The sequence below is a fragment of the Spermophilus citellus genome (genome assembly GCF_964194105.1).
Source record: "Spermophilus citellus genome assembly, chromosome: X".
Lineage (NCBI taxonomy): Eukaryota > Metazoa > Chordata > Mammalia > Rodentia > Sciuridae > Spermophilus > Spermophilus citellus.
The window spans coordinates 17,888,540-18,032,718 of NC_138190.1; the positions used below are offsets into that span (position 1 = coordinate 17,888,540).

General features: G+C 37.4%; 1 protein-coding gene across 1 annotated transcript; it reads left to right on the forward strand.

The window, feature by feature from the left end:
• Positions 1 to 25,917: 25,917 nt before the first annotated feature.
• Positions 25,918 to 78,199, forward strand: PTCHD1 (patched domain containing 1; the record flags this gene model as incomplete). Its single annotated transcript, XM_081276517.1, has 3 exons — positions 25,918 to 26,795; positions 63,611 to 64,271; positions 76,545 to 78,199. Exons 1-3 carry the CDS (start codon positions 26,445 to 26,447, stop codon positions 78,197 to 78,199), a joined length of 2,667 nt encoding a protein of 888 aa, XP_081132643.1. The 5' UTR covers positions 25,918 to 26,444.
• Between the last annotated feature and the right edge of the window lie 65,980 nt (positions 78,200 to 144,179).

Genomic DNA, 144,179 nt, shown 5'->3' on the forward strand with positions numbered 1-144,179 from the left:
GGCAGATGTTGACTGTAGCATTTAGCTCCCTTTCAGAGTGTCACTGAGCCCCTCATGCCCAGAGCTAATATGACCACAAGAAAATGAAACCAGTTTTTGTCTTAGTGATTTAGAGGCAGTGGGAGGGGGGAGTTGGGAATAAATGCTAATATTGGTTTTCAGTCAAACCCAAAGCAAAATACAAACCAGCCAAAGTAAATATTGTTTTTCTTACACTTTTTGTTGACATTTGTGTGGCAAGATAAGGCCATACCATGATAAATAATTTTTTGAGTTAACAACCCCTGCTTTACTTTACCTTTTAGTGGGGGAAAAACACATAAAATCATATAAAGGAAATGGAGCATAAGACAAATGTTTCACAGTGGTTCCCTTTTATTTACCAATTCCTCAGGCTAGCTTTTTGGCTCATCTTAAATTCTACTTTCTTCCATCCCAGCTAGCCTCCATCACATATAGCGCACATACCCTTCATACATCTAAAGTTCTGAAACTTCCTGTTTGCTCTATTATTTAGCTCTATTCTTCTCAACTCTTCTTTATTATATGCCTTTCAAGTAGGGTTGGTATCATAGACCCTAATTGATAAGGCAACTGGCATTTAATGTAGCAGCTCTTCAGTTGTATCAAAGAGGCAGAAAAGCTATTTTTGTAAACTTGTTTGTTTTGTTTACTTTTTGAAGTAATGATCAAATTCAGGGCTTCATGCATATTAGACAAGCACTCTGCCACTGAACTACATCTCCAACCCAGATTTATCCATTTATATCTATTCACATTTCCCTCAATTGTGGGAGGGTTGTATACAAATTACATAAATGTAATGATGAATACTTTTCTGACAATTATTTAGTGACGTCTCTAATAAGTAAAGTTTGCTCTATATACAAACTGGTGTGTTATACCAGCCAACACTAGACACTTTTTTTATTCTATTCATATAAACCTGTAAGATTTTGTAGCAGGTTTAGCAAGTGTCACAGACTTATCTACTTATTTGTACTTGAAGATATGCATATGTCCTGGACATTATATATGTACTATACATCTGTCTGAACCATCATTTATTTGAACTATAAGCTTCCAACAAAATATCAACCTTTTTTGGGCCCCTGTTAGTGTTGTGGCATACACTTACACATACACATACACACACACACACACACACACACACACACACACGTCTTTGGTAGAACAGATGTTATTGGTGCTCTGCTTATATGCTCTTGCCACTCATTATTCTCTTACACTCCCATGGCTTTCCAAGAAAGCCTCTGTGGCTCTCTCTAGACACAGAAGCATGTTTTGTGCACACATGGAGCATGTTAGAAGGACCTCTCCCCTAGTGGCTATCAAACAATGAAAGAGGGAAGTAGGTGGATATATATCCAGATTCCTTACTCCGTATGTGAGACATAAGGACTCCTTATGAGGCAACTGGTAGACAGTCTTGCAGAGGTGTATAACAGGACTGAGAGTCAGTCACCAACAAAAGCAACCCTATCATTAAAGTGCTAGCTTCCTTCTCTTTGTTGTCTCACCTCCTGCCTCCCCTCCCAGAACTTCTGGAATCACCTCCCAAATAAACAACTGGGCCTGTATCTTGTCTCAACATTGGCTTATGAGGGTCCATCCCAAAACCACTCAACAAATGTTTCCAATAATGTGCATGAGTTTTTCTTCCCTACAAACTAGAACTGTGAAAGGTCTCATATTTGGGAATGAAGGAATAAAAATGACCTCAGAGTTTTGTCAAAATACACAACCAATTCCTCCATTGGAAGTGTAGGCAGGAACTAAGATCTACTTATTATATTACTACTAATAAAAATGCACTTTTTATCCACAGGCAAGTGAATCATTTTGATAAGGAAACATCTTGACTAAATCAGAGTTGGGGCCACCCCTACCCCCAACACAGACAAATGCTCCCAGCTCCCCAATCCAAGTAACAATTAATATCCAGGAATTTCCACTGAAGCAGAGGAGCCTCTCAGAAGTAACAGTGCAAGATTCCAACTTTTTCTGTGTGGGATTCAATACTATTAAAGCCACTGAGTGGTCCTGACCAAAGCCAGATAACAGGAAAGTACAATAAAGCCATGAGGTGGCAGAGAGTGCCCACTTGACTAGATTTAACAGTGTGTAATCAGCTTTTCATTGCTGTGATAAAATGGCTGAGAAAATCAACTTAAACAAGGAAGGAATTTATTTTGACTCATGGTTTCAGAGTCTTTAGTCCATGGTCAGCTGGCTCCATTGCTATGGGCCTAGGTTGAGGTAGAATATCATGGTGGTGGGAGGATATGGAGCAGAGCTACTCACTTCATGGTGGCCAGGAAGCAGAGAGATAGCGGAAGGGACCAGGGATAAGACATATCCTTATAGGTCATATCCCCAGTGACATATTGCCTCCAACAAAAGTCCCACTTCTGAACACTGCTGCATTAAATACCAAACCTTCAACAATGAGCCTCTGGGAGAATTTCCAATTCCAAATTATAATAAGCATCCAGAACCCAGCTTAGAAGAGGAGTTATTTGAAGTCCTCTAGGAGGCTGAAATTAGAATCTGTCTCAATCCTGATAGTCTTATACTAAGGGAACAAATACCCTGTATTATGCTGAAATATTATAATGCTGAGCTAAGCACTGAGGACTCAGTGGTGAACAAAACAGACCTCTCTCAGCCTTTATGGAACTTACAGTAGAATGTAGAAGACAGATATTAAAAGTAGGCAAATGGGGGGATGACAAGGGAATCTACACAATATCTAGATTCATAAGTTTTCAGGACAAAGGGGATGTAAAAAGGGAAGGCTAGAAAATAATACATGTGTGAAGGCAAGGCATGTGGGATTTTCAAGGAACATAAAAAAGCCAATGTGACTAAGGTCAGAAAGGGGAGTGAGAGAGGAACTTAGAATATTGTCAGACACAAAAGTGTGCATTAAACATTAATTATTGAGGAACACTTTAGAAAAGCCTTCACTTGCTCAAATGAAAACTCTAGCTTGGGAACCTCCAATATTTTTCTAGAAATGCTATGGTTTTCTTGATGCTCATTGATTGAATTAAAACTTACCACTAATTTAACAGGCATTCTCAAACTTAGAAAATCCTGGGAGTTTTCAAAAATACTGATTCTTGGATACCTCCTCTCAGACCAATTAAATCAGAAGTCCTGAGGCTGGGGCTGGGGCTCAGCAGTAGAGCGCTCACCTAGCATGTGCAAGGTGCTGGGTTCGAGTCTCAGCAACACATAAAAATAAATAAATAAAATAAAGGTTTAAAAAAAATCAGAAGTCCTAGGAGATGTCCTGGGCCTGAGTATTTTTTAAAGCTTCTCAGTGGTCTTGTGTGTGAACAGCTTTGAGAATCAGGGCATATTTCAACATGATTTACTTCATTAGTGAACTGCTAGCCAGTCTGTCACCATGTCAGGCCCTAAATGGGATACAAGAGAGGTAAAATGAAATTGAAGTCCAGACAAGGTTAATGACCCGACTGTGGAGTAGGCACTTGAATTAATTGTGTTATTCAGTCAAGAAAGTAAAAACAAACCTTTTACAAGATAATTCTTTCTGTCCCATTTCAGAGAAGTAAGGTGCCAGATAACACAAGTAAATGTATACCCAAGGACCCACGCACTAGCCTTGTATGCTCCAAACCCTACCCTCTGTTTATTCCTATACTGCTTTCTAAGAAAGAGGTACAAAACTGTACCTGAAAACCCAAAAAGGAAATTAGAAACTGAGAAGATGGTATAATTGAGAAAGGACACAAGGAGGAAGTAACAAAGGATACATACAGACTTCACATAATTCACCATTTTCCCCATGGACATAGTGATCAGGCATGGCAAACATCTAGGAAGTTTCACTCTAAAACTTCTCCCTATGTTACTGTGAAGTCATCCCTGATAACCTCCCATCTCTCATACTCCATATCTAATTCATAAATAAGTCCTATTATATGTTTCTTTAAAATATCTCTAGAATCTGGTCACTTTGCTCTACCTGCACAGTTATAATCCTTGTCTTATGGATTAAATATATGTGTGTAGGGTAGGCCTAAGATGGCTATAGTTAGGCTCCCTCACTGAGACTTCCAATCAGCTATGTTTTAGTATGTAGTTAAGGTCATAAACATCCTGATTCAGCATATATACTCCAGATCATAAACATCAGCTTGGCGCTGCACCTTCTTTGTTTAAAAGAAGTTTTTGCTTTTCAAAAAGGCCTACGGAAAGACTCAGGGGGCTGGTGGGTGGAGGCTCTTCCCACCTCCTAATAATAATCCCAACTGCACCTTGTATCTTCTTTTACCTACCAGGATCCCAAGTCTGTTTCCCAGGGTTTGAACCCCTGCAAGACAAAGTGTTTCCCCAAAAGTTCATATGTTGAAGCTCTAACCTCCAAGGTGATAGTATGAGGAGGTAGGGCTTTGGGGAAGTAATCAAGTTTTGTGAGGTCATGCAAGTGGGGACCCTATCATGAGAAAGAGACTCCAGATCTTACTGTCTTTGCCAAGTGAAGAAACAGTGAGAAGGACGCCAGGAAATGAATTTCTGGTACCCTGATCTTAGAACCAGAACTGTGGGAAGTAAATGTATGCTATTTAAGCACCAGTCTATGGCATGTAGTTATGCTATCCCAAGATGACTAAGACATAGAGTCCAAGTTGCCACAACTCCCCACTGGAATAATCTTTGTCTCCTTCTCTCCCTTGCCCCTAGACAGTCTGTCCTCACATAGCAAAGTAACTATTGGAAACAGCAACAGAACATGTTGGTCAAGTAGACTACACTTCTTCATAGCCTCCAGCAACTTCCCATTTCAACCAGACCAAAATCCTCACCCCAGATTATAGCCTCTAAGGCCCTTTGAGCTCTGGGTACACTTATACTTCCAGCTTCATTGCCTTCCATGGTCCCTTTTCTACATGCTGGCCTTGTCCTGTCCCTCACCATCTGTTGCCAAATTACAGCATTCCTACACTCCAGTCCTTCTACCTGGAATGCTTTTACCCAGATTTTTTTATGGTAAACTGTTTCTCATTTAGCTCTCAACTCCAACTTCACCTCCTCATAGAGGCCTTGACTAACCATCATAGCTAAGAGAGACCCCAATCTCCACATTGCAGGTCATGAGGCAGGCATTTGGTAATTATTTGCTTACTGGTGGGCATGCTTTTTAAAAAACATAACTAACTGCATCTGTGACCAAAAGTGTTGTGATTCTTTAGTAGGAAATTCTATTCATCAACACTGGTTGACAGGCTCTTCAGCCTTGAACTCATTGCTAGTTTTCACTTCTCTGCTTGCAAAATGAGAATAATGATTAATATGATTCTTGAAGTGATCTTCTCACTGAGGGCTCAATATAGGTCAGTAATTAAACTCCCACCGCCATATTTAGAGAGAGAAGAGGACCCAGAACCAAATCCTTTCCTTGCACCTTTTCCTTTACATTTAATGTTGGCTTTTCATTTGCATTTAGCACATTCAAGAAGGCGGCAAATAAACATTACTCCATGACACCTTGTGAACACTCATCAGTTCCTGTCAGGGCAGGAAGGCTAAGAGTAAACTGTCACAAAAAACTCTCACAGGCTCATACCAAACTCTAGGTCCATTAATCTCCTGCAAGATAACTAAATGCACTGCCAATAAAAAATTAACACAACTTCCAGACTTGGCATTATCTAAGAATCCAAACAGTCCCCAAAAACAGAGTGTAATTTCTACTTCAGATCCTTCATGAAAGCTTGGATATTGCTTGGACCACTGACAGAGCTGACCCCGTGATTAGTACCGGGTCTTCTGCCTGACCTCCCTAATTGAAACATTAGCATGCCATGATGCAGTCCTCTCTTTTTCTACTCTTTGGCAAAGATTTATGGGTAGAATCCAGGGGATCTGCAATTTGGATGGGGAAACTTTACCTTTTTGTTTTCTCTAACCTCTGACTGAAACTTGGCATTTCCTTCAATTCAATATAGATGACAAACTGCAGCAGTACTAGGCAGGGCCTATGACTTCATCACCAGTAAAATTCACTGTTCCCTTCATATCACATTTCAATTGTTACAGATATCTCAAAAACCTATTAACACTCATCACTACTTCAAAATTACAGCATTTATTAGATCTGTCACTAGATCTTGTTATTTTTAATATGTTAATAAAGAAACACCTGTATTACTCTATCACAAACATGGTTTTTATAAATAAATATTAATAGTGGTATTTTAATATAATTGAGTTCCTTTGTTAATCCTATGTATTTTATGAATCTCAAAACATTTTCTGGGGCCACAGATGTATATCTGCAGTAAAGTACTTGCCTAGAATGTGTGAAGCCCTGAGTTCAATCACCAATACCACCAAAGAAAAATCCAAGGGCTATAGTTTTAGCGCAGAGGAAGAGTGCTTGCTTAGTATGTGCAAGGTCCTAGGCACAATACCCATTAATGAAAAAAATATTCTCAGAGGGAACTCATAGACTTCACTAGACTTGCAAAACTGTCCATGGCAGCAAAAAGATTCAGAATGCCTTCCCTAGCTCTTGCCTTAGGTCACAAATTAAAGTGGCAGAATCTTCTCACTGTTACATCACAGAATCAGAGAATTTTTAAACCTAGGCAACTTTACAAAGCAGGTAAGATTTATATTACCTGTCTCCACACAATGCCCCACTCTGCCCTGTGTCACTGCCCCTAGAAGCGTTCCACGCTGTCCTGCGTCACTGCCCTTATCAGTATTGCTCAACCATTGTGGGTCAATGCTACCCTCCAACAAGCATTCATACCCATCTTTAACCTCTCTGAAATACAATGTAACTTCAACACTGTGATTAAAAACTACTCAGAGGGCCATGCCCAGTGTACATGCCTATAATCTCAGCTACTCACCAAAGCAGGAGAATTGCTAGTTAGAGGCCATCTGGGCAACTTAGCAAGACCCTGTCTCAAAATAAAAGGGCTGGATTTAGTATGGTACCCCTGGGCTCAATTCCCAATACAAAAGAGAAGAAAAGTACTAAAATACTCAGTAGGACAAAATACTTCTTTCAACTCTCATTTGTCAACTTTACCAGAAATTCTGATTCTCTGATCTTACCAGCAACCATAGCTAAGAATTACCTCTGTGACAGGACAGCTGAAATAACCCGTGATCTTGGCCACCCCAGGTATTTACCTGACTAATCACCCTGTTCCTACAAGAATCTCTGGCTTGATCAGATTGGTTTCTCCCATTCCTGGCCAGGGATGTAAAAAAAAAAAAGAAGGTCTCACTTGTATGGTGTGGGCACCTCTTTTATTTCTGAGATGACAAGGGTGAGGTTTCTATAAAAAACAGATTACCAAGATAGGCATAAACCATATAGAAATGCAGAAGTGCAGAATCAAGCTTGTCTTAAGAGAACAGATTTCTCACAGAAAGATAAGAGAGAGAGAGAGAGAGAGAGAGAGAGAGAGAGAGAGAGAGAGAGAGAGAGAGAGAGAGAGAGAAAGATGGGGGAGGTGGAGAGAGAGAGAACAGATTTCTTTCCCCAGAAGTGACTCCTGTCTGGATTCACACTGACTGGTCTGACACTGATCATTGGGCACTCAAGCCCCTGTTATTTGCCTCATCTCTGACTGACTGGGATGTGAGACTTGGCAACTTCAAATCCTACCCAGAGGGAGATCACGGCTGGCACAGCTGCTGGCCTGGCAGGAGTCTCAGGCCCTGCCAATGTCAGCTCCCTGAATTCTCTCCAGGTGTGAGCAGAATGAGAAGTGAAGGGGCAAACAACCAAATTCAAGAGAAAAACAAATTCTGAAGGGCAGGGAGAGGATATGGATCCAGGTGAGGGGATATAGAAGGCATGATAGTAGAGAGGAACTACCCCTAACACTCATAAAATGAGTATTATGTAGGACCCTGCCAAGTGGCCTTCTCTTTGGTTCCCCCTTGAGGCTCTTCCTGGTACTGCACCTAGTCTCCAGTCCAGACTTCCAAGTAACCCTAGCCAGCCTACAAAAGTAAATACAGCAGACACACAGAGGTGGACATTCTAGCTCCTTCCTGGTCCTCCCAACATTCATTTACCACTTCTGCCTATATTCAGAAAGACTGAAAATCTAATCTCTTTCCAAACCTCTCTTAATTTTAGGAGTGTCCATGTGCTACAAGTTTGGTCATTAAGAAATGAAAGGAAATTGGCTTGGGTGATTCTGCAGAAAATATTGCTTTCCTTACAAAAGGAATAGATGGAACCTTCCCCCTTCTTCATGTCATAAATGTCAGCCTGATGTCTGGAATACTGATGGTCATATTTTCACCATAAAGCATGATGGAAAAGGCTAAAAGAATGCCAAAATGCCAGTTCTGGCATTGCTGAGCCAGTGAACAAATACCCCAGTGGCCAACTCTAGACTGGGAAGATATAGAAAAAAAATATTTTTTTGTTAAATCCACTTAGTTGGGTTTCTATACTTGCAGACAAAACATTCTTAACTTATACATTAGAGTAACCTCTCCTCTCCCTTCTAGTATCTCTCAATCAACTCAAAATAACTATACTACTCTGTTCCCACACTCATATTCTGTGAGGCCCATGCTTCCCCTAGCAAGCATTTGGTCCACACATATACTGATATCTAAAGTGACACCCTTTGGATAGCAGCACTAGCTGTGTTCAGATTCAATGGCAAGCCATTCTCATGTGATTAATGATATCTAGCTCCGAGTATACTGGATCTCAGGTTTGTCTCACCACCTCAAATCCCAACAGAAAATTCCCATTATGTGCAGGTGAAAGTGGCAAGTACATACAGTTTTTTAAATTTTTTTTAGTTGTAGATTGATATAATGTCTTTATTTTTATGTGGTGCTGAGGATCAAACCCAGTGCTTCACATGTGCTAGGTAAGCACTCTACTACTGAACCACAACCCCAGCCCTTTGATACCAACTTTCACAGCTTATCTGAAACCCACACCTCCATAAAGTGTCCCCTCATTGCCCACTGTGAAGTGATTTCTTCCTCCTTCTTAGAATGCCACTTATGCCAGAACTACTGCTAGCTATGAACACTTCTGGAACTGTTTTGCATTGTTCTTAAGTGTATTCCACCTCTAAAAAGCCTCCCAGACTGTCTCAATCTGAGTATGATGCCCCTAATACTAGCTTTTTAAATGCCCTGTGCTTCCCTCCAGTGAAGTCCTCACCATAATATTGCCATCTGCTATCAACTTCTCTACATCTTCTAATGAACCTTCTTGAGAGAGTGATGATGTCTTACTTATAACGTTAAGTCAGTTCTCAAATTGGGCCTGGTACATATTTGTTGCTTAATAAATATTTGTTGGTGAATGAAGACTGTTATCTCCCCATCAATAAATCAAATTCCTTGAGAACAGGATTCTCATCTTTTGCCTCCCCCAAATGATACACACAGTGCTCTTATAATGAATATTTGGTCAGTGATTTCTATATGGAGAAAATCATGTTTTACTACAATAACTTCTACTCAAAAATATTTTAATGAGCATTATTTTTTAAAACTGTTTTAGTTGTAGACATACATAATACCTTTATTTTTATTTATTTATTTTTATGTGGTGCTGAGGATTGAACCCAGTGCCTCACACATGCTAGGCAAGTGCTCTACCACTGAGCCCCAGTCCCAGCCCCAAGGAGCACTATTTTATAGGCACATATATAAACATTTAATCATGAAATATGCATGCATAAACACATATAACATTTAGTCACAGGGTATCAAATGGAAACTTGGTCTGGCAATTTTTTTCCACCAAACTGCCCAGTCTTGATTCAACCCTCCAATTGTTCCTGCAACATACAGACATATTCTCTATTATTTTCCTACTAAAAACTTTCAACAAAAAAACATAAACAATTAGTTCCAGGAATGGTGATGCACACCTATAATCCCAGCAACTTGGAAGGCTGAGGCAGGAGGATTGTAAGTTCAAGACCAGCCTCACTAACTTGGCAAGGCCTTAAGAAACTTAGTGAGATGCTATCTTAAAATAAAAAATAAAAAGGTCTGGGGATGTAGCTCAGTGGTAAAGCACCCCTGGGTTCAATCTCTAATACAAGAAAAATCATCAGCAATTAAAAAGAGCCACTTCTGAAGAAACTGTCAAATTAAACATAGCAAGATGACAAGTTCTTATCACAAGAGAAAGATGTCTTCTAAGGCCAGTTGAACACTGATACAAATAACCTGTGACATTACTCACAACAAGTCTATAGCCCAACAGAACATTGCTAGCAGTGATGTTCTTATGAGAAAGCCTTTGGCTGGGGATGTGGTAGCACGCTCGCCTGGCATGTGTGTGGCCCGGGTTCGATCCTCAGCACCACATACAAACAAAGATGTTGTATCCGCCGAAAACTAAAAAATAAATATTAAAAAATTCTCTCTCTCTCTCTCTCTCTCTCTCTCTCTCTCTCTCTCTCTCTCAGAAAAAAAGAAAAAAGAGAAAGCCTTGCAAAAAAGCATAATCCATCTTGTTGTTAACAGCAAAAGTTGACCACTTGGACATGATGGTTCTAACCTAGGTGTTGAGTATATTTCAAAGAATGGCCTCAGTCCCTTTTCTTCCAAGTGGGAAAGTAATCCTCCCAAATCCAAATAGTAAGTCATGTAAGAGTGAAGATGGAAAATGGCTGGAGAGGGGGACACAGGACATATGCTGGGCAACTAGGGCAATGCTTCATTCAAGAATAAGGGAAGACTGAAATTCCAAGGGGGTTGAAATACCTCTTATGGGAGATAGGGAAAGAAAGAAAAGAAAATACCCATGGATTTCCTAACACAAAACTTCAAGCTTAATGGTAAACATAAAACAGCCAGTAAGACTATTTTTACATTATAATCTTTAAGCTTAGAGGAGACCTAAAACACCTTCAAAAATGTGAGTTTTACCAAAGCTCAAGTTTCTCTTGGACCCCAAACTGTAAAGCAACTTTTAACCCCAGCCTTTTGAAATGTAGAGAGGTAGCATCAGAATGGAATTAAGTGAAAAAAAAAAGATTATATGGTCCTTACATCCAGTTAACTACAGATATATGAAAAATTAGATCAGTCTTTCCACTTTGCCCTTATTGTCACCCCAAAACATCGAATCGAAAGTGACTTTTGCCACAGCTCACAGAGACTGCTGGGCCACTATGGAGTAGTATTGATTTCTTATCAGATTTCACAGATTTGATTTTGTGCCCCTAAAATCCATATGTTGAAATTTTAACCCTCTGTATCTCAGAATGTTACCTTATTTGAAAATTGGGTCATCACAGATATAATTAGTTAAAATTAGGTCAATCTTGGGTACAGTGGGCTTCAATCCAATATGACTGGTGTCCTTGTAAAAAGAGAAAATTTGGATAAGGACATCAAGGCAGAGATCAGGGTGATATACCTATAAGCCAATGAAAACCAAATTGCCAGAAAATCACCAGAAGCTAAGCAAGAGTCATGGAACTTGAAGCCCTGAGAATGACCAACCCTGCCTACACCTCAATCTCAGCCTTCTAGCCTCCAGAACTGTGACACAATGAATTATCTTGTTCAAGCTGTCTAGTTTGGGCATTTTGTTATGGCATCCTTAGGTTATTAATACACCAGATTAATAGCCAAGACCTCCGATGTTTAAATTTTTAAGCACTACCTCTTCCACAGACTATCTTACCATCTAATGAATTACTGCTGCCTCAGTTTTCAGAGTTTCTTCTGTAAGTTGCCTTCTGCTTCTGGCCCCTTCTTATATATTTACTTCCATTGCACAGTTAAGAAAATCTGTGTTTACTAATTTATAAGATGGGACTGATGCAAAGCCATCTGTTAAATGGGAAATATTCCTGTATATATGAAGTAGTCAACAAATATGGTTCCAATTAATGACTTTAAGAATTACTCTTTAAATATTGACTTGGACTGAGCCCATATGATGTCAAAATAAATAATTTGCATGTGAATATGTCAAACAATTAACTGTTTTGTCTACATAATGCCAAATAATATGGTTGATTGTTGTTCTATTACCAGATTAACTGAATTGACCACGGTTTTGGCATCATAAAGCATAGTGTAAGTTCCTTTATGAACTCCAGGAGAGCAAGCAAGAGAAATGAAAAGGTCTTGCTTTTCTTTAAACTCTCAGGGACTATTAATAATGAAATATTACAGTTGAGGAAATGTTTCATTTAGAAAGTATCACTTAATAATATTAGTTAATAGTCCTTCCTGTGGGATTTTGTCACTACTTTATTTCACCTTTACTGTTCTATAGGGAAGTTCATTACTGCAGCTGAGGTGATACTAACTGCTTTAAAAAGATCAAAGTGTTATTGCTCCAGATGAGGCATACTAAACATTAGGCATATCAGGCTGATAATAAATAGGGAGATCAAGAAGTGGGGGAAGTATAATAAACACATATGTTCTCATTTTCCTCTTTTCCTCATTCTCTAATTTTCCTCACCATCCCACTGGCCAGAGTGGTGGAGATTGGATGGAGAGATATAGAGCAAGACAGAAAGGAGGAAGCTGAGGAGAGTAGTTTGAACTAGAGAAAGGGAATAACATGAATTGGATGTGTTAGCTTTATGATGCTATAATGAAATGTCTCAGATAATTAACCTATAAAGACAAAAGGTTTGTTTTGGCTCACAGTATTAATGTTTCCAGTCCAAAATCAAATAGATACTAGTCAATATGCTACATAGTAACGTCAGGTGTGCATGGCAGAGCAAACTGATCTCCTCATGGCCAGGAAGCAAAAGAGAGTAAGGAAGAGACTAGGGTCCCATAGTCCTCTTCAATGGCATATTCCCAATGGCCTTGATACCTCCCACTAGGCTCTACTTCCTAAAGATTCCAACACCTTCTAGTAGTGCTACTCTGGGACCAAGCCTTTACTCACGGACCTTTGGAGGTTATTCAACATCTAAACTATAGCATTGGGGAAGCTTCTAGGTGGGTCCAAACCAGGCACTGGCTTTATGGATACCATCAAAACTGTAAATAACAATTGTCATATTATGTCTTTGTGGCCTTATTACAATTCTGAGTCTTCCTCCTCCTTTCTTTGCACTTCTGGGTGTAAAATGAGAGTTCATCATGATGGTCCCCATATTCCACCTTCATGATGGTTCCCACATTCCACCTTTGCTGTCTCATGACCTAAAATAATCCCTCTGAATCGGAGGTTTTATGTTTGGAGTATCATAGCAAGATGTGGACACCATGATCTGAAATTCAGGATCCCCAAGCAAAGATTCTTCCACAAATAACAAAGTAATAGATTGGTACAATTCAATGCATTTTCTAGATAATTTCACTGATACTTATTATGATTTTATGAGATTTTTCAAATAATATTTTAAGATACTAAAAAAATTAAACTAGAAACAAAAATTTAAAAGATAAATCAACAATGAGATTGTAATGCTTTTTGTGAAACTAACATCTAGTAACAAGTTTAGAAAATAACTAGCATATATAATGATTAAAAACACATCAGCAGAGCCGGGGGCAAAAGCCTATAATCCCAGACACTCAGGAGGAGGATTATGAGTTTAAAGCCAGCCTCAGCAACATAGTGAGGTCCCAAGCAATTTAGCAATACTTTGTATCAAAATAAAGAATAAAAAGGTCTGGGGAGGTGACTCAGTGGTTAAGTGACCCTAGATTCAATCTCTAGTACAAAAAAATTGATGTAGAAACAAACAACAACATAAAAAACAAAACATTGATGGTGGAACTGTAAAATGGTTCAGGCACTTGGGAAAATGGTTTGGAAATTCCTCAAAATATTAAGCATGGAGTTACCATATATGACCCAGCAATTCCTCTCCTAGATATATACCCCCCAAAATGAAAACTTATTTCTGAACAAAAACTGGTGCAGAAATATTCACTAGCAGCAGTATTTGTAAGAGGAATAGAAACACTTCATTAAAATTATCTCATATTTACAGTGCTCCCACACAGATGTCAATGAAATGGTGTCTAATAGTATAAAATGTTGGTCTTTTTTCTTCAGTGTGATTGCCAACTGTGTAAATTAAGGCAAGCACAAATGTGTGTGTGTGTGTGTGTGTGTGTTTCCTAATAGAAATATAAGTTTCCATCGGAGGATGAGGACCTTATGTATATAGGGTATACTCTTTGGTCACCTTCAGGAATGGGTTCTAGCAAATGATTAAAAGGGAAATTCTGGGCTGGGGATGTGGCTCAAGCGGTAGCGCGCTCGCCTCGCATGCGTGCGGCCCGGGTTCGATCCTCAGCACCACATACCAACAAAGATGTTGTGTCCGCCGAGGGCTAAGGAATAAATATTAAAAATTCTCTCTCTCTCCCCTCTCTCTCCTCTCTCACTCTCTCTTTAAAAAAATAAAATAAATAAATAAATAAAAAGCCACTGCATTACTAGTGACTTTAAAAAAAAAAAAAAAAGGAAATTCTGAAGTATGCATTAGAAAGATGAAGAGAATTAAGGTAAGTCAAAGAGAGAAGGTTTTCCTAAGAACTTCATGCATGAAACTCATACATTTGTTCCTCCTTCCCTTCCCTTTGTACTCCTCCTCTATATTTATCTCATATTCTTCTCCAAATGAAGTCATTGTGTCTAAGCAGCTGGCCCTATGATCTAATTCAATTCCCTTGAGAGCAAGAACATTTATTAATCCACATGAATCTACACATTTGACCTACTGTAAATTGTAGTGTAGCCTCCATCTTGTGGGCTCCTCCAGGCCAAAAAGACACTCTGTTCAGCTTTCTTGATCAAACCATTCCTTTAAGGCCCCATTTGTTGTAGTTTAGAGCTTAACACAGTCCACTTTTTCTTCTTCCTCATCCTAACAAAAGCTCTGTTCCTCAGTGGAATTTGGAAAGAATACAGTAATACTTCTAGGATTGTATATGGTTTGGCATGATACTCTATCTTCAGAAAGTACAATATAGTAGTTTAGCTCCAATTTGCAATCATTTGACTCCTGCAAATTCTACATCCCTAAAAATGCATCAAGCCTTCCCTTTATCTCCATCCCACTGCCCTACCTTGCTTCCAACTCTAATCCCTTTTGTCATAATTATTGTGACCTCCTAACTGGTCTCTTTGCTTTTAATCTTGTTCTTCACCAGATTTGTGGCACCACATTTGTAAACCATAAACAAACCCAGCCATAAATTCCCCTGTGTAAAGCCCTGAAATGTCTCCCTTTCACCTTTAAAACAAATACCTCATTTTTTATCTAAGCTTATAAATTCCTTTTTTTTTTTTTTTTAATTTAGAGACAGGGTCTCACTGAGTTGCTTAGCGCCTCACTTTTTGCTGAGGCTGGCTTTGAACTCATGAGCCTCCTGCCACTGGGATTACAGGAATGTGCCACCATGCCCAACATAAATTCCTTTTTAATTGCATTCCTGACTATTTTTTCCAAACAAATGCCTATTCATTCTGAACTATTTGGAGTTTTCAAAACAAAGCTAAATTCTCCATCCCAACCTTATAATTTCAGATGTTATTCCCTCTGCCTAGAATATTCTTCCCCTCCATAGTGAGTTGGCTAATTCTTTTTTAAACAGCTTTACTGTGTTATAATTAACATATCAATAAATTCACAAGTTTGACTAACTACTAACCTTTGAGATTCTATTTGGATGTCATCTCCGGTTTTGAGTTGGGTTCCCCCAAGGACAGATACCAAAGCAAAGGGATGAATTCAAGTATTTGGGGGGAGAAGGAGATTCCCAGAAAGCAGAGTAAGAGAGTGCAAAAGAGAGAAAAGCCAATAAAGGGTGTATTCATGAGCATGAGTGTTTGTTAGTGCTGTATTCCACTCTGCTGGGAATTCTCTGAAAGTCTGTGGGAAATGCATCTCTTAGCTATCCCACAGAGAGGCAAAGAAGCCTGAGAATTTATCTATTTTCCTTATCCCTCATTAATTGAGAGTCACTCCTAGGGGCGTTAGCGCTCTGGCATTTCTAGCACATCACTTGATTAGCAAATATCTCACTTCACAAAGAGGGGAAGAAAGCCCTCAGCATATATGGTGAACTTCAAGGATAAGCCAAGAGGATAACGATACAGCACCATGAAGCACATGTGAATATCCTAGAATGCCCAATAATACATGTGGTTGTTCAAAATTATTTACATTTATCATCAAGTTTTATGTTTGAAACTCTCCTTAGCAGGAGACTATCACCATTATCTTTATCATTCTATTTTCAAGGACAAATATTAAATACAATGACATAAGAGCTAGGTGGAGGACCATATCTGCTCACTTCTAGGCCACTTTCCAAAATACTTTAGTAACTATTGCTTAGCACACCACAGGAGGTAATGGCATTCACCTGAGGCTAAACCTTTCGACTCCTGGCAAAACAGAGTTTTCCATGTCTGGAATAATCCCCTTTACAATATTCAGAAAACGCCTTAAGGTGAAAGCAAAGCAGCCCTAAAATAATGCCAAGTCCTGTACTTTATCTGAAAAAGGGAACTTAGATTTCTTTTTTTCTTCCCCAGATTAGGCTCCCCTAAGACCTGCTTCCTGATATAACTTTTCTACAATTCTAATATTTTTGAATATGTAAATCATATTTTACTATTAATTAATTCACTAACACAATGCCATTCACTAGAAGGAAGTGATCAGCCATGGGGAACAGAATGCCTTGTAGCTTTGTCATTTTTTAAAGTCAAAGCAAGAAGTACACAGTTCTAATAACAGAAGGGATAAAGTGCTTTGTTCTAAGGTTATGCTCTGGAGTACGATTTTTAAAAAGATTAAATATATAAACATCAAAGAAAGACTGCCCTGAAGCTGAGTTGTATCAGGAAACCCCCTGCTTTCTAATGTCCCCTATGTTCAAACATAAGACAATAGATTTGCTGATTAGAATGGTCTCTGTTCACTTTATACAGTAAAGGAAAGGAAGAGAATTAAAGAAGCTTTCCCTTAGCAATATAATGACTACTGGTGAACCACTAAAAAATGGAAGCATTTCAACATGCATAAGTTCAAAGTTATTTGGTTTTATTTGTTTTTTCTGTTATGTATTTTGGAACTATTTGACAGTTTTCCATTTTAACATTTTGAGGGATTTTTCTCAGTAGAATCCAGACAAGGACTGCAGAAGTTTTGCCATCTGCAAAAAGAGTGGGTTGAATTAGATCAGCAAACACTTTGGGTTCCATAACAATATTTTTGTTGGTCCACAGAACTCCTCTAAGGAATACCAACATCAGAAATGAATACAAACACTGAAAAACTGATCAATGGATAGGGTACAATATTGCTACTTTATGATACTTTTAAATAATTGGCAAACACAGAAATAGCATTCAATTGTTTATAATATTCATGACACATTATGTTATCTGAGAAAGATGTTTCTGACACATTATGATATCCATCAAGGTATTTTAGAAAAGAAATCAAGTGATTTTCTTCTTAAAAGCAGAAAGACTTAGAAGAAAAACATGGGTTTGATAACAGAAAATCCTGGGTTCTATTTATACTTCCACTATAGTGTAACCCTGGACAAGATAGTCAATCTCTTTAATCCTCAAATTTCCTCTCTTTAAAATGGGTTTAACTATAGTCCAAAGAGCAATTTTACAAATTACATAGAATAAGATACTTGAAAGTGCCTAGAGCTAAACTTGGTGCATAAAATGCATAAAATGTTATTTTCTCCCTTGACTATCATTCCTGTAAATTTTCAGCACAATTTTGCCTAAAATGTATGAGATTATATTTTTTGTAATTTCTAACATTTTGCTTTAAGTTTTCCCCTCCTCCAAACATATCACAAGTGCATAAAGAATCAGGAATAATCTGAAATATGCTCATGTTGGATTAGTAGTCCATCAGTTTAAATTTATTTCCATTTTAACTTGTCTGGCTTTGTAGAAAAGAATATCAACTCATGGATTATATTTGTTTATATAGCCCCTTTGGCTCTAAAATGTCTCTAGAACCAACTTGAAATGATGTAGGCTGGAAAGGGGGGGATAGTTAGTTTAATCAGATCTGTTTATGGTGCTGAAAGTGAATAATGTACCTAAACTTTCCTCATTCAGATGCAATGGAGGGAAAACTAGTTTAACTTTTAATGAAAAACCTGAATTGCACTTTGTTTGCTATTAAGAAAGTGACATTACTCAAGTATTCCCCCAAACAAGTAGCAACCATTCTCTCAAAATTTTAGGATCATTCTGAAGAAGGGAAACTCAACCAGCCTAGGCCAGTGATCAAAAGGCTATCAAAAGTCTTATTCATGCTGAAGTACAATCCCTGATCACTCACTTGAGTTATAGATTAGTTTTTAAATCCATGTGCACTTTACTGCTTTCAATGTACCTGGTGTCTCCAACTCTTCTTTATAAAATATGTATAAACCAATGTCCTATCCAGCCCAATTTAGTGAAAAGACACTCATTTATAATTAGCAACATCCATTTGCATATTAAAATGTGTCCCCCTCACTGTCTACTTTACAGCCCAAATTTCTCACGCAGATTAACATATATTTTGAATATGTGACATGAGAACTGTTACTTAATATTTTATTACCTATCATTGGTTCAAATAAAATGATTTTTACCTTTTTAATTGGTTATTTTTAGTTATACACAATATTAGGATTAATTTTGACATAACTATAAAAGCATAGAATATAATCTCCTCTAATTCAGTCCCCAGTATATCCCCTTTCCCTCCCCTCCTCCCTCCCCTTTCCCTTCCCTCTACTGATTCTTCTGCTATTTAGTTATAGGGTTTTTTGGGTTTTGTTTTAGTTGGTGTCTTGTGGATATACATGATGGTGAGATTCACCAAGATATATTGATATATATATATATATATACATAGGAAAGTTAGGTCAGACTCATTCCATTTTCTTCCCTTGTCCCTCCCACCTCCTACTTAGTCCCCTTAATCTACTCCACTGATATGTCTTCTATTTTGATGGAATCCCTTCACCCACCCACCCCAACTCGGGTCTCTGTCTCTGTCTCTCTCTCTCCCCCTTTATTTTGGAGTAGCTTCCACATACCAGAGAAAACATTTGATCTTTGACTTTCTGAGTCTGGCTTATTTTGTGTATGGAGCATGATAGTCTCCAGTTCTACCCATTTACCAGCAAATTCCATAATTTCATTCTTCTTTATGGCTGAGGAATACTCCCATTGTGCACATATACCACATTTTCTTTATCTGTTCATCTACTAAAGGACACCTAAGTTGGTTCCAGAGCTTGACTATTGTGAATTATGCATTGATGTGACTGTAATCCTACAGTATGGTGATTTTAGTTCTTTTGGATAAATTCTGAGGAGTGGGATAGCTGGATGATATAGTGGTTCCATTCCTAGTTTTTGGAAGATCTCCACACTGCTTTCCCAAGTAGTTGCACTAATTTACAATACGATCAACAATGTATGAGTGTACATTTTTCTCCAAATCTTTCTTTGTAAAATATGTCTGAACCAATATCCCATTCATCTCAGTTTAATGAAAAGATGTTCATTTATAATTAGCAAACTTTATTTGCATATTAAAATGTGCACCCCACCCATCTTTACAGGACAAATTTCTCATGCAGATTAACACATATTTTGAATATGTGAAATCAGAACTATTAGCTTCTCTCTAAATTTATCACCTACCATTAGTTCAAATAAAATGACTTTAAAAACTATTTGCCTGATTGTGGCAACCTTCTTGGTCATTCATGCATTTTACACCAATAAGCCATCAACATGTATTTACTCAGGCCTGCTCTGCACAAAATCCTGGCATTGAGAGTCTGAAGGTGAAATCAAAAGTTCAAGGTAAGGTTCTTGGTCACAGGAAATTAAAGTGTTGTTAAGAGAACAGAAAAAAATATATAATGTTACATGTGAAATTAACTCTAGATTAAAGGTGCTCTAATACCAGAGACCAAACAGATGTCATCTATTGTCGTTTATTACTTTGTATGTGTGTGCATGCAGGCTTACAATGCTAGGCATCAAACCCAGTGCCTCATGCATGCTAGGCAAGTGCTCTACCACTGAGCTACACCTCAGCCCCATCTATGCCATTGATGAGCCTATTCACACTGGTGGGATGGGACCTCTTCTCTGTTTCCCTTACACAGGTTCATGTTTTAATTCTTTTTATATTTAATTAACCAAATTGGACTTCAAATTTCTTGAGAGAAAGGAATCTTTTGTTCAATTTCTCCTAATCCTTAACCACAGTAGCAACCTGATCACTGAAATACTTCAAATAAACTGGGCACAGTGACAGATGCCTATAATCCCAACTACCTGAGAGTGAAATTAATCAATGTTGGTTGTGGCACTCTGAGAAGGCTGATTAGATACACGAGCTGGGGTTTTGTAAGAATCTTGAATGATGGAAGGATTTTATAAGATGAAGAAAAGGTAAGGTCATATTTATTGTTAGTAGAAAGAAGCAAAGAAAAGATTTGGACCTGGCAATCTCAACCCATCAGTGGCATTGTGAAGACAGACACCCAGATAGTGTATGTCAAAGTATTTTTCTCTGGACCAATATATGAAATGTATAGCCCTGAGTTCTATATTCATTCAGGACAGTGACTTTGCATAATTTTTTCCTTTGGTTATCATGGATCATTCTTTTAGAAGACTCGTTATGATACTGCGAGTGTGCTGAATTGGCAAAACATTCTGAAAAATGTAGATGTACAATCAGCATGCTTTTAGGCAGGAATCATCTATATACAGCAGTATGTTTCTTCATTTTGAACAGATTATTAGGTCTTGCCACACTTTTTTTTTCTTTCTCAACTGCAAGTTTAAGCTATCTTTAGAAGTTTTCCTTGGGGCACCATTTTGGGGAGTACAGTGTTACTCCATATAAAACACTTTCTTGGTTAAAACAAGGATGAAATGCAATAGATAGTTCATGAAGACCTTCCCATTAAAGGTAACTCCAGTGTTTTCAAGGAAAGTTTCTATTCTCTGAGAAATCTTACCTAGAAATTTAAGGATGGCAGAAACACTCCATCCTCCAACAACACAATAGGTCAGTGTTATTGAGACTGGGATGGTATAAAATAATGACAAACATATCATGACTGATTATCACCCTCAATTCAGCCTCCCCAAACATGATTTGCATTATGCTGCTATGCAAAGAGATTTCATGGTTGACCTAGAACTGTTTAGATTTAAGATACATGCAGGAAAATATTTTGCTGTTTCTCAGGCAGAAAACAGTGGTATAATTGAAATCTAAGTTTGGCACATTTGCTAAACAAGAGTAGAGCCTTGTTTCTAACCTTATAAGACCAAATAACCTTTTCTCCTGAATCCCTCACCATGATCAATTACTACAGTATCTCTGAGCAAGACTAAGCCAACAGACTGATTCTAAATGTAACAGATGATAGAAATCTCTGTGAAGTGGGACTAATTCAGTATTTTATCAAAGAATTTAATCCCTCTGAAGGAATGTCCTTGTCTCTTCCAATTTAACAATAATTAGAAAGGCATCTGTTAGGAGTATGCTATTCAAAATGTGAATATTTGACCCTAAAAATGATAAGAGATGCAGTCAAAAATTTATATACAGGATGTTTGGCTTATCATTATTTATAGTAGTAACATTTAAAATAAACCAAATGTTCCACAATATAGGTTAAGTTAATTAAGGTTCAGCCATATGATGGAATTCTATATAGCCATTAAAATGTTTTATAGCAATATTAACTGATATACGAAAATGTTCATGACCTTAATGGGAAAAATGGTTACCAAACAGAACAGAATATTTGGCATGAGCTTCTTTTAGAAAAAGAAGTATATAAACATTATATATATTATAAAAGACTGTCAGAACCACATCAACAGTTGGTCATGCTGGGTTTATTTTTCATTGCATTAAGGGAGAACACATCATAGAGAACTAAGGGGCACTTCAATAAGAAAGGGTTGGAAAGAATATAGGTTTGTATTAAATGATTTGGGGAAAAGTTTAAGTTGGTGGGACTTGCTTGGATTGGATGCCATCAGCAAGGAGAGATGATTTTATGATTTGGGTGTGTTAGTAAATCTTTATCTAGAAGGAGAGAAGACCATAACAAGACTAAAGCTATAATTTTTTAAAAAGACCAAAATAGTCATGGACATTAGCCAGGCTAAGTACCTGCTAGGTTATTTGGACAAGATTCATGTTTTGTCTGGGTTCAGATATGATTATGAAGTGGTTCTCATTTTGCCTTAATCCATCATAGTTACAAAATGCCCTTATCTGACATTAATGTTTTGGGAAATGGTTTATGTTCAACAAGAGAATGCCAAAGCTTAGTTTGTGAGTGCTAGCCCAAGGCCCAGCTGATAATACAAGGTCATGTCCTGGATGTCAGGGACTGATTTTCTTTTCACACACACATATAAAAAGAAGACTATAATTATAATTAATATCATTTATTATATGTTGTGATATTCTAGGTGCTCTATTCTAAGTGCTTTACATCTTCTATTCTATTTAAATCATCACAAAAACTCTGTGGGGTAGCTGCTATTGTTATTCCCATTTTCCAGAAAGGAAAACAGTGTCATAAAGAGGTGAATCTACTCACCTGATGCCTCACAGATAGTAAGTAGTAGAGCAAGGAATCAATTCAATGGCTATAGGAACAATAACTATATTATATTGCTTATATGCACAAGTAATTATCATCAGAGGTTACCCTTGAAAGGTGGTGGGTACACCAGGATACAGCTGTTTTTGTTTCCTTCTTGTTATTTTCTAAATTATCTTACATTAATATTAATTAATTTTTAATCATAAAAAGTAATAATTTATTAATGGACTGATGAAAACTCTTTCCCCAATGTCATTGTCCCAAATTCAAACCCAAGTCTTTGGTGGTGGCAATACTCCCTCCCCTGAAAGTATGAATCAAAGGAGAAGAAAAATAGTGAGTAGACAATTTCTTCCTCCCTGTCTCATTCTCATTCTTTTCCTCTCTCCCCCCTCTCCTCTATACAATTTAGACAACACAAAGGGCATTGCAGGCAATAAAAGATAAAAAAAGGTGGCAGAAGATCTATCCTCAAGAGATCCCCCCTGAATCAAAACAAGCAGGGTGGAAGTTCCCCCCCCCCCAAATATACATAAGGACAGTTAGGAATGGAGTTGGAAGGACTAGAAGACAAAGTCTTGGTCTCAAAGGAAAGGCCCTTTATGTGTGGGAGGACAACACTCCCACCCCTGCCAGCTGAGCAATGCTGAGTGTCTCCTGCACTAAAATGCAGCCCAGGCACTGAGAGAAGGCACTCCTGCTCTTCAGCCTGTGTAAGGGCTGGCATTAAAAGGCCGGAAATTCTAGGGATGAGGTTGAACCAAGGCTGGAAGGGAATCATTTGGAAGGACAAAGACTTCAGAATGAAAAAAGCTTCGCCAAAATGTTTAAGCATCCCAAGTAGACCTGTGAGTTGCTTTTCTTTCTCTTACTTTTGTCCCTGCGCTGGGATCAGTGCACATGAAACAGCCTGCTCATTCTATGCGCAGAGAACGATTTTAGGCCTCTTGATAGGTGCCCACCCACTAGCTGCCGCTGGCTCAGTCGCAAAGAGCTGGGCTCACATTCTTTCTCACTGCTACCCCCACCCCCAGCCCTTACATCTTTTCGTCTGCCCAGGCTGGGAGCCACGCAGAGCATTCACCCTGCCATTTAGCACCTCGGCTACTCAACGCTGGGTAGTTTCTCAAAGCGCGTGTCCTAACAGTCACTCGCGCTCGCCTCACAGCTTGCAGGGGCACAAGTCAATGAGGCTTTTCCCTCCGCGATCATCGTGAATCAGCAAAGCGCTGCAGAGCAGCGGCGTCTCAGCAAGCAGAAATTAAGATGCTGGGGGAAGGGTACCAATGGAGTGTGGCAAGGGAATTTCTAGCTCCTTTCAATGCGTCCCTTCTGAGGATGGCAATAACGGTGCGGCGCAGGGGGGTGTTGGCTGGAATCTGCTGGACTTTGGCCTCCTGGGGACCCTTCAAAATCAGAGAGCCCAGTGCGGAAGAGCGAGGAAAAGCAGAGAAAGTGAATGAGATTCTGGTAGAAGGACCAAGGTAGCGCAGGCCGGGTAGGGCAAGAGTGCCCCCAGAGTGGGCAGCGCAGCAGTTGCAGGTGCTGCTGAGGAAATGTAGGGAACTGGGTTTGGTATGGAGGAAGGGATAAGAGGATCAAAAAAGGAGGATTTCCCAGCCTGCGACTTCCTGTTTCCAACGTGCAAGTTCCCAAGTTCAGTTTGAGAAGTGCAGGGCCGCTTGGCGTTGGGGAGTCTGGGATACAAGCCTTACAGACATGCCTCTCTGAGTCGCGTTCTCCCACGGTGTCTGTCAGTCTCAGTCAGAGTCTCTCTCTCTCTCTCTCTCTCTCTCTCTCTCTCTCTCTCTCTCTCTCTCTCTCTCCCTCCTTCCCAGCCTCCCTCCTTTCCTCACTCTCCTTCCTTCCTTTTCCTCCTTCCGTCCCTATTCCGACTTCTTACAGCTTTAATTAATATGCATGTCCATGCTCAGTAGTGCGGGCCACACTCCAGGGGCCGCGCCTCCTGCCGCCGCCACGTCCCACAGGACCCTTGGCTTTGGGAGGCCAAGCAGAAGCAACCAGAGGCGTGGGATGGGAAGGCTGAGCGCTCGGAGCGCGGAGCCTGAGGACACCTCCTTGAGCCCTGGTCCCCACCCCACCCCCAGTCGGATAGGGCGCCTCAGTGACCCAGTCTCCGGGATCTGGCTCTGTTTGCTTTGCAGCGAACCGACCCAGGGGCTTGGAGCGCGCAAAGTAACGCGCTAAATTGTACCTGTGCGTGGCCGTTCCCGCCGCCGCCGCAGGTCTATCTCGGGCCGAAGCCGGCGCCCGCCTTCTTGGGGAATTCTCCCGAGGGGGAGTGCGAGGGGAACCACAGTGGCTGCCTGCTAGCTCACTGCTGGCGCGCACACGCACACGCCCAACTTTGCCAAGCCGTCCGCGCCCCCCGGGCTCCCCCGCGCCCCCTGCGGCTCGACACTTTAGGAGACCTGTATCTCTCCAGGTCTGACATGAGGCTTCCCCCCACACACATGCACACCCTCCGGTGTGGAGGAGTAGAGGGCGGGGTGAGGCTGAAAAGGGGCTCCTCGCTACATACTCCCTGACCAGACCAGCATTTCTCAAACACTCTATACCCGCAGGGGCACCCGCGCCAGCCCCGCCGCACCAGGTCCCCCAGACCTGCCAGTGACGACAGAGAGAGGAGGAGGGAGAAGGCAGAGCAGAGAGCCCAGAGCCCGGGAGCCCTGGCGACAGACGGTTCAACCGACTGTCATTCAGCACTTTTATTATTGGGGAACTGGGTGGGAAGGTGTGTGTGTGGGGGGGGGCGTTTGCAAGCAGAACTGCCCACTCTGGAGAGACCCTAAATTAGGGCGCTGGAGAAAGATTCTTCACGGACACATGTGGGGTGATTATGCTTCAGATGCACACCCGGACCCTGTGGTCCCGCCGAAGCTGCAGTGTTGAGGTTTCTTACACGGCTCTTACTTGGGAGGAGGCGTGATTTCCACGCTTGAGCGTCTTCGCTCCCCACCCCCTCTCGGCACCAGCCAGTGCGCGCCACCACCTGAGCCAGGGAGAGCCAGGGCGCACGCAGTCTTCAGCTTGCTCCCTTCTGCCTCTAGGGAGACTTGGCTCTAAGCGGGTCTGCCCGACGCACCGCCACCCTGTCCCCCGCAAAGGGAGAACTCTTTTACTTTTTGTTTGGAAAATACGGGCCATTTCTTTATTTATCTCTGGGTCTCCCAAGAGGAGGACGAGGGAAGGGAGGGCAAGCGTGGCGGGCCGGGCCGGGGGAGGGGATTTTGAGGAGGGGAGGGGACTGGGTGTAGCCTGGAATTCTCTGTCCTCGTGTTCCTAGGCTAGCGCTCAGAGTCTCCTGGCGATAGCGCTGCCGCCGCTCCCCGCGCCACCCCGTCGTTGGCTTCGGGGGTCGGGTGAGTGGGGTCATGACGCGCCGCTGGGGCTACCCAGGGCCCCGCCCGCGCTGAAAAGAGACGCGGTAGCGCCGCCCGGAGCCCCCCGGGCGGGGAGGCGGCGGGGGTTGGGGAGGGCGCACGGGGTAGGGCGGGGTGGGGGCGGCTCGGAGGCCGCCAGGCTGGGGGGCTCTCCGGGCGGGCGCGGCCGCGGGCAGGAGGGCGTGTCTCCAGCCCGAGGGGACCCTCCAGAGGCGCGGCGCGGGACTCCCCGATGGTGGTGCCGCGGCTCCAGGAGAGCTCAGGGTCTTGCCGCCGCCGTCGCCGCCGCCGAGGGCGCCACCACCACCGCCGCCGCCGCCGCCGCCGCCGCCCGAGCCCGCGCCGAGCGTGCGCCTCGCCCTCCTCCCGCGCCCGCTCTGCTCTAGGATGCTGCGGCAGGTTCTGCACAGGGGCTTGAGGACGTGTTTCTCCCGGCTCGGCCACTTCATTGCCAGTCACCCGGTCTTCTTCGCCTCGGCGCCGGTGCTCATCTCCATCCTGCTCGGCGCCAGCTTCAGCCGCTACCAGGTCGAAGAAAGCGTGGAGCACCTGCTGGCGCCCCAGCACAGCCTAGCCAAGATCGAGCGCAACCTCGTCAACAGCCTCTTCCCGGTCAACCGCTCCAAGCACCGGCTCTACTCGGACCTGCAGACCCCTGGGCGCTACGGCCGGGTCATCGTCACCTCCTTCCAGAAAGCCAACATGCTGGACCAGCATCACACCGACCTGATCTTAAAGGTGAGATGGGGACGGGTGCAGGCAGCCTCCTCCGGCGCCGCTGTCACGGCAAGGCTGGCACTGCGCGGGGTCCCAGCTGAGAGCGCCGCCTCTCCTATCCCAGGCGGTTGGTGCAGGGGCTCCCCTGCACTGCCTGCCCCAAGGCGGCCGCTTGGAGCCTCCCAGCCTACCCGATAGGGAACATCGGGGTCCGGGCCCGGCCCTATGCGGCCACCCCACAGCTGCTGCAACAGTTGGGGCGGCGGCGGCGGCGGCGGCGGCCACGGTGCTGTGGTCGGTGCGCTTGTTTTGGTCACAGCGGGCTTGGGGGCAGGGAGGCTTTGGAGTAACTGGGCCAAGGAGCAGCTGAACGAATGAGAAGACATTCAAAAAAGTCTTGCTACTTGACAACAAAATAGTCTGTTTGGCGGCGGCGGGGGGGGGGGGTGTGGGTGGGATGGGATTTAGAGACACCTCACCCCTATCCTCAGGGTTTTTTTTCCCTCCTTTCCTCTAATTCCGAAGTGTTTTGGGAAAGGCTGCTGGAGGGGGATTGGGAGGGGCAGAGAAATTTGAAGCGGGCTGGTGAGAAAATGCCTCCCACCCAGAAAAAAAAAAGTGCGGTCTCAGGCGAGGACGGGAGCTGTCCTGCTGCCCTCTCCTCCCGGAGCAAGGTAGCCATATCTGTATTAGGAGGTAGGAAATGATGTTTGTAATTTGCAGTTATTTCGTTTTTCACAGTAGCTTCACTCCTCTGAAATGCAAAAACTTCCTTGGGAAAAGAGGAAAACAATCGATCTACTTGTATTTGTGTGCATTTGAGCGTCGGGTCTGGGTAAGGGGCACAGGCAGAAGGCTGAGGGCAGCAGCCAGGTTGTGTGGCTCTGAGAAGAGCACAGGAAACGGAGCAGCTGGTTAGAGGGTGACACAGAAATCCGTTGTGCCATCAGCCCAACCCGAGGTGGGAATCTGATGTGAAAAGTAAGGTTAATTGTGGTAACTTTCAAGAAGTTCCTAAGAAAAGCAGAGGAGTCAGCACTATACATGGAAAAGTAGAAACCTTGAGGAACAAAAGCCAAAACAGGTGAGAATGTTCCATCTGAATCCCTGGGGATTGTGAGGTTTGTTTACTTCAAGTTCTCCTCTGGGGAGGGCAGACAGGAACCAGTCCCAGATGTGATTCTTGTGCCAAAGATGGAAGATGCTGCTTTTGTGTGGGTCTCTGGTCCAGATCTGAGACTAGAAGCCAGTCAGATTTTTAGTCCACTTATCCCAAGGAGAGACTGCTAGTGAACCTAGGGAACACTATCTACCTCTTTTCCTCTCCAGGTAACTGCTTATCCCTAAGAGAAAAGCTAATTTTCCTCTATTATTTCCTTCCCCTGTTAACACATTATCAATCAGCAATTAGTAGAGAGAAGAATCTGGCTGGGGACTCCATAGAATTAGCACCTTCCACATTGAGTGGTTCATGATATTTTTAATGGCACAAAAATCATCACACACATTCACTTAAAGCAGAACCTTATTAACATTAATCCTGAGATGTTTGCTTTTCTCATGATTATACTTTCAACATCAGAGTAGGGTTTTTTTTTTTCAGTACTTCAGTGAACATATTTTGACACACAGATAAATACTGCTCCAAATGCTCTCCCAAGAAATATGTAGTAGATTCATCACAGGCTAAAGGAAACTGTAATTTAGCCAGTTTTGACAGTTGGAAATGACCCATTTTTTGATCAATGATCTACTAAGTGATGTTTCTCTTTGTATTTTTTTCCCTGAGATGCTTCCATTGGCTTTTCCCCCCCTAACAAACCATCACGCCACTGTGACAAGCAGTCACCAGTCACATTCATTCTCAAGGTTAATGAGACATCAACAGGCATATCAAATCCTTTTTTCAACTGGATTCTTTCTCCCTATTTAATTTTGATCAGTTCAGGAAAGAAGAGCTTATTATAAGAGAAGGTTGAGACTAGATAGAGTGAAGCTGGCTTTTCCTCCTTGTATAAAAGGCAACTTTAAAGGACAGTGGTGGAGTCAGTGGACTGTTTTAAGAAATGAGGTGCATTTTTCATGTTCTAGATGTCTTGACAAAATCAAAATCAAGGCAAATAGCAGTCAGTACTCAATTCTAGCCAATGGCTCTGTGGTCAAATGAGTTCATACAGTTTATAAAAACCCATACTTATGAACCTAGGGAACTGCCTTCAAAATATGCATTTTTCTTTCTACATCCAACCCCTATTTTTGGTAGGTATAGAACAGAGGGATAGGAAAATGGACCTTCAGTAGTCATGGTAATGTAAAGTGTGGGAGTAAGCACTTATTTTTTTTTCTCTTTTATTTTCCATTTGGAAACACCATGACTTGTCCTTTACAAAAAGTGTTAGGAGTGAAAGAGTCATTGCTACTGCATTACTAGTGTTATTCTGAAACTTTGTTGCTGGCATCAAGGACAGCACCAACAATTAACACTACACAAAACCCAGCAATCTCTGTTTTGTGGCATCACATTTGAAATAAAATGAAATGGTCAGAACATAAGCAAGGCTTGGGAGCTTTCTCAGGACTACCAAATCAGAGGAAGAAACTTATAGGGCTGTGTAGGGTACTTCACAGATAATGTTCCTCTCACAATGTTTTGGGGTTGAACCTATTCATCGAACCTACCCTTCTTAGCTACTTGATGACCTAAAATAGACTGGGGGGGGGGGGTAATGACAGAAAATGAAAAAAAAAACAAGTTGACTTTTTATAAATGTAATTGAGAATATCACAGAAAAAATCTATTTGAAAATCCTAGTGATCTGGTTCAAAGGTGTATTCTCAAATTTGTTCAAGTAACACAATTATACTCTGATTCTATAATCTAGAATTTGACCTCATACTATGAGGGAAGTCACTCTCCCTAGCAATGGTTTCCTCTGAAGATTTCGGAGCAAAGATGTAATTTTGGGCAAAATGGATGGAACGTAAGGGTGCCGGTAAGGGTTCAATTATTAATTTCTAAACCTCTTTCAATAAGTGTTGATCTTAAAAGTCTTCATTTCACTAGAAAATTAAGTTTGGGTCATTATATTTTTAACAGAAAATCCACAGGGTTCATGTCATAGCAAATTTCAGAGTAGGGCCTCACAAGCTTTATGGATATTTTTTCATAATCAGCTAATATGAAATACAAGCTCACATTTATAATTGATCTGGGTTATAACCAAGACAATATTTGATTTATCCCAGAATCATATATGTAAAGTATTGGTGTAGCTAACTCCTTATGCTTATATTATCACCTTTATACTACTTTTTAGGTTATAAACATATAGTATGTTTAGATGTAATATACTTGGGAAAGTGTCATTATCTCATTTTATAGATGAGAAAAGCATTCCTTAGAAGTGAACTGACTTATCCATGGAAAAAACACAAGGACAGAACCAGGACAGTGATACAGGGTTTTGGACTCCAAGCCTAGTGCTTTTTTTTCACTATAATTCTCTGCCTTTCATATGATAAACTACTTGAATGAATTAAAATGTACATTTTTGTTACCCAAGTTAAATATATTTGACCCAAGTCTTGTATCCCATCCCACACTACTGTTCTTTCAGTGATCATTGGATGATAAGTATATTTTCATGATTTTGTCTGATGTCAATAAATTCTACATATAGAAATTTCAGATGCTCAAAGTAAGCATTAGATATTTGTAATTAGCTATACACAAGATAGAAAGAATATTTACTGGAAAAAAATCACTGGATGTTTGAACATAGCTGTTTCCTATAGGCATGTTTTTCTTTAGCAGGGTTCAGGTGGATTCAAGTCCAGTGCATCAAAAAGTCCCTGGCAGATAGTCAATAAATACTTGTTGAATGGACCTTCCCTAGTTTGCTAAAACATTTATGTGATGATTAAATAAAATTGTCTAGAAACTACTTTAAAATATATTTTCAAAATGACATTTTTATTTTTACAGTTTTACTGGCAACTTTTAGGCTTTTTTTTTTTTACCAAGACACCATTTTCCATTCCTTGATAATATCTATAGGCATATCAAAACATAATTTGGTTTTAAAATTGGGTAGGAACATTTCCTTTGTTCAATGCCTTCTTCAGAGGATGTTTACTCCCAAACCAAGGGAAGGACACATCCTTACTAAGCAGATGTTCTTCCATGTCTGTTCAAATATCAAGTCTCTTTTATTTGTCCTTTACATTTAAATACATTAAATAGAATTAAATGGTAAACAAGATTAATAGAATTTAACTTGGAGTTATTTAAATCAGGCTTTCCAAGTAGAACAGCATAACTGCTAGCTAAGGGTCACGAAGACCTGGTAGCTACATTAAGATCCTAATATTTCCAAAAACTATCTGAACACTTGCAATTATTATGCCAATTCATCATTTCTTCCTTTACAATCTAAGTTCAGCACCTAAGCAACCTAGCAAGACCCTGCCTCAAAATAAAATAAAAAGGGCTGAGGATGATGCTCAGTGGTAAAGAGCCCCTGGGTTCAATTCTCAGTACCAAAAACAAAAACAAAAAACAACTAAGTTCAGCAAATTCAAGCCTAGTTTTGAACTTAAATGCTTTTACATTTTTAAAAGATTTTAAAAATATAAAACAAAGAAGGCTATGCAGCAGGGTCTGTAGGTGGCTCACAAAGCCTAAAATATTTACTATCTGCTTCTTTGCATACAAACTTCCCATGCTGAGTTCCAAAATTCCATTACTGGAGCCATTTTAGGATGTCAGTACTGATGAATTAACCTGGAAGGCAGTAATTCTCAGCTGGGGGAGGTCATTTTGCAATGCCTGAAGACAATTTTTGGTTGTCACAATGGTGGTGATGGGCAGGCTGTACTTTTGGCATCTAGTGGGAAGAGGTCAAAGATGCTGTATGCTGTAGTACACAGCATAGCCCCCAGAACAAATAATTGTCTTTCCTCAAATGTCAGTAGTGCCAAAGTAGAGAAATCCTTCTTATGTTTTTGTTTTTATTAGGATTTTTTCAGCTACATTGATTATGTAAAATTTAAAAATGCCAAAGAAAAATAAAATCTTATAGAACTTTGGGGACAAATATATTACAATCTCTAAGGTGATGCTATCTTGGGCAATTAGGCAGACACCAGATTTTGCAATGTAATCTTCCCCAAGATGCAGTAATCTTGCTCCCTCTATAACTCTGTCCCTTTGGTTTAAATCCTGCCTGCTATAGAAGAACCCAAGAAACTGAATGCAATCTAACTTATTGAATGGCAAAGCTGCTGAACTGACACAGGCCTTTAAGACATGTCAGTTAGCAGAGTGTCCATTATTAGCACACCTAAAGGCTCAATCTGTAGCAGTTGCCCACTTAAGACAGGATTCTTCTAAGAGTTTAGAAGACTACTGTGAGTGGTGACCTGTCAAGGGGGCAGGAGGCAACACTTTGTTGCCTAATCCAGCTGCTTTGCTTTTCTGAATGTAAAAGGACAAAAGAAGAGCTTGCATCCAAGGAGCATGTTATCAAAGAACCTTGGGTTCTTAAAGGTCATCTCTGCAGACATTGATGCAGGAATCTGCTCTTAACATCTCAGGGTTCTTTGTCTGATGACAGGTGCTATGATGCCTTGGGCAGTCCAGTCTCTTCTGTGAGTTATTCAAGTGGCAGATACTCTTTTTAAAAAGATTGAGCCCAGACCTGAAAGGGCAGCATTTGTGCATTTTCCCAGCCAGTCAATTGCTTTTTACACTTTATTTTTGCACTTAGGGGAAAATTAAGAAGAGATTGAGGTCACTTTTCAGTCTCCTTTCATTTTATAGGAAGTATGTCCAAATAACATAATACAATTTCATTCTAGTGTTGCCTGACATTTAAGTACATTTCATTTGTGTGACTAAGTATCTCAAATGCCCACCCCACTTAACTCATTTAGATTTGAGGATCAATCTTTTTTTTTTCCCCCATGCAGGTAAACATTTGGGGCAAACACTGGTTATTCATTTAAACTGAAATTTCAGTATAAAGCCACAAGAGGAAGCCCAATTTTTTAATGACTCATGGTATCTTCATAGATGTCATATTAGAGTTAGGAAAGGATGATTATTTTTCTAAGTGGACACAAACTCTAAACCTCTCAGGATTCAACAGACCTATAAATCTCACAGAACAGTTGAGAATTAACTGGCAACACCTTATGATAAATGAGAGGAGAAGTAAGCTAACAGGATTTATTTGTTTTCTTCCTGAGAGTTTGCAGCATCCCATGGCACAGGAGCTAGGGCACTGTGAGATGCAGGTGAGCTGATCAACATTGAATTGTGGGATGTGCCATCTGGTATGTGACTTTGGGGCTCAGTATGAGCCCCAAGTGATACTTGAGATAGGCTTAAAACAGACTTTTGAAGTCACCTGCTTGGTAGCACATCACAGCAAGCAGGCATGTCTGCAGCACTGCCTGTGTCTCCACCACATACCCAGAAGGCCACAGAACTACTGAGGAATCCTGCCAGACTGATTTAATGACCAGCAGGGGAGGTGAGTAATCTCTAACCTTTAAAAGACAAGGGGGAAAAAGGAAATCAACACCAGTTGTTATTTCATATGGGAAGCCCTGAATAATATGTCATAACATGTCATGCCTTCAACTTCAGAATTCATTTTTTTAACAAAAGAAGGCAACAAGGGAATAGATAAGCTATTTTTATCTTCTTGCTCTCTAAGAAAGTCTCTTGAGAATATTGTTTCTGGTATTTTAGAAGATCCCCATTGTTAGGACTTCCACTTTAGGTTTAACTTGAACCGAGTCAAGATGATTTATTTGAGTGTAAAGCAGTTATCTTGGGAGGTGATATCAGAAAATGCCAATAAAGAAGTGGGGAACTAAAAGTAGGGAGTAGCAATTAGCCCAACAGGAAGGAAATACCAAACAAACATCCACTGTGGGCATCCAGGGCTCATTCTCACTGGGACTCTGGGAAACACTATAGAATATGTGTCTGAGAAATCCCAACTTATGGGTAAAAAAGCTCCAACTCCAGTCTATGTGTCCACCTGTGATGGCAATAAATCACTGGCATTTCGATACACTGAATTAGTCCTCATGACTGGATTTTTTTCAATATTCAGACAGAGCACTACAAGTGCTTGCAGTAAATAAGTCTGGCATGTAGAAGTGAGCATGAACTGAGAGGATATGGGTGGAACCCTAAGAACTTCTGTCTTAAGGGTCTCAAACCCAACCAGAGTTATACCTTTAGGAATTTAGGGCCAAGTTTCCAAAGGATATCCATCCTTCACTCAACTAGATGTCCACAGTCCCATCTCCATGAAGCTAATAAGCATAGCTGTTATTTTTTTTAGTTTGACAGAAACAACTGGATGCTGGTTAAGATTATTCTAAAACACATGGTTTTAGATGCCAAACCTCCACATTTGAGAGGGATGTCCATTCTTTATGAATACAGAAGTCTGCATGTCCCCATCTCTTAGCCCCCATCTTCACATGTATACTGTTGTTGTTCTCCCTAGAAATAGACCCCCTCCATTTAAAGTCCAACTCACATGCTTACTACTTATGAGGCTTTCTCAGATTCATGTCTTTCCTAAATCTACCTGGTTTACACTTATATCCACATTCTTTAATGCTTAACTGCAGACCAATATATAATTTGTTATATGGTCATGCTATAGTTTCTCTTGAGCAAGATCACACATTTTTCAAAGATAGGAACAATGTCTGATACTGCCAAATCTCTCCTAGACCCTAGCATAATGTGGAGTGTGCAGCAGGTGCTTAATAAATTGTTGCTGCTTGATGGCTTAGAGGATGGGAAATGTGTTCTCCTTCACTATTGATTTTTTGGGTCAAATAAATGTTTTGCCTGGTAGCATGAACACATGATTTCTTCAGATATATCTTCATCTTTCATCCTTGACAAATCTTGGTTTCAAACTTGTTGATAAGCATCCATTCTGGGCTTCCCTGCTGGCATTTACTTTATGAGGAGAAATTCTTAGAAAACCAAATACCTGACATCCTCCCTTCCTCTGGTCCAAGTTAATCTTGACCTTAGTCCCCATGTGAGAAGGGGGACCCCTCTGCAGTTCACATAAGTATCCTGGAAGTCTGCTATTCACACTACAGAAGGATTTATTTGCTTGAAGCAAAATCTCAAAACATTGGGCCACACTCACACTCAAAGGTAAACATGAAACACACTTTAAAATCAAGGACAGATGGTTTTTCCAGCCATACCAATCAATGTTAAAGTGATCAGCATTCTGATGTTATTTTAGCCCTGCTCTTCTTTAGCGTGAGCCCAGGATAACAAAAAGTATTGTCTATGAGGGGAACTTAAAAAATGATACTGGTACAAAGCCAGCATATGTCTGAGCTTAATGAACATACTAGAACTATTAATTTTTCAGCTTTAAAGGTGAATATTCTTTTGCCTATTTGTCTGTGAAGCTCTCCCACTGTCACTAATACCATGTCTTTGTCAATTCCAACTGTCAGAAGGAAAAAAACACATCTCTGCTATAGAGCTATCAATATAAGTGCTCAGAATACTTTTATTATATTTAATACCTAACTTTTGTGAGATCTGAGTTGTTGGATTTTGTTTTTATTCTTGTTGTGGTATAACATCTAGGCAAATGGTCACACTGAAAGAAGTTTGATTGAACTCAGACTTTTTAACATGCACACACATCCCTTTTTAAAATACTGATTCTGATTCCGTGGGCTTCGGGTGGAAACTTCCAGTCTGCATTTGTGTCAAGTTCTCAAGAGATGCTGACGCTACTGATCAGCAGACCACACATGGAGTAGCAAGGCTTAAATTAGCCGTTGTGAATAGAACACTGGATTTGGAATTAAAACAACAAAGTTCAGGTCTCAGTTCTCCTAAGTATGTAACTTTGGACAATTCACCTCAACTTCCTGAGAAACAGGTTCCTCATTTGCACTGGTGTCACAGCATCTTCTTCACCCACTTAAGGTACGGATACAATGAGATAAGGTATGTGAAGGCCCTGTATAACCATAGCCTTGTGTAGGTTGTGTTATCATTATTACTCTTTGCTTTGAAAATGACAGTTATTTTCTCATGTACTAGCTCTTTCAGAATGATTTTTGCCTGTTGAGTAAATACACATGTAAGCATTTTTTCTTTGATCCAACAGGCAATAATGGGTGCTCAATCTACATTCTCAATACTCAGATTGGCAATTTGCTGGTCTTTTAATGACTCCATCTGAGGCATTACAGATGACTGGATTCATCCTACTGCTGAGCACACAGCTCCTCCTTTATAAAGTTCTTAGGCAGGCCTAGATGTCAGTAGAGCTGGGCCCTTTGCATTCCAACTCCAGATAGTTTCTCTGTGCTCAGAAACTTGTATTCATGCTTGAAGGCACCTTGCATACAAAAAAAGCCTTCAGTCCCTGCCCAGCGAAGTGCCTTTGGAATTAATAGCTCTAAGAGGCTATAGGCTGTGGTTTCAAGGTTCTCTTCACCACTATCTATAGCACAGCATGCCAGAAAAAGGGATTCTCTAGCAATTTAGGTGGGAGAGTTGATAATTCTCTCTCACTTAATTTACATGACTACAGTGTTTCTCTGGGAAATCTTGCCCACATGAGTAGATCTGCAAGCACTTCAAAGGGAAGAGTGTTGTCAGAATTGCCAGAGATCAGGAGAACCAGGCAAAGTGATAATTGTAAAGCCCTTTGAAACTGAAATGTTGTAAAAATTTGCTGACTGAGGATTCTGATCATTTAGGTCAGTGTGCTTCCCCCCACCCAACACTTCTCAAATTTTCTTTTTATAGGGTTCTAAAAGAAATCAATAATTAGGCTCAAAATTAAATCCACCAAAGAAGATTCCTCTTTCTACCTAGTTCTCTAAGCCTAATCTCCTCAAATACAACTAGCCTTAGTGTGAAGGTTACTACTGCTTCTCAAGTTTGAATGAGCTTCTGAATTTCCTGAGAATTTCTATCAACATGCAAATTCTGACTTAGTAGATCTGGAGCAGCAGGCCCAAGATTCTGCACTTTTAACATGCTCCCAGGAATGCTGTTTCCAAACCACACTTTGAGTATAGTAGTGGCTTGGTGGACCTGAAGAACTTTTCTGAAACTTTGTGTATCCTGCCTAAATAAATACTCAGTGCTATTCAGTTGCCTCCATAAACTAAAGCAGTGAGTCTCCAACTTGAATGGCTAGCCCCTGAAAGGCCTATTTAAACATACACTGTGGGCTCCACCTTCACAGTTTCTGAGTTAGTAGGTCTGGTATGGATCCTAATAATTTTTTTTCTACCAGTTCCCTAAGGTGATGCTGTTCCTCCTGGTTGGTACAGGGACCACACTTTGAGAGCACTGCTATAAAGCATCCTAGTAATTAGCTGCCAGGACTAATTCCAAAAATGCAGTCTCTCCCTGTAGAAGCTGGCCAACAGATACAAGCAGGGTGAAAAAGTTATTTGTTCAGTAGTTAATTCTGAACAGTGCTATAATAGCTAGTGCACAAAGGGTACTACATAAATCTGAATATTTGAAGTTTACAGAGTAAGGCGAGTATATTGCACAGAGGGATCTGCTCCATTGCATATCTCCAGGAGCTGGAGTTCGGGAGAAAGGGGCTAAGTAGAGGAAAGGACATGCTGAGATGGAAGAAATCACATCCCCCACTCACACACACATGGTAGATGTTGCCACTGTACCCACATACATGATTGCCAAAGCTTCCTTTCTTCCAGAGATTTCCCACAAAGTCACCTGCCATTTAACTTTGCAGAAACTTCCTTTGAAGCAAACCAGAAGTCACAGCAGACACAAATCAGAACTATGTGTTGTGTTTCTGAGACAGTGCCCCAGTTGTGTTAGAGAAAAAAAAATTACTCATAGCACTTGTTAAAGAATGACAGGGCAGACTTTATAGAGAGAAATGAGGAACTTTGGCAGATACCCAGAGTAATCAGATGAGGAGTTAGGGGATTCTGGCTAAATGGAGTTAATTGCATTCTTGATAAAATCGGGAATTCTAAAAGCCAAGGCCTAAGTGGGAAGAGAGTTCAGGAGCTTGACTGGAGTTTGGTCAAAGACAGAGCCTTTGTCAGTTGTCAGAGGTGAGGTGTCCACAGGGACAGACCTGGTAGCTAATGTTCAGTCTAAACAACTGTTAAGTGCTGTCGGAGATGAAGAAATTCAGTAAGTACTGGTTTGGGCCTAATAGAGTAAGCATTGCTGAGAACCACAAAATTCTCTGTTTTAAGGCAATAAACTATTAAAGTGTCCTTGATCAATTCACTTAACCTCTCTGAAAGTCTCAATTTCCCTGCCTATAAAATGAGCAATAGATGTTATAAAATCCACCTAGTCGTCTCCATAACAAAGGTCTGCTCTCCAGGGCAGGGGACCTACCAGAGCACAATTCTGAAACTTTATCTTATAGATTCTTCCTAGGGCAGTTCCTTCAATCCCCCTGTCCTACCTAAGGAGGGGTCAGGGATTCAAGGAAGTAGATTTAAAGCACTGCAGCCAGGAAAGAGAGTAGAGGACAGGACAAAACGTCTATGCCACTGGAGAAATACTTGTTAAGGTCATATCCCCAAGGCACAGGCCCACTAAAAGACTGAGATTTCTTTGGAAGATTTTATAACATTTATTTGACTTCTTACACTTTACCACCATATCAATAGGGCTGAAAGAGCAATAGGATACAAATTCTCTAAGGAGGAACATGTAAGGAAGCCCAAAGACAAAAACAGGACAATATAGGAATTTGAATCATCTGGTACCTATAGCTACAACAAATACTAACTGCATCCTTATTCCTAGATTAGCATAAGTCCACACTCTAAAGGCCTACTTATCTTTGTTCCTATTCACATATATGCCCAGCTTTGGAAAAAATACTTATTTTAGTTTATACAGTAGTGGGGATTGAACCCAGGGCTGCTCTGACCCTGAGATAGATCCCCAGCTCTTTTTTTTTTTATTTTTGAGACAGGATCTAAGATGTCCAGGCTAGCCTAGAACTTGCAATCTTCCTGAGTAGCTGGAATCACAGGAGTGTACCACCATACCCAGTTTAGGAAAATGATTTATTTATAGGCATGCAAAAAATAATTTATATAGTCTGAAGTACAAAGCATCAGAACCAAACTCAGATATGACACAGATGTTATAATTACCAGACAAAGAATTTGAAATAACTATGATTAATACATTAAGGGCTTTAGTGGAAAAAGTAGACAACATCAAGGACAGGTAATGTAAGCACAAAGATGGAAACTCTCAGGGTGAAGGAAAAGGAAATATGAAGTTTAAAAAAACATGGTAATATAAATGTGAAATTGTTTTGATAGACTCAACAGTAGATACAACAACAACCAAGGGAAGCATCAGTGAACTTGAATATAGGACAATATAAACTTCACAAACTGAAACACAGAGTGTTAAAAGAGTAAACAGAACTCAACAGTATCCAAGAAATGCAGGATAATATCAAAAGGTGTGACAAATAAATTATTGTAATACTAAAAGAAGAGAATGAAGCAATACAAATATTTTAAGAAATAATGACCAAAACCTTTAAGATTAATGGCATACACTAAACCACTGATGGAGACAGCTCAGAGAACACCAAGAAATGTAAATACTCAAAAAAACCACACAAAGCATATCATATTCAAACTACAGAAAACCAAAGTCAAAAAGAGAAAACCTTGAAAGAAGCCAGGGGGTGGGGAGAACAAGTTACATAGAGAGGAACAAAAACAAGAACGGGATTAGCCTTGTCAGAAAAAAATATACGCAAGAAGAGAATGGAGTGAAATATTTGAAGTTCTGGAAAAAAAAAAAACCACCAAGTTAAAATTCTATGTCTAGCAATCTCCTGCTTAAAATTTAAGGATATATAGAACTTTCTGAGACAAAACTGAGAGAATTCCTGCAAAAAAAAATGTTTAAAGAAGTCGTTCAGGCAGAAGGAAAATTATATAGAAACTCAGAACAGAGAGTATTGGAGAAGTAAATAAATGAAGATTAAAATAATTTTCTTAATGGATCTTAAAGCAAGAGTAGTAAGGATGTATTGAGTGATTATAACATGGACAGGTGCAATAAATGACAGTCATGGGCTGAGGCTGTAGCTCAGAGGCAGAGCACTTGCCTAGCTTGCATGAGGCACTGGGTTCAATCCTCAGCACCACATAAAAATAAACAAAATAAAGGAATTATGTCCATTTATAACTACAAATTTTTTTTAAAATAAAATAAATGACAGTCATGTCACAAGGGATGTGAGGGAGGAATTGGAACCTCTGTTATAAGTGCAGTACATGTGAAGCATATAGTATTGTTTGAAGGTAAATTTAGATTAGGTGTAAATGTGTGTTGCAAGTGCTAGGACAACCACTAATTCTTTTAAAAAGTAGTATAATGGGGCTGGGGTTATAGCTCAGCAGTAGAGCACTTGCCTTGTACATGCAAGGCCCTGGTTTCAATCCTCACACCACATAAAAATAAATAAGATAAAAATATTATGTCCAACTAAAAAAATATTTTAAAAAAGAAATATGACTGATAAACTAAATGAGGAGATAATCGCTCAATTAAAATCAGAGAAGGCAGAAAAGGGGAGACAAATGTAACAGAATAATTATAATCACAGTAGATATGAATCCAATTATATCAAGAATTGGCTTAAAAGTGGATGGTATAAATGCACCAAGCAAAAGACAATGACTATTAGAGTGAATTATGAGAAAACAATACCCAACCCTATTTTGTCTTCAGGAAACCCAGTTTATAAACATGAGAACTCACATAGGTTAAGTGTAAAAGGACTGGGCACAGTGGTGCATGCCTGTAATCCCAGTGGCTCAGGAGGATAAGGAAGGGGGATTGTGAGTTCAAAACCAGCCTCAGCAACTTAGCAAGGTCCTAAGCAATTTAGCAAGATCCTGTCTATAAATAAAATATAAAAAGAGCTGAGGATGTGGCTCAGTGGTTAAGCAGCCCTGGGTTCAATCCCTAGTACAAAAAATGTAAAAGGGAGCAGAAAGAGATATCACATCAATGCTAATCAAAAAAAAAAAAAACTCAAGTTGCTATATTAATTTCAGAAAAAACTAATTTCAGAACTAGGGAAATCATCAGGAATAAAGAAAAAGCATTACATAATGATAAAGGAATGAATTCTCCAAAAAGATAGAACAATTCTAAACATGTATGTACCAAGATACATGAGTCAAAAGCCTACAGAAATGAAAGGAAAAATATATAAATCCACCATTATGATCCAACATGCCTGTCAGTAATTGATAGAATAAGTAGGCAGAAAATAAAGTATACAGATGACCTGGGCAAGTAAAGGGCAGGGTGTCTACTACTCTGGGAGGTGTCCTTTTATAAGGATAGCACTTATAGAAGTATACAGATTAAATTGGAGAAACAAGTCATTGGAGATGAGGAGACCCCTCCTCCACCCAGGGAGCTGTTGTAAGCCTGTAAACAAGAGGCATGAAATAGGGTAGGTTTAAAAAGAGAATGAAGATTAGACCACCATTTTTCCAAAACATATTCTACAAAAGTTCCATTTGGTGCTACAATAAAATTGAGCTCTGGAGTAACTTTGGCAACAGTGCATGTTGTATCCTATTACATGTTAGCATATTAACAACTTTAGAAAATTCTTCTGTAAAGAAACCTATTTAACTCTTTCCTGTTTAGCATTTCACAAATTTATTTGATGTGGACATTTTTTAACTTTCTTGGTGACCCTTTTTAACATTTCTGAGAACTTACAAATTTCAGAACATACACTAAAAATACTAGCCACAAAATAGGAAGATGGAATCAACAGTGAGGATTACCAGATCTGGGAGTAAACTAAGAGAAAGGGTGATTTTAGCTTAAAAGTTTCCCACCTGGGTGAGTACAAAGAGGGTGATGCTGTTAACCATAACAGGAAACAGGTGGAAGAACAAATTTGGAGGAAAAGATTCAGCTGTTGGATATATACCAGTTGAAATACTGCCATAGCTTGTATTTGCAAATCTTTAGGAGGCAGATGGAAATTCAGATCTGGAGTTTGGAAGAAAGGTGAGGTATTGATGTGAACTGGAGATTGGTCAGCATGAAGGAAAAGTCAAAGCATGGAAGTGGAATTCATTGCCCCTGAAAAATTTATTCTAATGTGACAAAATCAGAAGTGCCAGAGTTAGAGCCTTGAGTAAAACCAAATGTATAAATAGGCAAATGTAGAAGAATCAGAAGGACACAGAGAAAGCTAGGTGGAGAGACAGGAGGAGAGGAAAGACTTGAGCCATGAACCTCATCACAGGAGAGAGGGAGGTTTCTAATCAAACCACAGATATTTACTGAACACCTTTGTTAAGCACATAATAGACATCTAGACTATATCCCAAAATGCAACCAAAACTCAAAAAGTGACTTCTGATAAATCTAATAGCTACTTTTCCATCTTCATCTTCTTAAACTTTCAGCAGATATACATAGTTATTAATATAAAGTTAAAGGAGTACATAAAAATATTTGAGACAGTTAATCATGGAAGATTTCTGGGGGATTCCAGTAGGCTCCATTGAGGCCTGAGCATAGTTTCTACACTACTATACCTCAGAGAACTGTTATATCCTCCAAAGATCTCACAGTCTTCAAATTCCATCATATAACTCAGTGGTTCTCAAGAGGGGCTACATGTTAGAATCACCAGAGGAATTCAAAAATATCATGCCAGACCTCACACTCATTGATTCCTATCCCATTGGCCTAAAACCAGGGTAATCTACTCCAAATGTAGTCCATCTACTGATGGCATCAGCAGTATGTGTATCCTAGGACACTGTTAGAACTGAAGTCTCTCAGGCTCTATCCAGACCTACTAAATTAGAATCTACTTTGTAATAAGACCCCCAGTTGATTTGTGTACACACAAAAGTCTGAGAAATGCTGAACTACAGCATGGTGTAGAGTGGAGTCCAACCATGGGCATGATTTTGAAGTTCCTGTAGGAGATTCTAATGTACAGAGTTCGGACTGACTCCTGGATAGAGAAGGAGATAATTTTACAACTTCATTAAGCTCTTATGATAAAATTTCATAGCATTCTACATGCAAAAAACATACATAAAAGCTGATGAAATCCAAATAAGGTCTGTTGTTGATAGTATTTTATTGAAGTCAGTTTCCTGATTTTGATAATGTACTATGGTTATGCAAGATATTATCATTAGGGGAAGGTGGGTGAGAGACACATAGGATCTCTGAACTATATTTGCAACTTCTTGTGAGTCTTACATTGTTTTCAAATTAAAATAGAGCATTTTAAGCCAAGAAAAATCTTGCCTAAAATGAGGAGCAGCTGTTCATCATCATCTAAGAAATAAACAGGCTCCATCATTCATTGGGGGTGGGAGACATTGGAGGATTTAAAGCAGAGGAAAGAGAACTTTGGATTTGTATCATAGAAAAATAACTCTGGGGCTGGGGATGTGGCTCAAGCGGTAGCGCGCTCGCCTGACATGCGTGCGGCCCGGGTTCGATCCTCAGCACCACATACAAACAAAGATGTTGTGTCCGCCAAAAACTAAAAAAAATAAATAAATAAATATTAAAATTCTCTCTCTCTCTCTCTCAAAAAAAAAAGAAAAATAACTCTGATGACAGTATGGAGAGTAGACTTAAAGTAAAAATGATGACTTATGAAGCTGTTTCTGTCATTCATATAGGTTATAAAGGCTAGAACCAAATCAGCAACATGGAAATGGAGTAGGATAGGATGGATTTGAGATTTGGGAGACAAAATTGATAAGATTTGAGAAAGGATGCAAGCATGAGCCCTTGCCATGATTTAATGGTGTGAGAGTGGGCCCAGGCATCAGAGTTTGAGCAGTCCTACAGGTAGTTCAAATGGGCAGGACTTAGAGGGGATAGATCAGAGGCTCAGATTGAGGAAGCAGAAAGTGTAGATTAAGCCTCACAGGTTTCAAAGCACCCACCCAGAATAGGAGGGGAGGGAGTCACAAAAATATAGCCAGGAAAAATTAGGGTAGCAGTCTTTCCTCTTAAACATTTTTTATTTATGGACACAATATCTTTGTTTTATTTTTATGTGGTGCTAGTGCCAGGCAAGTGCTCTACCACTGAGCCACAACTATAGCCCCCTCTTACACTTTTTTATGTGGAAAAATTGTAAAGTTTTGAGTTAAACATGTAAAACCATTGTCTCTGCAACTTAACTATCTTCCCATGGCTTATCTAAGCAAATATATATTTAAAAGAAAATAAAACAGTTCAGTTTTTATGCTATCCGACAACCTCAGCTAATTAAAACACCTTTTTGTCAACCTCAAAATTTGCAATATATATACAAAGAAATCTTCAGGAGACTGGATAGCAATGGATTGGGAACAAGGTGAAATTCATGTCTTTTGTTTTTGTGTGTGTGTGTGTTTTTTTTTTTGTTTTGTTTTTTGTTTTTTGTTTTTTGTTTTTTTACTGCTACTAACACCTCTGCATATTCTAGAGAATACACCTCCAAGTTGTCTCCTAAAGTCCACCCAGATACCATTCCCTTCCTCTTCCAGGAAAGTCTTCTTTGGAGGTGGTTTGTGTTTGCTCCTATGCAGCTTTCTTTGGAATCCAGCCATATGCTGCAACAGATATAGTCTATGGCTGTTCCTGTCCCCACCCACTGGGACAGCAAAACAGCAGGCTCTGCAAATCCCCCTCAGCACTCACTGCTGAGAATCCCTAAGGTGTTTTGAGAGTATACACCCTGCCCTCAGACTCACAAGTGGAAAGTGTCAGCTCATGGTTGATGGACTGTCATCTACAGGGTGATCTGCCAAATCTACCAGTCTCTACCTCATAAAAAAACAGTATGAGATTTCCCCACTGAGAGGTGCTTGCTGCCTATTGACATCTTCCTTTATGCAGCTGTATGCAAAGCACTATGAAAATATTGCCAATTCAAAATGACCTGTTCTTGAGCATTTCAGTTTTCCCCATATGGACATTTTTGTCCCTTTGTTGCTTAAAAGGAGAAGTCACAAAATTTGCTACTGCCATTATAATAATGCATAAGAACCTCATAATACGTAATAAGCTCATTACAGATTATAACAATTATTTGAACTGATTAAGTGAGAAAACGTTAAGGTATAATTTCAGGGATACTACGGTGTTCCAGGTTCCTCTGACACAATGTCTCAGCTTTCTATAGTTTTTATTTTCAGGGTAATAGAGTAACACCTAAGCTCATCCATTTCTTAGATGAACCCAAACTTAGTTCTGAGATCTATAGGTTGGTTTATGTTGATTCTGGTAAAGCTTCAGTTTGGAGAGAAGAAATGCTAAACTGAGAATTAAAAATCTCTTGACTCCTAATTCCAAAGTGCTATTCTTCTATTCTTTATAGAAATGCTTACATTAATATCTTTCTGTGTATTCCCTTGAGAGCTGGGCTGGAAAAGCATTGCTATACTTTTTGTTGTTGTTTTGTTGTTGTTTTTAAATTGCCACAGTATCTTTACTTTTACAGTGATAAAAGTACACGTACTCACTTTAACAATTATCTATTCCCACATGTTCTGATTCCTCATTTGTTTGCTTTTGTGTTTGCTGTGCTTTGTTTCCTGAGTGTTTGAGAACTAGCTAGTACTTTTACTTCATATCTTCTCAGTATTTAACTAGGTTTCAGGACGTGCAAATGGAAGCTGTTTGATGCATGCTGGTGTTGCCAAAGAAATAAGTATATTGGCTTATCAAGAATGTTTGTCTTGAGTGTTGTGTGCCTATTCTTTGCATGAACTGTGCTGGGAGTGGAGATAGAACAAAGAATAAGATTCAGTTCCTCCTGTTAAAGAGCTGAATGAAGATGCCATTATAATATGGCAAGTGATGAACTATGTGTGTCCATACATAGGGCACCAGGGAGAAATTTATCTGCATTTACATGGAAGGCTTCCTGGAGGATGTGATGTCTCCACTGAGCCCATCACTCCTCATAAATACAAACTCCTAGAGGGAGGGGAGGGGATTATGACTTGGCTACTCACTCTGCAGCCCTTTCAGAAACAGTCCCAGTTTCTTATTAGTGCTGATTTGTAGCAGCTTCTCCCTCAAATAGAGGTCAGGGCTCTAAAAAGTGCAATGTAGATTCTTCCTGCCTCACATCAAATAACTCACTGCAGAATATCATGTTTATTAAATATTGCCAGTGTACCTCCCACAAAAAGAGAAGTGCTACTTCTCAGAAATAATATAACCCTTATATCATGACAGAGGCAGTTACTCAATAGCAATGACACCACCAGACAGTGAGGAAGAATAGGTGATTTCTAGGTATTAAATTAAAACCATCATGTGCTTCATGAACAGCAACTCATGGGTGAACATGCCAGCTCCATTTTGTGATAAAGATGAGGAAAATATTCTTGGTACACAAAAGAGTACTGACCACCTGTGGTGGGCTTTTCTGCCAGATATTTTCTCTCTATTGTCTCACTCAAGGATCAATAGCACTACGAGATAGTAATTCAATTTTGGTGATAGGGAAATTGAGGCTCCGGATGGACAGGAAGTGTCCTAGTTGGATATGAACACAAATCTGTATAACTCCAGTGTCAGGCTGTTTCTAGCATGCTGGACTGCCTCTGGAACTCTTCCTTCTTTCAGTATTTCCAGTCAGTCTAGTCTTGAACTTAGATATTCTCCTACAAATCAATAAGGAAAAGACAAAACAATCCAATAACCAAAGGAGAAAAAAGGCTTGAATGGACACTTTGAAAAAGATCACGGAATTTGCAGGGAAATGGATGGCACTAGAGCAGATTATGCTTAGTGAAGCTAGCCAATCCCTAAAAAACAAATACCAAATATCTTCTTTGATATAATGAGAGCAACTAAGAACAGAACAGGGAGGAAGAGCAGGAAGAAAAGACTAACATTAAACAGAGTCATGAGGTGGGAGGGAAAGGGAGAAAAAAAGGGAAATCACATGGAAATGGAGGGAGCCCCTCATTGTTATACAAAATTACATATAAGAGGTTATGGGGGGAATGGGATAACAAACATGGAGGGAAATGAATTACAGTAGATGGGGTAGAGAGAGAAGATGGGAGGGGAGGGGAGGGGGGATAGTAGAGGATAGGAAAGGTAGCAGAATACAACAGTCACTAATATGGCAATATGTAAATCAGTGGATGTGTAACAGATGTGATTCTGCAATCTGTATTTGGGGTAAAAATGGGAGTTCATAACCCACTTGATTCTAATGTATGAAATATGATATGTCAAGAGCTTTGTAATGTTGTGAACAACCAATAAAAAAAATAAATTAATTAATTTAAAAAAAAAGAAAAAGAGGATAGCCACAGAGCTAAGGAGCATGCAGAACGGTGCTTAGCTTTAGTCACCATGGAAATGCAAATTAAAACCATAATGAGATACCAATGTATACCCACCAGAATGATAAAATTTAACAAGACTGATAATACCAAGTATTGCTGAGGGTATAGGGCAACTGGAACTCTCATATATTCCTGGTGGGAATGTAAAAGAATGTAATCACTTTAGAAAACTTAATCTAAATATATGCCCATTCTGTGATCCTGAAATTTCACCCCTAGATCTATATACCCAGTGTGTGCTAGGGCTGCCCTCCTAAAATCTGATTGGGCACATCTCTTCCTAACTCACATCCCCTTGGTAACCTGAAATTTGACCATGGAGAGAGTATTTAAAAACACAAACCAGAGATATTTTTATTAAATAACTGATTGTTAAACATTTACCAGCACACCACTATATATACCTGAGAGAAATTAGGGATTATGTCCAGGAGTGTCCACAACAATTTTATTTATAACGACCCAAACCAGAAATAACACAAAAGGTCCACCAACAGGAAAATGGAAAAATAAATTGTATCTGCTCACAAAAGAATACTATACAGCAAAAATAACTAATTACTGATAAACAACATAGATGGATCTTATAGGTCATCACTTGAATAAAAGATGACAGTTACAAAAAAAAATACATACTGCCTGATTCCAAGTACAGGAAGCTCAAGAACAAGCAAAACAATGTTGATAGAAGTCAGAACACTTTTCCTCTGGAAATGGTGGAGGTATTAACTGGGAAAGGACATGAGGGGACTTTCTGGGTGCTATGGATATTCTGTCTCTTGATCTGAGCAATGTTTATATGGGTGTGTTCATATAAAAATGCATTATACTGTACACTTCAGATCTGTAAACTTTATAAATTACACCTCAGTAATGAAAAATGTACACACACACACACAAATTCAGTGAACCCTGTGAGTAAGGCAGAAGAGTTGTAATACCATCCCAGAGTACAGAGCATCCAACAATAGTGAGTACCAACAAGAAGAAAAGCAGCCTGAATTTTGGCAGACAAACCAGCTCAGTTTTACTGACATCCGACACACTGCCATCATGGAGACTTTCAACACCTGTACTGGCAACAGTGCCGATGCCTAGAGAATTTGTCTCCACCAGCACATAATCCCCAGGCACATCACTGCCTGGGAAGGAATCCAGTGAACACATCAGCTGTCTCTCCCACACACCTACTGCCATAACAGCAGAAATACAGAAATGTAAAGATAGGGACTCTCGTCCAACTTGGGCAATATGCCAGCATTTGCTATCAACAGAGAACACTGAAGCCTGAGACCTTACCTACTGAGATTTCCCAGAAGGATGCACAGAGGCTTCTAACTATATTGCTAAGCTTTTTTCAAATAAGTAAAGTCAAAACCATGCCTGTTTCCTTTATTACCAGCAGGAGGGAAAAAATGAGAGATGGTGTCATTTCTCAGTTCTCCATTCTTGGCAGGATGCAGGCCTGAACACTTCTTGAGGAATTATGGTACATTCTTGTAATCAATATACCCATGATCCATCATGTCATCAGCTTTAAGCCTTATGAAAAGATTGGGCTATGCCTATCTATGAGGGAGAAGTATAGTTAATAACATCTGGCCATATATATTTATGAACTTGTTCAGGGTTTTTTGGAAAAATATGGATTGCATACTGTTTTAGTCAGCTTTTTTTTTTTTTTTTTTTTTTTTTGCTGCTGTGACTAAAGGGCCCAACCAGCACAATTGTAGAGGAGAGAAGGTTTATTTGAGGGCTCATGGTTTCAGAGGTCTTAGTCCATAGAAGGCCAGCTCCATTCCTCAGGGATTTAGGTAAGGCTGAACATCATGGTGGGAGAGAGTGGCAGAGGGAAGCAGCTCACATCATGGTAATCAAGAAACAAAGCTTCCACTCGCCAAATACAAATATATATTCAAAAGCCACACCCTAATTCCCACCTCCTCCAGCCACACCCTACCATTTCAGTTACCACTCAATTAATCCCCATCAGGGGGATTAATTCACTAATTGGATCAAGACTCTCACAACCCAATTGTTTTTCCTCTGAACTGTCTTGCATTGTCTCACACGTGAGCTTTTTGGGGACATCACATCTAAACCATAACACATACCTACTATGTACATCATCAGAAAAATGTGTCCACTGTCAAAAGATGTAGTATGAATCTCACAAGATCCTAACTTTACTCTCTAAGGGTTGAGTTTTATTTCCACATATTTGGGAGGTAAAAGGCAAGAAGGGGAACAGGGAGTGAGCCACTGGGGAAGAAGCCTAAAAAGGTATATAGTTAAGTAGTCCACTTCCATGAGCAACTAGAGCACAGTCTCATTGGGGAAGGTCTGGGAACCAGTTTAAAACACACTCACCTCAGAATGATACTATCCGTGGGAAGGAAGTTGGTGTTTTCATATACCAACTCCCACCTGTCATTGGTTGAGGGCTGTTCCCAAGGAGTGTTAATTCCCTAGCACTCTGGCCTGCCAAGCAGATGGCGAAGTGGGCTCTCTGACAAAGAAGTGTGGGTGCTGGCATTTGAAGTCAGGCAGGTGTGCTCTCAAGAGATAAGAGCTAGAGGATATGAACAAGGTGCCAACTGCATCTGCTACTGAATAACTTGAAACAACTGGCCAGAAATTCCTGTGAAAGTTATCATCCAGTTTTACTCCCTGGTTTACTTCCTGGGTCAAGCTATCCAGAAATATAAAAAGGTAGAGACATAAATCTGCATCCTTTAAGCTAGTATGACCACTATGAATCAGACCTTCATTTCACCAGTGAACTAGTTTTTGCATTAGAGATTTATTCCATCTCTCTGCCTCATTCTCCAGCCTTCCCAATGTAGTTATCACACTATAGGCAGAGTGATCTTCACAAGACAGATCTCATCCCCCATTTAAAACCTTTCATTGGCTCCCAGTTGCCCACAAGACAAAATCTGTCTTCCAATTCAATACACAAGGCCTTGTGTGGTTTGAACCTTTCTTGCCTCTAACTTTCAAATTTCCTATCAGCCTAAATTACTTCCATTTACCCTGACATCGTTTTTCTGCTTCTGAGACTCTGTGGGTGCTATAGCTTCCACATGAAGCATTCTCCCCACCAGTTCCTCACATATGGATAAGCCTCTGCCCATGATTAATTCTTCATTCTTTGGTCCTAATTTACAAGTCACTTCCTCCAAGAAGTCTTCCCTGATGCCCACAAATCTAGCATGGAAGTTAGTAAACTGTACATCTTACATGTTAGTAAACTGTACATCTCCCATCTTAGAAATCCACACAGATTTTGTAATTGCCTGATGGTGTGTCTTTATCTCAAATCATCTGCATGCTCTGTGAGGACAGAGACATATTTGTCTTGTTCACATGGCTTAAGCTGTGATTTACTCATAGATTCTAAGAAATTTCATTGAATGGATGAACGAGAAAATCCTCCGTCATTTGACCCATTTCCTCTCTGATTTTTACTTCATTGCACTCCCAGCCACTACTATTATGTATGATTATGTGTGCACATGCACACAGTCACAGATACCCACACTTATACAACACACCAACATACTAGACTCCCTGTACCCTATACCCATTAAGCTTCTACTATCATAGTACTATGACACTTCACTTTGTGGTTTGCCTGTGCTAACCAATTCTGACAATATACCTATAGTCTTTCCCCAGACTTAAGTTTCTTGAGGGTAAGATTATGTGCTAAATTTCTTTATATCCCCAGGGCTTACATGATTCCCAGCATAGGGCATACATCTAATACATGTAGAGTAAATGAATTGTTATTATAATTGGTGATGAGGTACAGAAGACTTTCTCTAATTCTCAACAAGGTTTATGTCTCTACCTCTCTGCCCTCCCACCTGCCCAAGGTCTGAGATCCAGCACAGACTTCACATCTATAAGCCTGAAATTTTTCAACAACCAAATCAGCAAGCCACTGTCAGCATTAGAGCAAGATAGAATCACCCAGAGTGACATCTTTGGACATTAAAGCAATCTTTGCTCCTGGCTGTGTAAACCACTTCCAGAAGTCTCTGTCAGCGAAATAGCTGAATGGATGCCACCTGTTGATTCCGGCAGGGTTGGTGTACTCAGGGAAGGTAGATGAAATGTTTTGAGAGTTCTAAAGAAGCACTTCACCTCTGAAATAGGAAGCAAAACGGGGCTGCAGAATAGCTGGATTTTGCAAAATATCAGAGCCTTGTCATGGAAGAAAATTGCAATGGTGAAAGAGTAGGTATGGTTGGAAGTGATTAGATATAGGAGGTTTTCTTTTCTTTTTTGAATGTGTTCTCTTTTTATTATAATTACCAAATCATATTAATTATACAAATTAACGTGTTTCACTGTGACATTTTCATACATACACATACCATGCTTTGATCATATCCACTTTCCCTACTACCCTCTCTCACCCTGCTGTCTCTCCCTAGCCCCCTAGTCCTCCTCCTTTTCCCTAATAGTTCATCCAGAAGGTAGAAGTTTTTTTTTTGTTTGTTTGTTTGTTTTAAAGAGAGAGAGAGAGAGAGAGAGAGAGAATTTTTTTTAATATTTATTTTTTAGTTCTCGGCGGACACAACATCTTTGTTGGTATGTGGTGCTGAGGATCGAACCCGGGCCGCACGCGTGCCAGGCGAGCACGCTACCGCTTGAGCCACATCCCCAGCCCCAGAAGGTAGAAGTTTTTCCAAATTCCTTTCCTGGGGTCCTTCATGATGATAGGGTAGTTTCATGAGCAATATTCTAGGTTCCATTAGCAAATTAAAAGATTATCATCCAAGGCATTGAAGAGACAAAGTCGCATCAGTTCTTATATCCTCTAAAACATCCACAGTTAGAACACACATTCTATTTGCCTGTGTTGGTACCACTTTATGCTCGATATAACTGAAATTAATGGTGCCCTGTTGCACTCTCATAATTATTCCAGTTTGATAAATTAGATGGCAAGACCACGCATTGACAGCAGTACCAGTAGTGGCAGAATCTTCAAATGGACATGGCTTTTAATGGTGGATACAGAGGAGTTTTTATACTATTCTCTAGATTTGTGTATTTTTTAAACTTCTAAAAAAATACAATACAGGGGCTGGGGATGTGGCTCAAGCGGTAGCGCGCTCGCCTGGCATGCGTGTGGCCCGGGTTCGATCCTCAGCACCACATACCAACAAAGATGTTGTGTCCGCCGAGAACTAAAAAATAAATATTAAAAATTCTCTCTCTCTCTCTCTCTCTCTCTCTCTCTCTCTCTCTCTCTCTCTCTCTCCTCTCTCACTCTCTCTTAAAAAAAATTACAATACACATGAAAAATTCAGACTGCCCTATAATTAAGCATAGCACATAATTATTTTAGTCCCCAATCTCCTACCTAAATTGTTTCTCTGCTCATGTACTTTTTTAGAGCATAGTCTAACAATATCCATTTGTCTGCAGCATGGAAGCAACAGGACCAAATTCAATGTCATCCATTTATTTAAGATGTAAATGATATGCATGTAGCACAGTAGCCTTTGGGTACAAATGAAATATCATTCAATGTCACCAGTGAAAATATAAATCAGCAATAAGGAACAAACCTTTTAGATTCCTTCTTTTCTAGTACATCTTTGTTGAGTTCCTTCTGTATGCCAAGTATATTGTAGGTGCCTGGAATACAGGACTAAATGAAACAGACAAAGCCCCTGCCCTCATGGAGCATATATATGCTAGTGTTAAACTGCCTTTGTGGAGGGATGGATACTCAAGTCCTTTAACCCCCCCCCCCCCAACTTCAGTCTGATGTTTTGCAATAAATCCCCAAGCTGAGAGCCCTTTTTACCAAAACATCTGCAATTTTTTTTTGTTCTTTTTCTTGTGTTTGTGGCTGTGGGGGAGGGGTAAAATAGGAAACATACATGATACAAAGGATACTATTTGGACTTATGTCAGTCTTGTATATTTTTCACATCTGTTTTCATCTCCAGCTGGTTAAGCATGGCTATCACTGGGGATTGTGGCTTTCTCTGTGGTTTTTATTATAAATATCTGGAATTCACTGGGATTCTATGTGCAGTACAGGTCAGAATGTTGTTGCTTTTCATAGGCTGCTTTGTCATATTTAACTCCTTAACTTTTCTATGGCAGTACCATATCATGCTATGATGGATCATGCTTAAACCTAATACCAGAAAGCAAATTTGCCAATATCCAAATGTCCAAAGCAGAGAGATTAGGAAGTAAAGCTTTGCCAAAGAAACTCCCATTAAGGAACAACCTTCTAAGTCTAGCATTTAAGTCTGGGCTGATTGACTTATTAAATTTGTGACTGGGGGCAGGATTATTTAGGTTCCTTGAGGCTCAGTTTCCTCACCTGCAAATGAGGATACAATATCTACCTCCCTCAGTTGCTGTGATGATTAAATAATAGTTGTAGCATTTTTTGCACAATGTCCAACACTTAGTAGAGACTAAATACCTTTTCAGTTTCATCTTTTTCACCTACCATATTTCCCTGACTGTCTGGATTCCTTTCATTGATGTGCACAGCAATATAACTAGGGAACTAAGATGAAGAACATGGATTGTTTCCAGACTGGAAACTTATGTTGGAATTAGGGAGTACCAACTTTTAAATGCTATTCACTTAAAATATTTATACTAATGCATGCTGCTAACTCTGTTTACCCCTCAATCATATGGAAAAATCTGTCACCTTTACATTTCATTGAATATGCTTTTCAAAACAACTGAATAAGTTTCATTACTCAAAGGAAAAAAAATGGGAGGGAGCATGGCAAAACAGAAGATTGAAATGGGACATTCTGTTTGTTAATTTTGATTTTGTTATCAAACATTTACTGGGTACCACTTGTGTGTCAGAGGCTACACTGAGCAGTTTACATTGAATTGCTTATTTATCCTCCAACAATCTTAATGAGGTAGGCACCATTATTGTCACCAGTTTACAGATGAGGAAACTGAGGTGCACATCCACAAATGCCAAAGCCAAGATCTGAGCTCAGGAAGTGTGTCCACCAAGCCAAACCATTTCACTAATATTAGCACCTCCTGAAAGAGTCAAGGCCTTAGATTTGAGGCTCAGTTTGCTCTCTCAGACCTCTTTTCAGATCAGGAAAAGGAGAACAGCAGCTATGATACTCTTGTGATTTTTTTAAGGGTGTTGACTTTGTATAAGAACCTTGAGAACAGAGGAAAATTATTTCCAAGAAAATGCACTATCAGGCAATATACTCTTTTATTAATTGCATCAAGTACTCATTCTTTTAAGGCTCATGGTCCATCATTCAAGAGAGCAGTTAGTACATCATTAGGTGGATCTTTTTTCTTGTTACTTCTTTCATCAGCTATAACTTTCATTGTTCTCAAGCTCGGTGCCCATTAGAAACTTAGTCCTTTCAAGGAAAGAAAATGCCAAAGAGCTCATCCAGTGGAGACATTTATTCATATTTTTTCAATTTAATGTTGTTACTAATTTGGTTTTAAGTATTTCAGAGAGATGGCCTATATGGATCTTTAAAAAAATTTTTCCATAGGCTTAAAAGTGTGCATTCAAATTATACAGGGGCTTATGCCCAGTGTGTACAACCTTGTTTACACTTGTGGAAAATGGAATAAATGATGGATAAGTAAGACTTTCCTAGCCCAGAACCATTGTCTTTTTCCTGAAAGCCTGCCCTGGTACACTAAACTGTCTCTTGAAAACCAAACAAAATTGTTTGATACACCTCTTAGGGAAGCTCAGTTTCTGACAAGACTCTTAGGGATACAGAGGGGATAAGAAAGGGAAAGGACAAACACTCACTGAAGGTCAATTAGATGAACCATATAAAATTGCCATTCCTGACCCACTTTAAAAAAATTAGATGTTGGTGAACCTTTATTTTATTCATTTATTTATATGCGCTGAGAATCAAACCTGGTGTCTCACACATGCTAGGCAAGTGCTCTACCACTGAGCTACAACCCCAGTCCCTGACCTACTTTTGAACCTATAGAAAGGGCAATTTCATATGGTTTAATCTAATGCTAAATGCCAGACCAGACACCTTTTTTATGTTATCATAGGGACTCTATGGGGTAAGGATTATCTCCATTTTACAGATAATGAAACTGAATAAATGTCTAAAGTCATTGTCTTACTTTGGTTTACCCTAGCAGCTTATCTGGAGTTAAGGACTCTATGCAAGTAGTGTATTTGGAAGACAATCCAAGGAAGCACTGGGAAGAGAATGGCCACGTGAGACAGGGAAGAGAAGCAACTGGTTATGAGGACTCTGTGGAAAACTGGAGCTTAATCATCCTAGGGAACTCTGGGAAACAGTAAGGAAACATGCTGCAGGGTTATTCAGCTTGGGGGGACATGTGAGCTGGGTTGTTTATATATACACTGTCTTTAGAAATAGGTCCAAGCTGCTAAGTATTGTGGTAATGTTAATTTTCTAGTGTTTCCACATTAGGCTGGAAGTAGGGCTGATGTGCACTGAAGTAGAAGTGGGGGGATATTGAGAAGGCCCAGCCACAGTCCCAAAGCTAGTACTAACAAAGGAAGGGGTTGCACTTGTGACATTTTGACATTTTAACCCATGTCCTTTTCATGAAATATAAGATGCTATCAAACTGAAAAAGAACGGGGGGGGGGGCTCCAAAACAATCAGGAATTAAAACTAGATTATGTCTGAACAGATCTAATACCACTAGCCAGAGGAAATACCATCCATGCTTCCTAGTGTGTAATAATAGTAATTACATTTACATAGCCCTCTAGAGTTTACAAAATCCATTATATCCATCACCTCACTTGGCCTTCATCATGCCCCTAAGATAGACTTTAGTTCATTTCCAAGATTATTATATCCATGTGTTTACTTCACAACTATGGAAGTAAGTGTTCCAGGCACTATTCTAAGTAATGGAGACAGAGAGATGGGCCAGACAGACACACAATTTAGCATGGCAGAACTCATGTTCCAATGGGGGCATCAGAATAAAGAAACAAAGACACATATAATGTAATGATATATCATGATTGGTTTGTGAAAAAATTAAAATGAAATGGTGATGAATGGGGTGGGTGTGTGTGTGTGTGTGTGTGTGTGTGTGTGTGTATGCATGCATGCACGTGCACATGCTCTTGTGTGTAATTGGGGATGGCATCAAGGAAGATGATTCATTTAAGCAGGGAAGTGAAGGAAGTGAAGACAAAAGTTTTGTAGGTTCTAGAGGAAGGACTTTCTAGGCAGAATCAAGAGCAAGAAGAGAAATGGGAACATGGTGAGATATGAGTCTGGAGAGGTCAGCGAGGAATATCCCACATTGTCCATAATCAGCACTTGGGTTTGGTTCTGAAAATAATGAGGAATTATTGGGGGGTTTACAGAAGAGAAGTCCCATGTTTTCATAGACTCACTGTTTGTTTATCTCTGTGTATATGGCCAGCAAAACTCAGAACCAGGCCTAAAATGAAAGACTTCTGACACCTGATGCAGTACTTCTATCAGATTCACAGTCATCTTGAATGTCCTTGGCATCCTGTTTTTCCTGCCCCTTACATGGTTGGTTTTGGTCTCTTGATCAAATCTTAAAACAGCTCTCAAGTGTTCCCCCTGTGCATTTAGCTCCTTTGGTGTTTGACCGATCAGTCTAACGTTCTCCCATTTCTATGAACAGATCTCTTAAAGCTATTCAGCAAAACTCATCACCCACAAACTTGCCCAACTACAGTTTAAGCTTGATCATAAAAGTCCAGTGAGGACATAGGGAGTTAAAAATTAACCATTCTAATCAGAAAACTTAACTTTACAGATATCCAGGCATCTTCATAATATCAAGAATTTTTTTTAAATTAATCAAGTTTCTTCTAGACTATGGAAATTAAAAAAATTATCAGTGGGTTAGACCAACAATAAAAAAAAATTATCAGACCTGTGATTAACTGTATTGTCTTTCTCATTCAGACCAATGTGGAATCATTGCAAAAGTTGTACTGAGATATTGCAATTGTATTTTTTCTTAACCATTACTGTTTTTTGTTTCTAAAATCTCAGGTTTATTTCTTTCAAATCCAAAGCTGCTTTGTTATTCCAGCCAAGGCTGCAAAGACAAACTCAGCATGTTTGAGGGAATTACAAATTGGGACTGTCTTAGATGCTTTTCAGTGTCAACACCCACAATAAGCATGTTTAACCCCACCCCCTGAAAAGTAAGGAGCAAACCAGAAGTGCTCCACTTTTCCCAGACCTGTACTGGAAGTGCAATATTGACAGAGGTAATGATTTGTCACTCATGACACACGTGCAAAGGAAGAGTGTGGCTAGATAGTCACTTGTTTGGCTTTGTCCACAGCTTAAATTTGGTGTCCTCTGAAAATGTAATGTTTCAAAGGCAGAATGATTATTTCTGTTCACTTATTAAGGGATGACTAACTTGCTTTTGGCTGCACTACAAATGAATCACGGTAACAATCCCCAACTTGCGACTTCTGGTGTTCTGATGTAATGCATTTCTATTAAAAGAAGAGGAAAGAGAGTGGGTGAGAGTGAGATCATGCAAAGACAGAACATAACACCAAGGGAGCTAGTGTAATTTATGAACTGCAGAGACCAGATCCATCCACTTCAAGGTGTTTTCTTATGTCCTAGGTGAGGATACCTTGCCAGTTGGTACCTACCTGTATATAGTTGCAGAATCTAGAGCTAGATCAAGATCTGAAAGGATTCAGTGAAGAAACTATTGATTTAGAGGTGAAACACAGATATTCCTTGAAAGCATTTTGAAGCAATTTTGGTTTGGTATCGATTGGAAGGTAATATTTGGGGATAAATGATGTAGGCTTAGGAAGGCAAACCAACAATCTTCCTTTTTGTATTTTTTGAAGTGCATGCAGCTTATTTGGAAGGAATAGAAGAAGGGGGGTAAGAAAATGAGACAAGGAAAAGAAGGCAGGTGATGAATGCGATGTCATCAGGCTAACTCCCATTGGAGATGACTAGAGCTCCATCATGCTGGAGACCAATGGAACCCATACCTCCTCCAAGTCTTCCCCCAAAGTTGAGATTGCTAGGGGCTTGAGACTGCTCCAGAGCATGCTAATTGCCCCCAGTTGTGCAGAGTGGCCTTTCTGTCTCCCTTCTTCCCTTTTTAACAAGAAACAACTAAAAGAAAGCAGAAATATATTGTATAAGATCCTCTAACCTCACAGGTATTTTTCCTATGTTAATCGCCACTCAGGAGCAGACACTTCCTTCCTCCCAGATCCCTTCTGTACTCTCCTATACAAGGTGTCCCTGCTGTCTTCTGAGGAAGATCTGAGTGTGCCAAGGAGAGGCAGAGAGGAAATTAGACTCTGGCCTGTCGTGACCAGCAGCCCATACTGGCTTTGTCCCAGGCTCTGCCAGAAGGGGATTAGAAGAGCCAGTGCCTCCCCAGAATGGGAAATCACTCAGGGAAGGGAATCTTTTTCTTTTTTAAAAAGTAAATCTTTTTTCTTTCTGGGTTTTATCTACTATCAGATCTGTCATTGCCCTAAAAAGAACTTCAGTATGTCAGAAAAACATACCTCAAGCAGCTGTAATGAGTATCAAATTGATATTTATGAAGTTAACTTTCTTTCACCCAGTAACTGATGTATAGTTTGTGAATGTCATTCATCTTAGAATTATGTAGTGTTAGAACTAGGAGGGTTTTTCCTTAAAGATGACATAGACCAACCACACCTTTTTTTTTTCACTGATAAATCTGAGACTTGAAGTCTCAGTCCTGAAAAAGTAGAAGTCCTAAGGTCTAAGGTCTCCAACACACCCAAGGTAAAGACAGAAACCATATTGGAAGCCAAAACCTCTTATGACTGGATTCCACTGTGTCCCTTGGCCTTTTTTTCTTAGCAAGTCTGTCTAAAAAGTTTTATTTGGCAACTCTAGAGATTGGAAGGGAATGGGTTTTGAGTTTACTGACTTTTCTTATTTTCCTTCCAATCTCTGGAGTTGCCAATAAAACTACTATGTAATACTGCTGTCTAAAGATGAGGCTTGGCTGTTTGTATTATCTCTAGCCCTTATTAGACCTCAGATTAGCAGTATGGTTGGCTTACATACCAGATATTTTCACTACCAGTCATTTGAACCAGGTGGACTGACAATTCTTCATTATTCTTTAATTTCTCTTCATCCTCACTGCTGATTCTGTGTTGGTCTGGGGCTAACTTTTCTTTCGTGAAGTAAGGCTTAATTTAGAATTCTGTATCTATAATTTTGTTGATTATTTTGGCTTCCAATTTGGTTTCTGCTCTTTACTTTGGGTGTGTTGGAGAAGACCCTCTGTGGGTTATCTGAAGAATAGCTTCCCTTTACTTACTGGGTCATCTTAGGTGACTTATTGAAATTCTTTAAGCCACCGTTGTTCCAACTGCAAAATAGAGATTACAATTTAACCATTGCCATAGTGTCTTTGAATTGAAAAAGTTTTTTATAACATTATTGTATTTTCTATACCTTCATTTTATTTATTTTTATGTGGTGCTGAGGATTGAACCCAGTGCCTCACACATGTTAGGCAAGTACTCTACCACTGAGCCCCAACTGCAGCCCCAGTATTGAATAAGTTTTAAAACTACATAGAAAATACTTAGTAGACTAGTTGGTATTACAATCATCATTCTTGAAGAATGAGAGAACAAAGAAGCTAACGATATAAATGGTATGTTTAGAACCTTAGAATGGAATGCCAATTTAACCTGCAGTTCTGGCTTATTTGGTAGTAAATACAAAAATAATAAAAAATATAATGATCAGCAAAAATAATAAAAAATATCATAATAAGAATTGACACTGATTGGACTTTACTGGTACAAAGTACTTAGTGTTGTTTATTATTAGAATCTTCCCATTCTTTTGGACATTGTATCTCATTATTTTTAGTGCACAAGTGCAAGCACACTAAATTCAGGGAACTTATCCTATTATTAACAACACAGATTTTATGAGTACTTATTGAATGTGTATTGAGTGAATACTAGAATCTAAGCAGACAAACATATTATACACTGATTCACATGACAGATTCAAACCCTATTAATGGTCAGGACTATTTCCTTTGTGTCATTTTCCCTTTTTTTCTGAAAGTCTCTTACTCAATTTAATAATAAGCTTGTGTGAATTGTGGTTGTGCATTTTGTGGATTATCTAAAGCACAGCTTTGATCTCTGACTTGTTTTTTCCCCTGTGAATATATCTGGTATATATTCACAGTTTAGAATGTCTACTAATGTTTCTGCTGTCCTGATCAGGGCTCCTTTAGGAAAGTAAATCAGGGCATTCTAAAACCATGTACAGGCAAATGTTTAGGTAGTAAATGCAGCATGTATGACTAAAACTATATAGAGATGCAAGAGTGAATTGTATGCTTGATATGTATTCATGAGAACCAAAGATCCGAACTGAGTTGTTTGAGAAATCATAGAAAGGAGTCTCAATTCTCACTTCCCATTCTTATCTTCTCCTCACCTTTTATCCCACTGAAGAATACCACAGACTCCCCTTGCCCAATGAGAAGCTTCAGCCAATACCCCCTGTCTGTCTGCTTTGTCACTCTGCATCACCCTGCCACACAGAAGCAAGAATGACACACATCCTACCCACCACTCCATTGGAAATTCAAGGCAGCTGCATCTCACAGCAGCTCTGATGCTGAGAGTTAAGAAACCTTCCCTCTTAAATTTCAGTAAGGTTCTCATTTTCCAAGACTCCCTTCTATTGTATGATGGTACAGAGGTGAACATGATGTGCACTTCAGAGTATGGCCCCAAGGGTCATAGCAGTAGATCTGCAGAGTTGGCAGATCACCGAATACTTTATAACTCCCCACTCAGCAGGGCATGGTCACCTTAGAGAATGGATGGAAAATATCCCCTTGCTATAATTGGGTTCAGCCCTGTGGCTTTACACCATCTTATTTGGCAATCTTTTTACTCTTGACATATTTAGTAATCACTCTAAGGGAGATTTATTACACTGCTCATGGGAACAAACAATGCACTAAATATTACACATATGCATGCTTTCAATACCACTCCTTTTCTAGTCTACTATGAATCTTTCCCCAAAGTCTTTCTTTTAATGCTAATCAAAACTCCCTCATATTTAAATTTAAATTATTCTTCATTCTTCCTTCTTCCAAAATAACCATGTACATCTTGAAAATTTTTGTAATTAGCCTTTTTTTTCCAGTACTGTGGATCAAATCCAGGGTCTTGTTCTCTACCCTATGTATGTACATATCTATCTATCCATCCATCTAGATAGATAGATAGATATGTACATACATACACACATACATATTCATCCTCAATCCCAGGAACTTTTCAATCAAAATTTGTTGGGACATGCTTGAAGAAAAATAGATGAAAACACATTTTTTTTTCAGTCCAAAACCACCGAAAGACATATTGCTGACCATTAATCCCAAACACAAAACCAGAAATTTACCATATAATTAGGGTTGTGAAAATAGTCTCTTAGGTATCTCTGGGAAGTGGGGGGGGGGTAGACAGAGATAGACATATCAAAATATTTCAGCTAAACATAATTCAATAAAGTATTTTCTAAACCTCAAAATTGGCACTCTTACAGAGATATGGGGGAAGGGGACAGTGAGAATTTGGATTAACAGCTCATTGCCTGTGCTAACTAAAGGACTTTGACAGCTGGTGCCCCTCAGACATTTTCAAAAAAGCATAATATACCACTCACCCAGACATATGCACAGCAAAATATCTTAACAAATTAGTCAATCTAAAACATATTTGAGAGAAAATATATCCAAGTCATGGAGACACTAAGGGGAAAGTCTACTCAGTGCTAGGCACAGTCCTAGGTGAACTCATTTACTTAACACTCAACTACATATCTGCCACTGACCTAATTTTGCAGACTGGCCCACATTTTACACAGAAAAGGCAAAGCTACCATAAGAATGACTGGCTGGTCAAAACAGCTAAATTGGGGACCCAAGTAGGTAGCTACAGCTGAAACAGATACATGATGACATTTTAAAAGACAGCAATTAACCCTACCACCTCTATCTTCAGGGTTTTCTCAAGCCCCAGTTTTCTCAACTGTAAAATTAATTGTTGAGAGAATTTAAGGTATATAGCCCTAACACATGGTAGTTCATTTAAGTCACTTACTCCCCCTCCACCACCACACACATATTTTCTCATCTTTCAGTTAGATTACACATATTCCTACATATCTGAACTTTTAGGGGCAATATATTAAAAGCACAAATGCAGGAATTAATGGTGGCAAGAACCCTTATTCAGCTGCTGGCATTGCTAACCTAGAAGTGTGTGCTAAGGGGCTAGAAGAGCCCAGATTCTGGAGCCAGACTGCCTGATTTAGCCTAGCCCTGCCTCTTATTACATGTGTGACCTTAGCAAGTGACTTGGCTTCTCTTTGTCTCAATCTCCTCATCTGAAACATGAGGCTAGTATTCACACTACATTATAGTTATCTATAAGAATCAAGTAAGCTAATCTGCATAAAGACCTAGCACTGCAGTAGGGGCTATTCAATTAATGTTTGTATTCTCATATGTATTTTGATGGTAGACATATACATTATCTGGGCATAGTAAATTTGACAGGAGGCAATGGGTAGAGTAAATCCCACTGGGCTCTTTTAGTATGATTCCCATGATCCCAGCCAGCCTCTTTCAATTTTGTATCCTTTCCCATATATGCAGACAAGGAGTACCAAAGAATACAAGGGCTCTCAAGGTGAAATTCTTATCTATTATGGTATAGAGTGATTAGATGAGGAGATTATTTAGTTCCTCAGCAGTGGCCTGGACTGCAGAGGAACTCTGCATTCAGAATTATACCTTATTTTCTTTTTGAATCATGTTTTCCAGAGGAAGACAGAACAGGGGACCTATAATATTGTCAAATATTATAGACCAACTGGGTCACAAATAATAACGTGGAAATAATGCTGGTGCTTTGATGCAACACTTGTTGAACTTTAGCTGCATCAGAACCCCTGGGGGCCTTGTGAAAACCCAAATCCTAGGATCTACCCTAAGAGATTCTGATTTACTAGGTCTGGAATAGGGCCTGAGAATCTTCATTTCTGATAAGCTCTAAGGTTATGTTGATGCTGCTGGTCCAGGGGCCACACTGTGAAAACCACTGGTCAAACATGTGTTTTGCATTTCTCATTTCAGATCTAAGGTTTCAAAATTTCATTTGAATATTTTGGCTTACAGATGGAATACATGATCCCCTCCTTCAAAAACACAAGGGAAATATTTGAACTCAGAATAATGTTACTTCTTAATGTCTAATTTTATGTAATAGATACTGATTATTATTTTTTTCCCCATAGTTGCATGCTGCTGTGACCAAGATCCAGGTTCCAAGGCCTGGTTTTAATTACACGTTTGCCCACATATGTATCCTGAATAACGATAAGACTTGCATCGTGGATGACATAGTACACGTCCTGGAAGAGTTAAAGAATGCTCGGGCTACAAATCGGACCAATTTTGCTATCACATACCCGATCACCCACTTAAAGGACGGTAGGGCCGTATACAATGGGCACCAGCTTGGGGGCGTCACTGTGCACAGCAAGGATCGGGTGAAATCTGCAGAGGCTATTCAGCTCACCTACTACCTTCAATCAATCAACAGTCTCAATGACATGGTGGCTGAGAGGTGGGAGTCCAGCTTCTGCGACACTGTCAAACTGTTCCAGAAATACAACAGTAAAGTCAAAATGTACCCTTACACATCCTCGTCACTGAGGGAAGATTTCCAGAAGACCAGCCGTGTGTCAGAACGTTACCTGGTCACCAGCCTGATCCTGGTAGTCACCATGGCCATCCTCTGCTGCTCTATGCAGGACTGCGTCCGAAGCAAACCCTGGCTAGGCCTGCTTGGGTTGGTAACCATAAGCCTAGCCACTCTCACTGCAGCTGGGATCATCAATCTTACTGGTGGGAAATACAACTCCACCTTCCTGGGAGTCCCTTTCGTCATGCTAGGTAATTACTGCCCTTCATTTTTCTTTTTTCTCCTGTTGATGGTGTTAACTGGGTCCCTAAAAGGTCAAGAATAGCCATATAACAATTTTGTTTCATTTACTGCATCTTCATTGTGCTCAGAAGTCCTAGGATCCATTCTAAAAGGTGCTGGTCATCAGCAAGAAGCAACCCAATCTGATACATGTGCCAGAAACAGAAAGACTTGGGTTCTAGCCCTGATCTTCCATTAAATAGCTATGTGTATTTAGCAGACATTAATCTTCTCTGTGCCCCAGTGTTTTAAGTTGGGTTTCCTCAGAAGCAGACCCTGAGACAAGGATTCAGATACAAGGCATTTATTTGGGAAGAAAGCCCAGGAAGCACCAGTATGGCAGTGACAAAGTGAGACAGGAAGGCAGACAGCTCAGATTGATGATCAGGTTACTGTTCTAGGCATCTGTGGCTCAGTCCTGCTGGAGACCTTTGGGAGAAATGGAAGAACACACCTCAATACAGGTCCTCCCCTGAGGGATGAGGAAGCTGTAATATATTTTTTTAAAGAGAGAGAGAATTTTTTTAATATTTATTTTTTAGTTTTTGGCGGACACAACATCTTTGTTTGAATGTGGTGTTGAGGACTGAATCTGGGCCGCATGCATGCCAGTCGAGTGCGCTACCACTTGAGCCACATCCCCAGCCCAGGAAGCTATAATATTTATCCAGAAACCCTGTGTGTGATTGATTCATTGAGGGATACTACTCAGGGTAGTTAAGTCCTCAGCATTTCCCCCAGAAAAAGTAAGCACACTCCTGCAGCCAAAGAAAGCCCTCAGGTAACTCTGTAGCAAGAAGCTTTCATTAAGTGCAAGAATGGTGAATGGGAGGACACATGGGTTAGGCACTGATAATATATTCAACCCACAGTTTCCCCACCTTATGGACAGGGTGGATGTGAGCAGCAAACAGAGGACAGCAACATGTGACATCAATAGGAAGTTTTCTTCTCCCTGCTTTTACTACAAACTCAAAGAGAACATTTTAAAAGTGATGGTGATGGTGTGTTTTCAGTATGTTCACTCTAGGGGACCTCAGGAATTCCCTGAAAGAGATAATGGTCAAAACAAAGTCACTGTGGTCATAACATCAGTTGCTTTGTCCATTCAGTAAAAGAGATGAAACATCCACCCAGCCTGATAGCAGAGCTCCTTACAGGCCAAGGATTCAAGCAGTTAGCATTCTCCCTTTTTTGTATCAACTTCTCATCAATTCCTTTAGCAAAATTAAAATGTCATTTGGAATTAGATACTAACATTACGAATGAAGTGGCATTTTTGTTGACTAGGAAATAACCATGATGGAGTTCATTAGTATGCCTTCTGTGCTATTTTGGAGTAGTAGAAAAACAAAGAATTTTCTCAGGAAATCTCAACTGCTTTATGGTTAAGTGATAAGCAGGGCTGGTGGAGCTGCAAGGCCACAAAATTACATTCTGCCCTCTATGCTCTGTGGCCTGAGGGAATTAAGACCTCGTCAATAAACCATATACGAGTAGCTTTTGTGGAAAGTGGGGCACTGTGTGAAGACTAAGCAGTCTGAGAATTTGCTAGAGCAGTTTACTTGTCACTGCCAAAAACAACAGAGAACAGGATTGCAGTACTTCTTCCTGAGTTCAGTCTGTTAAGAGGGCAGTATAACTTGCTTCTTTAAAATAATCCCAAGACTATGTGGGTCGATTCTGAAATACAAGGAGGTGCCTTGAAGAGTGAGTAGGACTGAGTATTAGTAGCTTCCACAGAGACTTGAGTCAAGTTTTAAATTAAGATGTTTTGCTCATGATTAGTCACATGCTTAAGTGGTTGGGGGGTGGGTGGAAGGATTTTAGCTTTTCATTTTAAAAATAGTGTTTTTTGTTGTTGCTTTTGCAGGAGGAAGATAAACAGGAATAAGAAAAGGGTGGGGGACTGAAGGGAGATAGTAAGGTGAGGGGAAAAGAATGTCAGAGCTAGAAAAAGGACTATTGCTACTGGCTTTATGACACTCTAGGTTGTTACCAGTGAGCTTAAAGCACACTACAATATTTAAAGCTTCTTAAAAATTAATTGTACTAAGTAAAATAAAACTATGATTAAAGTTTCTTAGAATTAATTTTAAATAAAATAGCTGTATTCCAAATTCTTAAAATGAATTTTGTTATATAAAATAAATTGCAGTATTTAATCCTTCTGAAAACTTATCTTTGTACTTTTTGAAGTAGTTTGAAATATTTTAAGTAAAAACCAACACAAAAAAATAATATGAGGGACTGGGGTTGTGGCTCTGTGGTGAAGCACTTGCCTAGCACGTGTGAGGCATTGGGTTTAATTCTCAGCACCACATATAAAGAAATAAAGTAAAGATCCATTGACAACTAAAAAATTAATTTTTTAAAAGAATATGCAACATGTGAGACATCAGTGGGATTTCTGGGGCTGCAAGGCCACAGATTTTTTTTCCTATTCCTGTTATGAACTCAGGGGAAGGTTATAATGTGGTGGTGATGGTGTATTCACTCTGAGGGGCTATAGGAAATCCCTGAAACAGAAAATGGTCAAAACAAAGCCACAGTGATCATAGCATCAGTTGCTCTCTCTGGTAGTACTAGATCTGGAAAGGAGGTAAGAGATGGTGGAATAGAATGATGCTGTAAGCACAGAAGTGTCTTTTAAAAACAAGTCCAGAAATAGTACATAGTTCCACAATTCAACAGAGACCAAGTATCATTGAACTTTACATCAGAGTTCAATTCAGAAGAATCAGGTATTTTTAGTGAAAGAGAACAAGCACTGCAGGTGCCTAATATTCCCTTGTTTGCAATTTGTGAGGAATGTTACATGCATTGATTGTGATGGCAGTTTTCCCTGCTGACAATCAGTGTGCAACCTTTCTGTACATTTTCAGCCCAAAGAGTTCTCAAATTACTCAGTCACAACATAAAAGGAAGCTATGCATTTTAGTAGCTAAGGCCCATTTGCAATAAATACTTTGTGTGATATAATGACTGCTTAATATGTTCATAAAGCTAACAGTGCCTATATTTAGGATGGTTGCCTTTCTGGATTTCTCAGATAAAACTCTTCATTCTTAGAGTATGATTGTAAAATGAAATATAAGTGAGAGCAGATTCATAAATGTTGTATTCAAGGCCAATGTTTAGTTGTGCTTTTTTTGATGATGATCTGTCCTAAAATACCAATAAATAATTCAAATGACCAAGAATTAATGCAGTGGTAAGGGTTTTATACAAGTCAATTAACTGTCTCATATTTAAATTTGCCTGCACATAACATCATAAGTGCTATGCTTAATCTAAGCAGATTTAAGAAAAATTTCTTGATTTTTAGTACTTTTTATAAATAAAATATTAAATCAAATTTATTATAATCTCATTTAGGGGGAAAACTATCTTAGAAAAAGTCTCAAATGCAGACATTTTCCTGGCTGTCAATAGGTCTATAATAGATAAACATTATAGACTTAAAATTCAACAAACATTCTCAGCGTGATGCCGGTCACATAAGGCCAGATCCAGCCACATGCCAAAATGGCAGTAGATTTAGAATGGAAAATTTTAAGACCACGTGTGTTATGCAGTATTAAGCTGACAAAATTCCAGAAGAAGAAAGAATTTGGATAAACTCTGAGAGTTCACCATAATGGGATATGATTGTGTGTTTCTAGCCAAGATGATACGTGACATCTCTGGCAATAAGAATATATCCTACACAGATGAATCATTTTGGCAATGATGTAAGCATAGATACATCATGATTTAGAATGTTTTTAATCAGTGTCATGCATATTAGACAATCCCACTTCTGCCAAAACCTCTGTCCAGATGAGTCACATCAGTTTATTTAGAGCTGAAATCCTAAAAGGTCTATAGTATTATAAATGCTCATTGATAGTTACTGTAATTTGGAGAAGAGTTTATTTGGTCTATATTCAATATCGTGCATAAAATAACATTCCTTTTTTCCAAACTATATTGATATCAGGTAGTGAGGTATTTAGCATTTGTAAATATATCACACATCACTTTAATTCATTATCAAATTTCCTTTAAATGATGAGAATTCACACCATTGTTCTCCAGTTGAGTATGATTTGAGAAATTGGCATAAGTTTTGTATGTGCAAGCTCTCCTTATAGGCGTACTATTTCCATAGCTTTGCTGATCAGACACAAATCAGGAAAGGAATGGAATGTTAGAGAATATAGAAGAAACAGAAGGAAGATTTTTCTTCCTTTTGCATATGGAAAGTTTGTTGCTTCATGTACATTCTGTGCTGCTAAAAGGAGAGAACTGAAGTCATGGTGAAAGATAGTTTAGGTATTAGTTCCTAAGTGGTAATCTATTTATAAGGGTCACTTTGCCTTTATTGAGATACAAGACCCTGGAGATCAGATAAAATAAAAAATACTCCTCAAGCCCCATTTCAAATGTTTAGAAATTTCGAAGAACACAAATATCCAGGGGTGCCCTCTTCCTTCTTAATTATCTAACCAGTCCATACAGATTCAAGGATGTGAAAGGAAGAAAATGTGGATTAAGTGCTAGGAGAAGAATAATAGCAGGGAAATTTGATTTCTTCCAGCTATTATACCAAGATTATCTGTATTTTTAGCAGAAATCAAGTTAGATTCAGTTCTTTAAGGCTTTGTTCTCATATTATGCCACTTGAAATATTATGCAGCATATGGAAGACATAAAAGTGGTTTGAGACTGGGTGTGGTGGTGCATGCCTGTAATCCAGTGATTCAGGAAGCTAAGGCAAGGCAGGATCACAAGTTCGAGGCTGCCCTCAGCAATTTAGTGAGGCCTGGCCTCAAAATAAAACACAAAAAAGGATTGGAGAAATAGCTCAGTGGCAAAGCAACCTGGGTTCAATCCCAAATACCAAAAAGGGGGAGGGGTAAAAGTTCTTGTGTAAGAATTTAGGTCCACCTGAAAAACTGTATCTCTCAATTATTTTTACTCTAAACATAAGCAAATTTGAAAGTTTTTTTTGTATTCTTATATATTCCTACAGTCAAGAAAAAGATTAGCAGAAGGGGGGGCAGATAATAATGAAGTTTGAACCATATGAAATTAACAGTATCCAACCGTTTTTGACCTAGAAAATTGGTACCAATAGGCAGCCATTTTTGAACTACAAAGATGATAATTTCATATGGTTCAACCTAATACATTATCATAAAAATCATTTTTGCAACAATGTTACTATCTGCATGACAGAAAAGTCCTCAATTAGAGTGCCATGGAAATACATCAATATAAATCAGTAGTGTCTAGGGAAAAAAAAATTTATAAGGGTTTTGTTGTTCACTTTTTTGGTGTACATGTGGTTTAAAATAAGAGTAAATCCATACAATAATTTCAAGGTTTGTTTCCTATCTTTTTAAATAATGATCCATGGTTCCATGGGGTTAATTTACATGGAGATTGTGTGATCTAGTTTTGTGATTAGTTCTCACCCATTTATTCTTGGGCTCTACCAATCATATTATGGTGAGGGAATGGTGGAGAGAAATGGATTTGGGGAAATAGAACAAAAAAGGTTTATTGTTCCATTCCTAAACATAAACTAAGATGACACCAGGATTGGAACACAGATCCAAGAAGGCAGAACTCAATTACGTACAAGAATGCCAAGGTATTTCGTCTTTGACCCAGGTCTCCTAGGTATTCTCTGGGTGGTCTGTGTACTTGGTCTTGCCCAGGGAATGGGGAAGTGGAAAACCTGATGAAGACTATGCAGCAGAAAGCAATATCAGGGCACTAAGCTGATAAAAATAGACCATGAGGCAAAATACCTACTGTCTACATTTGGACCAGAATCTCAGAAATTCACAGTTGGTCAGTCTTCATCAGATGTGTCTACAGGAGCTAACAACCCAAGAAAATTCAGTCATTATCAAGGAAACCCTGAATTTCACCTATTTATTACTCACCAAGAAACAAAATGTAGACAGATGGAATCAAAGAGAGGGATTCTAGTCCCTTCTCTGCATTGATTTGTGTAGCAGCATTAACATGCTCTGCCTCACCAGTAAAATAAATTTCACACCAGCCTCCTATTCATCTTGTGTATGTATGTGCATGCGTGTGTAATCTGTGCATAATATATATTGTATTTCATATTAGCTATATTAGATGTCCTATGTAATATGATATGTAATTATCTCACATTATGCACTTATATTTTACAATGAGTTTATAATATATATTATGCAGTACATAGTTTGAATGTTCAAATATAAATACTGTATATTTTTCTGTATATAGTATATGGTATACATTCAAGCATTTTATATGTAAATATATAGATTATGCTTGAATAACACATGTCATATATTCATACATTTATGTATTTTATTTCTCCTATATGAAAAGTTATTACACAATGGCCACAGCATATATTATGGGCCATGTTTATACACACTAGTTTTATAGAGTACATATACATACAGTATCTAAATACTTCATCTTTAAACAAGGAAGAGCTATTAGCAAGTTTGTTTTTTGGACTTTTATTTGCAGCAATATAGTGAAGGACATGTTTCAGATTCAAACCCAATGCCATGAGGAGAATTATCAAAATGTGTCAAGTCTCAAGTAGAAAGAATAAGATGCATATATTCCCTCTGATGTGAGCATCTGTCTTTACTTAAGCAGAGTACACCTTTACTCTTACTCTTAACTGTGAGACAAAACAGGCTACCATAAACCAAACAATTCAGCTTATAAAGTAAATGTTTATAACTGGCAAAGTGTAAATGTAACCCAATTAATGAACTTCTCACTGAAAACAGATGTTACTCAATCTAGACATATATACACTTTAAATTTCTTCTTGAAAAAACAAAATCATTAGTTTATGTAGATGTCATTGAAAGAAAAGAATTTTATAAACATGAACTACTCAGTGAAGCTTGTCTCAGAATAAAATATGTTTTAAGCAGAGTTTGCTCCTGCATGATATTCTGTGGATTTTTTTTAGAAAAAAAATGTAGTCATTTCATTTCCATGTGTGAAAATTTGGTACCCCCCCAGGCATACTATAAATAGCTTCATTGTCTCATGATATTAAATGTTTTTGAACTGAAACTGAGAGATCATCCATCAGCAAGCCATCTCACTTCACATCCTCATCTTCTCAGCCATTCAAGCCTAGGAAATCCTGCGAGTAGGAAAGGGATTAAAATGTGCAGAGCACCAAAAGGCATCAATCAGCCTCTGTGCTATGTCTGTGTGGACTGGGGAAGGTGGGAGAATCTGAGCCTGAAGAAAAATCATACCTGCAAAAATCCAGATATACAAACTAGATCAATTTGCTTATGGATATTCATTGACAAAACAAATCACCCAAACTGCCTCTCATAGCAAAACCATTAAATAAATTTAAAACGCAATTCACTTTATGAACAACTTTCCACAATTGTGTCCACTGGGTAAAGTTAGGTTAACTCTCGACTATTTGTTAGTGGATTCCTGCCTTAGTGGATTAATAAACAACCCTGAAGGTTTTGGCTAGACCCCAGAAGAGAGTCTGGGTGAAGAGAGAGATTTAATCTGTGAGTCTGCTGGAGAGTTTCCCTAAGTGACTGGAGGATTAGCTAGTTGAGTTTCTTCCACCAGCAATGTTAACTATCATCTGTGCTGTTTTTTCTTTTCATTAGCTCCAAAGCCTCAAAGTTCACTGCACATACAGATACAAAAAGTATCTTTGAAAAGAAGAAAAATTATAGCTTGAATTCTTTAGCATTTGACTTTACTAGATGGCAGTCCCAAAGTCTATCTCTAATAAAATTAATAAAAGCAGTTTCCTTTTTAAAATCGTATTTCTGATACAAGTTGTATCTGAACATTAGTGAAGAGCTCTACAATCCTTACCCCAGGGCCTGGCTAAAAGCCCATGATGCGTCAAAGCAATCACTCATGAATAGCTAGAACTTGAATCTGTGAGTGTGTGTGTCTTAATGCATAGTGATATGCATGTGTTCTAATGTACATAACAATACAGACATTCCATGTAATAAAAATAGAAACATCCTGAATGTGCTTTTAAAAGACAAGCAAGTCTCTATCTTCAAAATTTGATAGATTACATATGTTTTGTTTAACAGTTCCCTTTGGCAACATATCAGCTTTTACTATGACTGTAAGAGGAGGAATATACTGGGATATGATGGGTCCTGAAATCCTCACTATAATATAGTCTTTTACTTCCAATCTCTAGCTGTGACCTACCCCCTTGATAATGAGCTATGATTTCCATTACCACCATAGAGCCCCTGGTCACCAACATAAAAATCTACTTGGAACTTTGTGTTTAGGCAGCTTCCCATGCCTATTTCTGTAAACTCAGTTACTAGGAAATCCTTGTGAACAGACTTGGGACAGATGTCACAACTGATGCCTTGTGCCAATGATATAGGACCCTTAGTCAGATTCAACAGAGAATCCTATAGATCTCCTACTTCATAGAAAACTTTTTAAACTAGAGTGCAAAACAAACAGTAATACTTTTACTTTTTAAAGTGCCTTTTTAAAGTGAGGGAAACAATAGTCAAACCTCAGAAAAGTATCTTCAGTCCACATGCAGTATGTTTGCCTACATCTATAATATTTGGCCTCAAAGTCCTGCCTGCTGGATTCCAGCTCCAAGGTTAAGAGTACTGTGGATAATGGAAATGCTGAAGGAGGGACCCACCATCTGAGAGAAGAAAGTAGAAAGGAACAGAAACTATCAAAATTTTTCTTCTCTGTCTTGCCTTGACTGATTTGTCCAGTTTCTGGGATGGATGTTAAAGTAAGGCCAAGACTGACCAGAGGAAAAACTGTGAAGAGGCTATTCTGTGAAATTCTCTCACCTGCCATTTCCTTTTTTCCCCCAGTGCTGGGGATTGAACCCAGGGCCTTGCACATGCTAGTCAAGCATTTTACCACTGAGCTACATACCCATCACCACCATTTTGTCTTCACTCCTTCCCCATACCCATTCTCTGTCCCATTTTTCAGACCTACAGGGAAGTTGCTTCAGTAGACCATTTCCAAGAGAAGTTTGTATTTAAAAGGATAGCTTTGAAGGCCAAAGGGAATTCAGCTATAATTCCCAGAAGAGCGGGTATTGGTGTGTGGGTGGAGGCAGTGAATAGTATGGAGGATAAGGAGGGTATTTCTCATGTCCTAGGGTTCTTGGAATGTATCTCTCTTTGAGTGCAAGCCAAGAAACAGGGTCTTTACAGTTTAGTTTTCCTTTAGGGTAGTAGACTGAACTCTTCAGCATAAATACTCAGCTGTGAGCCAGGTTTAGTGCCAGCAAGGCACTCTAGGCTGTTAATCCCTAAGAGGTACCTGCAGCTGTTGGCACTCATCCCTCACATGACTGACTGAGCTACAGGATGGAGGTTCAGTTATGGCATCAGCAATTGTCCTAGAAATCCAAAGGGCTCTACTAAGACACTGTACATTTCCAGTTTGAGGTTTAGGGTATATATATCTACCAGAGAGGTGTGCTTGAGAAAAAATATCTGTACTATCAGGAATGGGCAGGGGGTCTTTGGTGGCAAGGCCAAGGATAAGCAGCAAATGCTGAGTGATCAGATAGAAGATTCTTTCTCAGGGCCTGTTCTGGGCTCTGTGAGGATCTGCACACATATACCTAGCAAGAGGAATGAAGGAAAGGCATTTTCCCAAAAGTCCCTAGAAATAAAATTAGAATCCTCTTTGAAGCTACTCTAGAACTAAAAACATGCATAAAGAGTCAGGACTCAATTAAAAAAAAAAGATCAAACTATAGAAGGACCAGCATTTGAAATGCAGCAACTCAAGAGACAAATTAATAGCCTATTTCTAACTTTCCTTGAATTTGAGTATTTTCATTCTGGACCCTCAAGCCTCACTCTTGTCATCTAATAGCTGTGTTAATTCAAATTTATGTTTTCAATTAACTTCTAAGATTATTCAACAGTGAGGTAAGAAAGGGATTCTTAGTGTGTTTTCCAACAAGACTCGCAGTCAGATAATGTCATCATAAAACATCACACTGATTTTAAAAAGGACTACAAAACAGATTTAGTTTAAATTCTACTATATGATTAATTTTAATTCTTCTATGTGCATCTTATCATATTTAATGAGTAAGTATTACAGCCTTGTTTAAACTACTCTTTTGTTTCTAGCAAGTAAAAACTACAAAAAGTATTTGCCATTTCAGCAGCTTCTTGAAGTGTGTTTTACCTTTCAAAGCTTACTTGCTCTACATGTCTCCATATTAAAAGGTCAATATCATTTCCCCAGAGTGCTGATGCCTCAGAAGTATTTTTAACTCTTTTTATCAACTCATTGCCAAGGAATGGTCTACTTGTAAAGAAAAGTTAGTTGGTCCATCCTGCAGTGGAAACAGATTTAATAAATAGTTTTCTCTCCTGAGAATAGACATTAACTACCTAAAACATAATTAACAACAGGTTGCCAGTCAACAAGTGCACTTTTTCCTTCATGTCTGAGAGTTTATATGCCTCCAATTTAATAGAGGCCATGGTGCTAGTTAAGAAATTGATAGTCTTGACCTGAACTCCAAAAGTGGCTGTAAAATGATTCCTAGTAAATTAAGATAAATGCCAAATCCCACTGAGGAAACAAGTCTATATAATTACTATGAAATAGGCATTCAGGTTTGAGGTTAGGACTTCACAATAAGAATATAAATACCAGGCAGAGCACAAGAGAAGATGTGTGCTTGGTTATTGTACACACAAGATAACAATGACTCACTTCACTCATATTATGCTTGGCTGGATATTTTAAATTCCTTCTTAAAAACAAGACTATTGTACCACAGTGTAAAGGTTTTATTATCCTCAATAATGGAGTGAATATGCCAAGGCATGGAAGCAGAAAATTAGATCTGCTGATTCCAGTGCCAAGACAGGAGTTATTGAAAGCTGCAACAGGTCAGTCTGGTGGGTTTTCCAGTGCTGCAGTGGCCTGGAAACCCAGAGAGGTACAGCATGGAAGTGTCTGGCTCCGGCCAGGAGAGGTTGCAGAAGTCATGTTAGATCTCTCAGGGAGAAGAATTGAGTCAGAACATGAACACTTATTGTACCTCTGCTATTTCAGTGTTGCTGGAATACTAATCAGGGAGGCAGAGGCATTAAGCAGTTAAGGAAAGAGGTTACTGACCTGGCTCTCTCCCACAGAGGTCACTGCCAAACAGTACAGAAAAGCCAGCAGAGTCACTGTCTGCTTGATGTGTCATCTATGAACAACCAAAATTGATCAAACAAATCCCTAAAGACAAAATGCAAGTCATAAACCTTCAGTCTGAACTCTAATTTTTAACAATTGGAGGGAGAGTTCATATGAATCTTGTTCCTTCTATATATTCTTCCCTCTTTCCTCTTCATTCAAACTTGTTCCTACTTATTTTGCTTCCCTCTGTTTCTCAGATTTATTGCTTCCTGCCCTGATATTTGGGGAAAGATTAAAAAAAAGAGGCTATGATTTAGTTTCCTGTCAAGACTCAAACTAAATACAGAGTCTCTTTCTCACTAAAGCCCCCTATTTGGCCAATTTTAAAAGAAGTGATGGGACATTAACTCAGAATCCTCTGACCACTGCCCTTTTCTGTGCTGATGCCTAGCCAGACCTATGGGAGTAGAAAAGAATGATTAGTGTCCAGCCAAACTGTGCCAATAACCCTAAGCTATTAATGTATATAGTTCCCAAGAGACATAGGGATAAGTCTATTCAGATTTCTTTTTTTTATTTTATTGTTGGTTGTTCAAAACATTACATAGTTCTTAATATACCACATTTCACAGATTGATTCAAGTGGGTTATGAACTCCCATTTTTACCCCGTATACAGATTGCTGTGTCACATCAGTTACATTTCCATTGATTTACAAATTGCCTTTCTAGTGACTGATATGTTCTGCTGTCTATCCCATTCTCCACTATCCCCCCTCCCCGTCTATTCAGATTTCTATAGGCAAAGGTTCATCCAGCTTTATTAAGCCAGAAGGGAACATGAAGGAAGATTCTTGCTCCTCCTGCTGCCTGTTCACATCCATTGATGCTTATGATTCATCAAAGCACTGATCTCTCTCCCAATAGGAGAAATCATTGGCATTTACATACCTGCCACCACCTGGGCATAGTTATATTTCTCATGATCAACTTGGTTCCCCTTTTAAAAGAGATTAGTTCTTTAAACTTTTTGCTCTGGTCTCTTTCTGCCCCCCTCAGGTCATGGACTATATGGGACTTTTGAAATGTTATCCTCCTGGAGGAAAACTAGAGAAGACCAACATGTTAAGGAGCGAACTGCAGCAGTCTATGCAGACTCCATGCTCTCCTTTTCTCTCACCACTGCCATGTACCTGGTCACCTTTGGCATAGGGGCCAGTCCTTTCACAAACATTGAGGCAGCCAGGATTTTCTGCTGCAATTCCTGTATTGCAATCTTCTTCAACTACCTCTATGTACTCTCGTTTTATGGTTCCAGCCTGGTGTTCACTGGCTACATAGAAAACAATTACCAGCATAGTATCTTCTGTAGAAAAGTCCCAAAGCCTGAGGTATTGCAGGAGAAGCCGGCATGGTACAGGTTTCTCCTGACAGCCAGATTCAGTGAAGAAACAGCTGAAGGAGAGGAAGCGAACACTTACGAGAGTCACCTATTGGTATGTTTCCTCAAACGCTATTACTGTGACTGGATAACCAACACCTATGTCAAGCCTTTTGTAGTTCTCTTTTACCTTATTTATATTTCCTTTGCCTTAATGGGCTATCTGCAGGTCAGTGAAGGGTCAGACCTTAGTAACATCGTAGCAACTGCGACACAAACCATTGAGTATACTACTGCCCAGCAAAAGTACTTTAGCAACTACAGTCCTGTGATTGGGTTTTACATATATGAGTCCATAGAATACTGGAACACTAGTGTCCAAGAAGACGTTCTAGAATATACCAAGGGGTTTGTGCGGATATCCTGGTTTGAAAGCTACTTAAATTACCTTCGGAAACTCAATGTATCCACTGGCTTGACTAAGAAAAATTTCACAGACATGTTGAGGAATTCCTTCTTGAAAGCCCCCCAATTTTCGCATTTTCAAGAGGACATCATCTTCTCTAAAAAGTACAATGATGAAGTTGATGTTGTGGCCTCCAGAATGTTTTTGGTGGCCAAGACCATGGAAACAAACAGAGAAGAACTCTATGATCTCTTGGAGACCCTAAGGAGACTTTCAGTCACCTCCAAAGTGAAGTTCATTGTCTTTAATCCATCTTTTGTGTACATGGATCGATATGCCTCCTCTCTGGGAGCCCCCCTGCACAACTCCTGCATCAGTGCTTTGTTCCTGCTCTTCTTCTCAGCATTCCTGGTGGCAGATTCTCTGATTAATGTCTGGATAACTCTAACGGTTGTGTCTGTGGAGTTTGGAGTGATAGGTTTCATGACATTATGGAAAGTAGAACTGGACTGCATTTCCGTGCTATGCTTAATCTATGGAATTAACTACACAATTGACAATTGTGCTCCACTGTTATCCACATTTGTTCTGGGCAAGGATTTCACAAGAACTAAATGGGTAAAAAATGCCCTAGAAATACATGGGGTAGCTATTTTACAGAGTTACCTCTGCTATATTGTTGGTCTGATTCCTCTTGCAGCTGTGCCTTCAAATCTGACCTGTACACTGTTCAGGTGCTTGTTTTTAATAGCATTTGTCACCTTCTTTCACTGCTTTGCCATTTTACCTGTGATACTGACTTTCCTGCCACCCTCTAAGAAAAAAAGGAAAGAGAAGAAAAATCCTGAAAACCGGGAGGAAATTGAGTGTGTAGAAATGGTGGATATCGATAGTACCCGAGTGGTTGACCAAATTACAACAGTGTGATAGTGTCTGTTTGGTATATTTTCACCCTAGGTCTTATCAAGAGCAAAGAGATTGCGTTAATGAAACAATTAAATTCAAAGTTGTTCCCATTTTTAAGGACAAGAAACAGGCATTGCAAAAAAAAAAAAAAGTATAAAGGACAAGGGGGGTAATGGGTATGGCACATTTTCAATCTTTAAAACAAAAGGGTTGTAATAAGAAAGAATTTAAACACACATTCACACACACACACACACACACACACACACACACACACACACACCCTCGGAGACTTAGAGATTCTTAAGCTAAGATGAAATAGAAGAAAGCTTATTAATGAGCAGGATCCTGTTTTATCCACTCTGCAGATGTCGCTAGTGATAAAAGCAACTGATTGAAAGGTCAGCTGCCAAGGCAGAAATAGCTTCAAGCATTATCCAAACAATGCTTCCAAAACTTGTGCAGAGCAGTACTCTCACCAGGGTCTATGGTTTGAGGTCTTGGCTGTCTCAACTGGATCCCCAGCACCTAAGGAGATGCTTGTGAAAGTTCTGACCAGCAAAAGCAAGCCAGAGCCTTGGAAGCAGACATGGTAGTGACCATCACTCATAAATTGAAATTGAATCACACTTAAAAATCATCTGGATGAAGCACTTTGGTTGTCTAGAATTAATTTATCATATTACCCCAATGATACACTTTTAACATTTGTATACTTTGTTTAATACACCTGAAAACCAATGATAACTCCAGCATCATAGAATTGGGACAATTCTATTTTGGAATATTTCGTCACTTGTCACCAAATGGGTCTGCTTTATTAATTACAGATTTTGGCAGGGGGGCTATGGGGACATAACACCACAGAGCCAAACCCAAATACCTGGCATGATGAGAAAAAGTGGGTGGCTACTGGAACCTAGAGACAGTGTCTTCATTTTAATAACAAAAATATATAGCCATCTGGTACAGCTGTTTGTAGTTTGGCCCTATATGCATTTTTGCATGGATACCCAGAAACAACATCTGCCCACATATAGCTAAGGAAAGAAAAACAAACACAGGAATGGTTATCTACCATAGCATCTAACTTACAGTAACAGTCTGCCTTTGCTATGAGACATGACTTCTCAGAGACATAGAGGGGAGGGAAGATCTTCGGTAATCCTAAAGTCTAACACTGAGAAACTTTGTAGAAGTGCAGGGAGATAAAGGGACAAAAGGAAAACAGATGGAAATTACTGGAAAAGTGATCATTGATACAAATCTATCGGTGACAGCAGTTGAATTTGTCTACTAACTGGCCATACCTCACCTCTCTGGTTCCCCCAACACACCATTTTTACTGCACCTCTACTTCATCATCAGGCCCTTCTATTCATTTACAAGCCCAGATATTTACATGGTTAACTTATAGTATCTATAAGAGAAATGGTTCATAGATTTAAACAGAAATGGTTTGACCTGAAGAGGATGTGTATGCTGCCCCAGACCCCTACATTTTTTCAATCTATAAAACTGAAGCTAAAACCAAGTTACATTTGAGGCAAACTTCCACAGTATTTTTCCCTTTTATAGATGTAGCTTCTTTAGATATCTATAGTGGTAAGTATTTCCCCAAAGCATCTTACCTTTCTGAACTTTAGCAGACATACTGTGCAAATTCCTCATCCTCCACAGAGGGGGAAATTGAGACTTAGAACAAAGTAACTCACCCAGGTCATACCCTAGAGGATTTCCTCATTTCAGCATGCCGAAGACAGGACAGATCAATTTTAGGTTTACTCCTAAGACAGCTTTACCCACCCCCCCCCGCCCTTGAAATACATTTCTAAGATAGAACATAGGACTTTGTTGGCCATAAGGCAGACATTTTTTAATGTTTTAGATTTAGGTTTACCATTGTCTCTCTAAATAGCCAAAAAATTTAAAAAAAAGCAAGCCCAAATGATTCACATGTAACAACACCACGTTGAAACCTGTGCTTTCTGTTTCATGTACTGTTCTCCATATAGTTCCAAATACTGTGCAAGGGATCATAGCTAGTGTATTACACACTTGTTCAGTCTCCCCTGCAGACACACTAAGTGATCATACCAATGTGTTATACACTCAACAAGAAGATAATGAGCTTTAATCTGAAGACAAGTACAGTCCTCACAAAGGGCAAGATTGCATTTGCATAATAGGTCTTCAATCAATTCTATCTCCTAGGGGCCTGCAACTGGGCTATTAGTTATAAAACACAACTGAAGAGGGAATTGGTTTTATTTTTAAATCACATGTTGCTAAATCATTTTCTGAACAGTGTGTTCTAAATCAGCCATTGATTTAGTGTCAGCCACATGGAGCACCACAGCTTAGAGTGACTCCACAAAACTGACACAACACACACAACAATTAAGTGGATTTTGTTCAGAATTTAATCATTCAATTTGGTCAACCAGAACGACTTACTATGGAACTTTGGTTTATGACAGATAGTGGTTTTCCAACTTGATTGAGTCTCTGTATACCCTAGAATATTGTATTTTTAAATGAAGGGCATTTTCAAACTTGTCAACTTCTCTTTTCAGCACTTGAAATCAAGGCTTATGAAATTCTGACTGTGAAATGAATTTTTTCTATTGGGGGACTATGCATGCCAAGATTTGTTATTTATTGTTAGATAATTATTATTTGTTAATATTGACTACTGATTATTGCTCTGACAGCATTGGTTTAGCCTCACCATGGAGAAGACACTTTAGAAGTATCTCAAAATCACATTTCCATAAAATTTAAGTCTTTACATCATGAAGTTTTATTTTTTGAATTGCTACAAAGAGAGAAGGAATTATTCCAGCAAACACTTGAAGTTTTTTTTTTCCTTTATTTAATTCCAACCAAGACATTAATGTCCACTTTACCAAAGAAACTTATTTGGTTGGTTTTGAGTTGGTGTTTGTTGTTTGTTTACCAAAGAAAATATTCCACTCATCAGAAATGTTTCTCCTGGTCAACTAAAAAACTGTGATACTTGGGATTTCTTGGCCTTCGTAAGGAAAATAAGAAAAGCCAAGGTAAGAGTTATGATACTCTCTCACTTCATGAAATTCATCAGAAGATGTAAATTCACAAGGAACTTGGGGTTTGCAAGAAAGAAGATGATACTTGAAACAGGGCATTGTTTAGTCCTCCAGCAATGTTCCAACAAGTAGCACTAGGACTCCTCAGGCTAAAAGAAGTACAGTTTATTCCAGAGAAAATATAGGAAACCATCATGAAAAATTCCTCTCCATTGTTCCAGTCCATAAGTTTTGAGGTTTTTTGGTGTTTGTGGTTTAGTTTGTGAATTGTGTTTGTTTCTCTGTTTGTGTTTGCTTGTTTTGCACCTGTCTTTCCTACCACATTTACCCCCTCAATCTTCAGTTAGAAATGAGATCATCAGATGCCATCCTCCATGGCCACAGTTATTTATACAACATACTGCTATAAACAAGACCCTTGAGAACCATTTTAAATAACCACCACTCAGTTGTAAGTGGCATTCTGAGACCATGACACTACTTTCTTCCAGCCTTAGAAGCAGATTTTGGATATATCCCTCATAGGAACAGATGAGATGGAGCACTGCCTTAGGGATGTGGTCTGAGGCAGAACCTCTTGGACACAAATGGTATTCTCATAGTATCTTTATTCCTTTAGATTCCATTAAAGTATCCCTGCAGCTTTCATAGTGCTTGTTCTCTATGAATCTCTGTTTTCTCATCTGTAAAATGGGGGTAATAATAGTAAATGTCTTTAAATTCAGAAAATATTTATTGAGTGCCTAATATCACCCATGTACTGTTCGAGAGATTGGAGACACAAGAGTGAACAAATCAGATAAAAAATAATCTGCCCTCTTTGAGTTGACATTTGAGTGATGTTTGCTGTGAGGATTAAGTGAGATGACACATGGAAAACACTTGTAACAAAGCCTGGCAAAGAGAACTCAAGACGTTATTATTTTTAACTTGTCAATCTCACACAGTAGCACCAGGATGTAAAGCTAAAGAGATATAGATTTGGGACCATGATTAGGGCTATTTAAGGATGAAATAGTTTGCCACAAAAAAGTAGTTAATTCCTGGTCGTTTTAGGACATTCAAAATTAGGCTGGATCACCATTTAGTGGAGCAACTGTAAAGGAGGTGCAAGCCCTGGATGTTGGGGTTAGACTCTAAACCTATAAAAATGGGATATAGGCACTTGGGGTAGGCAATGGGAATGGGACAGTACTAATTATTAACTATGCCTGGCTTGTCTGAAGATATTTGAATATTCTTTTTGGGTGATTTGCTTTAAAATTTTTGCTCAATAAAGAGTATCAGGTATTTGAAGACAAAGTTCCTACTTTTTAAAAGCATGGTAAAGTTGTAGTACAAAGGAAAAATATTAAATTAGTACCATACTGGATTAGTTGGCAAAGAACTGAGAATAGATAAAGCCAACACATTGCAGAGTTCCTCCCTGTGGTGGTTACAACTGTTTATTTCTGTTTCATGCCAGTTCAGGATAAAGGAAAGAGGAAAGTGAATGAGCTAGAATCTGTTCACCTGAATAGGCAGTCTCAGGATGTCCTCCCCAGCCTGCCTCACATCTGCCCCACTCCCATCTGCCCAGGTGATCTGTTTGAAGTGCTCTTTGATATCTATGAGGGAGCCATGCAAGGAAGAGGAAGTGAGATGACCAGAGAGCTGTGGCCTCTACAGATTTTTTAGTTAGATTAAAATTAGTACCACAAGAGTTCAGATGAGGCTGCCTGGTAGGGAGTACAAAGAAAGCATTGTGTACCAAGGAGGCAACCTGCAGAGGAACCTTGGTGGAAGGAATGATGTTCATGTGGAATCTGCCAGCTTCTTCTCCCTCCAGAATGTTGACCCCAGATGAATTTTTGGATAGAAATAAGCCTAATCCCCCCATTTTTCACATGAGAAAACTGAAACCTGGAGAAGTAAAATTATGTTCAGAGCTAATTAGAAACAGATGCAGGACTATAACTGAAGTCTAGTTCCTAGTCTGTTCTTTCTCCATTCTGCCACTTTACTGCCAAATTCTATGTATCTAAATTTGGAGGTTTAACCTAGGAGTCATGAATGAGTTGTGGGAGGGAGGAACTCAGAGCTCCCTAAAATTAAATATATACAAAAAAGTGTGTATATGTTCAATATGTGCATTTTCCTAAAGAAAGGGTTCATAGATTCCAAAAGAGGTCTGTGACCCAAAAAGGGTAAAGACCACTGTCCTAAATTAATAAAGACCTCATTGGGAGTATGATCCTGGTGTCCTCATTTTGGATAATAGGCAATTAAGAACTTCTCAACCATCTTTTCTCCAAGGAGCCAAAAATGCTTCCAAATATAGGTTTCTTCATGCCAAGCCCAGTACCTACTTCTGTTCATTTATCTTTTACTCATTTTTTCACTCATTCATTTGTTTATTCTGCAAACATTTTCAGTGCCAGTTTATGTTCCAGCACCAACTAAACATGCTCTCCAGGGTAGGATCAGGAAAGGACCCCTCTTGCACTGTGCCCTGTTGATAGGAAGAATAGCAGGCTTCATTCTCACTGTTATAGGAACCCCTGCCACAAACACAGAGTGGGTCAGCCAACAAAATCAACATATAAAAGTGTGCCCTGTCAAAAAAAAAAAAAAAACAGGGATAAAGAATTTCCAGGTTATACAGTTATATTCTACTTGGCAGTAGCATACCACCTTGGAAAGCTGCTCTCAAGCGAGTTCTATTCTGAAATGTGTACACCAGGCATACTTACTTGCACACACTGGTAGTGGCTGACTCTCCAACAAACAAGAAGAGAATAAATCACATTTATCTTGATAATACTGTAGTGAGCAAGTAAAAAATCATGGCCATAGACAGATGGATGCACTTAAACACAGATGTGTCTTGGACACAGATAAGCAAATAGAATCCCAGTTCTCTTGATTACTAGTCAGAAGCTAGATATAGTATAGGTTATAGCAGAAGCTGGAGAACAAATGGCTCTACCTTTACTAGTTGGCTCTGCTTCTGGTATAACTTTAGGCACAATGGCATCCACTTGGGTTTGACCTATGGCAAGCCAGAGAGAATCATTGCCTGGCCTTCCCTGAAGTACAAAGGACTCATAAGTGCCACTTAAACCACCCTCTGCCCATCTATGATAAGGGAAGACTTCTACTGAGATGAAGGAATATTAGTCCCACTTTGTAGCATCTGATGTGAGGTTTTAGAGCTTTATTCATTGGGATCTACTAAGTACTTTGTGTAATTCCTAGAAAATGACAAAGATAACCCATTTCTACTATCTATTCCAGGATTATTCTTGAGGAAAAAAATATAAATTTCTCTGTCAAAACAATATCCTTGATTTTCCAGGATAAATCCTGAACATGTTTGACTCAGTCTTTCAAATATTTATTCTTTAAATTAACATCTTGCCAAAATTACCTTTGCTTGCTGTCCCAGAATCAACATGGCAGTTGACATGATACCTCCCAGGACTATGGATGACAATGTGAAACTGGTAATGACCCACTGGTTCTATTTCACATACACAAACATGCACAACACATACACACAAGCACGGATAGACAGACATGCAAATATGCACACATACATGTGTGTAGAACACACCTATAGCACACATATACACATACACATATGTACATAGACATATGTATGCACATTTAGCACACGTGTCTGTACACATGCATACCACCTTTTACAATCTGCCTGACACATATGAGACACATTAAAATGCCTTGGCAGACCCTGTGCTGTGGTTTTTTTGGGGTTTAGTAGGCCAAGGGCTCTTATAGCTGTCAGCAAGAAACCCTAAAAATTATCTTACCCTACTATTTTGCTCCCTGTGCATGAACATACCTGAGAATAGCCAAACAATATACTCTAAAGGAAAGAAACCCGAGAAAGTAAATGTGCCTTGCAATTTAAAAATTGCTAACGAATAGTTTCATAGTGGAAAAACTGCATTTGATGGAATTTCCCAAGTCAAAAGTAAGAAAAGCAGAGACTCAAAACCACAGAGATCTCGTGCAAGGTCTAGAATTACAGAAATGTATCTGGAATTTTTGCTTGGTGATACAGAGAAAGGGAAAAGGAGTGGGGAGGTAGGAGGAAAGACAAATGGGGGTAATCACTCCATCTTGGCAACTCTGGCATGGAAAGGAATGTGTATTTGCCATTTATCCCTAGTATCAGTTTGTTGAGAAAATGAAGGAGATGCCATCAAGGGAAGCCTGCTGATTTTACATCAGTTTAGGAGAAAAATCACTCAAGCAACAGAAGAACTATCCAAGACCAGAAATCTGTAACATACATACAAAGTTGGGGAAATGGACATCCAAAGGAGCCCTAGTGCAGTTCCTAAAAGTTTAGGCATAGAGTGTGGCAGGAAAAATGTAATTAGTGGAAAGCTGAAACCAATCAAATCTGTAGGAAATGCTTAAATATATGAGCTGAGAATAATGGAGTTGTTTGGTATTCACTATCGGATAAAGATATAAAACCTGAATCTGTATTTTTGTGAATAAACCAAAAGGAATCCACATTTTCTTTTGAATTATTTATTGACACATAATTCCTCCTCAGTAACTTTGTCAGAATACACTCAGTTTCTCTTCCGATTGTGTTTATGATCCCATAATTTAACAACCCTACTATTTGTTGTACATTTATACTCCAGCATAAAGCCATGAACAGAATTATTGAATGCCAGGCCTGAACAAGGAAAAATTCAGTTTGATTTTAGTGATTCCTTCGTCAAGTTTCTCTCACTTATCTAAATGTGCAAATGTTTCAAAGCTGTAAAAAGTGCATTTACATAGCCAATGCATTTACTTATTTTATCAAAACTAACTTCCACCAATAAATTAACAACAAAATAATCCTAACAGTTCCTTTAGCAGTACAATGCTAATAGGTGAGAAAGCAAAATGGAAAGAGCTTATACCAAATATTTAGTAATGCTGGGAAAAACTTCATCCTAGTCATAAAATAATTTAAATAACAAAATGTGACTCTTATTGTCAACAACAATGAAAGAAGTTCCTGACATGGCATATTATTTGGTAAAATTTTGGACTAAATCATAATAAAATGTTAATTTGCAATCTATAAGACCATAAGATCATAAGACCACATCTTGTTAATTAGAGTAATGATCAATATAGTATTCAGGAATCTTACTATCTATTTCTCCATAAAAAGACCACAGTTACATTTTCCAGTTTTCAGTTAGGTTTCTTCACACCAGGCAAATAGGTGATTCTGTAGTAATAAATTATTTTTAAACTAGGAAGCAGTATTTAAATGCTAGAGCACATAATTAATTCAACTTGGTCAGTTCTGAAGCAGGTAAGCATAAAACCATACTTGGAAAAATAATGCAGTTGCACCCCAAGATTGACAAATTGAGTCACATGACTTTCATCCATGGCAAGCACCTACTGAGATGGAATTTAATAGAAAACTTATCCAGAACAATTTCCCACAAAAGTTAAAATACTTTCTAATAAGGAGCATTAATAAACTATAATTTTTATTAAGGTCAAGAGATGGCTGGGTGCAGTGATGCACACCTATAATCCCAGCAGCTCTGAAGGATGAGGCAGGAGGATTGCCAGTTCATAACCTGCCTCAGCAACTTAGAGAGGCGTGAAGCAAATTAGCAAAACCTTGTCTCAATATAAAGTAGTAGGGATGTGGCTCAGTGGTTAAACACCTCTGGGTTCAAGGCCTGGTACCAAAGAGAGAGAGAGAGAGAGAGACAGACAGACAGACAGACAGACAACATTTTTGGTGACCCTCTACTTCATCATGGCAATGCTCTTCTTTCTGTACATTAACAAGCCAAGATTATATCCTGACGTGCAGTATCTGCAGGGGGAATGATTCATGGATTTAAAAGAAATGTTTTATTTGAAGGCTGTGTATGCTGCCCCAGATCCCTGCATTACTTTAAATCTATAAAAATGAAACTAAAACCTGATTACATTTGAAGCAAACATCTACAGTATTTTTCCTTTTAAAGATATTTAAGAAAAATCAATGTAATAAAAATGGCTAACGCTTCCAGAAAAAAAATCCCATATTTTGTATTACTTGAGCTTTTCTGCTGCCTGAAATATTTATTTACATCATTCCACACCTACACAGAAACAAAATCAGCAGGGAAAAATCATCCCACTGATGATTGGCAATCCTAGTTTCTCTCCATCTGACCAGCTTTAACCAGAGGGCAATATTTCATGCTTACACATGGAGTATATATAGACTGTGATAGCCCATGCTACTTAGCACACTAAACCTGGGAAATGGCTCATGCAAATACAGTAGTCCTTCATTGACTATCTTTTCATATTAAAATCTCTCCACCAAAGCATTCAATTTTCAATCATGGTATTAAATTCCCAATGTAAAGGTTTCAAATGTACTGCTTCTACCTTTTCTTTTGAACCTATTTATTTTTAATTGACATATTAAAAATTGTATATATTTGTGGGATACAATGTGATGTTTTGATATATGTATGCATTGTGAAATAATTAAATCAAACTAATTTGCATATCTGCCACTTCACATACTTATCCTTTTCTTTGCTTTCACTTTTTCATGCATGCTTCAAATCTTCTCACAGACACACACCAAAGAGTGAAATGGCAGTGAGCTAGGGGAATATCTCCTGTTGGATTTTTTCCATTTCTTTCTTTCGTTATGTACAGAGAGTTCAGTGCTCTTTACTAGCAATTAGTATGTGTTCCTGTTGTTTTGTTTTGTTTTGTGTTTTCCAGATGAGCAATCAAAAAAATGTGTATATGACTAAATGTCCTACAGATTGAGGTTTGGGGGTTTTTTGTTTAGCAGCAGATGTCTTTTTATAAACCCTGCATATGGTGCCTAAAGATAAGCTAAAGATAGCTTAATGGTCACACTTCTGTCTCTGGAGAAAGAAAAGAAAAACCCATTTCCTGGCCTTAGTTTAATACATAATCTCAAATGAAGCATAAAATTATAGCAGGAAGCAAGCACCATATGTGCCTATATGCCTGGGCTTACAGAAAGTCAGTAGAGGCCTAAGAAAGAATCTGACCTCTGTTTTCTACCGATTCTGCTTTTCTGTGAGCATTTAGATTGTGGGGGAAAGGAAATGCTGAGTGTGTATTAGTTTATAGGTTAAAACCTATATGGAGAGGGAGGAGAAAAATATAGGAAAGGAATAGCAAAGCAGTATATATTCATGGGTGTCAAAGCAATTGTTGAGGGCTGGTGAATGTATTTTCTTTTTTAGCTCATTTCACGGGGCTAACTGAATGGATGAGTGATTATCACATCACAAAGAAAGACTGACTCCAAAATTGTATGTTACAGGTTCCAAATTATCATATTGATCTAGTAATATAAAGGATTGGGATGATTTCAGATTTTATCTCAGTAGTACTGAGCTAGAACTCAGCAGCTGGGAATTGCAATGAAGTCACACTCATACTCCTGTCTGTTAAAGTCCTTATTTAGCCCATTTCCATGGAAACTGAAATCAGATATCTCCCTCCCCCTCTCTCTCACATACATACCCCTTCTAGACAGGATAAAATTGTCTAGAGTTTGGGGGCATGTACATATGTAAGCATAATGTGTAAGAATAATTTCTTGGTGGACACTTTCTCATCAGTGATATCTTTCCAACAAATGGAATAAAGGGCAATCCAGGCTGACTTCCTTTTTCAGAAGCCAAAACTGAAATGCAGATGAAAGACCCAGGTTATAAAAGTAAGTATATCACACTAGGCCTTCATTACCAATTCCTTGGGTCTTTTCATAACTACATGTTCAATTAATTGAGCTAAACGAAAAATTTCATGGTGAGAAGACATCCACAAAAACTAAATTTAATCTCTTGAATTTTTGCCTATTTTGCTTTACTCTGAAGCATCGGCATTTCCCTAAATAGCCCAGAAAATAAGGGATAAGAGAAAAGAGAAAGTGATTGAGTTCATTTTAATTTTAACCTATACTTGGTTAAATTTCCATCCTAATGGAAAAATAATATGTGTACAATCCAGATTTATATTGTTATTTTATAATATATGATTCCATATAGTTCACATCTCCCTTGAAGACAGGCCAACATTCAAGTTACTATAAAAGAACACTGATAAAAACTATAGTAAGGTTGAAAGAAGAATGAATACTCTCCCTTTCCATCTATCTCCAATGAGGTCTTTAGGAAACCTGGATGCTTTCTATAAATGGACAGTTTTTGATAAGTGTTAGATTTTATTTCCAATTTTGCCTCTTTTTTTCCAGGAGAAAAGATTAAATTCAGGGTATTTTAAAAGAATTTTTCATGTTAAAATGGACTGTAGGTAATGATTTTGGTCTTGAATTAGGTTCTTTTTACCAACCCCTCTTCAAAGTTTGTGAGGGTTGCAAATTAAAATGTATTTAGCTTTTACTGGAACCCAAACCAGGAAGAAGAGCTGTAGGCTTCAGCTGGCAAAAATCAAGAAAATAACAAGATTTGATCTTAAATATAAGCATTTTTTAAAAACCTCACTGCAGCATATTCTCATTTAGGCTTCATTTTGAATGGAGAGTCTCATAAAAAGGTCAGGGTGCTGATAATCTATATTCAAAACTGGAGCAAAGAGAACCAATAATTATATTTTTAAAAGAAAAAGTGATTTAGAATTAGAAAATTGATAAATGGTAAAGTCTAAATTCAAAGCTACCACAGGAGGCAGTGATTTTATTTTGTCAACCGAAAAAGTTAGAAAAGTGGAAAAATTAAAATTTCTCATTCTAAGGTACAGTTCAAAATGCCAGGCCCTGCCCTCTTTGCAACAAATGATATCTCCCTCTAGGGGCTTACAATGAGACAACATTTCACCATCTACATGAAAAAAACTTCATTTCTGCAGAGATCATCTGACTCACAAAAATATAAAACAAAACCAAAAATTTCCTTGAGTCACAGCACTTAAATCTCCAAGTTTAAAACATTCATTAAACAGGAGCTGTAAAAGAATGTGCAATAAGTACCTATCGTTACAACTTATGCAGGAACATAGATGTTGAATCTGGAATATATAGAGTGCCTTGAACTTGAGACCATCAAATAAAGGATCCCAAGCTGTGATATCTGTCTGCATTATATTAATTAAGAAATATAGGGTTATTAGCACAAGGGGTACACAATTCTTCACTTGACCTTGAACTACAGGAAAAATTATTTTTAAAATGACCCAAGAAACCCAAAAACTTGGAAATAGTACTGAATGTGGTTAACAGGCATTGGCAATTGATGTTCCATGACTAAAAAGTAAATTTTAGAAAAGACCTCGTACTACCAAATAATTTATGTTCATATATACTCTAGTCAAATGCTTAAACCTTAAATAACTATAGTTGTAGTTCTCTGAGATTCACACCCCAGCATTCCTTTTATGAAAGGAAAAGTAAATCTGGAAATTCAGCAACTTATGATATATAAATTCATAATCTATCTTTATGTTCAATCATTTAAGGGTCTGAGGATTTCCATTATTAAAGGAATAGGACATCTTTACAATAAAAATATTTTGATCATCATAATTTGAATGTTATTCCCTATCTCTAGAAGTACTCCTCCCTATCCCTTATTCTCTTACTACTTCGGATGGCAAAAAAAAAAAAAAAAATCCTTAGGCTTCAATTAATTTGGATCAAACACTCCCCATACAAACTTTTGATTATAAGAATTCCTGGGTTCTATTCAAGCTGGCTGATGCCCCTTCCATATTAATTCTATTCTAAAAGTTATAGAACTATGCAACAGCAGCTACAGGACACAATTATAAGCTGAAGTATTGTGACACTGTGTAATGTCACACAATCAAATTCAATGTTCAGTAAATAGATACCTGCCATTTTGCATTTATTAATATGGATTTAAAAATAAAGCAAACAATTAAAAAAAACAAGTAATGTGTGTCCCTTTTGCATTACTTTCAATCTGGCAAAGGGAAGATAACAAACCATTTCAAAATGTCTGGCCATCACACATCATTAAAGACAAAGCAGAGACTGAGATGAAGAGTTAAAAATGTGTAACCTGCCAGCCAAGAATCTTCTTATGCAGGTATAATAATATATGCATTTTGCAGAATTTGGTTCATAAAGGTCTTGCAATCTGTTATTGGCATAATAATGAGAGCAATGAGTGTCTCAGAATGAGTCTTTCCCAGAAGCAGACTCAGAGACAAGATGTGTATTCAAGCAGTTTATTTAAGTTGATCCCAGAAATATCTTCAGGGATGAGGGAAAGTGATACTTTGGGAAGGAAAGGAAGACAATAAGGGATATGTTAACCAACAGGTTACTTCTGTGGGGCCCAATCCCATTGGCAACTTCTTGGAATAGTTGTGGAACATGCTTCAGAGTAGTTTCACCTGAGGATGGAGAAAGCTCAACTACTAACAGACACTGGATGAGAACTCCTTATTAATGCACCTTATTACTTCTTCTTATTAGTTCTCTGAGACACCATGAGTGTTGGAGCTGTAGGGACTTAATGCAGGTAACCAGTCTGATTAGGGGCTCCAACATAATAAGACTACTAACAAAAGACTAAAAACTGGTTAATATTAAAGAACTAAGGCTATAACCATGGTCAACACAAATGATGATCTTGACCCATCAGGTACTCAGGAAGCTGAATCATTCTGAGGTATGAACAAGACTAAGAAAGCAGGTGCCTGGAGAAAAGCCAGGTCTAGGACCAAGAAGACCTCTAATTTTAGGTTTATGTTTCTATGTACAAGAAACTTCAAATCCAGTGCTGTACTGATAAACTTTGTCAATTGGCTGTCTGGGGAAAAGGGTGCAAAACCTGTTCCAAGCTACTCATAGTTTAGTATCTGACTTGTTAAATTCCTGAAAATTTAACAGTTGGCTCTCACAGACATAAGCTGGCTTCAGCACACCATGACTGCCTATATCTCTCCACCCAAAACAAAGCCAGTATTTCAGGTTTGAAGGTTCATCTGATTAGACAAAGAAGAATGAAGGAAATGGAGAGGGGATGGGGATAGGAAAGGCAGTAGAATGAATCAGACATAACTTCCCTATGTTCACATATAAAAATACAACCAGTGTAACTCCACATCATGTACAACACAAGAATGGGAAGTTATACTGCATGTATGTATAGTATGTTAAAATATATTCTACTGTCATGTATGACTAAAAAGAAGAAACAATTTTTTAAAAAGAAAGAAAGTGGCAGTTTGAATAACAAAGCACTCAGGACTGTCATAGGACTGACTGTTCTACACCATTGACAACGGTAGACAAGAAAACCCTTCAAACATAGTTCTCCAAATGCACTGCTTGTCTGGGAACCACCACTTCCATTCGTGGCCATTATCTATTCTCTAACTCTTTGCCATCCATACTTCTTCCTGCTTCTTGGGATTTACCTCTTAGCATCTAGGAGGCCAAGAGCCCCCAGACCAACAGAGCAGGCACTATTCTACTGCTTCTCTCTCATCAGGCATGGCACTACTTTATTCATCTTAATTTTTGTACTTATTTTTTCAAGTAAAAACTAGAAGACATACAGGTATCCCATTTAATGAAGAGGTGACTACAAAGCAAGAAGCTGTAAAATAAATCATAGGAGTATCTTATTGTCAAGAAGGACAAATCCAGTTCCTCTGTGGCTTCTGCCCCTCACTGTCATTTCTCCAGTACCCACAATGCATACCAGTCCTTGCTTTTGAGATACTTCTCAATAAAAAAAGTAAGTTAGCTGTTAGTGAATGTCCAAGTCATAATATATGCCTGTAATTCTATACCCCAGTACTGGAAAAACTACTCAAATGGCCTGTACTATGGCAGTGAGTGGGTCATCAACAGTATTTATCTATATGAAGGCCAATATATTATAAGGCCATAAAAGATTTCTTCCTTTAGGGAATATTTTTCTATGTTTTTTTGTGTGTTTCACTTCAGATCCTCACTTGTCTTTCAAGTTTGATAAATGGAGTGGCTTGTGGTCAGAATTGTTATTGGCCATCAGCAAAATTTAATAGCACTCAATTAATTTTTAGGAAACAACAGGCTTCATTAAATGCTGAAGTCTGCCTGAATCATTCACCTGTACAACAGAGGTGTGCCTGGAAGCTGATGGTTTGTTTTTGTTTTACTGCAGTAAAGCAGGCTGCCCTGACATGACATATTCCACCAAAGGAGGGAAAGCTAATTCAAGAAAGACCTGCACCATGGAAGTACTGTATGCTGTGTATTTATTTGATCTCATTCAGATTTATTTATCATTTCTAATGTATGAGGAAACCTTTTTTTTCTATTTTAGCAGTTTTACTCTATTACAATTGGCATCAATTAACTGTACATGTTTGAAGTGTAAGATTTGATATATTTTGGCATATGTACACACCCATGAAATATCACCAAAATCAAGAAATGAACATATTCATTACCCAAAAAGTTGAGGAAATATTTTATATCAAGAACTATAATTCTACAGATTTCAACTGAATGTTGGTTTAAAGAGAAGACAATAGTACAAGTCATGTTTAAATGTGAAATTAGTGACAAGATAGCAATTCATCTGGCCAGTATCAAAGACAGTGATTCTTAGAGTTACAAAGTTATGGCATACTTTTGTTTATTTAGTTTTCAATGGCTTCATATACTGCCCCAGAATAGCATAGTTTTTTCTTTTTTAAAAAAAATATGAAATTTTATTTTTAACTATTTTACAAAACTCTCCTTACATATCACATAGTGTTTGAAGTTTCAAGCACGTCCAAATATCTATGGTGTATAATTTAGGCTGTTAGTTTTGTTTATTATATCTGAACTCTGTCTCCATCCTTTGCATTAACTGGATCCCCTGCCTCAAATACTTTTTGGTGTCTCTGAGACTTTAGTTTTTTTTTCTTAACTACATTAAAATTTATTTTACTTTGAGAGGTTTATCTTTTTAAAATTCTATAACATACTTCAAGGTCAATGAAAGCTTCAAGATCATAATAAAATCTAGAGTGAAGAATTGGTGATTCAAAATGTTAATAATTAAATAATACAAATTGAAACTAGGTCAACATTTTTAAATTTTCTATGCCTAAAAGTATAGTTTACCTCTTCTTTTTTTAAATATTTATTTATTTATTGTTGTAGTTGGACACAATACCTATTTACTTTTGCATGGTGCTGAGGATCAAATCCAGGGCCTCACATGTGCTAGGTGAGCACTCTTACTGCTGAGCCACAACCCCAGCCCGAGTTTGCCTCTTCTTTAGAGCATTTTTTTTTAAATAAATCACCCAAAATTTAACAAGAGCTGTGCTTCTCAAACTTTGGCACAAGAATCACTTGAAGGGATTGTTAAAACACAGATGACCACAAATAGGTGGCTCTACATTTTGTGACAATACAAAAAAAAAATCCAAACTCCTCACCTTTTCTCATGGGGCCCCCCTAAAATATCCATATCAATATTTCATCTCATTGTTATCATTGTCATGAGAGCCATAAGCATGCATCTAGAGACAATATTCACATCCACTTAGGATTGGAAAGTACGACAAAACTAAATTCAGGTTCCAGAATCAGCCATTTAGGTTAATGCTATAATCCCAGGTAGCAATTGACCATTTGTTTCTCATCAATTCTGACTATCCACTTTGTTGCCACCAATTAACAAACACCTATTCCTTAATTTAGGGCAGAAAATGCTGTGGACACAAGAATATTACCTAGGAGTATGGATACTCCTTAGGAAGAAGTAAACAAACCTAGATAATAATGCAAGCAATGTGAATCCAGGTTGCAGAGTGAAAAAAAAAGTCAACCAGCTATGCATTCACTCTCTAATTTGTACAACTTGATTAATTTTTCCTTTACCACAGTTCCACTTAATTAACTGATTAGCATGGGTAGGGAGTTGATGAGGAAAGAAAATGGCAATAAGCAATAGTTGAGTTTTTTATTGACAAGTCAGGGAATATTTGTCATCACCTCCAAGTACCAGTCTTGTGTTCATTCCATAAACAGTTCAGCCCAAAACTTGGTACATTTGTTATTTTCTCCATTTGCATACAAGGAAATTAAGGCTCAGGAAGTTAAGTAACATGCCAAGATTACTGTGCTATGAAGCTTCAGATAAAATCATGCTATTTCAATAATCAATAAAATAATGCTATTCCTCTACAAAAGCCCTTCTAGGGCAGCTTTTCTTACTAAAAACTAACATTTACTGAGTGATTTCTGAGCATTTGTATAGGTTGTATTTCAATGCTCACAGCCCTATGATATAGGCACTAATATTATCCTCATTTTACAAATTAGAAATGTGAGGTTCTGAGAAGGTAAGCAATATGCCCAAAGTCACATAGCTAATGAATGGTTGTGCTGGGATTTGATCCTCTGCACTTAAGATATAGGCCCATGATCCCAATTACTACTACATGTTACATTGGGTAACAGAACAGACAATCTGGGAATTATTAAAAACAATAAGTTGTCTATAATACACCACAAATTATAAGAACTTGAGGCTTAAGAGTACTCTGAGTGTGGCACTGAATAAAGAGAAATGGGGTTAATCTTGGTAGACTTTTGAATAAGTAAGTTTTTGAATGGGGTGGGACAAGGCCCAAAGGCAGAGGAAGGAGAACATGATATTTGGAGGAATATTAAGAAGATAAGGAATCTTGGTTAAAGAGGTAAGACAAATTTGGCTTCATGAGAAATATTAACTGAAGTAGAATACACTATTGTGGCATCTAAGGAGGAGATATTTTAAGACTACAAACTATCCTGAAAAACAAAACATTCACCACTATTTTACCAAAATGTACCCCAGTCAGTTTATACACTGTAAAGTGACTTTTCAATATGAACAATGGTTTATAGGGAAAGGAACCACTCAAATTGTCTTTTTAGACTTTCTCTCTTCTCTATGGGGCTATTTAAAGGAGTCTGCCTAGGTTAAGAATATGCTGCACTCTTCACTGGAAGAATCACGATAAATGTTCAAAACTGTAAGGCAATTCATCAGAAAGAGCGTGTATCTTTGGGACCTCTGATATGACTATTAAGAAGCAGGAATTTCTAACTTCCCTGTCATTCTTCTCCATAGTTTGTAATCCCAATTTACACCTCAGGAATGTAGTCTCTAATTTCATTTGAGTCCTCATGAGGCAATTACCTTCCTCTTAACCTGAAATATTTGCATCTGTAGTGCCCAGCTTCAGGAGATATAACTACCATAGTTCCAGTGGCTGAGACAGAAAATCAAACTCAATGAGGAAGAAAAAAGAATGAAAATATTATGCAACGTACACATGGAATAAGTTCAAGGAAGTAGGCCATTGGGGGCATGTCCTTGAAGGATATATCTTGTCCCCAGCCCCTTCTTCACTCTTTCTCTTTTTACTTCTAGCTGCCATGAGGAGAGCAATTTCACTTCTCCATGTCCTCTCTGCCTCACCACAGTCCCAGAAATAATAGAGCCAAGTGATCATGGATTGAAATCTCTGAAACTATGGGCCAAAATAAATCTTTCTTCCTTTTAAGTTGTTTTTCTAGAATTTTTTATCATAGCAATTGAAAACTAACACACATACTGTTTTGTTTTCTCCTATAGAACCTAATTTGTCCTGCCCTGAAACTGCTTTTGCCCTTAAGAAAATACATATACTTTTTTGGCTGGGACAAAAGTTGCTTTAGTGGCAGGATCTCCTTTTCATAGTCTGATCTGCCATTTTGACACATCACCTCCATTTCTGGATACTGTTTGCTCCCTACTCCATGACTGCTAGACTAAACCAGTTTACAATTTGTCTTTACTTTTCATTAAGAATCCTTTATGTTTTAAAGTCTTGTGTTTCAAATATTTTCCCCTCTTAGTCATAAGTTTTGGCTCATGTTTCACAAACCTTTTATATGGTTATTGGTCTATTAATATTTTCTTCTCTCTAACCTTTTAAAGCTATTTTATAGCTCATTTTAATTACAGTATCTAACTGTGAATTCGAGTTTTTAACCAAGCTTTCTCACTACGCATGAGCATTTTGCCATTGTAGTGGTTTTTAAATATGTCAAAAAATTATTTTATACCCTTCCATTTGAAGGGAAGATGGGATGGGGTTTAGCTCAGTAGTAGAGTGCTTACCTGGCATGTGAAAGGCCCTGAATTCCATCCCCAGCACTACAAAACTGCCCCTCTTCCTAGAGTGTGGGCTATATTTAGTGACTTGCTTCCAAAGAGTAGAATAGAGCAATAGTAAGATACATGACTTTTCAGACTACTTCATAAAAGGAATCGTGGCTTCTTCTTTGCTCATTTTTTCACATCTCTTGTTCTGGAGGAAGTCAGTTGCTATGTTACAAGAGTATTCAAGTCTCCTGACTACAACCAACACTGACATACCAGGCACATATGTGAGCTATGATGGAAATGTATTTTCTAGCATCATTGAAATGTTCAGATGATTGGAGCCTGAGCCAACATCTTGACTTCAACTTCAAGTGAAACCCTATGGTTGACAGACTCTTCTCTTAAACTCCCTTACAGCTATATTTCCATCATGCCTCTTCTGTGCATAAAACTTTGAGTGATTCAGCACTGTCTATAAAATCAAACTTAACATGGTATACAGACACTTCATAATCTATTTTGCCTGCCTGTTCAATCTCAACTCCTAACATCTTCTCTCATATCTGCCATTAACTAGCCATGCCAAATATCATCACTGACCATGAACACATCATCCATTCTCCCCTCAAAAATAACAGCATAAGCTAGTATTCATTGAGCATTAACAAAATGCCAAGGAAGGTAGTACACACTAGAAATATAAACATGAATAGACACAATCCCTGATCTCAGAAATAGTGGGATGGGCAGACGGAAATGTAAATTCTTTACTATAATGATTTGAGATAAACACAGTACCCAAATGGAAGGGTACACTACAGAATAAGGAATGGTAATAGCCAGTGAGTCCTGTAATAAAGTCTGGCATGTGGCAAGTGCCTAGTAGGTATTTATGAAATATAGGAATTAATTAATTAATCAATGTTTACAGTAATTCTTGTGAGTGCAACCATACTCAAATGGTACTTCTTTTTTAAAAAAATATTTTGTTAGTTGTAGTTGGACACAAAACCTTTACTTTATTTATTTATTTATTTATTTATTTTTATGTGGTGCTGAGGATCGAACCCAGGGTCTTGCATGCACTAGGTGAGCGCTCTACTGCTAAGCCACAACCCCAGCCCTCAAATGGTACTTCTTATATGAAACATTCTCTGATACAGGCCCCCCAAAAAGCTATGTATCCTAGCCTTGTGGCATCTTTGTTATAAGCTTTTTAATCTCATTTTTAGTGCTGTCATATCAATTTTATTATTATTATTATTATTTCTGTGTGGTCAAACTGATCCATATTTTTCCTTAATGTAGTAGGATTTTAGGGGAAAACTAAGGAAATACTTTATCCTTTCCAAAATTTCAAAATTATTTCCTTCTGATAATTACATGGTTGTTTATTTTTCACATTTTAATTTTTAATGCATCTGGAACTTATTTTTCTGAATGGTATGAGGAAAAAACCTAGCTTCTTTGTTTATTTTTTGAATATCTGTTCTCACGTGAGGTAAAGTACAGAATCCGGGTTGAGCTTTAGCAATCCTAAGAGAGTTGTGCTCAAAGAAGAGTGAACCATAATATGAAGAGGAAGAGAAGAAAGAGGATGAAGATGATGTGGAAGAGGAAGAAGACAAAGAATAAATGGCTGTCCTGTAATGATACATGTGTGAGTTTTCATGCAACTGTTTTGCTAAGAATGTGAATTCAAGTGCAGCTCAAATTAGCTTCAGTATAAAAACTGTACAGCAAGGCATGGTGGTGCATGCTTATAATACCAGCCGCAACAGAGGCTAAGGCAGGAGGATCACAAGTTCAAAGCCGGTCTTAGCAACTCAGCAAGGTCCTAAGCAACTTAGGGAGATCTTGTCACAAAATAAATCATAAAAAAGGGCTGGGAATGTGGCTCAGTAGTTAAGTGCCCCTGAGTTCAATCCCTGGTACCCCAAAATGAAAATAAATAAATAAACAAACAAATAAGTAAATAAAAGCTATACAGGTTTTCGTATAGTTGATATGATTCTTTGTGGAGAAAATACTTTTTCAAAATGCAGACTGTAGCTTTTTGAGTGGCTACAATATGCACTTATCTTCTAATGTTGAATGTTCCTAAATATTTAATCATTTCTTTAATTTGTATATGGTAGCACAGCAAATGAGTAGGCATTAGTATTAGTAGTAAATTTTGGGTTTCCTAGGGGATTGCATCTGTGTTATTTCAAAATTATAATAAAATTATGTGTATCATTTCTAAAAAAGAAAGTTGATTTCACATAAAAAATTAATTAGCAGAGTATCATTCATAATTTTGCAATTATTTCTCCTTCAGAAATTAAATTACTAAAGGAAAAACAATTTTTTTCCAAAAGGCAGTCAAATCTCCTAACATTATTTAGTGACCTATCTCATTTTTATTTTCAGATCAGTTCACATGTTTAGCTACATACATTTATAGGTAAGTGTTCAACATCAGCAGATTTAGTTTTAGATATTGCCTTTTTTTCCCCCTCACTTTAAGCTCACGTCCTTTGGGTTATGGGAAGCCCAGAATAAATTTAGCAAGTTTATCCATTACACACTGCATTCCATATAGGTAGATGGTCTTATTATATAATCCATTTGTACCAGGTAATACTCAGTAGAAAGAGCACTTACATAGTGTTCTCAATTGCTTTTCAAACTGCTCTGAAAATATACCAGACACATAATATAGAGTAATGAAAAAGAAATTACATTGATATTGGAAGCAACTACAATGTTGAACTACTTTAAAGTCACACTCTTATCTTTAAGAAAAAAATCCTAAAGGTTTTCTTTATTTAACTATCCAGAGAAAGCTTCCTATTCTCTAATAAAAGTCTTCGTTTTTTAAAACTTAAAAGTCTTTAATGTGCCTAGAATAATATGTCCCTAGCTAGTTCATTCTTCCCTTCTTTTCTAAAGAATATCATTATGTTTTCTCTCCTCACAGCTCAAAATTTTTTTCTCCAGTCACACTTTCATTTATAAATTTGCTTCTTACACTGAAACAATAAAAACAGCAACAAAATCAGATGCAATTCGTTTAATACATCAACAAACTTATCAAATTCCACATACAATTTCTCTCTACCTCCCTCTTGCAAGGCCTGTGTTGTCCTTGTTGCCCATCTCCACCTTCAGGTAGGATTCTGTAGAGCCCATGCACTCACACTCTGTAAACACTTAAATTCTTTTCCTTCTCTTCTTTTTTTTTAAGTTATATGTTTTTTTAATTCTGGTTGGACACAATACCTTTATTTTATTTATTTATTTTTATGTGGTGCTGAGGCTCAATCCCAGTGCCTCACACTTACTAGGGGAGCACTGTACTGCTGAGCCACAACCCCAGCTCCTCCTTCTCTTCTCATTTTTAAATCTCTACCGATTCATTCCTGTAGGTTTACTAATGCAAAATAATATTTCTTATTCATTCTTAAAAAGAATGACTTTGGGTCGGGGCTGTGGTTCAGTGGTAGAGCACTTGCCTCACATGCATAAGGCATTGGGTTCGATTTTCAGCACCACATACAAAAAATAAATAAATAAAATAAAGATACTGTGTCCATCTACAACTAAAAAACTATTTAAAAAAAAAGAGGGGCTGGGGATGTGGCTCAAGCGGTAGCGCGCTCGCCTGGCATGCGTGCGGCCTGGGTTCGATCCTCAGCACCACATACAAACAAAGATGTTGTGTCCACCGAGAACTAAAAAATAAATATTAAAATTCTCTCTCTCTCTCTCTCTCTCTCTCTCTCCCTCTCTCTCTCTCTCTCTCTCTCAAAAAAAAAAAAAGAAAAGAAAAAGAAAAGAATGACTTCACATTGTTTTATAGCTACTTCCCCAATTTTCTATTTTACTTGATAAGTTGCTAAGTGAAATGCCTCTATCAATTATCTCCTTTCTCCTCTGATTCTATGATTTTTTTTATTTGTTCTTTTTAGTTATACATGACAGTAGAATGTATTTTGACATATCATTCATACATGGAGTATTACTTGCCATTCTTGTGGTTGTACATGATGTGGAGTTACACTGGTCATGTATTCATATTTGAATATAGGAAAGTTATGTCCAGTTCATTCTACTGTCTTTCCTATTCCCATTTTCCCTCCTTCCCTTCATTGCCCTTTGTCTAATTCACTGAACTTCTATTCTCCCCTCCCTGCCTTATTGTACATTAGCATCTGCATATCAGATAAAAGTCTTCTTGAAGGAAGACTTGTCCGAAGCAAATGTCCATGAAATTATGAGAATTTATAAGTTCCTATAATGTATTCGGTGTATCAATTATTATATTAAGAAAATAGTTCCTGGAAATATACAAAGATAAAAATAATCACAGGACTAATTTTTGAACATGAAGAAATATGTGTTAAGATAAATATATGCAATTTTTTACCCAATGCCTAAATGCCAAGATTTTTACAATAAATTAATGAACACAAGCCAACAGAGAAAAATCATTCAATGATAAATAATCAACAGACTTCAATGGGCTGGTTCCACTAGATCCTAAATCATATCCAGTTTCTTTACATCTATTAAGACAACTAAAATTAGTTTGGTCTCTAGGACAAAAAGGACATAATTCTTTGGGATTCTAAGTATAAAAAGAGTATAAGGCTCCACAAATCCAAACATTTTCACATGTCTGATACATATGGGTACTACTATTTTCCATATGTGTATATATGCTGTTTGTTTAATAAAATACTCATTTAAAAGTAATTGTGAAGCCAGGTAGGCATGATGGTACATACCTGTAATCCCAGTGATTCAGGAGACTGAGGCAGGAGGATCACCATTTCAAAGTCAGCCTCAGCAACTTAGTGAGACATTATCTCAAAATAAAATAAATAAGAGGCTAGCATTGTGGCTCAGTAGTAAAGTGCTTGCCTAGCCCTGAGTTCGATCTTCAGCACCACATTAAAATAAAAAATAAATTAGAGGTATCTATCCAACTACAACTAAAAAGTAAATATAAAAAAAATAAAACAAATAATAAAATAAAAAGGGCTGGGGATGTATCTCAGTGGTAAAGCACCCCTAGGTTCAATCCCCAGTACCAAAAAAAAAAAGTTAACTGTGAAATTGCAGTAGTTCAGTAATTAAGTATTTTTTTAATTAGCCAATTAAGATTTCTTTAATTTTGAAATTGTCAATTTAAAGTTTACTGAAAAAATACTTTCTATCATTAATAATAATGTATAACATATGAGAAATTTCTAAGAGAGTAGATTTTAAATGTTCTCATTACCAAAATGATATGAGATAATGGATATGTTAATTAGCTTCATTTACACATTCCACAATATATAGTATATATCAAAGCAACACATAATAAATATGGTGGTATTCACTCAGCAAATGGGCTGGTCTGGAGGGTCAAAGATGATTTTACCCACATATTGGGCACCTTGGCAAGTATACCTTAAGGTTGGATTTCAAAGGAATCATCAAACAAAGTGCCTACATGTAATCTTTTCATCATTTTGGTCTTGGAGTATTGTACCTCACATATAGTGGCTCAGAGCTCCCAAGAGAGTGTTCCAAGAAGCAATAAGAGGAAACTTCCAGGTTCTTATGCCTGAGTCTGGAACTGAGAGTGTCACTTTCATCATATTCCAGTGGTCAATTAGTCCACAGAAATGTCCCACATTTAATTATGTCATCTCATTGCCTTCTAGCCACCACAATTCTGACGAGAAACCAGCTTTTAATCTTATTGAGGATTCCTTGTACATGACAAATTGCTTCTTTCTTGCTGCTTTCAAAATTCTCTATTTGCCTTTAGACAGTTTGAGGATAATGTGTCTCAAAATGGATCTGTGAGCTACACTGCTTGTTCACTGTGCTTTTGGGATGTCTTTCATCAAACTTGTTAAGTTTGGGGCCATTATTTCTTCAAATATTCTTTCTGATCAGTTATCCCTCTCCTCTCCCCTTAGGACTCCCTTGATGCCTACATTGGTTCATTTTATGTCTCAGTATCTTAGGCTCTGTTCATTTTTCTTCATTCTTTTTTCTTTCTGTTTCTCAGACTGGATTTTATCAATTGACTTATGTTTAAGTTTACCAATTCTTTCTTTTGCCTGCTCAAATCTGCTGCTGAATTGCCCTAGTGAATCTTCATTTTAGTTATGTTACTTTTCAGATCCAAAATTTGTTTGGTCCTTTGTACATTTTCTATCTCTGATGCTAACATTTTTGTGAGATATTGTTCTTCAAGATTCCTTTAGTTTTCATATATGGTTTCCTTTAGCACTTTATGTTTAAACCGGTTGATTTTAAAGGTTTTTTTTCCTATTAAAATCAATGCTTAGGTTCCTTCAAGGAAACTTTTTATTAGCTTCCTTTTCTTGGGAATGAGCCCTTTCCCCCATATTTCTTTGTGAATATAATATATTCTTATTAAAAACAGATACATTTTTATTGAAAACAGTTTCAAATGTTATAATGTCTCAACTCTAAACAAGACTCTCCTCCCAACATAGCATTCATTATTTCTCTTATTGTGGCTTGTTTGGTTGGTGACTTTTCTAACATTTTTAAAAATATATATTCTGTATTCTTTTTCATTTTCAACCACTAAAATCTGTGTTATATAAGTTAGTGTTCAGCTTTGGTTTGAAGGAGTGTCCCCTAAATGGCTGTGGCCAAAACAAAGAGAGGGAAAGAAAAAAAAAGAAAGGAAATTCTCCCAGACATTGTGGATTGGTTCAGGATTGGTACATCCATTTAACACTTAGACAGACTTAGCTGGGCACTTCCACTTTGGACAGAACCCAAAGGCCATTGAAAAGTGAATTTTTTTTTTAATTAGAGTATTATTAGTTATACATAGTAGTTGGGTTCATTTTAAGAAAATCATGTATGCACAGAATTTTATTTACTCCATTTCAGTCCCTATTCCTCCCATAACTCAGAGGTGGAATCTTGAGAATATGCAGGTCTTATCTGAGAATGCTTATCCTATTCCTCGGTATATGTGGAAGTATTTAAGTATTTTATTCTTCCTTATATCCTCTTTCACAACTTGTTTCTTCCTGGACATTTCTTTTGTCTCAACTGTTATCCCTTGCCAGAGGAGGCTGGATTTGGTACTTTTGCCTTTAAATGCTATGAATAGTAACATGTGGTAAGCTACCAAGCCTTGAGAATTATGAATCTGGGGGAAAAAAATAAGCCATTCTTCCAGTCCATTGGATAGCTCAAAACCCTCAACCAAAATTCCTTTGAAAATAAGTCCATACAACTCCCTTTAGCACTGGTAACCTGTACCAAGAGTACAAGTGGCCATCTTCATGGACACAGGAAATATGGGGGTGGAGAATGGCAAGTAGGAAACAAAATGTCTCAGTAAAATCTTACAATTTAGCAGCTTTTTCTTCCTAAAGATGACTTGTGAATTCTTTTAAAGTTGATTCTGACCATTTCTACTGACTAATATATTGCTTTTATAGAGGGACAAAGCCCTGAAATTCTCTACTCTGCCATTTTTGGTGCTATCTCTTGAGGTTTTTTTTTTTTAATACTGGTTATAATTTTAGAATCAATTCTTAGCATTTGAAGGAGCTAATCATCAACCTAATCACCAACCTAATCATTCCACCTTTAGATTATATAAAAAAATGTTCTTTAAAGTATCCTAGCAGCCAGGTGTGGTGACACATGCCTGTTATCCCAGAAGCTCGGGAGGCTGAGGCAGGAGGATCATGAGTTGAAAGCCAGCTTTAGCAAAAGCAAGATGCTAAGCAACTCAGTGAGATCCTGTCTCTAAATAAAATACAAAATAGAGCTGGGGATGGGGCTCAGTGATTGAGTGCCTCTGAGGTTAATCCCTGGTACCAAAATAAATAAATAAATAAATAAATAAATAAATAAATAAATAAATAAATAAACAGATGGATGGATAGATAGATAGATGATAGATCGAACATCCTAGCTAATACTAACATCCATAATTACTGGGGGACTTCTATGTGCCAGTAACTTTTCATTTTTGTCATCCTTATAATAATGTGGTAAGATAAATACTGTTATCACTTTTTTTTATTTTTGCAGCATAGAAAACCAAGCTCCTGGGCTGGGGATGTGGCTCAAGCGGTAGCCCGCTCGCCTGGCATGCATGCGGCCCAGGCTCAATCCTCAGCACCACATACAAACAAAGATGTTGTGTCCGCCGAAAACTAAAAAATAAATATTAAAAATTCTCTCTCTCTCTCTCTCTCTCTCTCTCTCTCTCTCTCTCTCTCTCTCTCAAAAAAAAAAAAAAAAGAAAGAAAAAGAAAAAAGAAAACCAAGCTCCAAAAAGGTGCAGCAAATTTCACTAGTTCATAACAGGTATCAATAATTGGCTGACCAACAATTTCAACCCAGATTTACTTGACCTTAAAGATCATGGTCTTTCCTTCTGCCATACTAGATTTAAACTTTTTATGGACCACTTATGAAAGAGACAGCTCATTCTAATCATTGCACCTCAACTGGATACATTTTCCTTATGAAAATGTATACCTCTGGTATATCTTTGTTTTTCTTAATATTTTTAGTTGTCAATAGATCTTTTATTTTTTTATTTATTTACATGTGGCACTGAGGATTGAACCCAGGGTCTCATTCATGCCAAGCAAGTGCTCTACCACTGAGCCAAAACTCCAGCCCTATTTGCTCGAGTGAAAAGGATGATTTCCAGTAATAAATGATGAAAATAATTAAGAGCCATAAGGTCCAAAAGATACCATAAGGTTATTTTACCAAAAATTCATTTTCCCAAGACACAAACCACTTTAAATAGGGTAGGATTTTTTTTCAATGTCCCAACTGGATTCAAGCCAAAACAATTTTCATTTACTTTTAAAAAAATATTTATTTTTTTAGTTGTAGTTGATACAATATCTTTAATTAATTTGTGTATTTTTATGTGGTACTGAGGATCGAACCCAGGGCCTGGCCCATGGTAGGTAAATGCTCTACCACTGAGCCATAACCCCAGCCCTCATTTACTTTTTTATCCAGTAGGTGGACAAATAAATATTAAACAGTTCTTATGGGCCTTGGTGGTGCAGTAGATACTATAGAGATAAACAGGTTAGTAAAATGCATGTTCTGACCTTAAGAAATTCATAAACTGATAAGATAGACAAATAATAGCAGAATATAATAAGTACAATAGTGACACTGACAAAAATGTTGTAGGGAATTGCTAGTTTGATTGTATTAACAACATTCAAAATGCCAGTTGTTCTTCTCTGGGTAGGTATTATATTTCCTCATCCCATTGATGAGTGGCATGATTTCTTGGGGTCAATAAAATATGAGCAGAATTGACATACATTTCTGCTTGAACAGTCATTGTTTGGTTTCACTATACTTTCTTTTCCCTATGTCAACTGAACCACAATATTCCAAATAAAAACTGCTCTACCACCCTGGTTTCAGTAAAGATGATTTGGAGAGTAAGCACAACAGACCTGAAATGGACATGTAACATAAATGAGAAATAAACTTAAGTAATTGAGATGTGGAAGCCATTTGTTACCACAGTATAACCTGAGCTATCCTGACTGAAACAGTTACTAAGAAGAAATAATTTCTGGGGGGGGGATACAAGTGAAAATTATAAAGAATGTGACATACTGAGTTGGACATTAAAGATCTGAGTAACAGTAGGCAAGGAAAAGGTTTTCAGAGCAGATATTCTGGTGTAAGCAAAAACTTAGTGATATGGCTATATATACTGTGGTCCTCCATGACCATGAGTTATGAATCCATGGATTCAACCAACTGTGAACTGAAAATATTTGAGGAGAAATTGCATCTTTACTGAATATATACAGACTTGCTTTTCTTGTCATCATTTCCTAAGTAACATGTATGATTATTTACATAGCATTTCTATTATATTAGGTATTAGAAGTAATCTAGAGATTATTTAATGTATAAAAAAGGATTTATACTGGTAATACACAGATACTACATCACTTTATATAAAGAACCTGAGCATCTGAAGATTTGATATCTGCAGAGAGTCCTGAAACCTAGCCCCCATGGATATCAGGGGACAACTTTATATTATGTAAACAAGTTACCCACCACAATAAATTGCAGAAAGTATGCTAGAACCATATATTAAAGACCCACTTGCCATGTCAAGAATATAAATGTTATCCTGCTGCTACTGAAGAGCCACAAAAAGGTTTTAAAAATGTCAAGTAAAAAGCTTTGGCTATCTTTTGATATTTATGATAAGCTCACCTGCAATGCTATACACAAGGACTGGTACAAAAAAAGGTAACTCTGTGGGGTCCTAGGACTAGAGGTAGGACAAGAGGGAAAGCAATGGAGAAGACCAACTCTAATGATGCTTGAATTATTTATTCTGTAGTCAAAATCAGGTTGAAGGTAACTGAAAGTAGAGAGGCTTTTTGTTGCTTAAAGCTTAGAACCCCTTAAACTGAAAAGAGGCTAAACGATACACCACTGAGTAATGGAGGTTGAAATGGAGCCCAAACAGGACTGTAAGACACTTGACTCAGCTCAAAAGAGAACAATAGTAGAGGGGAATAATATTAAGTGGCTAGTACTGTACTATTTCCAGGAAAAAAAAAAGGCCTCAGGGCACATGGTGAGCTTTAAAAACACTCCAGATTTGGCTCTGAATGCAGAACATGAGAAGAAAATAAAAACAGGGCAGAGTGGGAAGAAGACACAGTAACTGACGGGCATACTAAAAGAAATGTGTGCTGCATGCCAGGCTTTAGGCTTGGTAATAATTTTTTCTTTTCTTGTTCTATTTTATTTCTTGATTAAAAACTAAATCTAAAATAGCCCTTAAATCTGCCTGCTTCTTACCAAGTTTTGCTCCCTGAATTGAGACAGCTTGTTGGTTTCTCTTGGCATATTAGACAATGATTATGTATACAAAGCTATCTGAGATTTTTTTTCAAAAACCTATTCATCATATTAAGGACCTAATATTTCAGTGAAACAAAGATACTACAACCAATTTTAGAAGGAACGCTACATAGGTTACTCATGTAAATGCAAAATAAAAATTCAACATGGATGCCAAATGTCAACCCAGTCTATTAATGAAGTTCAGTCAAAGTCAAGTTACCATTTTCCTAGAAAAATACATCCTCTTTGGAGCAATGCTTACTATGCATCAACTGTATAGTCAGTTTTTTCATTGTTTAAAATATCTTACTGCCTGTGTTTTGGACTATCCAAAACAATTAAGTGTGCTCCTATGATTTTTCAAAACTACTAATTGATACTGAAACGAGGCTTTTACAATATAGTTTTGGAGGCCACTCAGCATAGAGCTGGGTACATGGTGCATGCCTGTAATTCAAGTGACTAAGAAGCTTAAGGAAGGAGGATCACAAGTTCAAAGCCAGCCTTAGCATCTTAGTGAGGCCCTAAGCAATTCAGCAAGACCCTGTCTCAAGATAAAAAATTTTAAAAGGGCTGTGGATGTTGCTCAGTGGTTAAGTGACCCTAGGTTCAATCCTTAGTACCAATAAAAGTGTTGGTGTTTAGCTCAGCAATAATAGTACCCCTGGGTTCAATACCCAGTATCAAAACAAGAACAAGAAGAAAAAAGCTATTTAGCCATAGAATCTTCAGAGTCCAGGCATTCTCTGAAAAAACAAACATAGTAACCTACAAGATAGGAAAACCCTACCTCATTCTCCTCTCTTTGCCTAACTTTTACTTTTTTAAAAAATAAAATTATGATAAGAATACTTAACATGAGATCTAACCTGTAAACAGATTTTAAAGAATGCAATCCAGACATAACATTGTACTCCAGGTCCCTAGAACTTACTCATCTTGCATAACTGAAATTTTATACCTATTTGTTAGAAACTTTTCATTGCCCCTTCCTCTCAGCCATAGCAAACAACAATCTATCTTCTGTTTCTATTTTAGAAACTTCATATAAGCGGAATGATGTAGTAATTATTTTTTGTGCATGATTTATTTTGCTTAGCATAATGTCCTTAAGCTTTATCCATGGTGTCACATACTGCTGAATTTCTTTCTTTATAAATTTGAATAATAGTCCACTGAATATATATGTCACATTTTTATCCAATCATTTATCAGTGGACATTCAGGTTGTTTCCATGATTAATCTATTATGAATAGTGCTGCAATGAACACAGCAGTGCTGATATCTATTCAAGGTCCTACTTTCAATTCTTTTTGATACTCAGAAGTGAGATGACTGAATCAGATGGTAGTTCTATTTTCTAAAATTTTGCAGAACTTCTATACTATTTTTCATACCCACCAACAGTTAGAAGGGTTCCAATTTCTTTACTCCCTCACTAGCACATGTTATTTGCTGTTTTTACAATAGCCATTCTAACAGGTGTGAGGCAATATCTCATTGTGGTTTTGATTTGCATTTCCCCAATGACTGGTGATACTGAGCATATTTTCATATACCTGAACTCATCTGAATGTCTTTTTTGGAGAAATGTTGATTCAAGAGCTTAGCCCATTTTTAATTGGTTTATTAGTTGTTTGTTTCGGTTTGGTTATTTTCTGATTTTACTATTGAGTTGTAAGAGTTCCTTATACATTTTGGAAATTAAAATTATCCCTGTTTGGATATGGTATGATCTTATAAATAGAAAACCCTAGTAACTATAAAAATCTTAGAACTAATAAGTAAATTCAGTAAAGTTGCAGGATATAAAACCAACCCACAAAAATCAGCTACCAAAAAATCAGCTGTATTTATATACACTAATAACAAAATTAGGAAAACAATCCCCATCTCTAACACCATTAAAAATAAAATGTTTTTGTAAGCATAATGAGGGAAGTAAAAGACTTGCACATTAAAAACTATAAAACATTTATAAAAGAAATTAAAGGCACAAAACAAATGGAAAGACATCCTGTGTTCATGGGCTCGAAGACTTAATATTTTAAAAATATATATACAGTCCCAAATAATCTACAAATTCAATGGAATTGCAATCAAAATCCCACTAGTAGGACTTAGGATATAACTAACTCAATGGTGGAACACTCGCCTAGCATATGTGAAGCCATGAGTTCCATACCCAGAATTATAAAAAAATGAATTTTTAAAATTCCAATTCTATTTTTGCAGAAATAGAAAAAATTCATATGAAAATTTAAAATTCATATGAAACTACAAAGAACCAAAATCCAAACAATCTTGATAAAGAAGAGAAAGGCTGAACCCTCACACTTCCTAACTATGAAATGTATGACAAAGCTACAGTAATCAAAACAATATGATATTAGCATAAGACAATGGAAAAAAATAAAGAATACAGAAACAAACCCAACTGATCTTTGATAAGGGTGTTAAGACTATACAATGAGGAAAGAATAATGTCTTCAAAAATGTGTTAAATGGGCTGGGGTTGTGGCTCAGCCATAGAGCACTTGCCTAGCATGTGTGAGGCCCTGGGTTTGATCCTCAGTACCACATAAAAATAAATTTAAAAAATAAAAGCATTGTGTTCAACTACAACTAAAAAATAAATACTTGGGGCTGGGGCTGGGGCTGGGTCTCAGTGGTAGAGTGCTTGCCTAGCATGTGAGAGGCACTGGGTTCGATTCTCAGCACCACATACAAATAAATAAAAATGAAGGCCCATCAACAACTTACATTTTTTTAAATAAATACTTAAAAATGTGTTAGATATCCACTGGATATTCACATGCAAAAGTATACTACTGGATCCTTATACCATGCATTTAAAAATCACTAAATATCTAAAGATTTAAATTTAAGAATTGAAACTGTGAAACTTCTAAAAGAAAATATAAGGGGAAAGCTTCATGATATCATATAACAGGGACTTAGAGAGGCTGCCTTTGCTAAAAAGCACTGATTCTTCTCTTGGACCTGCAGATGCCCAATGGGTAACTAAAAGCAGTATAAAGCTTGGCATTTCTGCCTTCATTTTTTATCTATCTCTTTTATTACCTTAAACATTGGGTTAGATTCCTACTCATCTCTGTATGTAGGTATGTTAATCACTTACAGAGTGTTAAGCTAAAGCTTGATAATTTGCCCCTTCCAAGGCTGAAGATATTAAGATAAGTGTAACTAAGGTATCTTCAATAGATTGTCAACTGCCAGAATTTACTATATCCTTCTCCATACCCCTGGAGTGGTCCCTTGAAATCTTTTTAAAACCTTTATTTTATTTATTTATTTTTATGTGGTACTGAGGATCAAATCCAGTGCCTCACATGTGCTATGCAAGCACTCTACCACTCAGCCACAACCCCAGCCTGCCTAGAACTCTTTATTCATTGTCCTACCCCTTCAGGAAGATCATCCCATAGTAAGGTCCCATGATCAGACTGCCCCTCACCAAGCAGAAGCACTCATCTGATGGGAACCAAATTCCCCATGCTTCCAAGATCATAAGTCTAATTGATAAACATCCTGTAAAGCAAATGAAGACCACTCCCTGAGCATCTGGCAATTTCCTTGATATCAATAAGACTTTGTGTGAAAGGAACTGATATAATGATCAACCAGACCACAGTTTGACCAAGGTTGCTTAATTATGCATAAATCTTGCCCCGCTTTTGTCACTGTGACCAAATGACCTGACAAGAATAAATTTAAAGGAGGAAAAGTTTACTTAGTGCTCACATCTCAGTAAATAGATAGCCAACTCCATTCTTTGGGACCCAAGGTGAGGCAGTACTTCATGGCAGAAGAGTGTGGCAGAGGAAAGCAGCTTAGAACATGGCACCAGGAAGCAGAGAAAAAGAAAGCTCTCCTTCCCCATGGAAAAAAATATATATATACCTAAAATACATGCCCCCCAAATGACCTACCTTCTTCAGCCATACTCTACCTGCATACAGTTACCATCCAGTTAATCCCTGTCAGGGGATTAATATACTGATTAGTTTAGGACTTTCATAATCTGATCATTTTACCTCTAAACTTTCTTGCATTATCTCACACATCACCTTTTGGGGGATACCTAATATCTAAGCTATAACAACCCCTGCCCCAATTCTTCCTCTAATTATGCCTAAAGTTATGTATGTATACCCAAAGATAGAGCTTAAGACAGGACTGTGACTTCACTGTTTTCTCAATATGGCTATATTGATTAAAGTTCTTTCCTGCTTTACACCATTATTTCTTTCACTTGGTTTCTGGGGAAAGTAGCCATATCTGATTTGTTTGCCCCCCTAGAGTTAGGCCCCAATTAGTAACAATTAGTCTTGGCAATGATTTTATGGATATCATGTCAAAAACGTAGTCAAAAAGAACAAAAAAGACATGTGAGACTATATCAAACTTAAAAACTTTTGCACAGCAAAGAAAACAATCAATAGGGTGAAAAGTCAAACTACAGAATGAGAGAAAATATTTGGAAACTAGTTTGTTCTAGTTATTCCTATCCCCTCTGAGAAGCTTTTTCTGGCAGAAACAGCTTACATATATTGTTCTCTTTCAATAGAATTTGTTTATACCTTGTAATAGCTAATTTTCTGTATCAATTTGAGTGGGTCATGGACAATTTGAGTGGGTCATGGACAATTTGAGTGGGTCAGATTAAAATTTGTTTCTGGGTGTGTCTATGAGAGAGTTTCTGAATAAAATTAGCATTTGAGTGGTAGACTCAGTAAAGTAGATTGCCCTCTCCAACATGGTTGAATATCATCCAATGGATTGAGGGCCTCGATAGAACAAAAGGCAGAGGAAGGAGAAATTGACCCGTTTCTTATCACCTCATTGCTTAAGCTGGGATGTTTTATAGCATCTCCTCCCTCACACTTGGATTTATATCATTTCACTCCCCTAGTTCTCAGGCCTACAGACCCAGAATGAAATTACACTACTCATTTTCCTGGATCTCTAGCTTGCAGATGGCAAATCTCGGGATTTTTAAGCCTTCATAATCATGATGAGCCAATTCTATATAAAAAAGGAAATCCCACTGGTTCTTTTTTCTCAGAAAACCCTGATTACTAGGCACCATCTATCTGAATTTACATTATTTTCCTTATGATTCCACATAGAATTCTAACTCTGTAATGATAGCTAACTTAGATATCAGATATGAAACTCTTGTCTCACAAATAAGTTAGCAACTATTTAGTTCTCTTTTATATTTGGTCACAGTGCAGAAGGATACTGATGAAATGTATGGGGAATATAGAAAGTGAGAGAAATAAATACAAAGGCAACAGAATATGTTTAAGACATTCAAAAAACTTTAGTAAACTGACAACTTGGGCTTATAAATTATAACTTGAAACTTGATAACTTTGTTATATAGTTTAGTGATATTTAAAGGATAAATACTTAGTTTGAAAATAAAGTAGTCCTTGGTTCCCATCTCATTGATTTATTTTAAATAATATTTTAATTTATTTTAGAAGTTCAAATAACATTAAAGGAGCCCTGAGATTTTTATACTTGTTTAAAAGAGAAATGGATTGAGGAAAAAGGGTTGAGAGATATTGCTCCATGAACTTACCTAAGTTTGAACTTTTAGTAATAAGATAAAACAAAAAAATATCCCTTGTGTCTCTTCAGCTTGATTCAAATGTTCACCCCTGAGATGCCTGTCTATAGACTCAAAAAACATTTACCCCAAGAAGAGCATGCCACCTGCCACTTTTCAATCAGCAAAACCCACCACAACCAATTAAGTGCTTAAATCTTCCCAAGGGATTTCCTTTTTGTGTGTGTGCATGTGTGTGTGACTGAGCATATAAACAAGAAGACTGATTCTGATGTTCTTCCATTTTAGAATCTTCTTTTAAGAGTGATAGTAGAAGCTTGGTAGACAGTTTAATTACTCACCCTCGGTCTTCGACAGCTGCTCTAAGCACATTTCCCTCTACTACACGTAAAAACAAATACAGAATGATTGTTTGACTTAGTGCCTATTTTGCCTTCTGTCTCTGCAACCCTATTAGGAGGCAGTTGTCTCCCTTCATATGTGTATCTACACACCTCCTTTAAGGAAATACAATTGTAACTATTCTTGGAGAAAGCCTAAGATGTATTTATTGTCTTTTAATACAGAGCCTTCCTATGTAAAGAAAGAGAAGATTTTGTATAAAGATACGTACAAACTATTTACTCAAATGAAAAAACACAGAGGACAATCATTTATTTCTTTAGGATGAATTAATTCAGCCATATCTAGTATTTTGAACTATTTTCCCATGAGTTGGCTTCAGTGAAGATATTTGCTTTGATATTTTCTTTTTCTTTATTAATGTTGGGAACCTTATAAGAAATGTAAGCCTCTAGGAAAGTGAAGTGATAGTTCCCAAAAATCTGAGCAGTTATAGTAGCCACTGAAGACAGTGCCAGGTTCTTAACTGGGATCTACTGGTTAAAAAAAAAAGAAAAATAGGGTACATTGAGAACTAGAGTTCATTGTAAAGATAAACAGGGTCTGGGACAGGAAAAACATTAGGATCAAGGAAAATCTGTGGATTGGTTGCTTTCTTCTCCCTCAGAGGCTGCATGATTTCTTCCTAATGACTTCTGTGTAGCTCTCTGAGTATATATTTCCTCAGAATCTGGCATTCCATGAGGCTTCCTAGCCACTGATTCTAAATCACAAGGGCTCTCTATATACAGTCTCTCAGTCTCAAGTTCCTGATGTTAATTGACTTATATTTCTCAGTGCAGATTCCCAAGACAGAGAATCTGATAGACCAACAAAATATTTTCCAGCCAGGCTATGAGTCAGATACACATTCCCTTGTGTTATCAACTCTGTGCTAAGGGTCTCAGAGTCAACCTGACCTGTTTAAGAATATCCCTCCTTGAGGGGTAATGAGTGAGGTCTTTCTCTTAAAAGGAACTTTAAGACACAGTTTAAAGAAAAATAGCAGACAAAAGTTCTCTCTGATGTGTGGGTGAAGTGATGGGAATTGGAAAAACAGTTAAATGAATCCATATCTTTCCCATGTTCATATATGAATACATGATCAGTGAAACTCCACATCATGTACAACCACAAGACTGGGGAAGTTATACTCCATGTATGTATAATATTTCAAAATACAGTCTACTGCCATATATAACTAAAAAGAATAAAAAATGAAAAAAAGATAAGAAAAATGGCAGAGAAGTTAGTTCCAAGCTCTCATTTCCTCAAAGAATATCCAAACTTTAAGTAGAAACTGTCAAAATCAATCATGTCCAAACTTTGGAAAACAAAGGTTTACAGCAATGAAGCAAATACTGAATCAAGAAAAATAGCAACTTCAAAACAGTAGGATTTGTACTTGTCCTTATCCTAATGCCTCCCTGGCACAACAGTAGTCTTAGCTCATGTTCACAGCATGGGATTCTGCTTGCTAGTTCCTGGAGGAATAGAGCAAACATTATTTGGAAATTATGGTTTAGGTCTATTCAACCTGTGGCAAGTAACTGATACAGGTATTTATCTCTGTTTAACTGATTTAGACTCAACCTGGAAAATCAGAAGGCATCACTCAAAAACAGTGCAAGCCCAACTAGCAAACAACACATCAACACCTACAGCAAAAAATTATTGTCACAATATACAACAGACTGCCTAAAGCCTGGGAGTAAAAGCTGAGGAGAGCTTTTATGTAGGAGATAAAGCAACACACATGCCCAATACAAAATACATACTCAGAAAAAAAATTGAGAAGACCCTAAGCTTTTACCTTTGCCTGAATGACATCTATCTAAGTTCAGTATAAGCAAGGCTAAGTGTAGAAGAAGAACCTTGGAACAAAGGCAATATAAAAAGGCTAAGATAATTTTTTCATGTGTGTGTGGTGGTGTTTGTCTTTGGTTTCGCTTGTTTGTTTGGTTGGTTTTAGCTCCTGTAATTCAAGAAATCTCTGCCAGGGCTAGGGGTGCAGCTCATTAAGAACACTTGGCTAGCATTATAAGGCCCTGAGTTCTAATTCCCAGCACTGTGAAAAAAAAATCACTATCAATTTCAACGTAGTACTGAAGTACTAACAAAAGTAATCAGATAAGAAGAAGAAATAAAAGACATTCAAATAAAAAGGAAAGAAGTTCACCTATTCCTGCTTGCTGATGATATGACCTTATATGCAGAAAACATTGAATACTATACACACACCTCTTAGAATTAATAAATGAATAAAGTAGCAGAATAACAATTCAATGTACAAAAATCTGTTGCATTTCCTTTTGCCAATAATAATTTATATGAAAAAGAAATTTAAAAAAATCAAGAAACCATTCTGATTTCATCAAAAAGAATAAAATATTTAGGAATAAATTTAACCAAGAAAATTTAAGATCTGTATTCTGAAAATGATAAAATATTGATTAAATACATTGAAGAAGATAGAAATAAATGAAAAGATATCTGATGTTCATGGATTAGAAAAATAACATTGCTTAAAAAGTCCACACCACCTGAAGTGATCCACAGTGCAAGCTCTATCAAAATTCCAATGACATTTTCACAGAGATACAAAAAACAATATTAAAATTTGTACAGACCCACATAAGACACCAAATAGCCAAAACAAACTTAAAAAGAAAAATAAGTGAATGCATGACACTTCCTGGAATAACAAACCTATAGTAATCAAAACAGTATGGTACTGGCATGAAAACAGATACATAGAACAATGGAACAGAATAGGAAGAATAAGAGTAAACTTTATCATAAATAGTCAAATAATTTTAACAAAGGCACCAAGAAGATAAAATGGGGAAAGAATAGTTCAATAAGCAGTGCTGGATAAACTGGATATCCACATGCAAAAACCAAAATGGGATCTTTATCTTACACCATACAAAGCATGAACTCAAAATGTATAAAAAAAAATCTAAAATTAAACCTGAAGCTGTAAAACCCCTAGGGGGAAAAAAAACATAAGGGGACGTTCCTTGATATTGGGGTTGACAATTAGTTTTTGGATATCACACCAAAAGTTGAGGCAACAAAAGCAAAAATAAACAAGCTGAATTGAATCAAACTAGAAAGCTTCTGCACATCAAATGAAATAATAGACAAAATTAAAAGGCAACCCCATGAGGGGCTGGGGTTGTGGCTCAGCAGTGGAGCACTTGTCTAGCACCTGCGAGATGCTGGGTTCTATCCTCACCAAATGGGCCAAGGACCTGAACAGACACTTCTCAGAGGAGGACATACAATCAATCAACAAGTACATGAAAAAACGCTCACCATCTCTAGCAGTCAGAGAAATGCAAATCAAAACCACCCTAAGATACCATCTCACTCCAGTAAGATTGGCAGCCATTATGAAGTCAAAAAACAACAAGTGCTGGCAAGGATGTGGGGAAAAGGGTACTCTTGTACATTGCTGGTGGGACTGCAAATTGGTGCGGCCAATTTGGAAAGCAGTATGGGGATTCCTGGGAAAGCTGGGAATGGAACCACCATTTGACCCAGCTATTGCCCTTCTCGGACTATTCCCTGAAGACCTTAAAAGAGCGTACTACAGGGATACTGCCACATCGATGTTCATAGAAGCACAATTCTCAATAGCTAGACTGTGGAACCAACCCAGATGCCCTTCAATAGATGAATGGATAAAAAAAAATGTGGCATTTATACACCATGGAATATTACGCAGCACTAAAAAATGACAAAATCATGGAATTTGCAGGGAAATGGATGGCATTAGAGCAGATTATGCTTAGTGAAGCTAGCCAATCCCTAAAAAACAAATACCAAATGTCTTCTTTGATATAATGAGAGCAACTAAGAACAGAGCAGGGAGGAAGAGCAGGAAGAAAAGATTAACTTGAAACAGAGACATGAGATGGGAGGGAAAGGGAGAGAAAAGGGAAATTGCATGGAAATGGAGGGAGACCCTCATTGTTATACAAAATTTCATATAAGAGGTTGTGAGGGGAATGGGAAAATAAACAAGGAGAGAAATGAATTACAGTAGATGGGGTAGAGAGAGAAGATGGGAGGGGATGGGAGGGGGGATAGTTGAGGATAGGAAAGGTAGCAGAATACAACAGTTACTAATAGGGCATTATGTAAAAATGTGGATGTGTAACCGATGTGATTCTGCAATCTGTATTTGGGGTAAAAATGGGAGTACATAACCCACTTGAATCTAATGTATGAAATATGATGTGTCAAGAGCTTTGTAATGTTTTGAACAACCAATAAAAAAACAATCAATGAGGTGAACAGAGAATCTACACTTTGAGATCAAATAAAATAAATAAATAAATAAATAAAATAAAGGCACTGTGTCCAACTACAACTAAAAATATATTTTTTAAAAAGGCAACTTATGGGGCTGAAGTTGTGGCTCAGCGGCAGAGCACTCACCTAGCACATGCAAGGCCCTGGGTTCGATCCTCAGTACCACATAAAAATAAATAAATAAATAAAGTATTTTTTTAAAAAAAGCTTTAAAAAGGCAACTTATGAAACAGGAAAAAAATATTTGCAAACCATATATCTGATAAGAGAATATTATCCAAAATTTATAACAAACCCAAACAATTCGATATCAAACAAACTAATATCCCAATTTGAAAATGGGCCAACATCCTTAATAGACATTTTTCTAAGGAATATAAACAATTCCAATAGTTATATGAAAAGGTACTTAATGTCACTAAACATCAAGGAATCAAAATGAAAATCACAATGATATATCACCTTATACCTGTTAGGATGTTAGATGGCTATTTTTTAGGATGTTAGATGGCTATTATAAAAAAGACAAAAAGTTACAAGGATTGGTAAAGATGCAGACAAAAGGAATCTCTTGTACACTGTTGGTGGAAGTGTAAATTGGTTATGGAAAATAATATAGAGGTTTCTCAAAAAGTTAAAATAGAACCACCATAAGATCCAGAAGTCACTCTGCTAGGTATATACCTAAAGGAATAAAATTATCACCTTGGAGAGATATCTGAACCCCACATTCATGGAAGCATTATTCATAATAGCCAAAATACGGAAATGACCTGAGTATCCATTAATGGATAAAAACAGATACATGGCAAATATACACAATGCAATATTAATAAACCTTAACAAAGGACAAACTGTCATTTGTAAGAACATGGATAAGCTGTAGAGCATTATGCTAAGTGAAATAGTCCAGACACAGAAAGACAAATAACATATTTAATTTTAAGTCAAATAAATAGAAACAGAGAGTAATGGTTAGTAGGTACAGAAAGGGGAGGAATGAGCCAGGCATAGTGGCACATACCTGTAATTCCAGCAAGCCAAGATGCTGAGGTAAGAGGATCTCAAGTTCAAGACCAATCACAGCAATTTATCCAAGACCCTCAGCAACTTAGTAAGACCCCTCTCAAATAAAACAAACAATTTAAAAGGGCTAGGAATGTTGCTCAGTGGTAAAGTGTCCCTAGGTTCAATCTCTAGAACCTAAAAAAGGAAGGGAAGGAAATGTAGGCCAAAGGGTATGAATTTTAGGTAGGATGAATAGTTTGCAGTATGCTAATTATAGTTAACAATATTGTATTGTATACTGAATACTTGTTGAGAGAGTGAATTTTAGTTGTTCTTAGCACACATGTAAAAGTTAACTATGGAAAGTAATTGAAATGTAAATTTGACTGTGATGATTATTTCACTGTGCATGCATGCATATGTGTGTGCGTGTGTGTGCGTGTGTGTGTGTGTGTGTGTGTGAAAATATCATGTTATATAACTCAACTATAAACAAGAAAACAAGAAAAAGAAAGGAAGGAAGCACATGAATGAGGATGTATTTCTGCCAAAATATGAGCTAAATTCAAGTCAAGGGACAGAAATTTCAAAGTATATACATACCTATGAATATATAATCTTCATAAAAATAATTTAGAACACTTACTAAATAAATGGACTACTACAGCCTTCAAAAACAACAATAAAAAAACAACTCCCAAGGAAAGGGTAGAATCTGATTTTCAAAGTTATAAAATCACAATATTCAAATGTTTGGTTTTCCACAAAATACCTCAACAAACAAATAGTAAAGTATGGACAATGTAAAGGAACAAACTAAAACTCCAAAAAGCATCTCCAAAGAAAACAGGCATGATAAGTATTAGGCAAAGATTTTAAAACAACGGTCTTAAAATATTCCCAGAGAGCTAAAGAAAAAAAAATAAAGAAATAAGGAAAACAATGTATAAAACAGTAAGAACAGCAATAAATATATAAAATTATAAACCAGAGGGTCTGGGGTTGTGGCTCAGTGGTAGAATGCTTACCTGGCATCTCTGAGGCACTAGGTTCGATCCTCAGCACCACATAAAAAAATGAATAAAATAAAGGTATCATGTCCATCTACAACTAAAAAAATATTTCAAAAATTATAAAATAAAACCAAACAGGATTCCTGGAGCTATAAATATAATAAATGAAATTTAAAATGCACTAACTGGGTAAAAAAGCAAATTTGAAGAAATAGAAGAAAGAACCAGTGAAATAGAAGATACAGCAAATGAAATTATTCAGTCTAAGTATAAAGAAAAAGTATTGAAAATGAACAAAAATCTCCATGTCCTTTGCTATACCATTAAGCAAACCAAGTAATGTATTATTAAGGAGAAGAGAAAGAAAGGAGCATAAAGAATAGTTGAAGAAGTAATTACACACAGCTTCTTGAGAGGCTGTGGCAGGAGGATGGAAAATTTGAAGTCAGCTTCAGCAACATAGTGAGATCCTGTCTCAAAATAAAAATTAATAATGGCTTGAAATATAGTGCAGAGCAATGCTAGGTTTAATCCCTAGTACAAAAAAATATCAAAGAATATTTTAAGAAATAATGGTCAAACACTTCCTAAAGTTGATGAAAACATTAAAAGTACACATCCAAGAAGCTCAACAAATTCCAAGTAGAATAAACTCAGAGACCAACTCAAGAGAATATAGAAAGGAAGAAGTGATTGATCATGTATAAGGGCTCTTCTATGAGTAAACAGCCAATTTGTCATCAGAAAAATGAGACCAGAAAGCAGTCAGATGGCATATTAAAATGTTGAAAGAAAATAAACTATTAACAATGAATTGGGTATTTGATAAAATTTTTCTTCAAAAATGAAGAAATTAAGACAATCCTAGATAACATAAAAACGGAGGGAGTTCATTATCACTAGACCTGTCCTATAAGAAATGTTAAATGAAATCCTTCAGTCTGAAATTACAGGACACTAGGCAATAACTTAAAGCCTTATGAAGAAGTAAGGATCTATAGCAAATTTAAATATGTGAGACAATTTAAAAGCCAGTATTACTGTACTTTTGATATATGATCTCACATGTATTTTCTATAGGACATAAAATAGGCATGCATAAAAATAATTATGTCTATGTTATTGTACATACAATGTATAAAGATTTAATCTGTGACAACATAAAGGAGTGAAGATGAATCCATATAGAAACGGTTTTTGTATTCTGTTGAAACAGAGTTTGTATCACTTTTGACTAGTTTGCAATAAATTTAGGATGTTAAATGAAATCTCTATGGTAACCACTAAGAAAGTATCTAAACATTATACACAAAATAAAATAACAAGGGAACAAAAACACTTCATTACAAAAAGCAACTAAATACAAAGAAGGCGGTAATACAGGAAATGTAAAAGAAAGTATGTGAAGCACAGGAAAGAAATAACAATACATATGTAATTCTTACTGTCAATTACTTCAAATATAATGAGTTAAACTCTCCAGTTTAAAAGTGAACATTGGAGAGCCAGGGTTATGGCTCAGTGGTAGAACGCCTGCCTATCGTATATGAGGCACTGGGTTCATTTTCTGGAATGAAAAATAAATAAAGTAAAGGTATTATGTTCATCTACAACTAAAAAAAAATTTTTAAAGATGGACATTGGAAAATATCAATTAAATGTAGCATTAAACTATATGCTCTATAAGACTCACTTTAGATCCAAGGATGCAAAGAGATTAAAGTATTACAAGAGATAAAGTTATTACATATTGATTTTTTTTTTGAGGTGGGTAAGTACTGGGGATTGAACTCAGTGGTGCTTTTCCACTGTTACATACCCAGTCCTATTTATTTATTAATTTAGGTATGGGGACAGGGTCTTGCTAAATTGCCAAGGCTGGCATCAAACTTGCTATCCTCCTGCCTCAACATTTAAAGTGGCTAGGATTACAGGCATGTGTGTCCACGCCAGGCTTTCACACTGATAAGAATTCATCAAAAAGATACAACAATTGCAAACATATATGCACCAAACTAGAGAGCTTGGAAATACATGAAGCAAACAATGACAGAATTGAAGGGAAAAAATATATATATATATATATTGACAATAACACAGATTGAATACACCATTTCAATAATAGAAAGAACAACTAAAGAGAAGATCAATAAGGAGATAGACAAATACTATAAACCAATTAGACTTAACAGACATGTAAAGAACAGTCCACCCGACATCAATGAAAATACATTTTTCTCAAGTACACATGGACCATTCTCCAGCATAGGTCATATGGTAGGCCACAAAACAAGTTCCAAAACCTTCATAAGGACTGAAATTATACAAATAATTTTTTTCTTACTAGAATGGAATTAATATAGAGATCAAAAATAGAACAAAACCTGAAAATTAACATATGTATAGAAATTAAATACAATCTTTGACAACCAATGTTCAAAGAATAAATCACAATGGAACTGCAATGCTATAAACATTGGCACACATGTATCACTGATTTTAGTGTTTTTTTTGCATAAATACTAAGGAGTGGGATAACTGGATCATATGGTAGTTTTATTCTGGTCTTTTGAGGAATCTGCATACTACTTTCCAAAGTGGTTGTACTAATTTGCAGTCAATCAACAAGGCATGCATGTACCTTTCTCCCACACTCTCACCAGCATTTATTGTTATTTGTATTCTTACTGATTGCCATTCTAACGGGATTGAGGTAAAAAATCTCAATGTAGCATTGATTTGCATTTTGCTGACTGCTAAGGATGTCAAATATTTTTTTATATATATTTGTAAGTCATTTTTATTTCTTCTTTTGAGAAATGCCATTTAGATCATTTTCCCATTCATTAATTGGGTTACTTAGTTTTTTTAGTGTTAAAGTTTTGAGCTCATTATAAATTATGGCTATTAAGAATGAAAGTGGGCATATATGAGAGTACAACCAATGAAGCTCCACATCATGTACAACCACAAGAATGGGATCCTAATAAGAATAAGTTATGTTATATCAAAATACACTCTACTGTCATGTATATCTAAAAAGAACAAATAAAAAATTTAAAAAAATAAAAGTGGGGACATTCTACTGAACTTATAAAATAAAAGGACTATAAGAGAATTTTATGAGCAATTGTATGTCAATTAGATAATCTAGAAGAAATGGATAAATTCCTAGAAATATAAAATCTACCAAGTCTGAAACATAAAGAATAAAAATTTTGAATACATGTATAACTAACAAAAAAAATATAATTGGTAATCAAAAACCTCCAAATAAAGAAAAGTTGTAGACCTGATGATTCTCCTAGTGAATTATACAAGACTTTTAAAGACCAAATATCAATTCTTCTTAAACTCTTAGAAAATATGGAAGAAAAAAATTATATTTCCTGGGGCTGGGGTTATGGCTCAGCGGAAGAGCACTTGCTTAGCACATGTGAGGTGCTTGGTATAATCCTCAGCACCACATTAAAATAAATAAATAAAATAAAGGTAATGTGTCCTACTACAACTAAACATATATATTAAATATACTCCCTAATTTATTCTATGAGGCCAGTATTGCCCTGATACCAAACCCAGAGCAGGTAAATGGAGTTGGAGAATATCATGCTAAGCAAAGTAAGTCAATCCCCCCCAAAACAAAAGCCAAATGTTTTCTCTGATAAGTGGATGCTGATCCATAATGGGAGGAGCAAGGAAAGATTGGAGAAACTTTGGATTGGGCTGAGCAGAGGGTGGGGAAGGAAGCGGGTGTAGGTGGGGAAAGATAGTGAAATGAGATGGACATTATTACCCTATGTACAGGTACAATTGCACAAATGATGTGACTCTACATCATGTACAACCAGAGAAAGGAAAATTTGTGCTCCATCCATATAATTAATAAACAAATAAATAAACTAAATAAATAAATAAATATAAACTAAAGACCCCTATCCTTTATGGATATTTATACAAAAATCCCCAAGAGAATACTAACAAATTGAATTCGGTGACATATTAAAAGGATTATATACAATGATCAAGGAGAGATTCAACATACAAAAACTGATGTAATATACCACATTAATAGACTGAAGGGAAAATACATGATCATCTCAGCTGTGTGTAGAAAAAGAATTTGACAATATTCAACACCCTTGAATGATTTTTAAATATCAGCAAACTAGGAAGACAAGAAACTACTCGCCATAGTAAAGGCCAAATATAAAAAATCAACAGTTAACATCATACTCAATGGTGAAAGGCCAAAAAGCTTTTCCTGTAAGATCAAGAACAAAATAAAGATGACAAGAATGCCAGGACCATTCAACAGTGAAAGGATAGTCTTTGCAACAAATGGTGCTAGAAAAACTGGATATTCACACACTAAAGAATGAAGTTGAATCTTTCCCAGACATCATAAATAAAATTAACTCAAAAAGGACCAAAGATATAATTATAAGATCTAAAATTACAAAACTTTTTTTAAAAATACAGTAGAAAAGATTTATGACATTGGATTCAGTGAGTATTTTGGGATATGAAACCAAAGGCACAAAGCAACCAAAAAAAATGGATATTGGACATCGTCAAAATTTTAAAATGTTGTACCTCAGACACCAACAAAGTGAAAAAGCAACACAAGTACTGTGAGAAAATATTTGCAAATCACATATCTGATAAGGGATTACTATCCAGACTATATAGACAACTCCTAAAACACAACAACAACAAAAACAACCTAACTCAAAAAAAGGACTTGACTAAACATTTTGCCAAAGATTACATACAAATGGCCAATAGGTACAGGAAAAGCTATTCAACATCACTATAATTAGGGAAAAGCAAATCAAAAACAATGAAATGCTACTTCACACACATCAAGATGGGTACTATAAAAACAAAACAATTTTGAAAACAAGTTTTGGCAAGGATTTGGAGAAACTGGAATCCTTGCACATCAATGATAAGAATGTAAACTAGGGGGCTGGGATTGTGGCTCAGTGGTAGAGTGCTCACCTACCGAATGAGTGAGGCACTGGGTTCAATTCTTAGCACCCCATATAAATAAGTAAATAAAATAAAGTTCCACCAACAATAAAAATATTTTTTACAAGAAGAATGTAAACTAGGGCAGTTATGGAAAATAGTATGGTGGCTTCTCAAAAAATCAAACATAAAATTACCATTTTATCCAGCAATTCCCCTTTTGGGAATATACCAGAAAGTATTAAAAATGGGGACTCAATGTTCACAGTAACATTATTTGCAAGAATCAAAATGTAGAAACTGGGGTTGGGGATATAGCTAAGTTGGTAGAGTGCTTGCCTCATATGCACAAGGCCCTGGGGTCAATCTCCAGCACCACACACACAAAAAGGTAGAAACCACCCACATGTTCATCACTGGATAAATAAACAAAATGTGGAATATGCATACAATGGAATATTATTTGGCCTTCAAAAGGAATGAAAGTCTGAGATGTGCTATAACATAGATGAACCTTGACAACATTATGCTACATGAAGTAAACGAGACACAAAAGTACAAATATTGTTTGATTCCACTCAGATACATAGAGTAAACAAATTCACAGAGGCAGAAAGTCAAACAGTGGTTAACAAGAGTTGGGGAAGTGGAGAATTGGGAGTTATTGTTTAATGGGTACAGATTTTCAGAACAGGTTGATGAAAATGTTCTGTACATGGACAGTAACAATTCTTACACAACAACGTGAAAGTACTTAATGTTATTGAATTGTGTATTTATCAGTGGTTAAAATGGTAAATTTTGTGTGTTTTTCACCACAACTTTTTAAAATGTAAAAACACTTTAAAAAAAACTTTTATAAGAAGCTTCCTCATATTTTTGTCTACACAGGTAGCCAGACAAAAATAAAAGATAATTTTGTTAAAGTACACCTTTCTCTATTCCAATGCACAAAACATTATTTTAGATTTGGCTTTTCTGTACTGATCCACTTTTTTCTGAATAGGGATCTTCCCTGAACTATACACTCTGAAACATTTAGAAAAGGGTGGCAAGCAGAGAGACCAATATCCTTCAGCTATGTCTTTATAAAATAGGCCTCAATCCTGGGGGGTAGGGTGGAACCTGCATTTTTTTAAGTATTAGCAAACAAAATGAATACTAAATGGAATTTAAGAGACTTTCAATCTGTATTCACTATCTGTGTGATCCTGAATGTCATATGATCATTTAGTGCCTCAATTTCTCCATATGTAAAATGTACGTACTTTCTGTCTTATCTAACTCATGATACTATGAAATTAGATTTACTTAAAGTTTGGAGATATTTTGGAAGAGCTTTAAAATACAGAGACATAGAAGACTATCCAAATCTTATATAGTAATTTACAAATTCACCACATACACAATGTCTTATATAAGGCTGGTCTTGGCAGGAAACAAATGGCACATTCAACAGGAGTACTTAAGTAAAGTTAATAGAAGGACTATTTGCAATGATAGGGATGGGGTAAGAAAAGACAGCAAGGGATGGTGAATCACTCTGCAGGTATTAACAGTAGAAAATCAATAACACTGTAAGCCAAAAGCTCCTTTTAATACAAAATACCTAGAAATTATAAAAAAAACAAACTTCCTTCTTTAAATTGTTTATGATAAGTCATCTAGAGATGATTTAATGTGCACCAGAGGTTTGCATAGTTTGTATGCAAATACTATGTTACTTTATTTATGTTATTTTGCTAATGCAAAACAGAAGAAAACTTATACATGACAGTAAAATGTATTTTGATATGGCATACACACATGGAGAATAACTTCCCATTCTTAGAGTGGTACATGATGTAGAGTTACACTGATCGTGTATACATATATGAACATAGGGAAGTTATGTTGGATTCATCTACTACCTTTCCTATTCCCATCTTCCCTCTCTTCCCCCAATTCCTCCATGTCCAATCAGGTGAATCTCCACTCCTCCCCCACACCTACTATGAGTCAGCATCCACATAGCAGAGAGAAAATTCTGCCTTTTGGGAGGGGATTGATTTATTTCATTTAGCATGATGGTCTCCAGTTCCATCCATTTACCGGCAAATGCCATAATTTCATTCTTCTTTATGGATGAGAAATATTCCATTGTGTATATGTGCTACATTTTCTTTATCCATTCATATGTTGAAGGGCACCTGTGTTGGTTCCATAGCTTAGCTATTGTGAATTGAGCTGTCATAAATATTGATGTGGCTGCATCACTATAGTGTGCTCATTTTAAGTCTTTGGATATATATAACAAGGACTGGGATAACTGGGTCAAATGGTGGTTGGTTCCATTCCAAGTTTTCTGAGGCATCTCCATACTGCTTTCCAGAGTGGTTGCACCAATTTGTAGTCCCAACAGCAATGTGTGAGTGTATCTTTCCCCACATTCTCACTAACATCCATTGTTACTTATATTCTTGATAATTGCCATTCTGACTGGAGTGAGATGGAATCTCAGTGTAGTTTTAATTTGCATTTCTTTAATTGCTAAAGATGTTCAACATTTTTTCATATACTTGTTGACCATTCATATTTCTTCTTCTGTGAAGTGTGTGTTCAGTTCCTTTGCCTCATAATTGATTGGGTTATTTGGGGGGTTTTGGTTTAAGTTTTTTTGAGTTCTTTATATATCCTGGAGATTAATGTCCTATCTGATGTGCAGGTGGCAAAGATTTTCTCCCATTCTGCAGGTTCTCTCTTCACATTCTTGATTGTTTCCTTTTCTGTGAAGAAGCTTTTTAGTTTGATAAAAATCCTATTTATTGATGGTTGATTTTACTTATTGCGCTTTAGAAGTCTTGTTGAGGAATTCAGTTCCAAAGCCAACATGATGGGGATTTAAGCCTACATTTTCTTCTAGTAGGTGCATGGTTTCTGGTCTAATGCCTAGGTCTTTGATCCACTTTGAGTTTTGTGCAGTCTGAGAGATAGGGAGTCTAATTTCATTTTATTATGTATGGTTTTCCAGTTTTCCCAGCACCACTTATCAAAGAGGCTATCTTTTCTCCAATGTATGTTTATGGCACCTTTGTCTTGGATGAGATAACTGTATTTATGTGGGTGCTTCTCTGTGTCTTCTATTCTGTACCATTGGTCTACATGTCTATTTTGATGCCAATACCTTGCCACTTTTGTTACTGTAGCTCTGTAGTATAATTTAAGTTCTGGTATTGTGATGACTCTTGCTTCACTTTTCTTACTGAGGATTGCTTTGGGTATTCTGGGCCTCTTATTTTCTCAAAATTAATTTCATGACTACTTTTCCTATTTCTGTGAAGAACATCATCATAACTTTAACAGAAATTGCATTAATTGTATATTGCTTTTGGTAATATGGCCATTTTGACAATATGAATTCTGCCTGACCAAGAACATCTTTCCACCTTCTAAGGTCTTCTTCAATAAACTTCCTTTTAAATTTATGCTCAAGCTTGCAGGATAAATCACAGGATCCAAAATGAAGGAGGAACTGAAAATAAGAGTTGTAACAATGTAAACCAACTCTAAGGTAGCTCTGATAGTTTTTCAGGTCTTGATTTTAAAAAGAGGAAGCTGTTGCCTTAGTCTGTTTTCTGTTGTTATTACTGAATATTACAGACTGGGTAATTTATTAAAAAATAAAGGTTTGCCAGGGCAATGGTACATGCCTGTAATCCCAGTGGGTTTGGAGGCTGAGGCAAGAGGATCGAAAGTTCAAAGCCAGCCTCAGCAACAGCAAGGTGCTAAGCAACTCAGTGAGACCCTGTCTCTAAATAAAATACATAATAGGGCTGGGGATGTGGCTCAATGGCCAAGTGCCCCTGAGTTCAATCCCCTGTACCCCCCAAAAAAATAAATAAAAGATTTATCCAGCTCACAGTTCTGGAAGCTGAGAGGTGGTAATTATGTACCTGGTGAAGGCTTTTTTGCTTTCAGAGTCCTGAGGCAGTGCAGAGCACCACATTGCAAGAGGTCACATTCAAGAGATAGAACCAAACTGCTTTCATGACAGATCCACTTTCAAGATAACCCATTAATCCATAATGGACTGCCCTCATGATCCAATCAACTCTTAAAAGTCCCACCTGGTCCCACTTCTCTTTTGAATCCAGGTGCTTAACCACTGAGCAACTTCCTCAGCGGTTTTTTATTCTTTATTTAGAGACAGGGTCTCACTGTTCTGACTTCCTGTCACAGTTGGGTAGATGAAGCCCATCTTTATATGGGAATTTCATTTCCTACACCCTGAAGGGCTAATCCCACAGTGAAAGGTGAATTATAAAAACCCATACACATTGTCTGACTAGGCCCATTTTCTTGAGTGTCAAAGAAAAAAAAAACTCCCCCAAATTGATAATTATACTTGCCTTAACCTAGATTTTGAGCATGAAATTATATTCCAACATGGTTTATAAACCCCAAATCAAGAAATTAAAAAATGGTCATAGTTTAATAATATCCTGTGTAATAAACTACCTCAAAATTTATGATAGGGGCTGGGGTTGTGGCTCAGTGGTGGAGCACTAGCCTAACACATTCGATCCTCAGCACCCCATAAAAATAAATAAATAAAATAAAGGTATTGTGTCCAACCACAACTAAAAAATAAATATTTAAAAAATTATGAACACAATTTTTCATATCTCTGTATATAAAGTATATTCACACCAATTCATGTCTTCATACATGTAGTTTGGATAATGATGTCCATCACATTCCTCCATCAGTGCTAACCCCCTGCCCCCTCCCTTCCCCTCCCACCCCTTTGCCCTATCTAGAGTCAATTAATCCCATGCTCCCTATCCCTATGCAACTATGAGTCAGTCACCTTATATCAGAGAAAACATTCCTCGCCATTTGTTTGTTTTGGATTGGCTAACTTCACTTAGCATTATCTTCTCCAACTGCATCCACTTATCTACAAATGCCATTTTATTCTCTTTTATTGCTGAATAATATTCCATTGTGTATATATGCCACATTTTTTAATCCATTCATCTACTAAAGGGCATTTAGATTGGTTCCACAGTTCAGCTATTGTGAATACGTGTAATAAGAATTGTGATGCATTCCACTGTCATGTATTTAAAAAATAAAAGCAATTAAAAAAAACTTACAATAACTATTTAATTTGAGGTTCTTTGGGTCATCAATATGGCCTGGGCCCAGTTCGTTTTGGCTATGCTCAATGGGCTCAATCATGGGAGTGTAACCAACAACTGAGTTAGCTGGAGAGATGTTTCAGGTAGGATGGTATGCCTTTGTAGATATTCTCCTTCAGACAATACTAAGTTTTAATGGCACAGGTCTGAATAAAACAAGACTAATAGTGCAAGGTTCCTTGAGGTCTAGGCTCATATCTGAGTCAATTTTGATTCCACTACATTGTATTGACCAAAGAATGTCACAAGGCTAACCCAGGTTCAAGGGGCAGAGAGGTAGATTCCACCTTTCAACAAAAGTGTGGACACACTTGCAATATGGAACACCATACCTGACCCTTGATGATATTAAGTGAAGTAAGTCAGAAATAGGACAAATACTGCATGATTCCACTTATTTAAGGTATCTAAAATGGTCAAATTCATGCAAGTAGAGAATAGAATCTAGTTACCAGGAGCTAGAAGGTACTAATTTCTAGATTTAAATTTTCAGTTATGTAAGACAAATATTTCTAGAGATATGCTGTACAAAAGTTTTCCCATACATTGGAATACTATATGGTATATTTAAAACTATTTTGAGAAGGTAAATTTCATGTTTAATGCTCTTTACACAATATAATTTACATAAAATGGAAAAAAAAGAATATGGATTCAGGCAAGGGAAAAATGCATGGCTACTTTTACATTCTACTAAAATGAGTAAGAACAAGAAGACATAAATTCCCAGTGTGTATGTTTAAAAAAAAGATATGAAAGCTAACCACAAAGAGTCACAAATAGGGTTAAAACCTTCAAATCTACAAAGATATACAGGAGAAATAAATTTAATCTAAAATTAAAGGAAAACAAAAGCCAAAAGGGCTTTTGTTTTGTAAGACTAGACCTGTCTTACAAGAAATACTAAAGGGAATTCTCAAGCTGAAAAACAGAGTGCTAATTGGTAAAAATATAAAACTCATTGGTAAAATACTCAAATTCAGAATATTCTCATACTGTAATGGTGGTGTGTAAATCACTTATATCTTTGACATAGTGGTTAAAAGACAAAACAATAATAACATCTACAACAACTTATTAAAACATACACAATATAAAAACATGTAAATTTTGATACCAAAAAATCTAAAATGGAACTGGGGATGTGCTTCAGTGAGTGGTACAGCATTTGCCTGTCATGTAAAAGGCCCAGGTTTAAATCCCCAGTACCACACAGAGAAAAATCTAAAATGCAGGAGACAGGGAATAAAAGTATAGATATTTATTCAATCAAATTTGTTATCAGGGGCTGGGGATGTGGCTCAAGCGGTAGCGCGCTCGCCTCGCATGCGTGCAGCCCGGGTTCGATCCTCAGCACCACATACCAACAAAGATGTTGTGTCCGCCGAGAACTAAAAAATAAATAAATATTAAAAATTCTCTCTCTCTCTCTCTCTCTCTCTCTCTCTCTCACTCTCTCTTTAAAAAAAAAATTTGTTATCAGATGAGATGGACATCATTACCCTAGGTACATGTATGACTGCACATATGGTGTGACACTACATCATGTACAACCAGAGAAAGGTAAAGTTGTGCTGCAATTGTGTACAATGAATCAAAATGTATTCTGCTGTCATATATACCTAATTAAAAAATTAAATAATTTTAAAAATATCATCAGCTTTAAATAGCTTACTAAAAGATTTTTTGTTGGGGTGGGGTTGTGGCTCAGTGGTAGAGCATTTTCCTAGCACACGTGAGGCATTGGGTTCAATCCTCAGCACCGCATAACAAATAAAATAAAGTTATTATTTTTTAAAAAATACAGTATTTTTTTAAAAGGTTCTTTTTGTAAACCTCATGGGAACCACAAACTCAAAACCAACATAACTTTCCTATCTTTATATATGAATACCATGACAAGTGTCACTGCACATCATGTACAACCACAAGAACGGTAAACTATACACCATGTATGTATAATATATTAAAATACACTCTACTATCATATATATCTAAAAATAACAAACAATTTTAAAAATATATAATAGATACATAAAATATAAAAAAGTAAGAGATCAAAGCACATAACTAAATAAAATTAACCTAATCACAAAGGATGATAACAAGAAAGAAAAGAAGAAGCTAAAAATGGCAGTGAGTCCTTATATCCCCATAATTATATTATTTTAAAATTTAATGGATTGAGCCAGGCACAGTAGTGCATGCCTGTAATCCCAGCAACTCAGGAGGGTGAGACAGGAAGGTCCCAAGTTTGAGGCCAGCCTCAGCAATTTAGTAAGGCTCTAAGCAACTTAATAAGACCCTATCTCAAAATAAATAAATAAAAATGGCTGGAGTTATAGCTCAGTGGGAAAGTGCCCCTGGGTTAAATCCCCAGTACAAAGAAAGAAAGAAAGAAAGAAAGAAAGAAAGAAAGAAAGAAAGAGGAAGGAAGGAAGGAAGGAAGGAAGGAAGGAAGGAAGGAAGGAAGGAAGGAAGGAAGAAAATGAAAGAAAAAAGAAAAGAAATTCATGGACTAAGTTTTCCAATCAAGAGACACATGGTGGCTGAAAGGATGAAAGATGTTAAACTATATGCTGCCTCCAGGACATTAATTTTATTTTTAAGGACTCACATAGATTAAAATGAACAAAATAGACAAAGATATTCCATGCAAAAAGGAAACCAAAAGAGCGGAGAGGTATCTATATTTCCTATAAAATGAAACAGAGAAGGTCATTATAAAGGAGTAAATTCATTAAGAGGATATAACAATTGTAAATATATATGTACTAAAAATTCTAATAAAAGTCAGTAAATGAAAGGGGATGGAGAATTGAAAAATAAATCTAAAAATATATTATCTCAAGTAAAGACATTGCTAGAGAATAGGTATAATATTCAAGTAAGGCTCAAAGCATACAAATAATAACACATATTGTTTACTCTATATATTACTTACTTCTCATAAAATTATTTAAAACTTAGAAATGAAACACACCAAATAAAACAGAGGAGGCACACAATAATGTTTTGGCTGTCAGTTGAAATTAGGTGATGGGCTTTTTGCTGCATTATACAATTCTCTCTAATTTGGATTACTTTTGAATTTCTTTAAATTTTATATTTTTATTAGTACAATATAGTTTTATGTAATTGTGAGGCTTATTTTGACATATTCCTAAATGCTGTAACATAGTTTGTTCCATTGAATACCCAATGCTACCTACTTCCTTTCCTTCCTCCCTTCCTCTGATTGCCTTCATTGGTCTTCCATCTATCAACTTATTTTTTAATTGGTGCATCATAGTTATATATAAAACTGGAATTCATTGTGATATTTACAGATGCACATAACCAGGGGCTGGGGATATATATAGCTCAGTTGGTAGAGTGCTTGCCTCCCATGTACAAGGCCCTGGGTTCAATCCCCAGCACCACAAAAAAAATAAACAAACAACAGATGCACATAACCAAATTTGGTCATTTTCATTATACAATTCTTCCCCTTTCAAAATCCCTCCTCAGTCCCTATTCTACTGTTCTCCCTTCTATTTTCACAAGATTTCCCCTATTTTAATCCCTTATTTCTTAATAGGTTCTTCATGTGAAAGTCAACAGTATACCCTTGACTTTCTGGGTCTGACTTATTTCACTTCGCACAAAGTTCTCTAGTTTCATCCATTTACCAGCAAACAGCATAATTTCATTCTTATTTATGGCTAAATAAAACTTTTCTCTCTCTCTCTCTCTCTCTCTCTCTCTCTCTCTATATATATATATATATATATATATATATATATATATATATATATACCAAACATACCCTACACACTTTAAAATATGTTTAAGATTTTGATGACAAATTACTATACAAAACAACTGTTTAAAAATGGACAAGTCTTGAGACACCTGGGAAAATTTGATTATTGTCTGGATATTAGATACTATTAAGAAATTTTCACTAATTCTATTAAGTATCATAATAGCATGATGGTCATGTAAAAGAAACAAGTGACCTTGGTGATACATACCAAGTTATTTCAACTGAAACAGCTTGATGTTTAGTATGCTCTTTAAAATATTCAAGAAAAATTTAAAAGGGGGGTAGAGGACTAGAGAGGAAAATTAGACTGATTAAAAATGTTGACAATTGTTAAAGCTGAATAAAGAATAGATGAGTATTCATTATACTCTACAAATTACTTTGGAAGATTTTTAAAATTTTCTCATGGTAAGTTTGTATATGCCATATTATACTAAAATGTTATAATTGGAAAAATCTAGACGTAGGTTCATAGACACCCATGTTTCTATTTTTTTGTCTGAAATATTGTTTAATGCTTAAAAGTTTAAAAAAATATTAGAAATAAAATTTTACACATTTCTCATGTGAACCTTACCAGTTTCTCACAAATATTTCTGTAATACTACTTTTCCTTAAAAGCTAAACAGAAGCCTACACATTCTGCAAAGTAGATTTTTAAAAACAGCTTTATCTTAGAAATAGTTCATATGTCCCAGAAAAAAAAAGAAACCCAAGACCTCAGAATTCATTTCTAAACTAAAATGTACAAGAACAGGAGACTCCTAAACTTGTTTTCCCTTTGTATTTCCAAAGAGCAGTCATGCCCTTTTAATACAATGCCTTCTTTATCCCCAAGGAATTCCTGCTGCTTAACATCTCAGTGGAACCCTAATGGTGCTAAGAAGTATGGTAAATAAAATATGCTCCCCTTGGAGAAAAAGTGTTTGTCCATAAGAAGTAATTTACCTCTTGGAGCCAAAATACACAATTTCATTCCCAGAAGACTATGCTGTGTCCTATCAAAATGCAGGACCACATTTCTAGGCTCCCTGTCAGGAGACCCAGGTTTCTCTAATACACAGGTGCTAGAAGATCCATGGAGTGAATGCAGTAACCCTCCATACCTCCACAGCCCAGAAAGGAAACAGTGAAAGAAGACCTCACCACATAGGTTTATTAATACATGGCTTTGCTGTGAAGTGATTGCAGTTAATACGGTGCTGATACATACTGAGTGGGACTATCAACACCTCGATATTTGCCCAGGCCAGGGCACATAAGGAAAAGATCACTAAATAGTCCCTTGCATAAAAGTAGAATTGATAATCATCCAGGAAGATAGGTAAACATACAAACAATATGAGAAAGCAAGGGAACAAACCACCCCAAACAGCCCAGAAAATTCAACAACTTCTGGGCACAGTGGTGCATGCCTGTAATCCCAGCTACTCGGGAGGCTGATGCAGAAGGATTATAAATTCAAAGCCAGTCTCAGCAACTCAGCAAGAACATGTCTCAAAATAAAACACAAAAAAGGGCTGGGGATATGCCTCATGCCTCAGTGGTAATGTGCCCCTGGGTTCAATCCCCAGGACAAAAAAATAATCTTCAACAACTGACCCATTGACACCACAGTGTAATAAATGGCAGAGAAAGAATTTAGAAGATTCATAGTTAAAATATCCAATGATACAAAAGAAGATGTAAAGAATGAACTTTAAAAAACTGAAAGATCATTTAAATAGAGATTCTAAAAAAGAAAAAAAAAAACAGAATTCCTGAAAATGAAAAACACAATGCATCCAATTAAAAATACTATCAAAAGCATCATGAATAGTTTAGACTAGACCATGAATAGTTTAGAGTTTGAGGGCAGACTCTCAGGCTTTAAAGACAAAGTATGTAATCTTGAAAATTAAGTATACAATAAACATGTTAAAAGACCGTGACCAGAATATTCAAGAAATCTTGGATAATATAAATAGACTAAATTTTTTTGTGTTTGTTGCTATTGTTATTATTGTTTGGGATGGGGGACTGAACCCAGGAGTGCTTAACCACTGGGCAACATAACCCAAACCTTTTTATTTTATTTTGAGACAAGGTCTCACTAAGTTGCTTTGGACCTTGCTAAGTTGCTGAGGCTGGCTTTGAACTTGCAATCAATCTGCCTCAGCCTCCTGAGCTGCTGGGACTGCAGGCATGCATCACTGTGCCCTGAAAGAGAGGGAGAATTTAAGAATAATTGGCATAGACAAAGACATTGAAATACAAACTAAAGGAATGTACAATCTCTTCAATGAAATAATTTCAGAAAAATTTCTAAACCTTAGGAACAAGATTGAAATCCAAATACAAGAAGCATTTAGAACTCCAATAGGCAAGGTAAAAATGTACCCTAAAGAATTAAAGTCATCTTACCACAAGGATACATGATCATGATTATAGCAGCACAATTCACAATAGTCAAACTATGGAACCAGCCTAGATATTCATCAATGGATACGTGAATAAAGAAAATGTGGTATAGATACACAATAGAGTTTTATTCAGCCATAAACAAAAGTGAAAATTATGGCATTTGCAGGAAAATGGATAGAACGAGAGTCCACCATGTGAAACAAAATAAGTCAAAATCAGAAGGTTAAAGGTCATATATTTCCTCTCATATGAAGAAGCTAGAGAGGCAAAGGGAAAACAAAGATGGAAGTAGATCTCATAAAAGTCAAAGGGAGATCAGTGGGGGAAAGGGATCAAGGGGTAGGAGGCACAGAGAGAGGGGGAAAATGCTGGGGAGTGATATTGGCCAAATTATGTTGTTATATTGTGAATTAGAAAGAACATGTGAATTAGAAAGAACAAATCCCATCAACATGGACAACACTAATGTACCAATTAAAAAATAAGGATAAAGGGCTGGGGTTGTGGCTTAGCGGAAGAGCACACCCCTAGCACATGCAAAGCGCTGGGTTCAATTCTCAGCATCACATAAAATAAATAAATAAATAAAATAAAGATATTGTGTTCAACTACAACTAAAAAATAAATATTTTTTAAATGAGGAAAAAAAATGATCCTCTCCAAGACACATTATATTTAAAATGCTTAATATACAGAACAAGAATAGAATTTTAACAGTCTTGGGAGAAAAAAAGGTCACATTTAAAGGTAGGTCAATTAGAAATTCAATCAATCTCTCACCCCAGATCCTAAAAGCCAAGAGGGCTTGATTAATATGTACCAGCCCCTGAAAGAATATGGGTTCCAACAAATATTACTATATCCAGCAAAAACATCCTGTAGAATCGAAAATGAAATTTAAAAAAACTTCCATGATAAGCAGAAACTGAAAGAATTCATAACCACTAAGTCTGCACTACAAAAAACACTCAATGAAATATTTCATGCAGAAGAAATGAAAAATAAAAATCAGAGCCAATATAGAAATGAATCTTTGTTTACAAGAGACTCATCTTACAGGCAAAGACATCCACATGCTGAAGGTGAAAGAATGGGAAGTTTTTTTTTCATTTATTTTTTAGTTGTAGGTGGACACACAATATCTTTATTTCATTTTTACATGGTGCTGAGGATCGAATCCAGTGACTCATGCATATTAGGTGAGTACTCTACCACTGAGCCACAATCCCAGTCCAAGAATGGGAAGTGTTACTGGGCAAATGGAGAATGAAAATAAACAGGGGTACCTACTCTCATATCACACAAAATAGAGTTCAAGTGAAAATTAATCAGAAGAGACAAAACAAGTCATTTCATGCTGGTTAAGGGAATAATCCAACAACAAAGTTAAATGATTGTAAATATTTATGCCTGACAGCAGTGCATCTACACACATAAAACAAATCCTTCTCAATATGAAGCAACAAATAGACCACAATATGACACTGGGTGATTTCAACAAACTTCTCACCATTAGATAGGTCATCCAGACAAACAATAGGTGAAAACTCTTCAGAATTTAAAAAAAATTATTAAATAAATGAATTTAAGAAACATCTATAAAATATTTCATTCACTCACCACAGAATTCACATTCTTCTCAATGGCACATGGAACATTCTATAAACAGATCATAATGTAGGGCACAAAGAAAGTCTTAGGAAAAAAAACAAAAAAAATAGAGATAATTTCTTACACCATCTCAGATCAAAATGGAATCAAATTAGAAACCAACAACAAAATTAAGGAAAAAAAGAAACCATTTTAACACCTAGAAATTGAATATCGTCTTAAGGGGCTGGGATTGTGGCTCAGCGGTAGAGCACTTGTCTAGCACGTGCGAGACCCTGGGTTCAATCCTCAGCACCACATAAAAATAAATAAATAAATAAAGGTATTGTGTCAAACAACAACTAAAAAAAAAATTACGCAGTTCTTAAATTTTTTTATTTGTTCTTTTAAGATATACATAACAGAGTGTATTTTGACTATACATACATGGAGTTTAACTTCCCATTCCTGAGGTTGTAGAAGATGTGGAGTTACACTGGTTGTGTATTCATATATGAACATAGGAAAGTTATGTCAGATTCATCCTATTGTCTTTCCTATTCCCATCTCCCCTCCCTTCCCTTCATTCCCCTTTGTGTAATCCAAAGAATTTCTATTCTTCCCTCCCCCACCCCTTATTGTGTATTAGCATCTACCTATCAGAGAGAACATTCGCCCTTTGGTTTTTTTGGAACTACCTTATTTCACTTAGCATGATGATCTCCAGTTCATCCATTTACTGGCAAATTCCATAATTTCATTCTTCTTTATGGCTTAGAAATATTCCATTGTGTATATGTGCCATATTTTCTTTATCCATTCATATGTTGAAGGGTACCTGTGTTGGTTCCATAGCTTAGCTATTGTGAATTGAGCTGCTATAAACATTGATATGGCTGTGTCATTGTAGTATGCTGATTTTAAGTCCTTTGGATATATATATAACAAGGATTGGGATAACTGGGTAAAATGGTGGTTCCAGTCCAAGTTTTCTGAGGAATGTCCATACTGCTTTCCAGAGTGGTTGCACCAATTTGTAGTCCCAACAGCAATGTGTGAGTGTACCTTTTTCCCCACATCCTCGCCAACATTTGTTGTTACTTATATTCTTAATAATTGCCATTCTGACTGGAGTGAGATGGAATCTCAGTGTAGTTTTAATTCGCATTTCTCTAATTGCTAGAGCTGTTGAATATTTTTTTCTTATACTTGTTGACCATTCATACTTCTTCTTCTGTGAAGTGTTTTTCAGTTCCTTTGCCTAATAATTGATTGGGTTATTTGGGGGGTTTTTGGTGTTAAGTTTTTTGAGTTCTTTATATATCCTGGAGATTAATGCTCTATCTGATGTGCAGGTGGCAAAGATTTTCTCCCATTCTATTATAGGTTCTCTTTTCACATTCCTGTTTGTTTCCTTTGCTGTGAAGAAGCTTTTAGTTTCCATTTATTGATTGTTGATTTTACTCTTGCACTTTAGAAGTTTTGTTGAGGAATTCAGTTCCTAAGTCAACATGATGGAGAGTTAAGCCTACATTTTCTCCTAGTAGGCTTAGGGTCCCTGGTTTAATGCCTAGGTTCTTGTCCCACTTTGCGTTGGGTTTTGTGTAGGGTAAGAGATAGGGGTTTTTTATTCATTTTTTAAAGATAAACATTTTTTTCATTTATTATTTTTATGTGGAGCTAGGATCAATCTCAGGGCCTCACTTGTGCTAGACAAGTGCTCTACCACTGAGTTACAACCCTATGTCCAGAGATACAGATTAAATTTCATTTTGCTACATATGGATCCAGTTTTCCCATCAACATTTGTTGAAGAGGCTCTTTTCTCCAATGTATGTTTGGGGGGCCTTTTCTTTCCTTTTCTTTTTTCTTTTGTTTTCTTATTTTTTTTTAAATTTTAATTTATTATATATGACAACAGAATGCATTTCAATTAATAGTACACATATAGAGCACAATTTTTCATTTCTCTGATTGTACACAAAGTAGAGTCACACCATTCGTGTCTTCATACATGTATTTAGGGTAATGATGTGCATCGCATTCCACTGTCTTTCCCACTCCCATGCCCCCTCACTACCCCTCCTTCCCCTTTGCCCTATCTAGAGTTCATCTTATCCTCCCATGCCCCCCACTCCCAACTCCATTATAAATCAGCTTCCTTAAATCAGAGAAAACATTCCACCTTTGGTTTTTGGGGATTGGCTTACTTAGCATGATATTCTCCAACTCCGTCCATTTACCTGCAAATGCCATGATTTTTATTCTCTTTTAATGCCGAATAATATTTCATTATGTATATATATCGCATTTTCTTTATCCATTCATCTACTGAAGGGCATCTCGTTTGGTTCCACATTTTAGCTATTGTGAATTGTGCTGCTATAAACATTGATGTGGCTGTGTCCCTGCAGTATGCTATTTTAAGTCCTTTGGGTATAGACCGAGGAGTGGGATAGCTGGGTCAAATAGTGGTTCCATTCTTTGGGGCCTTTTCTAGTATGAGATAACTATATTTATAGGGTCTCTGTGTCTTCTATTCTATTACATTGGTTTTCATGTCTGTTTTGGAAACAATAACATGCTGTTCTTGTTACCTCTGTAGCATAATTTAAGGTCTAGTATTGTGATGCATCCTGCTTCACTTTTCTTGATAAGGGTTGCTTTGGCTATCCTGAGCCTCTTGTTTTTCCAAATGAACTTCACAACTGCTTTTTCTTTTTCTATGAAGAACGTCATCAGAACCTTAACAGGAATTGCATCGAATCTGTATAGTGTTTTTGGTACTATGGCCATTTTGACAATATTAATTCTTCCTACCCAAGAACATGAGAGATGTTTCCATCTTCTAAGATCTTCTTCAATTTCTTTCTTTAGTGTTATGTATTTTTCATTGTAGATATCTTTCACCTCTTTTGTTAGATTGGGCCCCAAGTTTTTTTTTATTTAAGCTATTGTGAATGGGATAGTTTTCCTAATTTCTCTTCCAGCTGATTCATCATTGATGTATAGAAACACAATTGATTCATGGGTGTTATTTTTATATCCTGCTACTTTGCTGAATTCATTTATGAATTCTAGACATTTCTTGGTAGAGTTTTTTGGGTCTTCCAAATATAGAATCTTATGGTCTGAAAATAGGACTGGTTTGAGTTCTTCTTTTCCTATTTGTATCCCTTTAATTTCTTTCTTTTGAATAATTTTTCTGGCTAGAGTTTCAAGGACTATATTGAATAGAAGCAGTGAAAGAGGGCATCCCTATCTTGTTCCAATTTTTAGAGGGAATGCTTTAAATTTTTCCCCATTTAGAAATTATATTGGCCTTGAGCTTAGCTATAGATACCTTTTAAAAGGTTGAGGTATGTTCCTACTACCCCTAGTTTTTATAGTGTTTTGAACATGAATAGATGCTGTATTTTGTCAAATGCTTTTTCTACATCTATTGAGATAATTGTGTGATTCTTGACTTTAACTCTATTGATGTGATGAATTATGTTTATTTATTTCCATATGTTGAACCAACCTTTCAGCCCTGGGATGAACCCCCATATGATCATGGTGCACTATTTTTCTAATATATTTTTGTTCGTGATTTGCCAGAATTTTATAAGAATTTTTACATCTGTATTCATCAGGGATATTGGTCTGAATTTTCTTTCCCTGATGTGTCTTTGTCTGATTTGAGTATTCCAGTGATAATAACTTCATAGAATGAATTTGCAAGGGTTCCCTCATTTTCTGTTTCATGGAATAATTTGAGGAGTATTGGTGTTAATTCTTCTTTGAAGGTCTGGTAGAAGTCAGCTGAGAATATATCTGGTCCTGAACTTTTCTTTCTTGGTAGGCTTCTGATGGTGTCTTTAATTCCATTGCTTGAAATTTATCTATTTAAATTTCCTATGTACTCCTGATTTGATTTGGGTAGGTCATATGTCTCTAGAAATTTGTTGCTGGGTGTGGTGGTGCATGCCTGTAATTACAGTGGCTCAGGAGGCTGAGGCAGGAGGATCACAAGTTCAAACCCAGTCTCAGCAAAAGCGAGGTACTAAGCAACTGAGTGAGACCCTGTCTCTAAATAAAATACAAAATAGGGCTGGGGATGTGGCTCAGTGGTTGAGTGCCCCTGAGTTCAATCCCCAGTACCAAAAGAGAAAAAAAGGAATTTGTCAACATCTTCATGATTTTTCTTTTTTATTAAAATATAAATTTTCAAAATAGTTTCTGCTTATCATTTATATTTCACCAATGTCCATCATAGGATCTCCTTTTTCATCATAAATTTTAGTAATTTGAGTTTTCCCTCTCATTCTCTTCATTATCTTGGCTAAGGGTTAATCAATTTTATTTATTTTTTCAAAGAACCAACATTTTGTTTCATTGATTTTTGAATTTTTTTGTTTCAGTTTCATGGATTTTGGGTCTGATAATTATTTCCTGTCTTCTACTGCTTTTGGTGTTTATTTTTCTTTTGTTAGGGCTTTCAATGTAATATTAGGTTGTTTATGTGGTGATTTTCTATTATCTCAATGAATGAGCTCAATGCAATGAACTTTCCTCTTAGAACTGCCTTCATAGTGTCACAGAGCTTTTGATATGTTGTGTTGCTATTTTCATTTAACTTTAGAGTATTTGTTTTATTTCTCCCTGATTTGTTCTGCTATCCATTGGTCATGCAATAGTATAATATTTGGTCTACAGGTGTTAGAGTAGCTTCTATTTTTATTTTATCATTGTATTTGCAAAGGGATGTTTCGTGGCCTGAAATATTTTCCATTAGAGAAGAATCCATGTGCTGCTGAGATAAAATATTCACTGATGGATGAAATATTCTATATATGTCTGTTAAATCTAAATTATTAATTGTATTTTGTAGTTCTATAGCTTTTTTATTTATTTTTTGTTTGGAGGATCTATCCAGTGGTGAGAGAGGCTTGTTAAAGTCACCTAGTATTATTGTGTTGTGGTCTGTTTGATTCTTGAAATTGAGATGGGTTTGTTAATGCGTAAAGATGCTCCATTGTTTGCGGCATAAATATTTATGATTGCTACGTCTTATTGATCTATAATTCCCTTAAGCAATATGTAATGTCCTTCTTTGTCCTTTCTGATTAACTTTGGTTTGAGGTCCACTTTATCTGACATGAGGATAGAAACCCCTGCTTGTTTATGAGAGCCATGTAAATGATATGATTTTTTAAATCTTTTTACCTTCAGTCAATGGATACCTTTGCCTATGTGGTGAGTCTCTTGGAGATAGCATATTGTTGGGTCTTGGTTTTTAACAATCTGTCAGTCTATGGCTTTTTAAAAAATATTTATTTTTTAGTTGAAGTTGGACAAAATTTCTTTATTTTATCTATTTATTTTTATGTGGTGCTGAAGATCAAACCCAGGGCCTCACACGTGCTAGGCGAGCATTCTATCACTGAGCCACAACCTCAGCCCCCAGTCTATGACTTTTGATTGATGAGTTTAGGCCATTTACATGCAATGTTATTGTTAAGGAATGGATTTTAGTCCCTGTCATTTTAATTCATCTCTGGTTTTTAATTTAAATTAGTTTCTCCTTTCACTAACTCTTCTTCCACTGT